At 42.9% G+C, this 107,598-nt stretch overlaps 3 protein-coding genes across 3 annotated transcripts; all 3 read right to left on the bottom strand.

Annotated features, from left to right (window-relative positions):
• Positions 1-253: 253 nt before the first annotated feature.
• On the bottom strand, positions 254-6,989 carry mcm6l (MCM6 minichromosome maintenance deficient 6, like). The gene is made up of 17 exons (XM_039003426.1): positions 6,895-6,989; positions 6,664-6,810; positions 6,203-6,313; positions 5,852-6,101; positions 5,570-5,735; positions 5,270-5,418; positions 4,998-5,148; positions 4,772-4,913; positions 4,360-4,501; positions 4,132-4,239; positions 3,840-3,995; positions 3,587-3,715; positions 3,298-3,459; positions 2,951-3,062; positions 2,685-2,861; positions 500-639; positions 254-376 (listed from the first exon to the last, which is right to left on the bottom strand). Exons 1-17 carry the CDS (start codon positions 6,987-6,989, stop codon positions 254-256), a joined length of 2,460 nt encoding a protein of 819 aa, XP_038859354.1.
• A 15,217-nt stretch (positions 6,990-22,206) lies between these two features.
• LOC120055897 (cullin-1-like) lies at positions 22,207-38,846 on the bottom strand. Its single transcript, XM_039003937.1, has 22 exons — positions 38,662-38,846; positions 36,264-36,619; positions 35,897-36,074; positions 33,939-34,106; positions 33,786-33,836; positions 33,590-33,680; positions 33,313-33,476; positions 32,999-33,161; positions 27,891-28,021; positions 27,643-27,750; positions 27,421-27,527; positions 27,123-27,171; positions 26,754-26,885; positions 26,421-26,538; positions 26,118-26,194; positions 25,885-26,016; positions 25,563-25,655; positions 24,871-24,918; positions 24,675-24,757; positions 24,427-24,532; positions 24,095-24,208; positions 22,207-23,844 (listed from the first exon to the last, which is right to left on the bottom strand). Exons 2-22 carry the CDS (start codon positions 36,401-36,403, stop codon positions 23,764-23,766), a joined length of 2,334 nt encoding a protein of 777 aa, XP_038859865.1. The 5' UTR covers positions 36,404-36,619; positions 38,662-38,846; the 3' UTR covers positions 22,207-23,763.
• A 4,816-nt stretch (positions 38,847-43,662) lies between these two features.
• LOC120055273 (contactin-associated protein-like 2) lies at positions 43,663-107,087 on the bottom strand. The gene is made up of 25 exons (XM_039003158.1): positions 107,030-107,087; positions 106,728-106,838; positions 106,373-106,566; positions 104,815-104,962; positions 100,571-100,774; positions 99,920-100,104; positions 98,975-99,118; positions 82,560-82,818; positions 66,551-66,700; positions 64,579-64,741; positions 62,182-62,288; positions 61,819-61,938; positions 61,462-61,577; positions 61,039-61,123; positions 54,883-55,039; positions 54,551-54,678; positions 54,245-54,415; positions 51,826-52,044; positions 51,237-51,473; positions 50,817-51,047; positions 50,279-50,412; positions 49,452-49,545; positions 47,165-47,395; positions 43,954-44,028; positions 43,663-43,862 (listed from the first exon to the last, which is right to left on the bottom strand). Exons 1-25 carry the CDS (start codon positions 107,085-107,087, stop codon positions 43,663-43,665), a joined length of 3,921 nt encoding a protein of 1,306 aa, XP_038859086.1.
• Positions 107,088-107,598: the final 511 nt, after the last annotated feature.

Raw genomic sequence — 107,598 nt, 5'->3', positions numbered from 1 at the left:
CGTACAATGATAGGGGAAAGTGCACCATTTAGTGAGCACAACGCATTGCAAAAAATATATTTATTGAAATGCATAGACATGAGCAATATGACAAGTGTTCAATGTTTTTTAAGAGACAGTACATTGATAGTCAATAGCAACATGCCAGCAAAACAAGTTGACAGTAGGCTACTGTAGCTGCAATCACAAATTCCTTACAGATAAGCCTGCGTTCAATTACTTCCACAATATCTATGGCTGAGGTGGACCCTATCTAATCTTCCAGGATGTAATTGGGGTTGACCACTAAGAATGGGTCCTCTTCGATCACAGGTTCCTCTCCCTCATCACCAACTTTCTTCAGCCCAGTCTTCGTTAACTCTATGATAATGTGGTCCTGAAATGAACACAATACAGAGCATGTCACTCACCAATTTTACAAAACACTTTTGTTGTCAGATCAAAATCATAAATGTTCTTCAAAAGTCTTGGTGTGTCTTGTTTCCAATGCTTTACTTACATAATGGATTAGTCTGTGAAGCACTTTCTCTATAAGATTCTTCTTGGCAACCAGCTCAGCTTCTGACTCCATCTCACTCTCCATTTCTTTCAGGTACCAGTTAATCAGCTCGCTCATCTTCAGTGAGGACTCTTCATCAACTGTAAGAATGAAACATTTGTTAAACCTTGGCAAAACTAGTATCTTTTTGAATTCATGATATAAAAAAACCTTTGCAAAGTAACGTTTCAGTTTGTTAAAATGGTGAATCTGCAGTTGCTACATCTATTTTTTGACTTAATGATATATACACACATTGATTCTTGAAGTATATAACTTAGAAATGCCTCAAGCTTAATTCCATGTCACCCCATAAGAACCCAAAATATAAACTTGTTTTACTCCAATATTTGTAATACACTGCTCAAAAAAATAAAGGGAACACTTAAACAACACAATGTAACTCCAAGTCAATCACACTTCTGTGAAATCAAACTGTCCACTTAGGAAGCAACACTGACTGACAATACATTTCACATGCTGTTGTGCAAATGGAATAGACAAAAGGTGGAAATTATAGGCAATTAGAAAGACACCCCCAAGAAAGGAGTGATTCTGCAGGTGGTGACCACAGACCACTTCTCAGTTCCTATGCTTCGTGGCTGATGTTTTGGTCACTTTTGAATCCTGGCGGTGCTTTCACTCTAGTGGTAGCATGAGATGGAGTCTACAACCCACACAAGTGGCTCAGGTAGTGCAGCTCATCCAGGATGGCACATCAATGCGAGCTGTGGCAAGAAGGTTTGCTGTGTCTGTCAGCGTAGTGTCCAGAGCATGGAGGCGCTACCAGGAGACAGGCCAGTACATCAGGAGACGTGGAGGAGGCCGTAGGAGGGCAACAACCCAGCAGCAGGACCGCTACCTCCGCCTTTGTGCAAGGAGGAGCACTGCCAGAGCCCTGCAAAATGACCTCCAGCAGGCCACAAATGTGCATGTGTCTGCTCAAACGGTCAGAAACAGACTCCATGAGGGTGGTATGAGGGCCCGACGTCCACAGGTGGGGGTTGTGCTTACAGCCCAACACCGTGCAGGACGTTTGGCATTTGCCAGAGAACACCAAGATTGGCAAATTCGCCACTGGCGCCCTGTGCTCTTCACAGATGAAAGCAGGTTCACACTGAGCACGTGACAGACGTGACAGAGTCTGGAGACGCCGTGGAGAACGTTCTGCTGCCTGCAACATCCTCCAGCATGACCGGTTTGGCGGTGGGTCAGTCATGGTGTGGGGTGGCATTTCTTTGTGGGGGCGCACAGCCCTCCATGTGCTCGCCAGAGGTAGCCTGACTGCCATTAGGTACCGAGATGAGATCCTCAGAGCCCTTGTGAGACCATATGCTGACACATGCACATTTGTGGCCTGCTGGAGGTCATTTTGCAGGGCTCTGGCAGTGCTCCTCCTTGCACAAAGGTGGAGGTAGCTGTCCTGCTGCTGGGTTGTTGCCCTCCTACGGCCTCCTCCACGTCTCCTGATGTACTGGCCTGTCTCCTGGTAGCGCCTCCATGCTCTGGACACTACGCTGACAGACACAGCAAACCTTCTTGCCACAGCTCGCATTGATGTGCCATCCTGGATGAGCTGCACTACCTGAGCCACTTGTGTGGGTTGTAGACTCCGTCTCATGCTACCACTAGAGTGAAAGCACCGCCAGCATTCAAAAGTGACCAAAACATCAGCCAGGAAGCATAGGAACTGAGAAGTGGTCTGTGGTCACCACCTGCAGAATCACTCCTTTCTTGGGGGTGTCTTTCTAATTGCCTATAATTTCCACCTTTTGTCTATTCCATTTGCACAACAGCATGCGAAATGTATTGTCAATCAGTGTTGCTTCCTAAGTGGACAGTTTGATTTCACAGAAGTGTGATTGACTTGGAGTTACATTGTGTTGTTTAAGTGTTCCCTTTATTTTTTTGAGCAGTGTATATTGAGTAGACAAACACTGTATATCCTCAAAAGATTCTTAATCTATATTTTTTCTATCTATATATAATTTCTTCTTAATCTTGGTCAGTCAGTCCTTGCATCCATAGCTATTTCTATGAATTCCGAGAGTGGTTACATTTCTCCAGCCACATCCCTCAGCTTTTTACCAAAACAGTGGCAGGATGGAGCTTTGTTATTGTTTCAATGGCCCCTTTAAGCTCTTACTATCTTCCATCTTCTGCATGTGCAAAACAATGAGGTTGGAGACCCTTCTGTACTCAGCAAAGGTCATCTTGAGGGCAGGCTTGGCAGTGCTGGTCTTCTCCGGGCTGCCTGCCCCATGCTCTGTGTCCATAGCCTCCTCTGCATGATTGCCATTTGTGCCCATCCTGTCATTCTGATCTGGAGAGTGAGGGTGGCAATTTAATGTATACGTGTATCACTTTCAATAAATATATTATTGCACAAAGGTGAAAGTGACCGTTTCTTACCATTCATTTCACCATTGTCTTGTTCCTGGTCGAAGTTGATATCTGGGGAGTCGACGCGGATGACAGACTTATTCAATAGCCGGAAGGCCTCCTTAACGTGTTTAGGATGCACCTTTAAATAAGTAAAAACAAAGGGTTAAGATGTGTGTTGTACAGTCAATTTAACTTCAGATATCAGGCAAGCTTATTCATTACATGAGCAAAATTGCTGAACCACCTCTGTTATACAAACAACCATAATTATTAGCTTTAACAAATAATGAAGACAAAAATACAGTTTTATTCTACAATGTATAGGGCCCTATACATATGGGGATGTATACTTCAGTAGTAGGTGTCTGACCAACCTCATCTGAGCAGTAGAGCCTGGCCATGCCCTCAGATAGTCGGAGCATGCTCTCTAGCTGCCTGACGGTGATGCGCCAGGCTGACTTGGTGCTGCCGCTGCTGTCCCGCTGACGCAGACGCTTGTACTGGTCCACCACAAACTCTTTTGCCTCTGCTGTGATCTGGGGTCAAAGTGCACCACACCAACGACAGGGAACAGAAAGCATGTTACGGTAGGTAGGTCTTACTGAACGCTGCATCTAAGCAGCCCAACACGAGGAACACCAATGCAACAAGGGAAATTATAACCTTTGGTTTAAACTGACGAGCAAACAGTATGTATCTCTGAATCTCATCAGTGGCGTAGACTCGCTCCACAGACTCCATGTTTCTAAAGTGCAGGTCTACGATACGCCTGGCTACGGCATAATCTGTCACCTAGACCACAAGACAAAGGTGAAAATGCAAAATGTGTCAAGTTTCCAAAACACACATTTTCATTCAATATGGGCTTAATGTAGGAGTTGAAAAAGTTAGTGAAACCCTCCATTTTCCCTCTTACCTCATTGCACTCATCAATCAGAATGAAGAAGAGGTCAAATCTGGACATGATGGGTGCTGACATGTTGACGTTCTGTTTCAGAGACTTAGAGCGGTTGTATCTCCCGTCTATGGGGTTAGCAGCTGCCAGGATGGAGGTGCGAGCATTCAGAGTGGCCTGAACACAATACAGTCAAACAGCTCACAACTCAAACCACTGATACTCCCTCTGCACTGAGTAGTAATAAGTCTTGCTGAATTATAACAGGGAAATAAATTGTGTACAGCTACAGCACTATTCCCACATAGCATACCTTCACTCCAGCCTTAGTGATGGAGATGGTCTGCTGTTCCATGGCCTCATGAATGGCTACCTGGTCTTTCAGGTCCATCTTGTCAAACTCATCAATGCAACAGACTCCCTGTGGATGGTGATAAAGAACAGGACAAAGTTACATCAAAGTGCACAGTGCCCCCCAGAGGACATATGAACGAACTGAAACACATAAGATGACTGTCCCATACTCGAACACAATACTTACGTTATCTGCCAACATGAGGGCCCCAGCCTCGATGACAAACTCATGGGACTCCTCATCTTTCACTACAGCTGCCGTCAACCCGGCCGCGCTGCTGGCTTTCCCACTGGTGTAGACTGCCCTGGGCGCAAAGTCCTCCACGTGTCTGAGGTAGGGCATACCACACACATCCATCAGAGTTAAACACCGACCTTTATCCTCAAAACATCCACACCACTCTTTCTTCCATCATGTAGTAGGCTACATTGCTATGAGGAATAATGAGACCTCCAGAGACTAGCAACACAGGCTGTGCAACACTAGTAAACAACTCGAAATGCTTCTGTTAAATCTTTTTTTTTTCAAACTGGTTTGAGTTAAATTTCAAATGCAACATATGTAGGTTATACAAATAGGATAGTGCTTGGTGATTTACTTTAGGAACTGGCTCTTGGAGGTACTGGGGTCCCCAACAATGCAAACATTAATATCCCCCCTCAGAGATGTGCCCTCCATGGTCGTCTTGCCAACACCGCCAAAGAGCATCAATAGGATTCCACGCTTGATCTCATTATTCCCTGAAATATTCTCTCAGGTTAGGCAGTGCATTTCAACACAGATGTTTTAACAGTTTACATGACAAATCTATTCAATTTCCACACCATGGATAGTGGGGAAGAGGCTGGTGCAGAGGTTGTGGTAGAGGTTCTTGTCTTGACTCATCTCAAACACTTTCTCCCACTCCTGAACAGTCATCTGGTTCTTCACACTCTCTGCAGTCTGGTCTTCCTGGCGGAGATCTTTACCACCAAACTACACACAGGAACACAGTTTGTGGTTTACTATACATAGTCTCTAGATCCATCTCCCTCGCTAGAGGTATCTTCCCATGTTAAATACATTTTAAATAAATCTAAATAAATGTTTAACTAACCTGAGGGTTAGTGGGGGCCACGTAGCAGGCTAGGAAGGCCAGTCTGTAGGACAGATCCCTGACACCCAGAGCCTTCAGTCCCTGGATCCCATCTGCATCAAAGCCCTGCCTCCCCCCAGTCACTCTGCTGCTGGTCTCTGCCCTGGTGCCTGCAGTGCATACATGGAGAAAGTACAGGGGAGAATGTTACTATTATGCACCATCGCAGTGGTTTTTATTCAGGGTCAGGTATGACTTTGACCCTCAGAAGGCCATCTTGTGTGTATGAAAAGGCATGGTGTGTGGAGGGAAGTTCCTCACCTGACACAGCCAGGGCAGCGACGTCTGGTACGACGATCAGTGTGCCGGTAAAGTCACAGCGGTCCCCTGCCTGAGCCATCTCCACAGCCTCTGCCCTCAGGATCACCTCCACACTGCGGGGGATGGAGCCACGAGGCAGCTCCGCCTGGGTCTCCTGGATACGCACCTATATGAACACACATGCATACACAATTAGAGACCTGATATATCATGCTATGGTTTCCTTGTCTGCTGGAGGGTCAATCTGGCCTGGTGGACTCATGCAGTCCAACCTCTTCGTACCTTCTGAAAGTCCACAAAACGGGACTTGTTGGGGTCCAGCATGAAGTGACGTCGATTGGCACAGACTGGGTTCTTACAAATGTTGGGCTGGGTGTATTTAAACTGCTGCTCAACATCTTTCATAACCGACTGGCATTCCAGACACAGGAAGGTACCACTGACGAGCTCAGGGTGCACTGGGTGTGTCCTCACCACCTGGCCACTGATACGCAGTAGGGACCCGATCCGGGCCGTGGAGAGCTCTCGGATCCTGTCAAGGGACAATACAATCAACTTAACACTTAAGGTAAGTAATAATCTCATTAATTGTAATGTATTCAGAGAGATCTGGTTCAGTAGTTTGATCATTACTTTTGTCTTGATGGAAAGTCAGAGAAGGCCACATAGAACTCTTTGGCTACTGGCATGTTCCCATGATCTCTTGCAAAGTAACGCACTGCTCTGCATAGGAATGGGTATACCCTGGGGATGACAAAACATGGACAAGTAGCAGGTAGCCTAGTGTTTAGAGTGTTGGGCCTGTAACTGAAAGGGTCGCTGTTTCGAATAATCGAGCCAACAAGGTGAAAATTCTGTTTGTGCGCCCTTGACCAAGGCACTTAACCTTAATTTGCTCCAGGGGCACACTACTATGGCAGACACTGTAAAACACCACATTTTGATGCATCTATCTGGTGTGTGAAAATGAAACATCAAATGTATTCCCTTCGTGGATTGATTGGACAAAATTGAAATGTTCAGTAATTTGCTGGTTCAGTGGAGAATTAGAATGAGTTTTTTGGCCAGGCCTACCAAATTAGAATTTAAATTACCTGTAATACTCCTCCTGAATGGTGGTAGCTAGTTGCTGATTGAAGTGCTCAATGTTGGTGAAGTTTACAGTCAGTGTGTTTCTCTCTGGTCGAATGAGCTCCTCAGCATCAGGATGATACAAAAGCTCCCCGTTTGTGTCCTGAAACCTGTGTGTAAAAGTGAGGGGTGAGTTTACACATTGATTATCACTAGTATTAAGCGCTATTATTGGGCTCGTCCAAACAACTTACTCCTCCAAGAACTCAAGAAATAACTTCTGACATTTTTCTGAAAGGTCATCTTTTACTGAAACTCCTGCAGTGCTAGTCTCAGCTCCAGGCTCCATCCTGAAAGAATATGACAGTTCTATTGATGGAAGAGGGAACTTCGCTTGCCAACCTCCCCTGCACGCTGATGGAGAAACAATGCACACAGGTGTGCCATCGAGTAAAATTGGCATTTAGCTCCGCCCACAACTGCACCTCTTGAGGAGAAAAAACTAAAGCTGCGTTCACACAGGCAGCCCAATTCTGATCTTTTTTTCACTAATTGATCTTTTCATATCAGATGTTTTTCAGAGCTGATCTGATTGGTCAAAAGACTAATTAGTGAAAAAAATATGAGAATTGGGCTGCCTGTCTAAAGCCTTGTTCACACTGGCAGATTGAAGTGACTCAAATACTATTTTCCCATATGAAAAATTATATAATAATAATAATTTACTCAACTTCTATCGAGCTGTTCATTACAGTGCTTGAAAAAGCAAACAAGAATCAAACAATACAGATATATGATCTGGAGTCTAGACCATGATTTTCAGACAGAGTTAAAAGTTTTGAGTATTTCAAGCCTCCAACAGACAGTCAATACTGACAAATACATTATTGTAACATGTACATCTATTTACCTGTATGTAAATTACAGATATTTAAATATATGTTTGAACCTTGTGTATGATACCTTCAGAAACTATTCACAACCCTTGGCTTTTTCCACATTTTGTTGTGTTACAGCCTAAATTGGATTACATTTAGATTTTGTGTCAATGGCCTACACACAATACCCCATGATGTCAAAGTGGAATTATGTTCAGAAATCTTTACAAATTAATAAAAAATGAAAAGCTGAAATGTCTTCAGTTAATAAGTATTCAACCCCTTTGTTATGGCAAGCCTAAAGTTCCTTAGTAAACATTTGCTTAACAAGTCACATAAGTGGACTCACTCTGTGTGCAATAGTGTTTTAACATGATTTTTGAATGACAACGCCATCTCTGTACCCCACGCATAAGATTATATGTAAGGTCCCTCACTCGAGCAGTGAATTTCAAACACAGATTCAACCACAAAGACCAGGGAGGTTTTGCAATGCCTTGCAAAGGGCACCTACTGGTAGATGGGTAAAAAAAAAAAAAAGCAGACATTGACTATCCCTTTGAGAAGGGTGAAGTTATTATTTACACTTTGGATGGTGTATCAATACACCCAGTCACTACAAAGATACAGGTGTCCTTCCTAACTCAGTTGCCAGAGGTGAAAGAAACAGCTCAGGGAGTTCACCATGAGGCGAATGGTGACTTTAAAACAGTTACAAGTTTAATGGCTGTGAGAGGAGAAAACTGAGGATGGATCAACATTGTATAATGAACAAAAATATAAATGCAACATGCAACAATTTCAAAGATTTTACTGAGTTACGGTTCATATAAGAAAATCAGTCAATTGAAATAAATTCCTTAGGCCCTAATCTATGGATTTCACATTACTGGGAATACAGATACGCATCTGTTGGTCACAGATTCGTAAAGTATTCAGACCCCTTCACTTTTTCACATTTTTGTTACGTTACAACTGTCGTGACTTTACTTTCATTAATCTGATGACTGTTATTTATTTAATCCACTAACTATGTTTAATTGTTACCTGATTAAATGAATCATGTAACAATAAAGTCATTAGGAATTTGGGGCACCACGGAAGAGGTTGTTTAAAGAATTAAACTCTAATGTCTTTACCTATCACATCCATAACAGTCAAAGTATTAATCATTACCTCTTCTTTTACCATTCCGAACAGTCGTAACCATCTTGGATCTGCAAAATCCCCAGTCTCACTCATAATTCAGTATTACACAAATTGGTTTAATTATTTATTTACTAGCTAATGAAATAATAACACAGAATGCACACACACACTTACTACATGAGACAAAATTCCCTAGCGGATTGACACAATAAAGCATTTTACCCAACGACATAGAGAGAGAGAGAAGAAGGCACTTATTATCGACATTCTATAACTATTCTCACATTAATCATATACTTTGCACACAAACCGTTTGGAAAAAGAAATCATGAATATATTTATGTATGGTTGGCTTTGTCCGTCGTGTTGTCCTGAACAGAGCTACAGAGTTCACTCTTCAATTTGCTCCTGAAGCTGCTTATTTGAAGATAAGCCAGCCGTGCCGATGGTTCCAGTGGGGTGATGAGAGTAGTGTATGGTTATTTGAGACTCCTAGTAGGATGGGATGGTTTGAAGAGTTCAAGATATTTGACTCAGGACAGCTAATCAGCTGTACCAGTGATTGTCTGAGAGGGGAGTTTGTCGCCTCTTCCTCCTCATGTTGATAATTCAGGGTTCAGGATTCAGACCACTTTGGACATGAGCAGTAAGGCTCGGATTGTCCACAAGAGGTCACAATGTCCTTCTTTTTAGTTGTCCATGGCTTCAATGACTTGTCATGTCATCTGGAGCAGAACTTCCACTCGTTCTGGAAGATTGGTCCTCTGAAGACAGGCTAATAAGCCATGTCGATGATCCCCAGTGGGGTGATGAGAGCAGTGTAGTAGATGATGGTTTGAAGAGAGTAATAGGATGGTCTTACTTAAATTGACTTTCCTAGATACCGTACTTAGGACAGCTAATCAGTCGTAACAGTGATTGTTAGCGAGGCAACGTTATCGTCTCCACCTCGTGTTGATTCTCAGGGTCCTAACCACTAGAGACATGAACTGCAGCTCGAGTCTTCTTGCTCTAAAGAAAGGTAAGTTTATTTCTTCACCTCGTGTTGAGGTTCAAAGTTCCAACCATTTCAAACATGTATTTACCGCTCCACGCTTTTCTGGTCCAAAGGTTGATTTCTCTTCCAAGCCTTTATGCACTCTTGGTCAAAAGGGCGTTCCGTCATGCTGACAAGCTCTCTGACCTCACTCGGGGCGTGGCTAGTTACTGTTCAAAGTATTATCAAAAACAATGATCTCATTATAAAACTAAATCACATGTGGTAAACCGTGGGGTGTTGGGTTGAGCATGCAGAGATTGACACAGAGACAGGGAGGTTTTAGTCCGCAAAAACAACTTTACTATGACAGAAAATAAACATAACACTTAAGTTTGGTTCGGTCCTTCTTTTCTACTTTTGCTCGGTGTCGGTCTCTCCCCGTTCTCCCTCCACAGCTGGTTGGAACTTTCCCCTAATTACCTCCACTTGGAGCTGTCCGTGTCGGAGTGCCCAGCTCCCGTATTCCCAGCAGAGGGAGCCAACGTCGCCTCACATACCTCTCCTCTATTACCATCCCCCGGGGTAGACCTCCTGGGATACCACCCCCCCTAGCCCTGACTGGGAGGGAGGCATGCTCAGGGCTAGGTTAGCAGCCCTCCTGGAGAGGGCGTCCGCATTGCCGTGCTGGGCCCCTGACCTGTGGATGACAGAGAAATAGAATCGCTGTAAGGACAGGAACCAGCGGGTGACACGGTCATTCGTGTACTTACCTCTTGCTATCCACACAAGGGGGGCATGGTCAGTGATCAGGGTGAACTTCCTACCGAGGAGGTAATACTTGAGGGTGTCCAGTGCCCACTTCACGGCGAGGCACTCCTTCTCGACAATCAAGTATTTCTTCTCCCTCGGGAGGAGCTTCCTGCTGACATACATGATTGGGTGCTCCTTGCTTTCCTGCTCTTGGGACAAAACGGACCCTACCCCTGTGTCAGATGCATCTGTCTGGACCAGGAGGTTTTTGAGAAGTCCGGGGTGACGAGTACCGGGTGCGAATATAACGCATCCTTCAGGGCCTGGAACGCCGCCTCTGTGTCCTCCATCCATTGCACCATCTGGGGTGGTCGTGCCTTCGTTAAGTCTGTGAGGGGAGAAGCTATTGCAGCAAAGTTAGGTACAAATCTACCGTAGTGCCCTGCTAACCCCAGGAATTACTTCACCTGCCTCTTGGTTCGGGGGACCGGCCATCCCCTAATGGCAGCGATTTTTTTTATTGGGGTTTCACATTTCCCCTCCCAATCTGATAGCCCAGGTACTCCACCTCGGCGTAGCCCAGCTTGCACTTGTTTGGGGTTCATGGTCAGACCTGCATACCGTAGCGCATCAACCACGGCCTGTAACCTACAAAGATGTGACTCCCAACTGTCACTGTGCACAATTATGTCATCCAGATAAGCGGCTGCGTATTCACTATGCGGCCGCAGGACGCGGTCCATGAGTCGCTGAAAGGTTGCTGGTGCCCCGTTGAGCCCGAAAGGCAGAACCCGGTAGTGGTATAACCCCCCCGGGGTGAAGGCAGTCTTCTCCCAGGAGGCCGCTGCCAGTGGCACCTGCCTGTACCCCTTCGTCAGGTCCAAGGTGCTGACGTATCTCGCCATCCCCAAGCGGTTGATCAGTTCGTCCACCCGGGCCATGGGGTAGACATCAAACTTACTGACCTCGTTCAGGCCCCGGAAGTCATTACAGAAGCGGACAGTTCCGTCCTGTTTCGGAACCAGCACTATGGGGCTAGACCACTCACTATGTGACTCCTCTAGTACCACCATTTCTAGCATTGTCGTCACTTCCCGCTGGACCGCCACCCTCCGGGCTTCTGGTATCCGGTATGGCCGTTTACGCACTTTTTCTCCCGAACGGGTTGGATATGATATTCCATGAGATCCGTGCGCCCCGGCAACTCGGAGAACATGTCCGTATTCCGCTGGACCAAGTCTCTGAGCTCTTGTCATTGGGTCGGGCTGAGGTCTTCCCCCATTGCAACTTCGACCGAGGGCAGGCCCTGCTGCGAAGGGGTGTTGGCTGCTCTTCCCAGACCCCCTTGGCTAGGTACAGCAGCCCGCAGGGCCGACGGCCATACAGAAGCTTAAAGGGGGAGAACCCCGTGGATGCTTGGGGTACCTCGTGCACTGAAAACATCAGGTGGGGCAGTAGCTGGTCCCATTTCCTCCCGTCTCTCTCGATGACCTTTCTCAGCATCTGTTTTAGGGTCTTATTGAAGCTTTCCACCAGCCCGTCCGTTTGTGGATGGTACACACTGGTCCTCACCTGTTTTATTCGTAACAGACTGCAGACATCTTTCATCACACGAGACATGAACGTGGTGCCCTGGTCCGTCAGGATTTCCCGCGGAATACCCACCCGGCTAAATAAATGGAGGAGCTCCCGTGCTATACCTTTTGCTGCCGCCATGCATAGCGGGATTGCCTCAGGATACCGGGTGGCGTAATCCACGATTACCAGGATATATTGGTGTCCCCTCACGGTCTTCACCAATGGACCCACCAGATCCATTGCCACCCGCTCGAATAGCACTCCTATAATGGGCAAGGGAACCAAAGGGTATCTATTATGCACCCTTGGAGCTGTGATCTGGCACTCCGGGCAACTACGGCAGTAGTCCTCCACGGCACGCTTGACTCCGGGCCAGTGGAACCGTTTCCCGATCCGCTCCCTGGTTTTCTCCATCCCCAAGTGTGCCCCTAGCAGGTGGGTGTGGGCAAGCTGCAACACAATCCTAACATACTGGCTGGGTATAAGTCCTTTTTCTCCCCATTTTGCTTTACTACCTGATACAATAAATTATGCTTGATTGCGAAGTGGGGGTAGCGTCAATCACTTACCCCAGACATCCACCGCAATCACCTTAGCGTTCTGGAGATTGGGGTCTTCTAACTGGGCCGTCCCGAGCTGACCCGTGAGGATTCCCGTGTCGGGAGGTCCGTCTAGGGCCTCCACCTCCATAAAGGGGAGCCTGAAGTCTTCCTCGCACGGTGGCTCGCTTGCCGGAGCGGGGTCGTCTCACTCCTCCGGGTCCGACTCGGGCCCAGTGGACAACTCTCGTGGCGGGGGTTGGGTTGCACAGGCCACCATCCTTTTTACTTTTCTTCCTACCTCCCATGCACGCCTCCCCAGGTCCCTCCTCCACAGTGCCTGGAAGAGAGGGCAGTCTCGACCGAGGAGAATGGACACGAGTAGGTTAGGAACAGCTCCCACGCGCATCTGGCACTCCCCACTTGGGGTGGTTATCCTCACTGGCACCGTTGGGTACCTCTTTGTGTCCCCGTGTACACAGGACACTGTCACCTCATCGTCCCCCGGTTTCTCCTTCCCCTCTCGTGTGAGCCACTGCGGGTGGGCCAGGATCACCAGGATCACCATGCTGCCAGAGTCCAGCAGAGCGCTGGTGTCGATGCCATCGATTCGCACAGGAACCATCGGAGGGGCCGTCTCAGTGTGCGCCCAACAGGAGGTGAAGTAACTTGTCATCCGGGTTACCCCAGAGCTGGGGGATGTGGAGGGCATGGCCTCCTCCCGGCTGGGACAGCTTCACACGAGGTGCCCCGGCTCACCGCACTCATAGCAGCGTCTCTGATCTGGGTCCAGCAGCCGCCGACGTCATCGGTTTGGGTCACCCTCCCGCTTCACAGCCTCGGCTGGTTCCGCCCGGGCCCCCGTCAGCCCCTCGCCTCTCTTTGTGTTGTTTGTCCCCCTCGCCGCGTCTCCTCTCTCCGCTCGGGCCCCTCTCAGCAGGTCCTGGGTGTTCTGATGAATTTCCACCGCGGTCAGCAATTCCTCCAGGCACTGGGGGTTCTGCATGCTCACCGTCTTCTTCATCTCGTATGGCAGGGCCTGAAGGTATTTATCCAGGACAAACTTGTCGAGCATCGGGAGGGACGGTACTTCCGTCTGTAGCCAGCCCTTGGTCAGGCGCACCAGGTCGCTCATCTGAGCACGGGGGGAAAGGTTGGGGTCAAAGGCCCAGTCGTGGACCAGTTGTGCACGGCGTGCGAGATTGAACCCATAACGGCTCAGGATCTCCCATTTGAGTCCCTCATAATTCGCGACCTGGTCAGCGTTCAAATCAAAGTAGGCCTTCTGGGCCTTCCCAGAGAGGTAGGGTGCCAACAGGCTGGCCCACTTGGGCTTGGGCCATCCTTCCTTCCTCTCGAAGGTGTACAAATGCGACTCCATGTCATCTTCCTCCCTTAACTGAACCAGGAACTGATTCGGGCCAGACTCCTGAGCCCTCCCAACCTTCAACTGGGCTACCTCCGCTACCAGTCTGCGGTTTTGTTGTTGCTGCTCTTCCAGTGCTTGCTCCTGGAGAGCCTGTTGCTTCTGCTGGCTGAGGATGAACTGAGCCACCAACTCCTCCATGGTAATCTCCGTACACTCGACCCCACGGTACTCAAAGCTACTGAGACTTCCACATTCTCCACTATATGTGGTAAACCGTGGGGTGTTGGGTTGAGCGTGCAGAGATTGACACAGAGACAGGGAGGTTTAAGTCCGCAAAAACAACTTTACTATGACAGAAAATAAACATAACAAAGAAAATCACTTAAGTTTGGCTCGATCCTTCTTCTCTACTTTTGCTCGGTGACGATCTCTCCCCGTTCTCCCTGAAGGTGTGCCACAGTGCTCCTTTTATTTGGCCTCCACAGCTGGTTGGCACTTTCCCCTAATTACCCCCACTTGGAGCTGTCCATGTCGGCGTGCCCAGCTACCGTATTCCCAACAGAGGGTGCCAATGTCGCCTCACGTACCTCACGTACCATCCCCCGGGGTAGACCTCCTGGGATACCACACACATTACTATCTCAACAAAAATATACTAATAATTTGTCATATTATACGCACAACATTTTGGATGAAAACTTGACCGATAAAGGGGATCTACTTTTCAAGTTACAGTATTTCCGTTATACAGTTTTTAATGACATCACAATATGAAAATCAATATTACATTCGTTTTCCATAGTTCCCCACTGACCATTCTCCACATTGTTATGTTAGAAATATTGTTCCGGTATTCAGTTTTTGGATGTTAAAGTCTAGTTACATTTACGATCGAGTGTGAGCTGTCAACCCAGCAGTTCCCTCCTTCCCCCTTTGCGGGTGGGAGAGGGTTTGGTTATTGGCAACCATTGCCAAGCTGATCTGAGCCATTTGATCCTCACAGGACAGTCATGACACAGCCTTATTCTAAAATAGATGAAGTAGTTTTTTTCCCTCATCAATCTACACACAATACCCCATTATGACAAAGCAAAAGCAGGTTTTTATAAATGTTAGCAAATGTATTACAAATAAACTGAAATATCACATTTACATATACATATTCAGACCCTTTACTCAGTACTTTGTTGAAGAACCTTTGGCAGCGATTACAGCCTCAAGTCTTCCTGGTTATGACGCTACAAATTTGGCACACCTGTATCTGGGAAGTTTCTCCCATTCTTCTCTGCAGATCCTCGCAAGCTCTGTCAGGTTGGATGGAGAGCATCGCTGCACAGCTATTTTCAGATCTCTCCAGAGATTTTTGATTATATTCAAGTCCGGGCTCTGGCTGGGCCACTCAAGGACATTCAGAGACTTGCCCCAAGCCACTCATGCATTGTCTTGGCTGTGTGCTTTGGGTCTTTGTCCTGTTGGAAGGTGAACCTTCACCACGGTCTGAGGTCCTGAGCGCTATGGAGCAGGTTTTAATCAAGGATATCTCTGTACTTTGCTCCATTCATCTTTCCTTCGATCCTGACTAGTCTCCCAGTCCCTGCCGCTGAAAAACATCCCCACAGCATGATGTGGTTTCCTCCAGATGTGAAGCTTGGCATTCAGGTCAAAGAATTCAATTATGGTTTTGTTAGACCAGAGAATCTTGTTTCTCATGGTCTAAGAGTCCTTTAGGTGCCTTTTGGAAAACTCCAATTAGGTCTTTACGATGGATTAAATGATATGACATGCCATTTTATAAAATCAATTCTCTGTAAATAATATTGCCTGATTCAACTAATCATGTAAATGTAATTAACTAGGAAGTCAGGGCACCACGGAAGAATGTTTATAGAGCCGTTGTCTTCTGAATAAACTCTTAAAGACCTGGTAATCTTTTATATCAATAGCAGTCAAATTAATCGTCACCTTAATCGTCACCTCATAATCGTCACCTTATTCTCATCTGAACGTCGTAAAATTATTGGTTACCTTCACGAACCCTGGCTAACAAGTTGAATCAGCAATACAAAATTTGGTTTAATTATTTATTTAGAATTACATATACACAGGATGGAACATTGATTACTAATTATGTCATAAAAGAAAACGTCCCTAGCGGACAAAACCGATATGACGGCTGGTTACACAAAGAAAGGGGGTTGGGTTTGAAAGAAAGAGCGGGAAGACTGAGGAACAAAAGGATTGGGTCTCTATCTGACCTTATAAAGCTATGCTATCGTAAATACACAATCTTATGTATTATAAATAACTGCCCATTCGGAAAAGGAAAATGCAAGAAATATATTTACTCTGAGCTGCGCTTCGATAGATTAGTCGAAGATGGAAGGCTGGGTTGCCTAGCAAAGCTCTCCCTTGTCCTTTGAAGAATATTTCTGGGCGAATACGTTGTAGTCTGTCGTCGTGTCGTAGAACGGTTACGTTGTAGTACCCTGTCGTCGTGTGGTAGAACGATATGTTGTAGTATCCTGTCGTTCTGAAGAGATTGTCCGTCCTTTCCTAGGCCACACACGTTTACAGCTGCTGCTGATAACTCGACATCTAGGATGTATCACTTCTTTAGTGAATAAGAGTTCAACATTCATACCAAGTTGACATACTAAGCTCATGCTATATTCTGGCTGGTATAGTCAAAATTCATCCTTCCAGCGTGGCGATCGTCACCTCCATGTTGAAATTAGCCCTTTTAAACGTATGGACACCAGTCCTCACGTCGTCGGGAACACAATGTTAATTTCGTAAGGTTGTAGTTGATATTAGCTTTTTAAATGTATGGACATCAGTCCTCACGTCATCGAGAACACAATGTTAACTTCGTAAGGTTGTAGTCATTCAACCATTCGCAACCAGAGCTCACGCTGAGGTTGGCTTAGTCCACTGTGAATTGGGTCACGGTGGCTCTTATAGAAATGTAGAAAAGGGGTTGGTTCATAATTTCCAATCAATGCCTATTCACGTGGGCGTGGCCACTGAGTGAGCATATTTTACTTATGAAAACAATTCTCTCATTTTGAAGGATAAAATTACATTTCATTTTTTCACAAATAGTTTCATATTTAAACATTTAATTGCACCACAATTCCATGTGAATCTGATAACTAGAATGTGTAGACTTTCCAAGATACAATTTATGTCGTCCTATCATCAGTAACAACTGATCTGACATTATATTTTTTAAGTACCAACGGATACTTTCAACTGGTTGGATTACCGAAATATTGTTCCGTTCCCAACCTTTTGATGTTACCATACTCTCTCTATGTTAACAAAGGGCTTTCCAAGAGTCCATTCTGTAGAGCAGAGAGAGAAAAGGGAGAAAGCTATTTATGGGGGTCATAAACCTCACCAACAGGGCAACTTCATGACAGATGTCATGTGCCTTATACTGAGGAGTGGCTTCTGTCTGGCCACTCTACCATAAAGGCCTGATTGTTGGAGTGCTGCAGAGATGGTTGTCCCAGGCGAGCAGGTGTCCACATACTTTTGGTTATTTTCATATCAACTCAATGATTAAACTTTTACCTGCAAAACGCCACTTAGGGAACCTAACACCTCGATCACACCGGCAGTGTCATTGGGTTTTGGTACACCAGAAGTGCATTGATTTCTAATGGAACGCTGCGTTTGCCTTGCAGCATTGCTTTGCAGAAGCAGTTGCTGTGCGTTCTCTGTGGTGTATACATTTGATTTATCGAACGTATGCATCAAATTGTATACGTAGACGACTTGACAGAAATGGTAGCAGAAGGTGAATTTTGAACTTTTGTTGCACATGCATCCAGATAATGTGGTGTACCCTTTTGCGCAATAACGTAATGCTGTAGGTGTGATCGAGGTGTGAAAGGCGCTGCATGTTCAATCCAATGTCTGCATTGGCCGTGCAGCATTTATGGTGATATGGCCTCTGCAGAAGTCAGGGCATTCATACTTCTTGTGCTTCGCTGAGCAGCGCAGAGCTGGTGTGAAGGAAGTTGTCAAGTAATTGAGTTTGTGTTTATACAGGACCTCCCGCCCTCACCTACCATCAACCAACCTTGTCAATGGAGAGCCATACGGAGCCACCATCCCACCCTCAGCCTGGACTGTCTTCCCGACAATGCACACCTTTACAAAGAGGCAGTCCCCACCTTGCCAGGACGTTAAAGGATTGCCAGTCCACCTCACCCCACAGGAGCAACAGAACAGCCACCAACTCCCTGAGACATATCAAACGCTCCTTTAGACCTGCATCTGGTGGTGGTCTAACCAGGTCCGCCTCAGCAAAGATCTACCAGACCAGGCCCGCCTTAGCACAGCTCAACTAGATCCGGCCCATCACAACACAACACAGCTCAACCAGACCCGGCCCATCACAGCACAGCTCTCTCAGACAAGGCCCACCTCAACTCAGCCCAGCTCTTCACAGCACGACCACGACATTAGGGTCTGGCAAAACACTGTTGAGGGTAGTGCACCACATGATGCAGTCCACACCATGTATCATTCACATCATCAGCCCTCATATTCTGAGAGTTTGGCGCTTCACCAGCCACACTGCCCTCCACACCACTCTCCTCAAGTCCACCCACAACCTCCCTCCCAGGCTAGTTTTAGTTACTCTCTCTACTCCCATCCCCAGAACAGGCCTGGGACACTCCTTCCCCCTATGGCAGCCCCACCCTGCAACAGGAGCCACACCAAGGCCTCCTGTGCACACTCAGAATAGATTATTGGCAGCCATTCCGATCCCCTGCAGCAGCGCCACTCCTTTGGCAGGAGCTTCAGCTGGGTGGACAGAACTCTGCCAACACTGCTCTCCCAGTTCCCGCCCCAGCCACTGCATCCAGCGACTTGAAGGAAGTATGTCAAATGCTCAGTCTTCTCTGCTCTCACGTGGTTGGCATGGACCTTGGCAAAGTCTCAGCTCACTCAACAAATAGCTGCAGATGACCCTATGCTCTTATGGGAATGAGCTGAATACCCCCTCTGACTTTAGATATTGTAGGGGGCTTGGGCTAATGCACATAAATGTGCGAAATCTGATTTAAAAATGGATACAATTGACATTTGGTTACAGGACTCATTCTGGTTCTCTCTGAAACATTGTTAAATGATTCTGTATTTGATGAAACATTGAAGTAAATGATTCTAATGAATTTAGATGTGACAGATTACAGAAATGGGAGGAGTGGCCATACATGTAAAATCTAATTTGATGGCGTTCCAATCTTTAAATATTTCTGTTCGCAAGAAATTTGAGCTCCTGGTTGTAGATGTGTCCATAAACAACATTTTGGAAAACAGTATATGTACGGAAGCGTACAAATTCCCCTTCTTCCCTGCCTAAGAAAGTTCTGTCTGACTCTGGCATCATAACTGAGAAGAATGGAATAAGTGCTGCTTTTAATCATAATTTTATCTTGGCAGGCTTTTTATTTGAGAGAAATGGTGCTTTAAATTGATCCTGGTCAGTCAATCGAGGGCTCTTCCCTCTGCCAGCCTCTAGCTGACTCAACGGTTAACCTGTCAACTTCTAGTGAATCTTTGTTTTCATTTCAACAATTTACTATCTGTGATGTGCTAGATGCCTTGCTTAATATTAATGTTAAAAAAAATACACTGGGGCTGATACGCTGATCCATTTTTGCTGCAGCTTTCTGCCCCCGATTGCTGAATCCTTAACCCATATTGTTAACCTGACGATTATATCTGGTACTATCCCCAAGATTTAGAAGGCGGCACATGTACTACATCTTCACGAAGGTGGTGACCCTTGTGACCTAAATAATTATAACCCTATTTCTAAACTTTCTTGCCGAGCTAAAATATTAGAATCCTTGATCAATTCTCAGCTAACCGCAGGGGTCGATTCTGGGTCCTGTACTTTTTACTGTTTACATTAACAATATCGACAAAAAAACTGTAATAGAAACTTGTATGCCGATGATACTGTTGTGTATGCTATTGCCCCCATGGTTGACCAGGCTCTATCTGAACTTCAGTCTGCCTTCATTGTATTACAGAAAAACTTTATTGACCTGAAGTTAATATTGAATGCAGGTAAAATTAAGTATATGTTGTTCTCTACATCGCATAAAATAACTTTGATGATTTAAGCATATGTACTTTAGATGGTATCCATGGTGTCCATTGATTGTGTCCCTGCTTACAAATATCTGAGCATCTGGATAGATGAAAAGCTGTCTTTTAAAAAGCATATTGATGAGTTAGTTAAGTAGCTGAGAATAAAAATGGGCTTCTTCTTTAGAAATAGGTCCTGCCTCTCACTAAATAGTAGAAAGCAGATTATTCAGTCTACGTTCCTATTGGTCCTAGACTATGGCGACTTCATCTATAGGAATGCAGCTGCCACTTCATTAAAGCGTAAGATGCAGTTTATCACAGCGCACTGCGCATTATTATGGGCAACAGTTTCAGTACTCATCACTGCATTCTCTAGCAGGAAGTTGGTTGGCCCTCTTTGACGTCACGTAGTTTGATACATTGCTATGTTTTCATTTATATAGCCCTTTTACAAAAACTGCCACTGTACCTAACATCTTTATTAAACTTTAGACATAGGAATTACCACACCCGGTCTCAGGGATGGTTCATTCTGGAAATTCCTTTGGTCTCTACTGAGTTAGGTAAATCAGCTTTTAGTTTTCTTGCACCTTATTTCAGGAACGATCTTCAAAATGTTCTTGAATTTTATGTTTTGGTGCTTCTAGCGCAATTCAAAAGGCTGATTGAGGACCTTATTACTGATTAATGTGTTTGTTTATTCTGCTTTCATTTTGTATTTATATTGATGTGTGTATTTTCTGTTATGTATGTCATTCAGGACTCATCTGTAATAGAGACCTTGGTCTCTGTATGACTCCCTGATAAAATAAATAAATAAAAAGGTAAAAAATATTGGAGAGTCCGCAATGGCATAACACCATCCATAAGGCGCCTCTGGACACATTTCGGATCAAGCATAAATTGGCTGTAATGCTAACACCTGGATCACACCGACAGGGTTATCGCATTTTGGTACACCAGAAGTACATTGATTTCAAATGGAACGCTGCGCTGCGTTTGCAGCATTGGGTTATGCCTCGATCACACCCACAGAGTCATTGCGTTTTGGTACTCCTGAAGTACATTCCTTTCCAATGGAACGCTCTGTTTGCCTGGCAGCATTGCAGCATTGAGTTGCAGAGGCAGTTCCAGTGCGTTCTGTGTGGCGCACATGTTGGATTTATCGAATGTATGCATCTAACTGTATGGATAGAGTGCTTGACAGAAATGGTAGCAGAAGGTGAATGTTAGACTTTTGTTGCACACATATCCAGATGATGCTGCGTACTATTTGCTCAATGACATTGTCGGTGTGATCTAGGCATAAGGTACCAGAGGTAAATAGACTCCAAATTATAATCGGGGTAGAGAAGGTTGTGAGGTGCGTGTGTGTATTTTACACATACTGTATTTTACACATTACACATATAAAAACGTACATATATTTAATTAATACATTTTCCTGATATTTTAAAATGTTTATATATATTTTTTAATATATTCCAATATATAATTTTCCTGTATGGATTTGCATATCCGATTAGATTCTGTTATTTTTCCTGCAGGCTAAACAGCAAAAAAGCACATGGAATCAGATTTCAAGCCACATTTCAAATGTAATTCCTGGCCATGCGACCCGTGTCTGAACGGTCAAATGTGATTTATTTGCCCTCCAGTGTTTTTTAGACTGTTATTTGACACATCTTGTTGCATGCTACCTACTCTGTTGAAATTTAGACAAGAACATGTGGTAGCTAACTAGCTTGTTGATTGTTTACAAACAAGTTAGTGAATGTGCTAGAAAGCTATACAGCTACTGAGCTAGATAGTTGAATACTGTGGCTAGCCAGAAATGAATCTGATTGAAAGTTGGATCATCTTATCCTTTACGGCTTTAAAAGTGTTCTTACACTATGATTTTGAACATTCAAAGCAACGCATTGTTGTCACCTTAGCTTGCTACACTTCTGAGTGATTTCAGAGAGGAAGAGAGGCCCAACTCTGCAGAAAATCTGTCTTCCTCCAGCTTGTGGCATTTTTTGTTGTTGCTTCACCTGCCAAGCAAGGCGTTTTTGTATGGAGGTCAATGCAAGTGTCGAATTTGGTCAACAAAAAAATGTATGGCTTATTTTCTACACAAGGTTTATTTGAACAAATAGAAGTTCGTAATGCCTAAGTTGTTACGAGTGCACTGATATAAGTAGGACACGTGACATCCCGGCAAATTTGAGAAAAAACACTTTATATAGAAGTTGTCTCGAAATGGCTATGCATATTCTTGGCATGTGGCTAATAGCATAGCATCTCTCTCCATTACAGGCAGTTGATGTCAACAACCCTCATCAAATATTCAAAAAGGATTACAATAATGACATGTATCCACCAATCCAAAGAAAGGATAGGTGGGGGCTAGACAACCCGCCGTGCCTAACGACTCCCATTGTTAGGCCAGAGTATCTTGTAAGTATATCCATCATCTTTGGTGATAGTAAGCACCACCACTGTACACACACCCTTATTTACTATAAATAGGCAAGAGAACCCCAAGATCCAATCTCATACATTTTCTGCCTGCATCCTGCCTACGATGTGAACGTTTTCAGTGATTTAGGCTGTGTTTAGACAGGCAGCTCAATTCTGATATTTTTTCTCTCTCTCAAAAATGTGTCTTTTGACGAATCAGAAAAAAAGACCTGATGTGATTGGTCAAAATACCAATTAGTGGTTAAAAAAAAATCTGAATTGGGCTGCTTGTCTAAACACAGCCATTAATGTACATTCTGATTAAAACTGATCATGGGAAAGTAGCAACCTTCGGTTCTAATACCCACACAATACATCTTGTTGACAAGCTTTACAGTTTACAAATGACTGGCAATGAACAGCTAAGTAGGTCATTCATGGATTGTAGCATCAAGAAACCAGCAATGATCTATAATATCCAGGGCTGCATTTACACAGGCTGCACAGATCTGATATTTTCCCCCTCTAATTGGTCTTTTGACCAATCACATTAGCTCTTTTTCACAACCAATTAGTGAACATAGATTAGAATTGGGATGCGTGTGTAAACATCTCAGGCCAAAGTTCACATCAGCTTTGAAGGAATAAAAACCATCAGAGGGAATACAGAAACCTTTAATTTTTATTTACCATACATAAAAAAAAAAAAAGTGAACCACACTATACAAATGTTCTTCTGGTAGCTGGTAACAATGCAGATTACACTTCTAAGGGCCTTTTTCAAACACAGATCGCTTTCTGGAAGTGCAGCTAAAATTGCACTCATCTTTTATTTTTTTAAACATACGTTCTTAATTTGCTACTGCCACATAAAGCAGCAGTGTCTTAATAGCTTCTCATCTATTACGTCTTTTTGCTTCTTAAATGCAGATGGGCAGTAGCATGCAACCCTCGGTGTGAAGGGTTTTGATAGTTTTTTTTGTATGTTATTAACTTTGCAAGATAAAAGTAAAGAGGTAAAGGTCTCTGTCCATATTTACATATCAAAATGTATCTGTCGATCCTGAGCAGTTCAGATGGGATCTTCAAACAAACACTGGGCGAGCAGCTATCCCATAATGTCAGAGTTTAAAAGGAAGTCCAGCTTTCGCAACCACCTTGATGATGATTGACAACTTTTTTCTTCTTTTTCTCCTTCTGTGCTCGCATTCCTGACAACATTGGCCAAATGTCAAAAGGAATGATGTTTATTACTCAAGAGACAACTTTTTAAAAAAGAAAGGAGGGAGGGTGGGTGGGTGGAGAACAATGAAAAGGTTTTAAGCCAAGTAGCTGTAAGTGTCTTTCTCTCCGTCGACACGCTCCAGGTACTCCTTCTCTATCAGGATGTCGATACATTTCTGAAAGACAAAAACCATACATGACCATTACTAACATGGCACATGTTGCATACAGAAAGTGGTTTCCATAAACCTACAGGAAATAACCCTTATTGTAAAAACAGAGTATAGATTTGTTACATTTCTGAAAGACACAAACAAGCACGTTCCTACCATGGCAGATGTTGCATTTACAGTATGTGGTTCCAAGAAATCCTCTGGGGTAAGGTAAATTTCCATCTAACGTGGCCTAATTTACGGCATAATTTACCTTGATGACGGGGACTCTTGGTTTGAACCTGGATGACAGCTGATTCAGCACCTCTGCCAGGAGTTGCTGATGTTTCAGCACTTTGCGCATCTTCATGATTCTCACAATGGCAGCCTACAGCAGGGTAGAGAAAGAGAGAACACAGCAGGTTTAGACCAAAATGATCCTGGGTGAATATTCTAGACCAGAAAGGTTGTTTGTGCACGCTAGACAATAGACAGATTTTTGTGAGTGTGACTGAATGCTTGACAAGGTGAGTAATGTTGACAGTGGCAGCATGTAGTGTGAGTTAGATCAGGGGGAAAAATAGAATAGCGTGATGTACAGTGCACCTGTATTAACAGTTTCCTGTCCTCCTCTATGTTCTTGTGAGTGGTTTCCTGCTCCTGCTTCTGCTCTGTCTTCATTGGCACGTTAATGTTCACCCGAAGTTTTTTGCTGTATAGATTCAAATCAAAATCTATCAGCAACAGTTCATAGAATCTATTACAGTACAGTAACATAGCAATTTAGAATATCTTGTTCCACAATTTGCAGGTTTGTGATCTATATTGATTACATGGTGTGTGTAATCACTCACTTTTTGTATCCCAGGAAGAGTTTTATTAAGGTGTCTGGTTTGAACTCCACTTCATCCACATTTGCATTCTCATCCTCCAGGACCTAGACAACAGAACATTGCTTGGGTCAAAGTTTCAGAGAATAGTTAATTGATGGCTCCCTAGCAACTGGAGTTGTTTGGTAGATTATCTGAAAATAAGAGGCATAAAACCTACCAGCAATTTGGACTTCAACAAGATTTGCAACACCTGCACCAAAATGTCCTGGTGAGAACAAAAACAAAACAGGCAACGTATAAGGCAGATAGTGGGCTGTTGCTTTCAGCTTATACACATAGTATACCAAACATTAGGAACACCTTCCTAATATTGTGTTGCACCCTCACCTCCCCCTCTTTACCCACAGAACAGCCTTAAATTGGTTGGAGCATGGGCTGTACAAGGTATCGAAAGCATTCCACAGGGATGCTGGGCCATGTTGAGTGGCTGGTGGACCATTGTTGATACACAGGGGAAACTGTTGAGCGTGAAAACCCCAGCAGCGTTGCAGTTCTTGACTCAAACCAGTGTGCCTGGCATCTACTACCATACCCCGTTCAAAGGCACTTAAATATTGTCTTGCCCATTCACGCTCTAAATGACCCGCATACACAATCAAGGTCTCAATTGTAAAAATCCTTCTTTAACACGTCTCCTCCCCTTCATCTACAATCAGTGGATTTAACATCAATAAGGGATCATAGCTTTCACTTGGATTCACCTGGTCAGTCTGTCATGGAAAGAGAAGGTGTTCTTAATGTTTTGTATTCCCATCAGAGCATAATGTCTTCCTTTGAAAGACCATCCATCAAAGAGAATAGTCTCTCTGTCTATAGCCAACTAGATACCGTTGAGTTGTCAGTACTCACTATCTTGATCTGTGTGCTGTCAGCGAGCTGCTGCACTGTGTAGACGTCCTCAGCATTGTACTGCAATAGGATGGCCATCTGGAAGGTAGAAGCCTGGGAGGACAAGAGGAGCAACAGGGAATAAGTCAAAACCATTCAATAATAGAGGATACCATGACAACTCCGCTCCATGCATATTGTTGATTCATTAATTTTTTCTTGTTAATAGTCAGCACACACCAGTATGTTTGTTCAACAGTGATGGTTGATGAAAATCCCTAACTTATTAGAGTCTGAGAGGAAATATTCATATTTTATCTGATCAGACAACACCTGTAATCACCTGCAGCGTGTATCTGTTCTTAAAGCAGTTGGTGACCAGCTCTCCTTTGGACAGGTGGTAGAGCCAGGTCAGCTTGCGCCCGCTGTGTCTGCTGGCGTAGAAGGCAGTGAACCTTTGGTAACTCCTCTCCAGCTGAATGAGGGTAGGAGAGAAGAAAAGAGAGAACAGTGAGTAAAACAGTGATCAATGTCAGTAAATTGGGTCACTGTGGAGGGGATCAGTTAGTCTCTCACCTCAGAGGGCAAGGCAAATGTACAGGACTGCTGGAAGGGCCAGGAACCAGAACTGAGGACCTGGATGCTGAAGTCCACTGAGACGCACACACACAGAAAACAGATCAGCAATCTTCTTATAATAGTTATTTGTTTCAATGTGATTGTTTTAAAGTTTGGTTGGGAAAAACCAGGGCCCTATTAAATCAATCCAGGTAACCGGGTTTCCGAGATTAAGAAAATCCTTTCTGTCATCACATAATGAATCCCAGAATGGGGGACAATGTCCCACCGCATATCAGAGTCACAGACAGATATACTCACAGTCCAAAGGCTCAGAGTTGGTGAGGTGCTTTTTAAATTGTTCATTTAGGTCTTTGCTGACTCCGATGTCCTGGAACATGCGTTGGAGTTTGGAGGTGTACTCGAAGCCGCACGCTTGCTGTTGGGAAAGAGGGCAGGACATGCCATTAGGACAGCTGATCCCAGGTAAAACACAGTCCAAAGACTGAGCAACCAGAGAATATCTAACAGATTTGTACAATAAACAAACTGCACAACTCTAGTTACCAATCACAATGTAATGTCAATATCACATTGAAAATGCCAAATTAAAAACATAGTCATGAGGTAAACACATTTTTTGTGGTATAGTACCTTTAGTTTGGAGATCATACTGGCTTCAGCATCATCACTGGCGCTGTTCTGATGGACTAACCGCTTAGCCAGCATCTTGGCGTAGAACTTCTGGAACACATCTTTGTCCTCTATGTACTTAAAGACCACCATCTAGGGAAGAGAACACATAACAGTTAGATAGTTGTGGAGACCACATCTCGTAAACCAACTAAAATGCAACGCCGGGCTGAAGGAGGGGGAGGAGATGGAAGGCAGCCAGTGCAGAAGCTCCACTTTTCATCCTGTCGACTCCAGACAACCAGATAATGTATAAAATGCAGTACCAGTGTGGCAGCTGAGAGGAAAAAAAAAAAAACATATATATTTTTTTAAAGCAGTCCAACTCACCACTTGGTTTAGTGTGTCTTCTAGCTCTGCCTCCTCTGGGTTCTTTGAGCTGTGCAAAAAAAGAAAGAAAATACTTTCATTTAAAATCAGACATCCTGCTCTTGTATGTTAGCAGTGTCTATTAAAACCACAAGAAGAGTAGACGTCGTATTGACTCTAGTCAATGTGAACCATTTCAGAACAAATGTCCATAGCAATACTGGAGTACTGGCTACTGGTCTCAGGCGTACGTAGACTTGAATATCAAACTGTGGTTCTGAGTTATGCATTGAGTGAATGTGCCAGAGCGGAGGCACACCTCTTCTTCAGCAGAGAGTCACAGTATCTAGCCAGCAGCTCTGGGGATTTGCTGGATGACTGCACCATCTTGGTTACAGCATTGTTGTTTATGAAGCGTCCACAGGCCTGTGAAGACAAAAAAATGGGTGTTCAAAGTTAACAAGAACAACAACAGTGTAAGTGTGTGTGACACCGTCTGAAAATGTCTAACACCACAAAATATAGTAAAATATGAACATACCTTGTCCAGAGCAGCAACAAAACCAGCATCGTTGTTGAACGCTGACATTACTAAAGCATTATACTTCTTGTGGACGTCTAAGATGGTCTGGACATACATTTTGGGATCCTGTGGTGAAATAAATGAAAACAAAGTCAAGGAACACCCAAGTGAACTGGAGAGAGGACTGTCTCAGATTATTCTAATAAAGATGTGAACCGGTAAAACACAATGGTACATTTAACTATTAAATCCATTGTAGTTCTTACATTGAGAGCTGCTTCTCCACACTTCTCTATAGCAGCAAGGCCCTGGTTATATATGTGCGTCTCCAGGAGTTTCTTCAGCTCTCCCAATCCATCAGTGATCCGGGACACCAAATTGTACATCCGCCCAAGGTCTACAGACAGAGAATGACAATGCATGTCACATGCTCCAAATACAACACTGAAATTCTTACACACAAGCCCTTAACCAACAACGCAGTTCAAGAAAGAGTTAATGAAATATTGATTATTTATTTATAAAAAATATATATATGTATCAATCAAAAAGTAACATACATTTACATAACAATAACAAGGCTATATATAGGGGGTACCGGTACTGAGTCAATGTGCGGGGGTAATTTGTAAAGTGACTATGCATAGATAATAAAACAGTGAGTAGCAGCAGTGTAAAAACAAAGAGGGGGGGTGGGGATCAATGTAAATAGTTCAGGTGGCCATTTGATTAGTTTAGTTGTTCAGCACTCTTATGACTTTGGTCCTAGACATGGCGCTCCGGTACTGCTTGCCGTGCGTTAGCAGAGATAACAGTCTATAACTTGGGTGACTGAAGTCTTAGACAATTTTTTGGGCCTTCATCTGACATCGCCTAATATATAGGTCCTGGATGTCAGGAAGCTTGGCCACAGTGATGTACTGGGCCGTACGGACTACCCTCTGTAGCACCTTACGGTCAGATGCCGAACAGTTGCCATACCAGGCAGCGATGCAACAGATCAGGATGCTCTCGATGGTGCAGCTGTAGAACTTGAGGATCTGGGGACCCATGCCAAATCTTTTCAGTCTCCTGAGGGGGAATAGGCAAGGTTGTGCCCTCTTCACAGCTGTGTTGGTGTGTTTGGACCATGATAGTTTGTTGGTGATGTGGACACCAAGGATCTTGAAACTCTCGACCCGCTTCACTTCAGTCCCATCAATGAGAATGGGGGCCTGTTCGGCCCTCCTTTTCCTATAGTCCATGATCAGCTCCTTTGCCTTGCTCACATTGAGGGAGAGGTTGTTGTCCTGGCACCACACTGCCAGGTCTCTGACCTCCTCCCTATAGGGTGTCTCATCGTTGTCGGTGATCAGGCCTACCACTTGTTGTGTCGTCAGCAAACTTAATGGTGTTGGAGTCATGCTTGGCCACGCAGTCGTAGGTGAACGGAGTACAGGAGGGGACTAAGCATGCACCCCTGAGGGGCCTCAGTGTTGAGGATCAGCGTGGCAGATGTGTTGTTGCCTACCCTTACCACCTGGGTGCGGCCAGTCAGGAAGTCCAGGATCCAGTTGGAGAGGGAAGTGTTTAGTTCCAGGGTCTTTAACTTAGTGATGAGCTTTGTGGGCACTATGGTGTTAAATGCTGAGCTGTAGTCAATGAACAGAATTCTCACATTGGTGTTCCTTTTGTCCAGGTTGGAAAGGGCAGTGTGGAGTGCGATTGAGATTGCGTCATCTGTGGATCTGTTAGGGCAGTATGCGAATTGAAGTGGGATTAGGGTTTCTGGCATGATGGTGTTGATGTGAGCTATGACCAGCCTTTCAAAGCACTTCATGTTTACCGACGAAAGTGCTACGGGGCGGTAATAATTTTAGGCAGGTTACCTTGGCTTTCTTGGGCAGGGACTATGGTGGTCTGTTTGAAACATGTAGGTATTACAGACTCGGCCAGGGAGAGGTTGAAAATGTCAGTGAAGACACTTGCCAGTTGGTCCGCGCATGCTTTGAGTACACGTCCTGGTAATCCGTCTGGCCCCACAGTTTTGTGAATCTTAACCTGTTTAAAGGTCTTGCTCATATCAGCTACGGAGAGCGTGATCACACAGTTCTCCGGAACAGCTGGTGCTCTCATGCATGCTTCAGTATTGCTTGCCTCAAAGTGAGTATAAAGGGCATTTAGCTCATCTGGTAGGCTTGCGTCACTGGGCAGCTCGTGGCTGGGTTTCCCTTTGTAGTAAGTAATAGTTTTCGAGCCCTGCCACATCCGACGAGTATCAAAGCCGGTGTAGTAGGATTCAATCTTAGTCCCGTATTGACGCTTTGCCAGTTTGATGGTTCGTCTGAAGGCATAGAGGGATTTCTTATAAGCATCCGGCTTAGTGTCCCGCTCCTTGAAAGCGGCAGCTCTAGCCTTAAGCTCGGTGCAGATGTTGCATGTAATCTATGGCTTCTGGTTGGGAAATGTACGTACGGTCACTGTGGGGGGGGACGTCGTCGATGCAGTTATTGATGAAGCCAGTGACTGAGGTGGTATACTACTCAATGATGAATCCCGGAACACATTCCAGTCTGTACTAGCAAAACAGTCCTGTAGCGTAGCATCTGCGCCATCTGACCACTTCTGTATTGAGCGAGTCACTGGTACTTCCTGCTTTAGTTTCTGCTTGTAAGCAGGAATCAGGATGGAACTATGTTCAGATTTGCCAAATGGTTGGCGAGGGAAAGCTTTGTATGTGTCTCTGTGTGTGGAGTAAAGGTGGTCTAGGTTTGTTTTTCCTCTGGTTGCAAATGTGACATGCTGGTAGAAATGAGGTAAAACGGATTTAAGTTTGCCTGCATTAAAGTCCCCGGCCACTAGCGCTGCTTCTGGATGAGCATTTTCTTGTTTGCTTATGGCTTTATACAGCCGTTGAGTGCGGTCTTAGTGCCAGCATCGGTTTGTGGTGTAAATAGACAGCTACAAATTATACTTATGTGAACTCTCTTGGTCTACAGCTTATCATGAGGTATTCTACCTCAGGCGAGCATTACCTCAATACTTTTTAAATATTAGACATCACGCACCAGTAGTTATTGACAAATACACACACACCCGACCCTCGTCATACCAGACGTTGCTGTTCTGCCGAAACACGGAGAAGCCAGCCAGCTCTATATTATCCGCGTCGTCATTCAGCCAAGTCTCGGTGAAACATAAGATATTACAGTTTTTAATGTCACATTGGTAGGATAGTCTTAATCGTAGATCATCCAGTTTGTTTTCCAATGATTGCACATTGGCCAATAATACCGAGGGTAGTTGTGGTTAGGGTTGCAAAGGGTTGGAAACTTTTCGGGAAATTTCTGGAATTTTTTCGGAAATTTTCCATGGGATGTTAAGCCAAGGAATTTGGGACATTTTTCTTAAATTCATCAAAAAAGTTAGCTTATAACAGTGAACCTTTTTTTGTGGAATACACAAGGCAATTCTAAGTCTTGTGGCATATTTTGGTTAAACTATCCCCAATTCGATGGAATTGCAACCCTCTGCATGCACAGTGCATTCTTCCATCACATGTGCAGTGCACTTTTCCATTCACATGTACAGCTGATTCTCAAGATCTTGCACACTAATGAGATGCTATGGAGCCCACACTACTACACTGTTTGAGCCAAGGACCACATGCTTTCTGGTAAGTTTTGAAACACAATACTGGGTGGGGTGAATTTATTTTATATGACATACATGATTTTTTGTTAACTAGTAAATAGTAGCCTACAGCAAAGTGTGTTTAAATCATTTCTAACTTGTTAACAATTTCTGCTAGTTAGTTCTTGCTACCATGTGGGTTTTAGCTTGCTTGAGCCTGCCAACTGAGGAGTGTTAATTCACCTGTTTCCATACGCGTTTCATTTTAAAACATTTATCTTACAAAGGAGTTGTTTAATCTAACTAACTATTTATCTAACATGGAATTGTATTTGGGTTTTTTTAACACATTTTTTTCTAATCTTTACAGGAAAATGCATTGGGCACTATCTGATGTGTGGAGTCATGTCACTGCAGCTAATGTAGAAGGAAAAGCTGTGTACATTTGCAAAGAGTGTGCCAAATCATATGTGAAGAATGCAACAAAGATGCAGAATCATCTGGCCAAGTGCATAAAGTTCCCTCAGCGCTCACAACAAGAAACCTCTGACAAAAGTCCCTGTATTTCTATTCCAGGTGAAAATGATGAATCAGACACGTTATCGATAGCAACAGCTCATGGTCCTCCTGGAATCAGAAGGTTTTTTTACTCAATGGAGGAACGTAGTCAGAGAAATGGTGATGAATGTCTTGCTCGAGCTGTGTATGCAACTGGTTCACCTCTGATCCTCACAGGCAATGTATATTGGAAGAGAATTCTGAATGTTCCTCGCCCAGCATACCCCTCCAACCAGACATGCTTTATATACTCATTTGCTCGATTCAGAGTTCAAGTGAAGTTCAAGCAAATCATAAAAGCAGACTATTGCAATCATCTCTGATGGGTGGACGAATGTTCGTTGGCAAGGAATAATTAACTACATCATCTCTACTACCTCAACCAGTATTCTACAAGAGCACAGACACAAGGGACAACAGACACACTGGTCTCTACATTGCTGAGGAGCTGAAGGCAGAAGTGCTTTTCAGCAGCAGGGACAGAGACTGATAAGGATAGAGGGGACAATAAATGGAGCCAAATACAGGCAAATCCTTGATGAGAACCTGCTTCAGAGGCATTTCACTGTACTTGTGCATGTGACATTAAAACTTGAAACCGACCTTAGACTGGGGCGAAAATGTACGTTCCAACAGGACAATGACCCAAAGCATATAGCCAAAGCAATGCTTGAATGGCTTCAGAACAAGAATGTGAAAGTCCTTGAGCCAAAGCCCAGACTTAATTCCCATTGAAAATCGTCAGAAAGACTTGCTGTTCACTGCCGCTTCCCATCTAACATAAAAGAGCTTGAGAAAATCTGCAAGGAAGAATGGGAGAAAATCCCCAAATGCAGATGTGCAAAGCTAATACAGACATACCAAAGACTACTCAAAGCTGTAATCACTACCAAAGGTGCTTCTACAAAGTATTGACTCAGTGGTGTAAATACGTATGTAAATGAGATCTGTATTTAATTTTCAATAAATTCTAAAAACATGTTTTTACTTTGTTATTACGGGGTATTGTGTGTAGATGGGTAAAACAAATAGATTTGATCAATTTTGAATTCATGATGTAAGAAGAAAATGTGGAATAAATAAGTGGGTATGAATAATTTCTCTAGGCAATGTATAAATGTACAAAAAGTACATAAAGCACAAATCTGGCAATAGCAAAAAGGCATGTCTGGCTGGCAATTGCCATTTGGAATCTCCTCCATACCTTCATTTTTGTCAGCGTCCAGAAGGTTCTGGAACTCTGTGTGGAAGATCTCCAGGTGCTTCTCAATGAGCACCTGCTCACACTTGCGGGCCAGCTCGTCCTGCGTGCTCTCATGGAGGTACACCTGCACCCTCCGCTGCTCCTCCAACAGACGCGCCTCAGCCTGAGAGAGAGACAGAAGGAGAAAGAGAGCCGAGGGAGAGACCGAAAGAGATGGAGAAAGAGGAAAGAGAGGGGGATTCTGTAATTTTTTACACTAAACAAAAGGCTACTGATACATCTATTTAGCTCAATACACTGGTTTCATAACCCACTTTTTTCATGTATTCAGTAACTGGATTTTGTTGCAGGAACTCTGTGCTCTCTCGTGTGTAAAAGCGCTCGGTGTCCGCCAAGAACTGAGTCTCGAAGTACTCTTTGTAGACTGACAACGTGGGGCCTTTGGCAAAGGCATCATCCTCATTGAGACCCAACTCAACTGAAAGACACACAACCTCCACTATCAACCAACATAATTTCAGAGCCATGACATCACATCTCACAACAGTTCCATATTGGTTGAACACACCATTACAATATGCCAGGACCTACCATAGGACTGGACGACTCCACTGATAAGCCTAGTGTTGATGGTCTCTCCGTTACGTTCCTTCTCAATGAGCTTCAATACAGCATTTGTGACCTTAGTTGGGGGGGACACATTTAGGATCATGCCTTCAACAAAATGTATCATAATCAACTAAGACTGGGAATAACTTTTCCACAGCTAATCTGAGCAGATACTCACTTGTTTATTCAAAGGTCTGAAAAGGCATTCTCTCCATGTCACCAACGCGAGCTGAAAGGAGAGGAAAGGATGAAGTAATGCATACAATTGAGAAAACCTAAATCTCATATTCTTAAATGGTTAACAAAAAAAACTAAAAAAGGGTCGTCTTACGGAGTAGATTTCATATATCCCTTTGCGCCCCTCGTCACACTCGCGGCGGACCCAGTGCCGGTTGAGGTAGGCACAGATACCATTCAGCACTTTGCTGGAGAATCTGTAGTCTTCCCACTGCTGTGTGTAGAACTTCAATACACTCTCATCCATCAGGTCTTCTCCATCCTGCAGATGATGGGGACAGAGGGAGGAGAAGAGTGATATTTACAGTGGCAAGAAAAAGTATGTGAACCCTTTGGAATCATCTGATTTCTGCATACATTTTACATAAAAATTCACCTGATCTTCATCTAAGTCCCAACAATAGACAAGCACAGTGTGCTTAAAGTAATAACACACAAATTATTGTATTTTTCTTGTCTTTATTGAATACATAAGATAAACATTCACAGTGTAGTTTGGAAAAAGTATGTGAACCCCTAGGCTAATGACATCTCCAAAAGCTAATTGGAGTGAGGAGTCCACTAAACTGGAGTCGAATCAATGAGACAAAATTTGAGATTTTGGTTAGAGCTGCCCTGCCTCATAAAAACACTCAGAAAATTTGAGTTTGCTATTCACAAGAAGCATTGCCTGATGTGACCCATGCTTCAAACAAAAGAGATATCAGAAGACCTAAGATGAAGAATTGTTGCCTTGCATAAAGCTGGAAAGGGTTACAAAAGTATCTCTAAAAGTCAGTCCAAGGTAAGACAAATTGTCTAGAAATAGAGACATTTCAGCACTGTTGCTACTCTCCCTAGGAGTGGCCGCCCTGCAAAGATGACCGCAAGAGCACAGCGCAGAACGCTCAATGAAGTTAAGAAGAATCCTAGAGTGTCAGCTAAAGACTTACAGAAATCTCTGGAGGATGCTAACAGCTCTGTTGACAAGTCTACAATGCGTAAAACACTAAACAAGAATGGTGTTCATTAGACACCATGGAAGAAGCCACTGCTGTCCAAAAGAAACATTGCTGTACGTCTGAAGTTTGCAAAAGAGCACCTGGATGTTCCACAGCGCTACTGGCAAAATATTCTGTAGACAGATGAAACGAAAGTTATGTTGTTTGGAAGGAACACACAACACTATGTGTGGAGAAAGAAAGGCACAGCACACCAACATCAAAACCTCATCCCAACTATAAAGTATGGTGGAGGGAGCATCATGGTTTGGGGCTGCTTTGCTGCCTCAGGGCCTGGACAGCTTGCTATCATCAACATAAAAATGTATTCCCAAGTTTATCAAGACATTTTGCAGTAGAATGTTAGGCTATCTGTCCACCAATTGAAGGTCAACAGAAGATAGGTGATGCAACTGGACAACAACCCAAAAGAAAGAAGTAAATCAACAACAGAATGGCTTGAACAGAAGAAAATACACCTTCTGGAGTGGCCCAGTCAGTCCTGACCTCAACCCGATTGAGATGCTGTGGCATGACCTCAAGAGAGTGGTTCACACCAGACATCCCAAGAATAGTGGAACTGAAACAGTTTTGTAAAGAGGAATGGTCCAAAATTCCTCCTGACCGTTGTGCAGGTCTGATATGTAACTACAGAAAACATTTGGTTGAGGTTATTGCTGCCAAAGAAGGGTCAACCTATTATTAAATCCAAGGGTTCACATACTTTTTCCAACCTGCACTGTGAATGTTTACACAGTGTGTTCAATAAAGACATGAACAATTATAATTGTTTGTGTGTTATTAGTTTAAGCAGACTGTGTTTGTCTATTGTTGTGACTTAGATGAAGATCAGATAACATTTTATGACCAATTTATGCAGAAATCCAGGTAATTCAAAAGGGTTCATATACCACTGTAGTTAGAGATAAGCATGCAAACGTGGTAGGACATTTGATATACTTCCTTTTAACCTTTACTGGAAGGGCCAATGGAGAATTAACTAGCAGGCCAATTCATTTAATTGATTCATTGACCTCAGTCCATTTAAAAAAGGCACAGAACAGAGCATTACCTTGAGGAGGTTGGTCAGGTAGTTCTTGAGGAACTCCTTGAGTCTCTTGTAGAGCTCCAGGCCCACAAACTGGGCCCCTCCTGGGGTTGGGGCCTTTTTGGAGGGCTTGGATGGAGGGGGCCCTGCCCCACGGGCCTGATTGGACTGATGCACACTGGTACAGTAGTTATAAACATGTCTGGGTGGTGGGTAAAGGCAACAACATAAATGTAGAAACTTAAAATACTGACAATGGATTATCCCAAATATGCTTTAAACTGAGGCAAACCTGTGCTGGTGTCAGCCATAAAAACTGCCCTTAATAAAGAGACACACTTGGAAGCACACAGTCAGAGAAGCCTGGGAGTGTATTTATGTGGAAGGATACGTGTACAGTTCCATATATCGTGATTTGGCCATGCTCTGTCTGGTGTACACCTGCTGTATTCCTGCTCGCAGGTCATCCCAGATCTGGTCCAGGCCAATCTGCTTGAGCCCATGAGGGTTCTGGCTTCTGTTGGATGACATTGTCTCTTTGCTTGTTGTTGCACTCCTCTCAGTTGCTCCGTGCCACGTCTTCTTTTATTGCTTGTAATGAAACCGTCAAGAGCTACTCCTCCATAAGGTGATGAAGAGAGGCCACAATGTAACACAGAGACAAGGTGGGGTCTTCTCTTCGGAGTGGCAGATGATCGTGGAAGACCCCCTTCAAGTAGCAATCAGGAGAGCATCCTGCCAAGAAACCTGCAAACAAACACATTGTAAGAAAGGAGAACACATTGTATAAGTCACATAGTGCAGGCCCTGAAGTGTAAGCAAAAATCTTGCATTGTAGAATGTTGGGATTGCAATAACTGATGTTGACATTCAATTGAAAAAAATCATGACCTGGACAAAAACATGTATTAGGATCTAGCTCATGAGTATTTGCACTTGAAACTGCTTCCATTGTAGACTACAGTAGACAGCAAAATGATTGGAATAGTTCCCCTGCCATATAAAGCTAGTATCTGCTATCCAGGTGCTAATGTATGACATATTGTTAGAGATTAGTCTAGTGAGTGTTATATTGACTCCAGCCTCCCCTTGATCAAGACCCAACAGCTGGGCCTGAGATCTGACCTTCACTGGTCCTGAATACTGTAACTACATTACAGTGTCAGTGAGTGTGTCTGCCCACCCCAGTGCAGCCTGGCTGGGGGAATACGGCTGACTGGATTTGGCTTTCCTTCAGCTTGAAACCTAAACCCTACTGCCCTCGGCTCCTGTTGTTAAACCTGTGCAGGGTAGGCAGGGCTGATTTCCGGCATGGAGCAGGAGATCATTCAAGTGATATTGAATAATACATTGAAGGTAGAGAAATCACAAAGAAAAAAATAAATAATTTAAGAGTAGACAAGAGTGCAGAACTATGATTTCAAGATGAGGCCTAACCTGACCTTGTTTCATTACATGTGTATATGTAAATATGTTAACTTAGATTCTACTAAGTCTTAGAATACAACCATAGACATAAAATACACAAGGGGTGCACAACCCTGGTCCTGGAGCAGGCACTTCATGTTATTGATTTAATTGATCTGGAAGACCAGGTGTTTTGAATTTAGGCAATCACTGAACTGATCATTTAGTTAAGTAGTTAAGTCTAGTGCCTAGTAGGGGAAAAAATCCTGCAGTACCTGCAACACTCCAGGAACAGGGTTGCCTAACCCTGATATAGGCTAATCAAAGTGCATATAATGATATCCTTGGATACTAAAGTTAAACATATCTTATGAGAATACTGCAAGTATTGTGCATGAATGACAAACATGAGATGGTAAGATAAGTTTTGGGGCTAATTGTTAAATAACCAACTGTTCAAGATAATTACCATTTCAGTCCAGGCCCAAGTATTCATCAATTTATCACAGGGACAGTGTTGTCTCTAACCAAGGCAAAAGATGCAGATTAAGCAGCAAACACACTGAAAAGAGGTAGCCTAACAACAGTGGGCAGCAAAGAGGAAGCTACAACGATAGGGACAGTATATTTTGCCAAAATGATTGCCACTGAGCTGGTGGCAAACAATCTTTGAGGGACTGTAATGCCTGGCTTGCAATCCAAAATATACCTATTCTCTGTATGTTGTTAGCTAGCTTTTTGTTATTTGCAAAACTTAATATTGATAGCTAACTAGTCCAAGGCAATATCTTGTACAGTAAATATGAACTTTATCTGGCAATAATGCTAGCTACTACACCTGTAGTCTCCATGCACAAGCTTGCCAAGGAAGCTTCTGAACTTAACATTAGCTATCTAGCTTTGTCATGCCATGGCTAAACGTGAAATATTAACCTGGTTAGTGGTGCAGTGTAAGCAAACATAGCAGTTAGCAATGTTTTTGACTAGCTGACGTTAGCATTACATTTTCTTGGTGTACTGTTAGCTAGCTAGTAACTTAAACAAAATAGTCGATAATACAAACTGCAAATTTGGATTGACAAACGTTATAACCAACTTAGCTAACATGGTATTAGCCAGTGAACTCAGGCTAACGTTAGCTAACGAACGTTACCGTGAGAAATGAGGCCTGTTCAGGCGCAACGCTAGAGCTAACTTAAGCTACCTGACCACAGAAGCCAATTGACGTTACGGATAAACAGCCATGCAGTGTTCTCTGTATAAATACAACACACAATAGTCGTGTGTGTGTTCCGTTTTTGTATAACCAGCTAGCTAGAATAATATCCAAGTTCACTGGTGATTTGTCGTTATGCTTAGCTAGCCAGCTGACTTTAGCTTACCATCGTGTAGTAGTAGTGCTCGTTCTTGGCTCAAAATGAAACAAAACAGTACCAATTAGAAACAAATATTACGTTTTTAATCTGAGTAAAGTATTGGAATACTCCTTTTCAAAGACACATCCCCGTTTCCCTCTAAATTATGTACTTTTCACTGCCACAACAATAGCTGCGGCAGTGCATAGAAATAACACTTTACAAATGTGTTTGCAGAAACATGTCCCATGGTATTTGAGTGGAATTTAAGGTTCCGGACACGCACGGCTGATTATAATGGACATACTGTATGTTGTGCATGGAACAGCATGATTTGTGAGAAGGTCAAGGTTCTAATGAAAACTGATTGATAATCATGTATGCCACTACAACAGAATACAATTTGTCGTTATATTCTGAAACATCCTATAATTAATGATATTAGTATTGGTTTTATGCAGGGCTGGCCCCAGCCAAAAGTGACTTTAGGGCCCCTCATTTTAGGAATTCAGTCAGGTCATAACTTACTAGTGAGAGTAAGAATAGTATAATACACAAGGTGCAATTCTGACATTTGGTTGTGTATCAGCATTTTTTCTTTGTCAGTCACTCAATTAGCCATGTCAGCTAACAATTTTTAGATTGGTAAATTAGTCTAGTCAGCTATCTAAATCTATAGTAATCATAGCCAAATACCCACTGGGTACGTTGGTCACTCTCACTCAGATATTTGATTAACATGGTGTAAGTCATGGCAAACTGTGTAGAATTGCAGGAAATTTGCCTTAAAACTGGAAGAAAAAATAAATATTATCCCCTCAATAGTAAAATGGGTAGAATTGTAGGAATTTTTATAAAATTACATTTTCTCATTGCCCCATGGCAAAATGTGTAGAATTGCAGAAAACTTGTTAGTTTTAAAGCATGTTTTTCTCCACTGTCAAGAGAGGGGCCACTAAAATCTTTTATTGCGAGGTGGGGGCCCTCCCAACCAAATCTCACTAAGGGCCCCCAAAAGGCTAGGTCCAGCATAGTTTGACGGACCAGGCTAGTGTCTACCATAAATGTCAGGGGGGGGGGGGGGTAAGGTTCTGATGGGGAGACATCTGATGATAAAGCAACCACACTCTTTCTATGGCAAGGCTTGTTTAATGATTTATATTAAGACAAAATCACATTATGTATGCAATCTCAGGCTTAACATACAATACTGAACATAAATAACAAATTAAATGCATTTTGGGGGACATGATCTCAAATTTTAACAATTTTTGTTTTTCACACAATGTAATAAAAATAACTGCCATTTAATTGTAATGAAATAAATTAAAATATATTATAAAAAGGCTTTTGCACATCATCCCTCAGATAGAAATATACAAAATATTTCCAAATAATAATTAATGTAAAATATATTGTACTGCAATGTGGTACTGTTTTTAGTTTACATATCATGCTGCTAATGAAAGTTTAAAAAAATTATCAAACAATGACATTTGAAATCTAATGCCAATCGTTCATTTGACAAGTGGTTATCAGCAACACATGCTACGGGTAATGCAACATAATTAAAAAGTGTATTCTCCATAATATCAGTATGCTATATTGTTCTATGATATCCTCTATGCTATAATATTGAAGTATTAGTCTGACGTGAGCTCATGCTTTGTCATAGTGTTGCTCTACAGTAAAATAATGTCCTCTGATTATTTTAGCTTATAAAATAGTGAGCTTTATTGTGATAGTTGCAACTTGACTATTACTACATACAGTATGTGATACCCAAATTCAAATGAGCAAAACTATCTGAAGCACAATCAAAGTTTTGCTCCCCTTTACAACAATAAACCAAACTGGAGCCTTGCGAGATGCAGAGGGTTTTGTGTTGATTCATAATAGCCTACATGACAAAATATCAACAACAAACAATGAAGCAATTACCAAATTGCTGTGGGCATGTGGAACGCTGGCATTATATGTAAGGAGGGATGCCTTCAGTTTGCAGAATGCTGTTACAGCCTTCAGCAGTAACCGCTAATAATTTCATGTTCATTGCAAAGGTTTTCATTACTCTCTCTCATGCTGTCTACATTCCCCTTAGCTTCTCTAATCCCCCAGTTCTTGTCTTCCGCACACACTGTGTTGTCTGTGTTATGCCACTCTGAATTAATCACATAAATACCCAAACCACATGATGTGAAAAAGAGCATCTTAATGTGGGAAAGGCTGACAAGAAACCATACTTGAGTCTTGTTGGCACTTGTAAGAGAGAACCGTTTAATATTGTGGGGCATTCTGAAAATAAGCAAATAAGCAAATAAAATTAGTAGACATTAAACATACAACCTCACTGTACTCTAACAATCATATACAGTCAAATATTACATAGTACCACATGATGCCAAAAAAGCCATACAGGTTCAGGCATTAATTAAGAGCGTGTATACAGTCGTGGCCAAAAGTAAAAATGACACAAATATTAATTTTCACAGTCTGCTGCCTCAGTTTGTATGATGGCAATTTGCATATACTCTAGAATGTTATGAAGAGTGATCAGATGAATTGCAATTAATTGCAAAGTCCCTCTTTGCCATGCAAATGAACTGAATCCCAAAAAACATTTCCACTGCATTTCAGCCCTGCCACAAAAGGATCAGCTGACATGTCAGTGATTCTCTCGTTAACACGGGAGTGTTGACGAGGACAAGGCTGGAGATCACTTTGTGATGCTGATTGAGTTCGAATAACAGACTGGAAGCTTCAAAAGGAGGGTGGTGTTTGGAATCATTGTTCTTCCTCTGTCAGCCATGGTTACCTGCAAGGAAACACGTGCCGTCATTGCTTTGCACAAAAAGGGCTTCACAAGCAAGGATATTGCTGCCAGTAAGATTGCACCTAAATCAACCATTTATCGGATCATCAAAAACTTCAAGGAGAGCGGTTCAATTGTCGTGAAGGCGGCTTCAGGGCGCCCAAGAAAGTCCAGCAAGCGCCAGGACCGTCTCCTAAAGTTGAGTCAGCTGCGGGATCGGGGCACCACCAGCACAGAGGTTGCTCAGGAATGACAGCAGGCAGGTGTGAGTGCATCTGCACGCACAGTGAGGAGAAGACTTTTGGAGGATGGCCTGGTGTCAAGAAGGGCAGCAAAGAAGCCACTTCTCTCCAGGAAAAACATCAGGGACAGACTGATATTCTGCAAAAGGTATAGGGATTGGACTGCTGAGGACTGGGGTAAAGTCATTTTCTCTGAATCCCCTTTACGATTGTTTGGGGCATCCGGAAAAAAGCTTGTCCTGAAGACAAGGTGAGCGCTACCATCAGTCCTGTGTCATGCCAACAGTAAAGCATCCTGAGACCATTCATGTGTGGGGTTGCTTCTCAGCCAAGGGTGTGGGCTCACTCACAATTTTGCCTAAGAACACAGCCATGAATAAAGAATGGTACCAACACATCCTCCGAGAGCAACTTCTCCCAACCATCCAGGAACAGTTTGGTGATTAACAATGCCTTTTCCAGCATGATGGAGCACCTTGCCATAAGGCAAAAGTGATAACTAAGTGGCTCGGGGAACAAAACATCAATATTTTGGGTCCATGGCCAGGAAACTCCCCAGACCTTAATCCCATTGAGAACTTGTGGTCAATCCTCAAGAGGCAGGTGGACAAAGAAAACCCCACAAATTCTGACAAACTCCAAGCATTGATTATGCAAGAATGGGCTGCCATCAGTCAGGATGTGGCCCAGAAGTTAATTGACAGCATGCCAGGGCAGATTGCAGAGGGCTTGAAAAAGAAGGGTCAACACTGCAAATATTAACTCTTTGCATCAACTTCATGTAATTGTCAATAAAAGTCTTTGACACTTATGAAATGCTTGTAATTATACTTCAGTATTCCATCTGACAAAAATATCTAAAGACACTGAGGCAGCAAACTTTGAAAATTAATGTGTCATTCTCAAAACTTTTGGCCACGACTGTAGTGTATCACTGTCCATGGAGACAGCTGAACTTAAGCCATGTTCTTTAATTTTCCTTTTAGCAAATAGTAACGATCATAAATACATCCCTATTGGCCTTAGTATTTATATTGTTAGATATTCAAGGGACAGTCATTGGGCCCATAATGAAATAGTCCAAAACAGAAGGCTAAGTGGCTGAACCCTGAAGGCACGTTGGGTTAAGCCAGATATTGTCATTTCTATAACTGATATGCTTGTTTGTGCTATAAACCTTTTCATAACAATATCATAGCAATTCCCTTTCAAAAGTCACAAATGTCACAATGTCCCCAAATGTGAACCTGTCATCTCATACCAGATTACAATCTTTCCAGGAAGAACCATCATGTAGCAAGACTGGGCAAAACAGATAAAGCACGCTGAATAATTTGGTACAAAAAAAAGAATTGGCGAGACAAAATACACATTTGTGAGAAAATACAAGTGCTACTGTGTGGAATGGTGCAATGAAGGGATGCCATAATCTTGAAGCATGCCATTGTATTATACATACAAAAGGGACTGCAGTGCAATCAAATTAACACATTACAATACAATCAAATGTCAATGTCTGTGACATTTAGTTTTGTGTTTTTTAAACTGTAGGGATATTCTTGTCTCTAAGCAACTCATTTGGTCTCATTTGGCAGCGAAGGAAATATAAGTATACAGTTTGTGCTTGACCCACTAAATGCAGGCATAAACCTCTCTACAATCAAAGCTCAAATCATTAAGACATATCAACTGTAATGCAAAAGTAATATCATTTATTCTCCCCCATTCTCAGTTCAGTGGATGCAGTCATTGAAATAATGGCTCCATGTGAATGATTGATATCATGTTGACAAAACTCCTCACTCAATGTAAGTACATTATAGACAAGCCTGCCAAAGCACACATCTTGTCCATGGGAACATCTCCCTAGTCCACAATGACACATCATTCATCCCTCATCAAAGAAAGCCTTGCCTTCACACAGCGAAGAGCAATGGGCACACCTCTGCCCAGTACCAAAATGTGAATGTCCGATTAGATGAACCACTCCTTCTTGCTCTCATCGATGGTTTCTGTGAAGGCGGGGTCATTGACAATGATGGCTGCATCGGCACAGTCCGCAGACTCTGCCCCTTTGGCCTCGTTGGTGTGGTAGGAGCCCTTGTGACGGAACATATGGCGAATCAGGAACACCAGGGTGCAGAGGATGGTGAAGATGACCACAGCAATGATACCTGCAAGTACAACGGACATTATGAGGAACATGACCTTTAAAAACACCAACAACCCTGTATAGTAGGCGAGTTGGTTACTGCTCCAACTCACCTCCGATAACTGCAGAGTTCTGATCAACTCCATCCCGGCTAACTCTTTCCTCATTGAATGGGAATACAGCACCAGCTGAAAAAGTAAACAAAAACAAAATCTCAGCTACAAAATATCTCCACCCCAAAATAATCCAACAATGCAAAAAAAATGTCAATGCTGTCATATGTTTTACAGAAACAGAATGTCAATTGTAAACTGGCACACTTTGACATCTATTAAAAAAACAGGACAGGAGATGTACACTGAGTATACAAAACATTTCCATGACAGACTGACCAGGTGAATCCAGTTGAAAGCTAGGATCCCTTATTGATGTCACTTGTTAAATCCACTTCAATCAGTGTAGATGAAGTGGAGGAGACAGGTTAAAGAAGGATTTTAAGCCTTGAGAGAATTGAGACATGAATTGTGTGCCATTCAGAAGGTGAATGAGCAAGACAAAAAACATAAGTGCCTTTGAACGGGGTATGGTAGGTTTGTGTCAAGAACTGCAACGCTGCTGGGTTTATCACACTCGATAGTTTCCCGTGTGTATGAAGAATGGTCCACCACCCAAAGGACATCCAGCCAACTTGATACAACTGTGGGAAGCATTGGAGTCAACATCCCTTTGGAATGCTTTCGACACCTTGTAGAGTCCATGCCCCGATGAATTGAAGCTGTTCTAAGGGGAGGGGGGGGTGCGCAACGAAATATTAGGAAGGTGTTCCTAATGTTTGGTATACTCTGTGTGTATAGCATGCAGTATATGCACAGTATGTGAGTCTATGGGGGAAGTAGGTGTGGGCTCAGAGTCAAAAGGGGCAGTCTACTCTTTTCAGCTGACATCTGTGGGCACTAGTCCATTTGAGTGGATCCTGCAGAACCCCCCCCTAAAACACACACACATTTTAGTCATTTAGCAGATGCTCTTATCCAGAGCGACTTAGTTTAAAATTTGTATTTCTTATTATTATTGAATATTAAAACATAATCTACTTGCAGTGAAGCCGCTCAACATTTACATTACATTAGTCATCTAACAGACTCCCATCCAGAGAGACCCACAGAAGCAACCAGGGTCAACGTCCTGCTCAAGGGCACGTCAGATCTCCCACAAGGTCAAAAATGAGTTCTCTGGTTCAGGTCCCATCAGCTCCCGGACTAAGCTCCCAACTGCCAGGCCACCAGCCCTCCAAGATCCCCCCCCCCCCCCACCCACACACACAGTTTCCCGAGAGACCTCCGCCCCGCCACAGTTGTGTGCCCCCCCCCCCCCCCGAGAAAACAAATCATAAAATATTTCCTTTCCCCCAAGACACCGGCCCCCCCATCACCCAATGCATCAACAACCAACAAAATGAACAAAAGAGAAGAGAAAGACAAAGGAAAACAGAAAACAACAATGCAAAAAACAAGACATAAAGGACAACAAAAATCATAACAGCAAGGCCAACTGAATATGTATGGCACTATTTACATGTGTGTTTGTGAATGTGCACGTGTGTGCGTTTGAATGAGTGTATGTGTGTATATGCATGTGTACAAACACCTCAGGCAAACAGGCATTAGCTGTAACAACGCCTGTCAGTGTCATTCAAACTTACTTTTTGTTTTGTTTTGACTTTTAACTTTTATCCTTGACCGCCATTCTATCCCCCACCCAAAGACTCCACTTGTCTCCAGTTCCACATCCCAACCCTCAGCTCATCCCACCTATCTCTGCTGGCCACCCTCTTCGGATTTCTACGCACCATATTTCTTTCAACTATGCTGTGATGTTTAACATACAATTTGAATCTATCTAATCGAATAGAATCCACAGAGTGCGAGTTGAAGATAAATACTTTTACTAAGAGTATTAGTATATTAGTAATTGACTGACCAGGTCTCTCCAGATCTCTCAACAATGCTATTTCAAGGTAAATTTTAGATCAATGCTATGAATTTTTAGCCATTCCTGAACCTGAGACCAGAAACAGGCTACCTAAGTGCAATACCAAAACAAAGTGTCTATTGATTCTATATCTTCACAACAAAATCTGCAGGGCTGCGATGATTGTATGCCCCAAATATTCAAATTTTTGTTGGTGGCAAGAATTCTGTGCAATAACTTTAGCTGAAAAGCATGAAGTCTTGAATCTTGTGTTGTTTTATATATCAACTCATACACCTTGTCTATGGAATCGGTACATCAAAAATATCTTCCCAGTGATTTACAATTAGTGCATTCATCTTAAGATAGCTAGGTGGGACAACCACATATCTCAGTCATAGTAAGTACACTTTTCTTCAATAAAGTAGCTATCAGCAAAATCAGAGCTAGTAGGGGAAAAATCAAGTGCAAGTACTGGTTCACGAAAGACTTTGTTTTTTGTTATTTTCACATACACACATGTACACACACACAGTGGGGCAGGGATCACAGATGCCTCTCACAGGGAGCTTACAAAGGCTGATTTGTCACCTTTGGAGCACTATGCAAGGCTAAGATCAAATGATAAAAGGATTCTCCCTCTTATTCTCATATTTTTCATCTTTTACTATCAGTGGTGTAAAAATCAATAACTGAAAAGATCAACCCACTACTTCCATTAGGCCTAGCTGTAGGACAACTGAACTTGTTAATATTAATCCTTACCAAAGCAGTATCACTAAAATGATTTATCTGACCTATTGAAACCTCACATATGCCTCCATAGGTTAAACATACAGCATAGTCACTGAGAGTCCCTGAGAGATGGAGTTTCATACCCTAGTACAGAGCAGACCATTCTCAGAGCAGGCAGGAGATAGATCTTGTGTTTCCCAGCAATATATCTCATGTATCTGGAAAAGCTCACCCAGGATCAATACACTGACCCAGTAATAACCACCCTGTAGAGCTATCCACAGGAGCTACACAGCACATGGGTTTAAATGGTACAATAGCTGGAGAAGAAGAAAAATACCACCATTAAATATAATGGCTTGAAGTTATAATGAAATATCAGATCTCTTTGGAGAACTGAGTGGACCGCTGGTGCTGCCAGTTGACCACTGACAATTCATCTACTATACATAATGTAAAGGCCTTACAGTGCTTACCGTAAAAATGCAGTATTCAAGATGATGGAACAAGATGTAAAACCACAAGAATATAATCAAATCCCATGACACTGTATGAATAAATGGTTCCATTGGCTGGACAATCAAAGGAGATAGATAGATACACAATGATTTACTGTACCTGAGTCCATGTGCCAGGGATCGTTGGCAGCAGCCATTGGTGAGATCGTGAGAGGAGACGCTCCACAGTTTGACTCCACTAGAATGCCCTGGGTGGTCACCGGGGCGACGATGCCAGACCTCAGTGCTGCCTTCAGAGGGGCGATGTTGTTGAAATGAACTCTGGACAGACAGCCCACAAACCCTGGAGTGTTGTACTTCTCTATGATGACTGGGTCAATCTGGCCAGTTTCTGATCAAAACCAAGACAAAATCATTTAAAACATAACAGCAGTTCTGGATTAGATAGTTCTTCCTTATGGTATCCCTGTCAACCTATGTGAAATGTATAGACCTTGAGTGTATCAGTGCACAGTAGAGTTTTATCATCTTCTGCTTGTGTGGAGCTGCTGGCTGATGCTATCTGACCACTTAATACTGGTCTACCACCACGATGCACTACTACTCAGCACACTGTAATACTGTAAGCCTCCCCAGTTTGATTTATGTTCACTGGAATCTAGCCTCTGGTTGGTGATCCTGTATTCCCAATCCCTAGTCTCCCCCTACATTAGACAGGCAGCTACTGTACAAGCTCCTACTGCAGATATATACTCCCAATAGACCAGGGAAAATAAAGTATCCAATTCTACTGCAATACAATATTCTCCAAAGGCGGCTAAAGAAGAGTAATTTCACAATTTTAAGGTTACATGTAAGAAGGATGTTTCATATGCCACCGGGTAAAAAAAAATACAAAACACACCCTGTTTGGAACATTAGCCATGCATTGTGCCATTCATGATCTTTACTTTTGAGAACACATCCCAATATCTACAGGAAGAAAATTCACCATCTTAAACCAATGATAAAACTACAGTGGCAAGGTTTGTTAAAAGCAACATAGGCCTACCCTACAGTATATCCTGTATAGGAAATGCCAATCTAAAACAAATCTTGCAACAACAAATCACAAGGTCAAGGTTTACAATAAGTTTCCCCAATACCTATGTATTTAGTGTAGTTACAGTTATGTTGTAATCCAAAACACTATATCACCTCAAGTTAGTCAAATACAGAAGAGTAGTACCTGTTTGCCCTGTTGTCCTCCCTGAATGTAGTGATGCTTGCTCTGCCTCCACCTTGCAGACCTTCTATCCAGAGCTACCACTGGCAGCTGTACACCTGTCTATGATCATGTCCATCACTCTGTCCGTCCCTCTGTCCGTCCCTCTGTCCGTCACTCTGTCTGTCAGTCAGTCACCAGGTCCATTTACCTCTGCATCTGCCTCGCTGCCAGCTAGTAGTTGATTTGTCTTCCTGCCAATACATCTATCAATCTCTCTGTCTGTTTTCCTGTGTGTATACCTGTCTGTCAGCCTGTCTATGTACCTGTCAGGGTGTCTATGTGCCTGCAGCCTTGGTTAGCCAACGAGCTCTGAATATGAATGCACCCCGAGTGATTCAGTCCACCTCCTTTCCCTACCTTCCCCACAGCCAGACCAGAGAAAACATTGGAGAAAATATGATGTCATGGATCAGTGAGCTAATACATTCACCGCGTGGCTCAGAGAAAACCTGGATGTGCGTATAGGAGTGCAAGATGGGGGATCAGGATCGGGCCTCTGTGCTCCCTCCCTCCCTGAGGATGATGTCATAGATCGGTGGGTCTGTTGTTAATATATTCACAGAGTGCAGCAGCAAAGCACTCTGGGGAGTCGTAAGGCTTTACCAGCCAGGCAGAATGGGGCACTCTACTGTTCTCAGAACAGGACCAGTGTACTGGTGTCTGACTCCTGCTGACACAGTACTGCTCCCTCCCACCACGCCACATCACATTATTTGAGTTCCTATTCCATCCCTCGTCTGGTTACAGAATACTGTTGTGTTGTGTGCTGCAGTGGTGTGGTTCCTGATGGTCCTATGATACAGGCGTTTTATCCTGCGTTTTTCTGAGTGGTGTGGGGAGGTGTACTACATCAGTCAGATTAAGACCTAGACAATATGGCCACTAAATACATGTACATGTCTTCGTATCAACACATGATTTTCTGTCAAGGCAACATCACCTTTACCATCTATATTGATACCCTCATTCCATATATTAATACACCTGGACTAAACCAGAACTCATCACTTTTTAGCCACGGATGGGCAACACAAATTATGGTTCTGTTTTTTATCAGAACACACAGAACCAAAGTCCTAAAATTACTTAGGGGGTGAATTCTAAGAGATCTGTACACATACCTCTGATGGCATTTATTATATTTGCACTCCAGTAATACATGGAATATATCTGCACTTACCAAAGACTTTCCCCAGGAATATGGTCTTGACCAGGTTGAACTGAGTGTCAGAGTCATCAGGCAGAGTGTAGCTGACTGGGGGGTAATGATCCAACTGGAAAATAATACCATATGGTCATGAATCATGATGTATTACAGTCAGTTATAAACCCAGTTCAGCTGTACTGTATTGTTATTACTGCCCCCTAGTGGTAGATTTTAGAGAGTATCTTTCTGAAAATCCGAGCTGATGCCAGTGTACAGTATCATTCATTGGCCAAATAAGATACACAAAGAAAAAAACTGTGCTAATAGCACAATGCACTAAAAACCATCTCCACAGACAAGGTGGGTCAGGTGTGTCAACAGCCTAATGCAGTCTGAGAGGACAGCACACTCTCAGAGTGGTGTCCTCCCCTCCTGAGAGCACTAGAGTCCTACCTTTCAACTCCTTAATGAAGTGCTTTATCTATGTAGCTATCAATCAGCCTAATGTAGTCAGAGGACAGGGAAAGGTTGTATTTTGTTGTATTTCATGACGTCAGCAAATCTCCCACTGAGAGCAGTGCCCTCCCTGGGACAAGTAGAACATTAAAGTCCAACCTTTCAACTGCTTGATGAAAATTGTTCTTTAAATAAAGCTACATCATTGGTATGATTTTTACCTGCGGCCTAACGTAGTCTGAAAGGAAATAAAACATATTTTTTTGAATTTCATGACTTCAGCAAATCCCACTGTGTGTTAGATCACCCTTTATGACAGGGGAACACTAGGGTCATACTGGACCTGCAGCTGAAAAGTGCTATATAGAGACATAAAACCACATTACTGTTCTCATTATTATTACCTGCAGCCGTATGTTCTTCTCCAGCCTGGAGATGTTGATGTGGTGAGGCTGCCCGTTGGCCATGTTGCGCTGGTCCAGGTCGATGGTGAACGGCTCCCTCAGGCCTCCCAGGCTGTAGCGGATCTGAAGTGTTCCTGACAGAGGCAGATGGAATGGACAGTCAGTCCTAATGTTCCATCACCATCGTAATTCATATGGTTGTCAGTCCATATTCTGATAGGCTTAGTAACATGGTAAGAGTATCAAACTCAAGTGGAAATTGTATTTTAAATGACGCTTTACATTGCCAAATACTAAATTGACTATCACTCTCTCTTTCTGCTTTTTCAGTGAAATATGTATGTGCCTGGGACCATGCCCAACCTGTGTGTTGCACTATATAATTAGCTATTGAGCTAATTTACAGTACATTCTGTGGTTCTTTGCTGACCGAGCCATTAACTTCACCCTCCAAGCGTTTCAAACCCTATAAACGGACGGCCAGGGTTGCTCTCTTGTTCTTTCAAGCATTTCAAATCCTTTGAGCAGTTTCTCTCACCATTGTGTCTGAGCACCACAGCCAGGTAGTCCTGGGTCCTGGAGCTGATGTAGACCAGGATGCTGGGGGCGTTGGAGGTGCTGAAGCTGAACACCAGCTCCTCCTGGGTCAGGTTGCCCTCTGTGGGTAGCAAGGGAGACAGGCTCTTCACATCCCTGATGGCTGGAAGGCCCCTCTTGGGAAGGAAGTCGTAACGAACGAGTGTTCCACTCTCAAAGTAGCCGCCCACATCTGATACACACAGGAGACATTTGGCAGCAAAACAAAACATCAGCATAAGTTTGAGAGATTGATAAGCGAATCGATATTAGCCTCCCTAAAGCACCGTGTAAAGTTATAGTTGAACCACAGTGTAAAGTTGAAAAAAAAAATACCCGGACATATTCAGAGTTACTATTCTCTCACATGACTGTATTTTACCTTCAGTGCAGAAGGGCCCATCATAGGCAGTCAAGGTGCAGTCGCATGAGTAACCGTTGTATTTCTCCATGCACTTGCCACCGTTTCTGCAGTGCTGCCCATAGCTGGTGCAGTGGCCAGAGCAGCCAGGCTTAACCCCTGGGGTGACCTTCGCCCTCTCTTCCAGGTCAAGGGTCACACCGTTCATCTTCAGGGCACGGATACATCCTAGGAACCCCCTCTGGCCACCTGATGCACCTGAATGATAACGTTTATGACAAGAAGTTGTATTAGGTATTTTGGTTTACAACAACTTATGTTACAAAGTACACTTCTGGTAAAAAAACAAAAAACAAACAAACAGGTAAACTCATCCTAAACTCAAGTTTTTTTTTAGTTGTTGAAGTTGTTGAATTGACATCCTTATACCTTTTGACATTGTTGTTGTGTGCAATGTGAATACTGCGTGGGCCTGTATCCAACAGTGCAGCCTGTATAAGTCGGGTCATAACACCATGAGCTGAGCAGCAGTAGTCTAACCCACATAGACATATAAACCCGGATCATCATTACGCTATGTGGTGGGAGGCAGGTAGGCAGGATATCTTACCCACGTAGAGCTGGCTGTATAGCTCCAGGCGGGTGTGACCCTGTGGGGGTGCAGGGCGAACCTCCTTGTAGTGCCCATCCAGCTGCAGCACAGCTTCCTTCACATTGCGCTCAGCCACCACCCTGTGCCACTGGTCATCATTAAGAGGAGTGGACGACCTCACACTCAGCTCCACCAGACCGTTGCCCACATCAAAAGAGAAGGACACAACCGTGGCAGCTGGGCAGGAGGGGAGAAAGGGCAAGGAGTTAGATAAGGTTTTGGGTGCTGCCAAACATGCTTTGGATCGTCAGAAGTGGAGAGGTCTTGTTTCTGCCTTATGAGCAGGTGGGCACAAAGAGGATAAGTAAGTAAGAGTCTAAGTAAGTAATTTTTGGTGAGAAACAACTGAATTAAGAGGTGGAAATGTGTCAAGGAGGTAGTTTTTGAAACAAGGATTAGGCTTGTGCTATACAGGAGATTTGAAAGACCTTGGTCTGTTTCGGAGTGGTTGAAAAGCTAACAAGCATTTTTACCGAAATGGAAAGTTTGCTTACATACAGTGTTGACTTTTCCCATGAATGCGAAGGAAACTGTTATATAATTTCCTTTGCTGTTGAAATCATGATGATTTGAAATATTCTTGTTGAAATCATGATGACTTCAAAATAAAAATGAAATGACACTATGTATAATTCACAGCTCTGAAAAACTGATCACTTTCTAGATGTGTATTTGACAAGTACCTATCAGCTAACACTTAAAAATGCGTAACGCAGACAAATACTTCAGGGAGCAGTGAGAGATAGCTCTCCCTTTCACAACGACACAGTTCTCTCATTTCCCCCCTCTATCATCATTTACTTTATTGAAACCCTGTTGACAGGTATCATCATACCCCCTGTTGGGTCCAATTCTACAGAGACGTACGTTACATACTGACAACTAGTCTAATCACCCAACACCCTGTCCGATTGCTTAATCCACATAAATCACAGACTCCAGGCTGCCATCGAGTAATGAGATTTCACAGCGATTGTGATTGAGCTCTTTTCCACTTACCAGGGGTCTCACCCTGGACCACATTGGGAGAATCATTATTTGATTTTATTTCCCAACCGACTCAATAGATCTATAATAAAGGGAGCTGTCTGACTGCATTTGTTCTCCATTCAGAGCATGTACTGAAGCTGTGGAGATGACATGGGGGAGCCTTGTCAATCACAGATCCACCTGTTCAGAGCAGATGCTTGGCCTGCAGGACTGTCAGATAACATTCTGAAGCTCAGAGGAATTTTGGAGTGGAGCCAAGTCTCATTAAAACAACTGCCAGTGCCAAGCTCTAAAGAGAAATTCTAATGTGTACCAGTACTCAAGAGTGTTTAAAACTGTTTAAAATACAAAAGCTCACCAGAGGCTTAGTAAATCCATTTCCCTTGGCAGACTAATACTATACCTTGTGAATATTAAAATGGGGGGAAAATATTAAATATGAAATGTTTTTTTTACAGAATATTGTCTGTCTCTGTCTCCAAAGAAGAGACCGTGTTTCTTCAGAGCAACTGAATCACTAATAATACTGCTCAAATATTGTCAACGCATTGCACCAAAAGATGGCGTCAGTAAAGCTTCAAACCTGCCAGAGAAAAAGGGTCAGAAACAATAACAATGGGTTCTGAGGCGACGGAAGGAGCTCAAAGATATTTCTGACCATTGATCTTTCCCAGCGGAAGGAAACTGCTCTCCCACTAGCTCACAAATCATGCTTAAATGTCACTGGAAACCAATTTCATCTAACAATACCATTTCCAAACAGGGTTCCCACTGTGCTGGTGAACTTTAAGTTAATACTGACTTCCAGCCATTTCTAAGTGGAGATTTCTAAAGCACTGAAGTTGAATATAAGCTGAGAGAAGTATGGACTGCGATCGATGAGATGGATGGCAGCCTTTATGGAGAGCCCTAGAGGTACCTTGGGAGGTTTCACCTTCACAATGTTCTCAGACTGAGACTCTACAGTACACACACACTTGTCCCCCAAAATTCAATTTACCATCTTGTTACAGTCCCCAAGAGTTGACTGAGGAGCTGTACTAAGAACTGAATGGTAGCTCACAGGGAACATGGCAGGTGACAATTGCTTAGTGGCTGGGGGTTTGTTTTTAGTAGGAACACGAGATTCTTGTTTTGTGGCCACAAGACAGACAAGATCCTTTTTATATAGTGGAAAGTCAAAGTCGATATCTACTGTGAATAAGCCTTACCAACACTGTCCAAAACCACTGAATTTATACTGCATCTATACATTATATATTGTAATGGGATAATTTTTTGCAGATGTGGACCCAGAGCTTTGATATGGAACTGCACAGACACACATCCATAATATAAGTCTGCAGGTAGTGTATATCGACCTGTTACTGAGTAGTGGTATACTCACCTTTTAGTTCCAGGCGGATGAAGTCAGCGTTGCCAAGGTTCTCCAGAAAGACGCCATAAGAGGAGGAAGTCTTGAAATAGAAAGAGATGTCAGCACTGGTCTCTCCTTGGAAGGTAGGGAAGTGCAGGTATGATGCAGGCGTGTTGAAGGATGCTGCGTTCCAGTAGTTACCTGGGAAACAGACAGGAAACATGAATCACTCAGTGTGTTGCCTATCCACATCACTGATTGTGCATTCTAGTCATACAAAGCAGAGAATAATGGCCCAAAATACTACCATAGGTGTGTAAATTATAACAAACTCACCATCTCCTTGACAACGCAGTGGACCCACAGTCAATTTAGCCTCAGAGCCAGCACGATTAGTGTCACCAACCACCACCTGACTCACAGGCAAATGGTCTTTATACACCAGAAGACCAGCGTCCTCTCTCCTAAATAAAAAATAAATCAAATATGTGAGGTACAGAGGAATATTTTCACTACAAAAGGCACAACAGTAAGATTGTAACATTTGCTTTGTGCTACAATGTATTACGTCTTGATTCATTTCATGGATGACATTTCAGGATAACTAGATTATAAAACTACGTTTTAATACGGTAACATCGAATCTATGGTCTTGTTCAGTCACTCACCACCGTGTTTGATCAGCGTCACAGTTGCAGTAGTACTTGGGGTCGGTGCAGTTCCTCTCGATTCCACAGGCACACTTCTGGATCCCTGGGCCTGAACCACCCCAGTAAAAATGCTTCTCATTGGCCCTGCCAACCCACCATGTAAATGGAGATCCCTCTGCAAAATAACAACAACATGAATCAGCACAGAACATACCAAAACAACAACATACTCAATACATAAGCATCATGCTACAATATTTGTGTATATCTACAGTAAACAAATGACCATAGATAGTCTAAGCAGTTTTTTTAAATGTACTCTTCTCTACTGGTACACAGACAATAACATGCTACCTTTGTTGATGTCAAACTCGCATGGCAAATAGCCTTGAAACTGAGATGAAGAGGCTATTGATGCATATTGATGAATACGTCAGAGGTCATATACTGCTTATGTTATGTGCAGTCCTATGTTTAGATCCTTAGACAAGTGTAACCAGCTGATCCATTTTCCTTCACTCTATTTGACAATTTACTTTTTTATTGATTGAGACAAGCTATGTGGTCTATTAATCAGCTATTCATCCTGTTCCACCCCCACACCAACAGCAGCACAGACCGATAGTGTTATTCAGCACTCCAGGTAATCAAAAATGACTTGCTCTAAGGAACGGGAAAATAACTGGTGTGAGGAATCACATCAAGTGGAAATGTCTGTTTGTATAGATGGACAAACAAGATCATTTATCAAGACAAACACTCCCCAGGGCATTTGTTCTTGTTCAACAACTCCACCATGCTTGTGTAGTCATACGGACTACTGTGGGATCTCTGAACAACTCTTGTGTATTGCTGTTTACAATGTGAATTATGCTTTTGAATTTCAAGTAGTCAAACAACAGGCATGCTTAACAATAAGCAGTGGGAAAAAACAATGTTTACACAACGGTAATTTGGGAAAGACAAGAAAATATAATTTAATTTGCCATTTTCCATCTTGTCATTGTTACTTATCAGCAGCACCTGGCTGAATTTGCCCTCCAGTGAATGACAAATAATAATTTTATGAAAAATAATAATTGGCTGGTAGTACATTATTGAAGGGGTCCGGTATCAAGCCACTGACAGTGAAATATTAACGCAACGTTTGCATCAATGGGGAAATAATAGTGGAAGGACAATGGGACTGCTGTTTCTAGCCACAGGGGTGGTCTGTTCATCACATGCCTCAGAAATCGGCTAAAATGTTTCAGTAAAAGCCAAGGGGACACAGAGTGAGGCGGTGAGGCTCTAGGGAGAGAACAAAGGCTGTTACACAGGCTGTTCCCCTGCAAGGTACCCATGTTCCACACTGGTCCACATGCAGGGCAGGGGGGGTGAAGAGAGGGAGATGGAGAGAGACAGAGAGAGGGGGGTGGATGGAGAGAGGAGGGTGGATAGAGAGATTGAGGGGAGCGGTATGGACCATTGTGGGGTTGTGGGTATTCCCTGGTTATAGAGTAATCAATAATTCAGGTTCTTTATGGTGATGAGAAGGGAAACAGGCTAAGGGGAGAGAGACAAACCAGCAGCGGTGATACTGGGAGGTAAAGTAAGCTTCTATTCCTCAATACTGGATGAATGGGCACCACTGGGGACAACACAATAAGACTACCAAATGAGGGAGAGGTACTACCACCGACCAGCAGCTCTGACCAGGAATTTCTGACTCCTCGTCTCTTTCAGCTCACTGATCCTGCCAACCAACACGCTCCCTTTCACCATGCTAAACGGCTGTCGAGCAGCAAGGTGTACAGAGCTCACCAGAACACTAATAATGTGTGGGTTTTATCTGTCAACGTCTCCAGTCAGTCAGGCCCCTGTCTCAGATCCTAACACATCCAAAGGACATGATGAAAGCTTGTTATGCTGCACATATACACCAAGTGATGCACAAATCAGTGTCTACTCTAGAGGCTGGGAGCTGGGGCTACCCTGCTGCTAACAAAACCTCAGGCTCAGAACTCTATGGACCCTCAGGGGGAACGGGCTGTTGCTTGATAACGCCAGATGAGATAAAAATCAAACAAGGTCAAAAATAAAACACTACATTGTTGGAAGAAACTGGCAAGCTTTTAGGTTCTGTGGCTGTCATGGAATTTCAGTTTTAATATTCCCTACGGTTGGCTTAAGGGAATAAACCAGTTCCATTTATCACAGGTAGTATTCCTCAGAGCCACTGCAATAAACGCTTGGCTCAATTCTATGAGTAATGACAAGGGATGACAACTGCTGTGTCGCTGTCTAATGTACGCCAGCTTGTCGCTGTCTAATGTACGCCAGCTTGTCGCTGTCTAATGTACGACAGAGACAAGCTGTCTAATGTACGTCAGCTTGTCGCTGTCTAATGTACGACAGAGACAAGCTGTCTAATGTACGACAGAGACAATGTCACGTTCCTGACCGGTTTTCTGTTATTTTGTATGTGTTTGACGGTCAGGGCGTGAGTTTGGGTGGGTAGTCTATGTTATGTGTTTCTATGTTGGTTATAGGGTGACCTGATATGGCTCTCAATTAGAGGCAGGTGGTTTTCATTTCCTCTAATTGAGAGCCATATTAAGGTAGGTGTTTTCACATTGATTGTTGTGGGTGGTTGTCTCCTGTGTCAGTGTCTGTGTATGTTACGCCACACGGGACTGTTTTCGGTTTTGTTTGTTCGTTCGTTTTATGTAGTCATTTTTCCTGTTCATGCGTTCTTCGTGTTTCATGTAAGTTCGTCGTCCAGGTCTGTCTACATCGTTTTATTGTTTTGTAATTATTCAAGTGTTCGTCGTGTTTTCTGTTTTGTTTATTAAATATCATGTCTTATCACAACGCTGCGTCTTGGTTCAATCCATGCTCCTCCTCTTCGGATGAAGAGGAAGAGGAAAGCCGTTACAGAACCACCCACCGAACCAGAACCAAGCAGCGTGAGTTCGAGCAGTGGCCTAGGAAACAGGAATCCTGGACATGGGAAGAAGTATTGGAGGGAAAAGGACACTGGGCTCATATTGGGGAATATCGCCGCGCTCGTGAGGAGATGGAAGCAGCGAGAGCCCAGGAGCGGTGGTATGAGGAGGCAGCAAGGAGACGTGGCTGGAAGCCGGAGAATCAAGCTCAAGACCGGAGTTATGAAGGTACGCGGCTAGCACGGAAGCCCATGAAGAAACCCCAAAAATTTCTTGGGGGGGGGCTAAGAGGTAGTGGGCCAAGGGCAGGTAGGAGACCTGCGCCCACTTCTCAGGCTAACCGTGGAGAGCGGGAGTACGGGCAGACACCGTGTTACGCAGTAGAGCGCACGGTGTCTCCTGTACGTGTGCATAGCCCGGTGCGGGTTATTCCACCTCCCCGCACTGGTAGGGCTAGATTGAGCGTTGAGCCGGATGTCATGAAGCCGGCCCTACATATCTGGCCACCAGTACGTCTCCTCGGGCCGGCTTACATGGCACCAGCCTTACGCATGGTGTCCCCGGTTCGCCTACATAGCCCGGTGCGGGTTATTCCACCTCCCCGCACTGGTCGGGCGACGGGGAGCATTCAGCCAGGTAAGGTTGGGCAGGCTCAATGCTCAAGGGAGCCAGTACGCCTGCACGGTCCGGTATTTCCGGCGCCACCTCCCCGCCCCAGCCCAGTACCACCAGTGCCTACACCACGCACCAGGCTTCCTGTGCGTCTCCAGAGCCCTGTTCCTCCTCCACGCACTCTCCCTATGGTGCGTGTCTCCAGCCCAGTGCCTCCAGTTCCGGCACCACGCACTAAGCCACCTGTGCGTCTCCAGAGCCCTGTACGCACTGTTCCTTCTCCCCGCACTCGCCCTGAGGTGCGTGCCCTTAGCCCGGTACCACCAGTGCCGGTACCACGCACCAGGCCTATAGTGCGCTTCGAGAGGTCAGTGTGCCCTGTCCCTGCTCCCCGCACTAGCCTGAAGGTGCGTGTCCTTAGCCCGGTGCCTCCAGTTCCGGCACCACGCACCAGGCCTACAGTGCGCCTCATCCGGCCAGAGCCATCCGTCTCCCCAGCGCCATCTGAGCCATCCGTCTCCCCAGCGCCATCTGAGCCATCCGTCTCCCCAGCGCCATCTGAGCCATCCGTCTCCCCAGCGCCATCTGAGCCATCCGTCTCCCCAGCGCCATCTGAGCCATCCGTCTCCCCAGCGCCATCTGAGCCATCCGTCTCCCCAGCGCTATCTGAGCCATCCGTCTGCCCAGTGCCGTCTGAGCCATCCGTCTGTCCCGTGCCGTCTGAGCCATCCGTCTGTCCCGAGCCATTAGAGCCGCCCGTCTGTCCCGAGCCGTCAGAGCCGTTAGTCAGTCAGGAGCCGCTAGAGCCGTTCGTCAGTCAGGATCTGCCAGAGCCGCCAACCAGACAGGATCTGCCAGAGCCGCCAACCAGACAGGATCTGCCAGAGCCGCCAACCAGACAGGATCTGCCAGAGCCGCCAACCAGACAGGATCTGCCAGAGCCGCCAACCAGACAGGATCTGCCAGAGCCGCCAACCAGACAGGATCTGCCAGAGCCGCCAACCAGACAGGATCTGCCAGAGCCGCCAACCAGACAGGATCTGCCAGAGCCGCCAACCAGCCATGAGCGTCCAGAGCCGTCAGCCAGCCATGAGCGTCCAGAGCCGTCAGCCAGCCATGAGCGTCCAGAGCCGTCAGCCAGCCATGAGCGTCCAGAGCCGTCAGCCAGCCATGAGCGTCCAGAGCCGTCAGCCAGCCATGAGCGTCCAGAGCCGTCAGCCAGCCATGAGCGTCCAGAGCCGTCAGCCAGCCATGAGCGTCCAGAGCCGTCAGCCAGCCATGAGCGTCCAGAGCCGTCAGCTAGCCATGAGCGTCCAGAACCGTCAGCCAGTCATGAGCTGCCCCTCAGCCCAGAGCGGTCATTTATCCAGAACTGCCCCTCAGTCCAGAGCTGTCTCTCTGTCCGGAGCTGCCCTTCAGTCCGGAGTTGCCCCTCTATCCTGACCTACCTCTCTATCCTGACCTACCTCTCTGTCCTGAGCTATATCTCTGTCCTGAGCTACCTTATCCCGGGGCTGCCCCTTGTCCCGGTGCTGCCCCTTATCTTAAAGTTACCAGTTAAATTAAGTGGGTGTAATATGAGGGTGGTCATTCTAAGGGGGAGACGTAAGCTGGGATTGACTATGGTGGGGTGGGGACCTCGCCCAGAGCCTGAGCCACCACCGTGGTCAGACGCCCACCCAGACCCTCCCCTAGACTTTTGGTGGTGCGTTCGGAGTACGCACCTTGAGGGGGGGGTTATGTCACGTTCCTGACCGGTTTTCTGTTATTTTGTATGTGTTTGACGGTCAGGGCGTGAGTTTGGGTGGGTAGTCTATGTTATGTGTTTCTATGTTGGTTATAGGGTGACCTGATATGGCTCTCAATTAGAGGCAGGTGGTTTTCATTTCCTCTAATTGAGAGCCATATTAAGGTAGGTGTTTTCACATTGATTGTTGTGGGTGGTTGTCTCCTGTGTCAGTGTCTGTGTATGTTACGCCACACGGGACTGTTTTCGGTTTTGTTTGTTCGTTCGTTTTATGTAGTCATTTTTCCTGTTCATGCGTTCTTCGTGTTTCATGTAAGTTCGTCGTCCAGGTCTGTCTACATCGTTTTATTGTTTTGTAATTATTCAAGTGTTCGTCGTGTTTTCTGTTTTGTTTATTAAATATCATGTCTTATCACAACGCTGCGTCTTGGTTCAATCCATGCTCCTCCTCTTCTGATGAAGAGGAAGAGGAAAGCCGTTACAGACAAGCTGTCTAATGTACGTCAGCTTGTCGCTGTCTAATGTACGTCAGCTTGTCGTTGTCTAATGTACGTCAGCTTGTCGCTGTCTAATGTACGTCAGCTTGCCTTCACATCTCGTGAAACACTTGCCAAATCAAATAGATAAGAGTATTCTTCACGTGTAGCCATAATGCTAATAAGAATCGGCTAAACAATCTAGCAACACCTAAATGGACATTCATCAATAACAAACACTGGGAAGGGGAAAGAGAAGATAACATATTATTGCCATTTTCTCTCTCCAGATGCCTAAATTGCTGTGTCTTTGTTGGAAAGGATACTACAGTATTGTCCAATAGAAACAGATCCTTAAAATATTCTCAGATGTACACAACAATTAACATACAAACACCAATGTTCTCTTTACCTGGCGTATTGAGCAGTCGAGATATTCGGCAGGCGTAGGCAACATGCTGTTCACAGTACTCCGCACTTCCCGTGATGGCTGTCACCTGTCGTAGGGAGATTAAAAAAATAGGGTTTAAGCAATGCAGAATGCATAACATTTAGTAATAATGTGAGTGAAAATACAGTGAGAACATCTTTAATAAACAACGTAGCTAGCTAGTGTCTTCGGCTGTAACATCAAAATACATAGAAAATACACATAGGGCTGGTTTCTCTAGACTGAAAATATAGAGTTTCTCCATTGAGTATTGTTTTTTTGTACGAAACTAGGCTTCATCCTGGTCCATTAAACCCACTGATAAAATACAGATTTCTTTCCCATTGAGATGGTTCCTTCATGAATGATTCAATGGGTGAAGATGTCATAAGGTCATAAGGTTACCTGCTCTGTGGACATGTTGTAATTGAGCTGCAGCACAGCCTTCCCCTCCAGGTCTGAGCCAGTCACTGAAGTCTGGGGAGACAGGTTGTTTCTCACTGTCGTCCACACCTTGTCCTCTGCAACACACACAGTCAACAACACCATCAACAAACCAGTACAATATTTACAGGTGAATAATTAAATGTGGGTCAGAGCCATCCCTGCAGTCAAAACTGGTTGCAATGATACCAGATTTGGTTGTAATCTGGTTATAATGATGTCATTTTAATATGATTGGCCCGCTGGGATGGGACAAAATCAGACGCAGAGATGGTTAGGTTGATTTTCATCTTGAGTCTTATTGAGAGGTACTCTTACCAGTCATGTTGCAGTTGACTTTGAATGGGCCAACAGGACCACTCCCATCAGGGTCGATCCAGTACGTGCCAGATGTTTTACCAAGGTGTTTGTATTCCTCACAGGACTGTTCATACACGGCTGGAGAGGAGGAATACATACGCGAGAGAGGAAACCACATCTATTATGAAGCTGACATTGCAGTAGAATGACTTATTCATCATTACAAATCCAGGTGTTTCCCCATTTGTAAGGGAGGTGAATGATGTGCAAAAATGTGACTGACGTTTCAGATGGGTCCCTGAGGGTATGAATAATGACAGACCATAGATGAAGATGTCTTGATAGGCTAAGGAGGAGGAGGAGGAAGGGGAGGATACCTACAGGTATGGCATGTAGCCCCGGTGTATCCTGTCCCGTTACAGGAGCAGCTGAAACTATCCCAGGTCTGAGAGCAGCGGCCTCTATGTTCACAGTGGTTAGGGACACATCTGTGTGGGGGGGGGAGATCATTCTCACATGAAGAAGAAGCAGACGTGACCTCTAATTTAACTACTTTGACCTTTGTGAAACTACAGATGTGTCAGAAGAGAATAGATAGGACAACATAGGAAGAACTTTCATAGAGTGCATATTTCAAATATAATTTATGCTAAAAAACAAATTAATTGGAAATGAATCAGAATTAGTTAGGTAACATAGATAAACAAGATGTTTTATTTATATAATATGCTTATGTGAGATACTTGTCATTAGGATGTCTCCTTTTGGACTATAGGGTTGGCAGTTGCAGTTATCCCTTCTCAGCTAGGGCTCAGTCACTTGGGGCCCAGAGAGGGGAGAGGTCAGGCTTGTCTTTTATATGTCTGGTAATATGCAGGAATATCAGAAAGGGAGAAGTCAGGTTTGAACATTGTCTTCATATGTGAATGTATCTGTTAAACCATGTGAAGGGCTCCACAATGTCTGTACGCCAGTCACTCCCTCCTTTTCTCGTTGGGGGGAGGAGTATGGCAGTGTCTGGAACCATTGTATTACCCCTCTGATGTTGCACTAATCTTGAGATAGTATATGACCTAGAAGTCACTCCCCTCAGTGAGCTTGTCCAGGAGTGGGGAGAAGAGGGGGTGTATTTGAGATGGGAGTATCTAAAGTTGACAATTGATATATGCCATTGGATGAGGTAATGTTTTGGTACTATGAAGTACCAAGAACAAGATTAGAACCTCGTCTTAGAGACCAAACTGAACGATCATTTATAGCTAATGCTATCTGGCTATGGGATACTCCTCTCTCAAGTAAAAGGCCCTTTGTGAAGTTCCTGAGATCTGTGGTTCGTCATGTAAGTTGAGAGGGGTGTATCTTGGCTATAAAAGGTCTTTGTATTCTCTTATAGGCACTCTCAGAAATCATTTATAGACACTGAATTGATCTGAGAGTCAAAGGGCTATGGTGAAGCTCATATAATTAAAGATGAAGTTTAGATATAACTCTGACTTGTGTGTGGTTTGTAAACTCTCCTCATTTAGTAATACAGGAAATTACCACAACAATACATTCATTTGGTACTTCTTCAAATCAAATTCAACAAGAAGACATCTAATTGAAATACGTTGACCTTTGTGAGACAACAGAGGATGTTACCGTGCTGTCGCCGTGTCATGACAGTAATCAGTCAACACACGGTGCTGTGAGGAGGTTTGTGACCTTTGTTTCATGTATTTTTGATACCACTTCATGGTGAACGTTAGGGTGTATCACTGTACTCTCTTAGTCCATTTCCAGTTCAGGACCTCCTTAAACCTGCTGGTGTGATCAAAGGGCTGTGGAAACATGTAGTTCCCTTTGAAGTTAGTTGAACTCCCCCTGCTAGCATAGTTTAGAATGAGGATTTCATCACCACAATCCTTTAAATTTACACAGGGCAATGATGTTGGAACGTTCCTATTTAACGGGAGAGAAAATCTGGTGTATCGGATAACCTTTGCCATAATAGATCAGTCAAATGAACTACACATCAAGAGTATTCAGCCATAAATGGATTTATCATACGTACATATTACACAAATGTCCCTAGAACAATAATATAATTTGATTTGACTAAGGACGTTAAGCTGAAAACAAATCTGCATGACCGTCCAGAACCTTTTTTTGCGGTCTTGAAAATGTCTTCCTCTGACATTCCAAAGGGTGTCGTTAACAATTCCAGCACAAAAGGTTGGAATAACGGGATCTACAGTTTGACTACTAATCACTAACGGAGAATTAGAAGCAGAGATAAGATTCCATTTATGAACCAGAACCATGTGTTGGAGTGAACCAACATACTGTGAGAATACTTTTTATGTGCTTATCTTGATAAGAATGTAAGCGCATGTCCAAATTCTCCAGGCGGACTGAGTAACCTTTTGCTAAAATTGCATTTCCATATCTCGGGAGAAGCAACAGAGCTTTTCCACTTCATTGTTTTGATGAGTTTTGCATTGGGGATGTGTGCCTGTTTGGCTGTGTGCTTGTGTACACAGGCATTTACCAGCAGGAGCACAGATATTGCACACTAAGACATCCACTAGCAAAGCCTTGTGTGATCCTCTGATCCCTGCCTCTCGCTGTGTGAGATGCTTTCTTGATCTTGATGGGCCACCTACCGTCTTTATGAAAAGACTGTGTAATGCATGCCCATGAGCAACCAGCCCCTCAGGTAATGTTACAGTAGGTTTTTATACGCTGCTTAGATTATCAAGCTCAATAAGATCTTTGGGGAATGGTATAGAATATTACCTGTCTATGATGGCACACATATCCAGGCTGACATTCTCAAAGGTTCCCATGTTGCCTTGCTCTACCGCCACCAGGTCAGCTAGCTGGTCGTCCACGTGGATCAGTTGCATACAGCCCTGGAAGGAGCGCTGGGCAGGGGGAGTGTTGGTACGCAGGAAGTAGCCTGCATGAGAACAAGAGGGAGAAAGAATCCAAAGTTAACCATATGATCAAGACAGAGCTTTCTGTTTGAAAAGTAAACTCTAGAGATACATTACAACTATTAAGCAACATTAATTCTGAGTGTTGTGTTTTGGTTTGAATCATTAGGGAAGAGTTTCATTCAATATTTAAGACACTGTCTTAAAAGAAACAACTTTAAAGGCTAACAAAACACAAAGAAAACAAAAAGGTAACCAATCAAATGTAACAAAGAGGATTTTCTTACAAAGCCATCAAACACACAAAAACATGTACTGTACACACAATAAATCACAAGACTGTTTGTCAGACTGAATTATAGACATGTCATCATAAATAAGTAAGTAACAAGGTTTCCTAAAAGCATTTAAAGGGTATGCTCATTGTAAGAACCTTCGTAGGTTAAATCTCAGAGCTTTTTCCTAAAACCATCTTAACTAAAGTTGCACTTGAAAACTCTTGTTATTTAACGCCTCAGACCACTAGTAGAACAGCTAAGTGTGTTGTCACTTTATACACATAAGATCTCCGCTAAACATTGAATCAAGATGTGTATCTGTCTCTCTGTGACCGCAGATAACTTCAGAACGAAGATGACTACAAATACAAAGTTGCCAATGTCTTTGCAATTGTTACAAAGAAGCAAAAGATAATACCATGCTTCAAATAAAAACAGAGATGAATGCAGTATTGAATACAGTAGGCCTATAGACTACATAGGACAATATTGAAATCATATTAAAATCAATTTCATGTTCCTTCCATTGAGTTCTATTTTGCTAACTGTAGGCTGTCAAATTTTTTCCTTAATATTTAATATGTAACAACATGTGCGCAATGATATGCCAAATCTACGATAGTTTATTATTATAGGTTAGGCAAAGCATTGGAATAAACTGTCTCAATATTTGCAGCCATATAGGCTATAATTCTAATGTGAATGTAAAATGTGAATGAAGAAAGCTGATCTGATAGCAGCACTGTTTCAATCCTATCAATATAAAAACAAGCTTGTACGAAAGTGAAAGTTCTCACTAGGAAGTGTTTTGGGAAATGCATCTGAGTTATAGTAACGATGCATTGTTAAAACACTTGTAAACCTAAATTCCATCGCTTACAAGTGTTTTAACGATGCATCGCAGGGTGAGAGACGGCAGTGGGACGGTAGGCCCCTAAATGGCAGGTAATCCAAGAAAGACGAGTAGGCGTCCACTACATTGCAACAAACTTTAGTGAACTATTAACAGAATATATTTACAAAATAATACATACAGGAGCAGTCAGCAGTGCACATCAGGATACACAACGGCAACACGTTTCGACTTCAAGAATCTTCCTCACACTGCCTGAAAGATTCCAACTAGACGTTGAAACGCGTTGCAAGTGTGCATATCTAATGTATATTGCCTTCTGCTCCTATATGTACACTTTTTAGGCTATTTATATTCAATTAGGAAGTTTTCGGCGGTCACAGAGAGACAGATAAACATCTTCATTCTATGTTTAGCAGATATTTCCTGTGTGTAAAGTGACGCGGGAGGACAAACGGTGATTTAACGATGCACTCAGCTGTTCAACAAGTGGTCTGAGGCAGGCGTTAGATTACAAGCGATTTGAAGTGCAACGTTAATAAAGACGGGTTTGGGAAACGGCTTGAGAATGTAAAGATGCTCTTATGAAGGTTCTAACGATGAATTAAGCCTTAAAATGCTTTTGAGAAATCGGGCCCAGAGCCATATACCTGTCCGGTATAGAGCTATATGATTCTGTTATAGACCATCTGTGTAAATACCTCCAAAGTAGTATTGGCCCCCTGTTCTAATCTGAATGGGAATGACCGTTCTGACCGTGGACGCCTCGTCACCATCGATGGTCAGCATGGCGCAGTTCTCCAGAGCATGGAGATAGACGTTATGCCACTGGCCGTCGTTGAGCCCCGAACCTTAACAGTGACCACAGACAGAACAATATGGCTTCATGAATCACAGTTACGGTGGGTGATAAGCAGAGAACTGCAATTACTGAAACATCAGAAAAACAACAATAAATTCTGAGAAAGACTATGATATACAGATCTGTTTGGCATTCCCTCTCTTTACTAAAATATCCTTCTTATGTTATGGCAAACACTAGATTGAGAAATGGAGACAAACAAACAACACGACCATGGACCAAGTAGCTACCGACTCGACTAAAGTGAGTTTAGAGTCACTACTAACAGAAATTTGCACTGGCAATGAGAAACTGTCTAAGCATATGAAGAAAATATCCAATGTCAAAAAAATATGAACTGACATGACTGAACTGGGCAAACGTGTGGAGGAGGCTGAAGCTGGCTTAACCCTTAAACTCACACTGTACACATCACTGACAATCTGAAATGGTCCACCCACACAGACAGTATGGTAAAAAAGGCGCAACAGCGCCTCTTCAACTTCAGGAGGCTGAAGAAATTTGTCTTGGCACCTAAAACCCTCACAAACTTTTACAGATGCACAATTGAGAGCATCCTGTCGGGCTGTCTCACCACCTGGTACAGCAACTGCACCGCCTATAACCGCAGGGCTCTCCAGAAGGTGGTGCGATCTGCCCAACGCATCCCCGGGGGCAAACTACCTGCCCTCCAGGACACCTACAGCCCCTGATGTCACAGGAAGTACAAAAAGATCATAAAGGACATCAACCACCCGAGCCACGAACAGTTCACCCCGCTAATACCCACAAGACGAGGTCAGTACAGATGCATCAAAGCTGGGACCGAGAGACTGAAAAACAGCTTCTATCTTAAGGCCATCAGACTGTTAAATAGCCATCACTAGCAGGCTTCCACCTGGCTACTCAACCCTGCACCTTAGAGGCTGCTGCCCTATATACATAGACTTGGAATCACTGGCCACTTTAATAATGAAACACTAGTCATTTCAATAAAGTTTAAGTAATGTTTACATACTGCTTTGCTCATCTCATATGTATATGCTGTATTCTATTCTACTGTATTTTAGTCAATGCCACTCTGACATTGCTTAATCTAATATTTATATATTTCTTAATTCCATTCTTTTAGATTTGTGTGTATTGTTGTGAACTGTTTTTAGGTACTACTGCACTGTTAGATACTACTGCACTGTTGGAGCTAGGAACACCCGCAATAACATATGCTAAATATGTGTATGTGACCAATAAAATTTGATTTGATTTGAATGAACTGCATAGACTAGGACAGCCTCTTAATGACAATGTACCACAGATAGGTCACTGGACTATTGAACTGTTTAGGCAACTGAAATGAAGATGGACTATTACACCCTACCACATCAAACACAAAAGAGAAAGGTATGTGTTGTTAATGCCTTCACTCACACACCTACTGAAAAGACAATCACAGTACCACTCAAGCGATCTGTCTAAATGAATAACACTTTAATGACTATTGGCTATGCAGCTTAAATGGCAACCCATTCATTGGTAGGCTATAGACATGATCTATTTCTTTAAATAACGAACTGACAAGGGAACAGAACAACATGATGATTGCTATGATCTGAAGAAAAAAAATTGGAATGTTCCCTTCACAGACAGGCTATAAAGGCCTGAGTAGATGGGATGAATTTAAATGGCCAAATATGAAAAAAGACTGGGAGAGATAAAATGTTATAGAGCCTAAGATGCTGAAATTGTAAGCACGCTGTACTTTCATTTCCGTTGCTCTCTCTCTCTCTCCCTTCCTTCCTTTTTCTTATTTAATTTTGCCCAATTAAGGCATGATAACGGAGAAACTGATATATTAATTGAAAAATACAGCACCAGTCAAAAGTTTGGACACACCTACTCATTCAAGGGTTTTTCTTTATTTGTACTATTTTCTACATTGTAGAATAATAGTGAAGACATCATAACTATTAAATAACACATATGGAATCATGTAGTAACCCAAAAAGTTTAATTTTAGATTCTTCAATGTAGCCACCCTTTGCCTTGATGACAGTTTTGCACATCTGAGGCATTCTCTCAACCAGCTTCACCTGGAATGCTTTTCCAACAGTCTTGATGGAGTTCCCACATATGCTGAGCACTTGTTGGCTGCTTTTCCTTCACTCTGCGGTCCAACTCATACCAAACCATCTCAATTGGGTTGAGGTCGGGTGATTGTGGAGGCCAGGTCATATGATGCAGCACTCCATCAAAAAGCCCTTACACCGCCTGGAGGTGTGTTTTGGGTCATTGTCCTGTTGAAAAACAAATGATAGTCCCACTAAGCGCAAACCAGATGGGATGACGTATCGTTGCAGAATGCTGTGGATCATCCGTTCACCTACTCTGCGTCTAACAAAGACACGGTGGTTGGAACCAAAAAAATGCACATTTGGACTCATCACACCAAAGGACAAATTTTTCACCTGTCTAATGTCCATTGCTCGTGTTTCTTGGCCCAAGCAAAGTCTCTTCTTCTTGATGTTCTTTAGTAATGGTTTCTTTGCAACAATTCAACCATGAAGGCCTGATTCATGCAGTCTCATCTGAACAGTTGTTTATGTATTTTTCTCTCCATTTAACTAGGCAAGTCAGTTAAGAACAAATTCTTATTTACAATGACGGCCTTCCCAGGACAACGCTGGTGCCAATTGTGCGCCGCCCTATGGGACTCCCAATCACCGCCAGATGTGATGCAGCCTGGATTCAAACCAGGGACTGCAGTCACGCCTCTTGAACTGAGAAGCAGTGCCTTAGATCACTGCGCCACTCGGGAGCCCAGTTGATGATGTTGAGATGTGTCTGTAACTTGAACTCTGTGATGCATTTATTTGGCCTGCAATCTGAGGCTGGTAACTCTAATGAACTTATCCTCTGCAGCAGGGGTAACTCTGGGTCTTCCTTTCCTGTGGCAGTCATCATGAGAGCCAGTTTCATCATCGCGCTTGTTAGTTTTTGAGACTGCACTTGAAGAAACTTTCAAAGTTCTTCATGTCTTAAAGTAATGATGCACTGTCGTTTTTCTTTGCTTATTCGAGCTGTTCTTGCCATAATATGTACTTGGTCTTTTACTAAATAGGGCTATCTTCTGTATAGCACCCCTACTATTTTTTTTCAGGTGGTGGATCAACTTTAATATTGCGGATAGATTGTTGCTTCCATCAATGTAATTGTCTGCATCATTTCCAATACCCCATATATTTTTGGGGTTAATATATATATATCTATATCAGTGGTTCTTAACCTGGGTTCGATCGAACCCCAGGGGTTCGGTGAGTCAGTCTCAGGGGTTCGGCGGAGGTCAAGACACACATCCGACTCATATGATTCGTGATGACACGCCCCGCTTGGCCGTCATTGGCTGCAGGTGATCACGCTACATCGCTTGGCCTATCTGTGCTGCAGGGAATTTGGTGCGCTCAGTAGTCGACTTGTGACTGTCGTGATGGTACGTCTTGTGATTTCTTTCTTAATATTTTAATCCCTTCATACTTACTATGTCGAGCAAAAAAAGAAAGTGGTCGGACGAATATGTACAATATGGATTCACATGTATAACGGAACGTGATGGGAGTCAGCGTCCTAACTGCATGATTTGCAATGCCAAGTTGAGCAATTCTAGTCTAGCACCGGCAAAACTAAGAGAACACTTCCTTAAGCTGCATGGAGATGGAAAATACAAGAACACAACGCTCGCTGAATTCAAGGTGAAGAGAGCCAGATTCGATGAAAAGGCTACTCTGCCTGTTCTCGGCTTTGTACCCATCAACAAACCGATCCTCACAGCATCGTACGAAGTTGCTTACCTGATCGCAAAGCAGGGCAAACCACACACCATTGGTGAAACACTCATAAAACCAGCTGTGTTGAAGATGGCGAATATCATCCTGGGAAAAGAGGCAAAATTCAGCCTTCAACTCGACGAGACCACAGACGTTTCCAATCTAAGCCAGCTTGCTGTATTCGTGCGCTATGTGAAAGACGACGTGATAAAGGAAGATTTTTTATTTTGTAAGCCTCTTACAACAACAACTAAGGCAGCCGATGTGAAGAAACTTGTGGATGACTTCTTCAAAGACAACAATCTTTCGTGGGATATGGTTTCTGCAGTTTGTTCGGACGGAGCTCCAGTCATGCTGGGAAGAAAGTCTGGTTTTGGTGCGCTAGTGAAAGCCGATGCACCACACATCATTGTTACGCATTGTATTCTGCACAGGCATGCGTTGGCAACAAAAACCTTGCCTCCAAAACTGGCAGAAGTATTAAAAATTGTAGTGGAATGCGTGAACTATGTGCGAACTAGTGCTCTGAGGCACCGCATCTTCAGTGAGCTGTGTAAAGAAATGGGCTCTGAATTCGAGGTACTTCTGTACCATTCTAACGTTCGGTGGTTATCCCGGGGACAGGTGCTGAATCATGTTTTTGCCGTGTGTGTGGAATTAGCCCTGTTTTTGCAAGAGCACCAACATTGTCATGCAGATTGCTTAAAAAATTCTGAGTTCATTCTCATTTTAGCGTACATGGCTGATATCTTTGCAGCTCTCAATCATCTCAATCAAAAGATGCAGGGCGGTGGAGTCAACATCATCGAAGCGGAGGAAAACCTGAAGGCTTTTCAAAAAAAGCTACAGTTATGGAAACGACGAACAGAGAACGATAACTTCGCAAACTTTCCCCTGCTGGACAACTGTGTAAGTAAGATCGAAGATGTATCTGGAATCGGAGACATTTCTGTACCCGCGGAACTGAAGCAAGCAATTGCCACGCACTTAGATGAGCTTGCAAAGTCTCTCGACGGATACTTCCCTACAAGAGAGTCATATCCAGCATGGGTGAGACAGCCGTTCACGTTTAGTGTTGAGACAACAGATGTCAATGATGAATACCTCGATGAAATCCAGAGCCAGGTTCAACAGCAACTCTTCAGAACAACAACGCTTTCAACGTTTTGGTGTCAACAAATGGTAACGTACCCTGTTATTGCTAAAAAGCTCTGGAGATTTTCATACCGTTTGTTACAACATATCTTTGCGAGCAATCCTTTTCGAGGATGCTGGACATAAAAACGAAGAAAAGGAACAGACTTTGTTGCGAAAATGACATGAGAGTGGCACTTGCCAAGGTGAAGCCGCGCATTTCTGAACTGGTCTCTGAAAGGCAACAGCAGAAGTCACACTGATTTGCAGTAAATATTCATTATTATGTTTTTGTGTGAAAATCATGTTTTTATGATTTTGTTCTTTGAACACACGGTGTTGATGTTGATGCACAGTTCATTTTGTGCACCAGTAAAATATATACCTATGTTTTGAATTTGAAAAAATCATATTTTATTTTTCCAATTAAGAAGGGTTCGGTGAATGCGCATATGAAACTGGTGGGGTTCAGTACCTCCAACAAGGTTAAGAACCACTGATCTATATACACACTACCGTTCAAAAGTTTGGGGTCACTTAGAAATGTCCTTGTTTTTGAAAATAATAATAATAATTGTGTCCATTAAAATAACATAAAATTGATCAGAAATACAGTGTAGACATTGTTAATGTTGGAAATGACTATTGTAGCTGGAAACAGCAGATTTTTTTATGGAATCTCTACATAGGCGTACAGAGGTCCATTATCAGCAACCATCACTCCTAGAAAACCCTTTTGAAATGATGTTAGCACAGCTGAAAACTGTTGTTCTGATCAAAGAAGCAATAAAACTGGCCTTCATTAGACTAGTTGAATATCTGGAGCATCAGCATTTGTGGGATCGATTACAGGCTCAAAATGGCCAGAAAGAAAGCACTTGCTTCTGAAACTTGTCAGTCTATTCTTGTTCTGAGAAATGAAGGCTATTCCATGTGAGAAATTGCCAAGAAACTGAAGATCTCGTACAACACTGTGTACTACTCCCTTCACAGAACAGCGCAAACTGGCGCTAACCAGAATAGAAAGAGGAGTGGGAGGCCCTGGTGCGCAACTGAGCAAGAAGACAAGTACATTAGAGTGTCTAGTTTGAGAAAGACGCCTCACAAGTCCTCAACTGGCAGCTTCATTAAATAGTACCCACAAAACACCAGTCTCGACATCAACTGTGAAGAGGCGACTCCAGGATGCTGGCCTTCTAGGCAGAGTTGCAAAGAAAAAGCCATATCTCAGACTGGCCAATAAAAAGAAAAGATTAAGATGGTCAAAAGAACACAGACCCTGGACAGAGGGACCCTGTCTAGAAGGCCAGCATTTCAGAGTCGCCTCTTCACTGTTGACTTTGAGACTGGTGTTTTGCGGGTACTATTTAATGAAGCTTGGCAGGGTCGTGTTTCGGAGGATGCACGGCTCTCGACCTTCGCCTCTCCCAAGTCCGTAGGGGAGTTGCAGTGATGAGACAAGATCATAACTGCCAATTGGATATCACAAAATTGGGGGAGAAAAAGGGGGTAAAGTAAAAAAAAAAAAAAAAGATTTCCCCCACAAAATGGCTTTATTACAGACAAAAATACTCCGCAGCACCTCCACCCCTGCTCAGACGATCCCGCAGGTGAAGAATCCTGATGTGGAGGTCCTGGGCTGGTTTAGTTACACGTGGTCTGTGGTTGTGAGGCCAGTTGGACGTACTGCAAAATTCTCTAAAACGACATTGGGAGGCAGCTTGTGGTTGAGAAATTAAGATAAAATTATCTGGCAACAGCTCTGGTGGACATTCCTGCAGTCAGCATGCCAATTGCTTGCTCCCTCAAAACTTGAGACATATGTGGAATAATGTTGTGTGACTAAACTGCACATTTAAAAGTGGCCTTACATTGTCCTCAGCACAAGGTGAACCTGTGTAATGATCATGCTGTTTAATCAGCTTCTTGATATTCCACACCTGTCAGGTGGATGGATTATCTTGGCAAAGGAGAAACGCTCACTAACAGGGATATAAACAAATGTGTGCACAAAATTAGAGAGAAATAAGCTTTTGGCTGAATGTATTGCTCATAGAATAAAAAAGGTCCTACCGGACATTATTCATCACAATCAGACGGGATTCATAAAAGGAAGATATATTGGAGACAACATTAGACAACTACTAAAATAATGGAAAACTATGAGAATAGAAGTAAACCAGGTATAATCCCTATAGCACATTTTGAGAAAGCATTTAATACAGTACGTCTAGAATCTGTTTATAGGTGCCTGGATTTTTTCAACTTTGGATAATCTTTCATAAAATGGGTAAAAGTAATGTACAACAATCCTTTATGTAAAATAATAAATAACGGTTACTGTGTTGTTATGCGTTAATAACATTTAGACTACGTTACCCAGTAGGCTATGTGGGCGCGGGAGATGGTTAAAGAATGCCTTGCATGGCTAAACATGGAGTTTTCTAGCTGAAGTATATGTTCATTAAAACATAACATGGTGTCAGATTGGTAGTCACTATGAAGAGACAGAGAAAAGAAAAAGTGAACATTCTACCACAAGTCAAATGACGTGAGTAGTCGAAGATGCTAGCTTGCAAGAGCGAGGACAACGAGCCGCAGCAGCGAGAGTGACAGCAGCGAGAGCGAGGCTGCATTGGAATCTGTTGACGAGCAAGTTGATGAGCAGCATACTGTGAAGTAAGAGAAATTGACACTGTTCCTGTTCTCCGTCATGGATAGGCTTAGTCCTCCTACTCCTATGCCGTTAACAGGCAATTTAGCTGACAATTGGAAACGTTTCAAGCAGAGATTCAATATCTACCTAGCAGCCAGTGGTGCAGGGGGAGATGATGACAAATTGAAAGCTTCCATTTTTCTGCATGTTATTGGAGAGGATGCATTGGACATTTACAATAGCTTTCAGCAAGACGAGGCAAACTTGACATTGACTGTGCTAATGGCTAAATTTGAGGAGTACTTTGTACCAAGCCAGAACGTCACGTTTGAGAGATACAAGTTTCTCTCTCATGATCAGAAACAGGGAGTCAGTTTTGACCAGTATTTGGCTGAGCTGAACACACTGAGCAAAACGTGTGAATTTGAAAATCTGAAAGACTCATCCGTGAAAGACAGGATAGTCTGTGGCATACTTGATAATGGACTCAAGGAGAGATTGCTGCGTGAGCAAGATTTAACTTTGGATAAAGCAGTGAATATGTGTCGAGCAGCTGAAACCACCAGAGCACAAGCTAAATGTAACGGCAGCCTTCCCTCTCTTCACTAAAAGAGGGGGTGAAACAGGGATCGGACCAACACGCAGCGTAGCCAGTGCTCAACATGTTTAATTAAACAAAAACAGTGAACACTTACAACGAACAAAATAACAAAGTGTGGCAAACCGAAACAGTCCTATCTGGTGCAGAACACAAACACAGAGACAGGAAACAACCACCCACAATCCCCAACACAAAACAAGCCACCTATATATGATTCTCAATCAGGGACAACGATAAACAGCTGTCTCTGATTGAGAACCATATTAGGCTGGACACAGAAACAGACAAACTAGACACACAACATAGAATTCCCACCCAGCTCACGTCCTGACCAACACTAAACAAGCAAAACACATAAGAACTATGGTCAGGACGTGACACTAAAGAGCTGTGCAGGGATGAGATGTCAGTGTATGCAATAAACAACACACAACGCCTTACAAAACAAAAACAAGCAAAAGAGAGAAATCAAAACACTACATGTGGAAAATGTGGATTTATCCACAAGCAAAAAAAAAAGCCCTGTATATGGCAAATCATGTAACAACTGTGGGAAAAATAATAATTTCTCAAAATGCTGCAAAGCTGAGGCTACAAAGAAAAAGGTTCACACAGTCGAGGAGATGGAATAATTCTTTGTTGATTCTGTGGAAATATGCAATGCAGTAAATGCTGAATGGATTGTGCCATTGACTGTGAATGAAACTATAATACCATTCAAGCTTGATACTGGAGCACAGGTAAACCTGTTGTCGCTGGATGACTACAAAACACTGAAGGTGAAGAGCAAAATACACCCGTTGAAAATTAAGGTTACTGGTTATACTGGGGAGAACGTACCAGTCAAAGGTAGCTGCATAGTAACTTTACAGCACAAAGGAAAACAGTTCAGAGCACAGCTGCTGATTGTGGAAAAGAGTGTACAGCCTATTCTAGGAATCAATGCATGTGAAAAGCTCAATTTGTTGAAAAGAGTGTATGTAGTGACATCACAGACTGAAAATGACCAAGAATCACTACTGGCTGAGTATGAGGATGTGTTTGAGGGTCTTGGATGTTTACCAGGAGAACACAAAATATGTACTGATGACAAAATTACTCCAGTTGTGCATGCATGCAGAAAAGTTCCATTTGCACTGAGGAAAAAGCTCAAAGAGGAACTCGGACGCATGGAAAAGATGGACGTCATCACAAAAATGGATGAACCTACAGACTGGGTAAGCTCACTGGTTATTGTGGTGAAAAAGAACGGCGATCTCAGGATATGTCTAGACCCGAGAGATCTCAACAAAGCAATCAAGAGAGAGCATTTCAAGTTGCCAACCAGAGAAGAGATAATGTTGCAGTTTGTTGGAGCAGAGTGGTTCAGTAAGCTTGATGCCTCATCAGGATTCTGGCAAATGAAGCTAGATGATGCAAGCTCAAGGCTATGCACATTCAACACACCTGAGGGCAGGTACAGATTTCTTCGTCTACCATATGGGATTCTCTCAGCGCCAGAGGTCTACCACAAGACAATCCACATGATCTTCGTGCACATTCCAGGAGTGGAGACTATGATAGATGACATCATCGTCTGGGGGTCCACAAAATAAGAACACGATGCGAGAGTGAGACAAGTGCTGGACCTGACACGGAAAGTCAACCTAAAACTAAACAAGGACAAATGCGAGTTTGGTGTGAAAACACTTACCTTCGTGGGAGATGTACTTTCAGAGGACGGAGTCAAACCAGACCCGAGGAAAACATCAGCCATCAACAACATGGAGCGCCCGAAGAACAAGGACGATGTGAGACGCTTCATGGGCATGATCACCTACCTTGCAAAGTTCATACCTCAACTGTCAGCACAGTCTGCTCCACTCAGATGTCTTCTGGAACAGAAAAATGAATGGGAATGGTCCCATGAACAGGAAAACTGCTTCAAAAACCTAAAGAAGACAATCACAGAAGAGCCCGTGCTCAGGTTCTGTGATCCAGAGAAAAGCACAAGGATTTCTGCAGACGCGTCACAGTTTGGCCTGGGAGCAGTTCTTCTGCAACAGCATGACGACACATGGCAACCCGTCGCTTATGCGTCCAGAGCCTTGACAGGCGCAGAGACACGGTATGCACAAATAGAGAAAGAACTACTGGCAAGCACATACGCTTGCGAAAGGTTTCACCAATACGTCTACGGACGAGACTTCGAAGTAGAAACCGACCACAAACCATTGGTGTCAATCATGTCTAAGCCACTGAATGATTGTCCAATGAGAATCCAGAGAATGTTGATCAGACTGCAAAAGTATGATGTGAAGATGATCTATACCCCGGGAAAGTTAATGTTCGCCGCCGACACTCTTTCTCGAGCAGTCGACAAGAAGGAGAGCTTCGACACACAGAAGAACACTGAGATTCAGGCCTACGTCGACATGATCGTAGCATCACTTCCTGTGTCTTCTGAGAGAATGGAGCAGATCAAAAGAGAGACCGCAGCTGACCAAACAATGACAGAGTTGAAAGAAACAACACTGATAGGATGGCCTGCACAGAAAAACAACTGTCCAAGGAGAATACAGGATTACTGGATGTGCAGAGCAGAGCTCACCGTTTTGGATGACATAGTGTTCAAAGGCAACAAGATTGTCATTCCCATGACACTACGCAAAGAAATGCTACAGAAAATACACGAGGGCCACTTGGGTGAGGACAAATGCAAACGACGAGCACGAGAAGTAATGTACTGGCCAAGAATGAACCAGGAAATCAGCCAGACCACTGCTTCATGTGTACTGTGTTTGACCTACAGGCCAAAGCAGCAAGCAGAGCCGCTAATGCCTCATCCAGTACCCAACAGACCCTACTACAAAATTGTCAAAGGTCTGATGAAAAAGGCACACGATGGAAAGGAGCATTTCCTAAAAAATCTGATCTACCGCAGCGCACCGCTGCAGAACAGACTTTCACCTGCACAAATGTTGATGGGACGTCGCATCAGAACCAACCTACCCATCCATAAGGAATTGCTAACACCCAGAGGTGCTCACAAAGTCAAACTCGCAAAGGAAAAACAGAAAGACAAACAAAAACAGGGACACGACAAAAGTGCAAGACACTTACCTGGACTGAATGTTTTGTTAATGTGAAAAGAAATAGAGCCACAATAGAGTATTGTATATTTAGTTGAAAAAATATATATAATTTTTTTTAAGGAAAAACATTTTTGGGAAAGAAATGTGTGTTATTGAAAATTGCATGTTATGCAGGTTGAGTAAACAAATGTGACGTGACATGTGTAGTTACATAGAAAAGTAGTTTTCTTTTAAAGGAAAGTGTTAATAACATTTAGACTACGTTACCCAGCAGGCTATGCGGGCGCGGGAGATGGTTAAAGAATGCCTTGCATGGCTAAACATGGAGTTTTCTAGCTGAAGTATATGTTCATTAAAAGTAGTTAAACCTACGCCCCGGTTTGGCATTATATAAGGAACAAACATAACAGTTACTTCTTGGAGAACTTTGAATTGTCAACAGGTGTAAAACAAGGTTGCCCTCTGTCACCTTACCTATATATTATGGACATTTTATTTAACCACGCATGTCAGTTAAGAACAAATTGTTATTTACAATGATGGCCTACCCTGATCAAACCTGGACGAATTATGCGCCGCCTTATGGGACTCCCAATCACAGCCAAATGTGATTCAGCCTGGAATTGAACCAGGGACTGTAGTGACGCCTTTTGCACTGAGGTGCAGTGCCTTAGACTGCTGCACCACTCGGTAGCCCCCTAAATTGTTAGCTTTAAAAATCAGATCTAATGATAACATTAAGAGGCAAACTATTAAGGGATTAGAGACACAAGTATCAATGTACGCCGATGAATCAAGTTCTCTCTTGAATCCTCAATCTTCAACCTTGCAGGGCCTCATTGAAGACCTGGATAATTTCTCTATTTTCGCTGTACTAAAACCCAACTATGATACGTGTACTATATTACATATTGGGTCTCTAAAAGATACAAACATTAGATTGCCATATGGTCTCCCGATTTAAATGGGCGGATGGTGAAGTCGATGTACTTGGTGTACATATCCAGGAAAAGTTCAGCAATCTTGCAACAATTCATTTTGATCAAAAACTTAGCAAAAAATATAGAACCTTGAACCCCTGGAGAGGGAAACACTTATCCATTTACGGGAAGATTACCCTGATTAATTCTCTGCTGATATCGCAGTTTACATATTTATTCATGGCTCTACTGACTCCAGGGGAATCCATTTTCAAAACATGCAAGATTTTTTTTTTCTCTTTATTTGGAATGGCAAACCAGATAAAGTTAAATGAGCATACTTATATAACAAACATAAGTTTGGAAGGTTAGAACTATTTAATATTAAGGCATTAAACCTCTCTCTTAAAGCCTCCATTGTATCTCAATCCAAATTGGTTTTCTAGCAAGCCACTAAGAGAGGTCCATCCTATGTTGAAGAGTGGGCTCTGACTTTTTTCAGATTAAAACCTAACATTTTCAGTGGATCGACAATGGATCCCTGTTTAAAGTATGCTCCTTTTTAAATGAAGTCATACTGTAAGGTTCTGCTTTTCTTTGTCAACCTTGTGTTCTTTTTCTTTGTGTTCTTGAACGTACACCTGTTTATTTGTGTTCTGGAACTTTTTTTCCTTCTTTTTTTCATTGATTTCACCTGTGTTCGTTTCTCACCTGGTCTCATCAGCTCCCTATTTAGTTCAGTTCTTTCTGTTTGTATGGTTGTGGGGTATTGTCTGTTTGTGACTGCCTACCTGTGTTTGACCATTGCCTGCCTGTGACCACAATTCCTGCCTTCTGCGAAGGCTTGATAAACATGTGCCGCCCTCTGCGCGTGAATCTACACCTTTTTCTCCCTGAGTATTCATTACACATACAGAGTTGTCTACAATTAAAATGTCATCTTCCAGAAAAGGCAGATCTAGTATTACAACAAATTATATGGCTAAACTCCAATATACTGATAGAGAAAACATTTAAATATTTATTTTTAAATGTACAATAATAAAATTATTTATTAAGGCCATTGTAAACGAGAACAGTAAATTGGCACAAGCAACTAACAGTGTATGGAGGTGTATGCTCAATACAAAATTATAACCAACTCCTCATAGCTCAGCCACAAAATTGGAAGAGACAATTGATGAAAGAAGAAATGTAAGAATTAGTGTGCCACCCAATAAAAATCATAAATGGCTTAGTATAAATAAATACAACATATTTGTTTAACTTAAAGTCTAAAGGTTTGACAGCAATACCGTATAAAATTCAAGTCAGTTGGTTTTTTGTTGTCTCAAATCCTTGGCATCAGGTCGAATGCCGAATACAGTGCCTTCAGAAGTATTCACACCCCTTGACTTTTTCCACATTTTGTTGTGTTACAAATTGGGATTAAAATTGATTTAATTGTCTTTTTTTTGTCAATGATCTACACAAAATACTTGTGTCAAAGTGGAAGAAAAATACATATAATAACCCCCCGCCCCACTAAGATAAGTATTCAACTCCCGAGTCAATACATGTTACAATCACCTTTAGCAGCGATTAGAGCTGAGTCTTTCTGGGTAAGTCTCTAAGAGCTTTCCACACCTGGATTGTCCAACATTTTCCCATTGCTCTTTTCAAAATTCTTCAAGCTCTGTCACATTGGTTGATCATTGCTAGACAAGCAGATTTAAGTCATAACTGTAACTCAGCCACTCAGGAACATTCACTGCCTTCTTGGTAAGCAACTCCAGTGTTTTAGGTTATTGTCCTGCTGAAAGTTGAATTAATCTCCCAGTGTCTGGTGGAAAGCAGACTGAACCAGGTTTTGCTCTAGGATTTTACCTGTGCTTAGCTCTAGTCTGCTTATTCTTTTATCCTGAAAAACTCCCGAGTCCTTAACGATTACAAGAATACCCATAACATGATGCAGCCACCACTATGCTTGAACATTTTTATTCTGTACAGGTTTCTTCCTTTTAACTCTGTCAATTAGATTAGTATTGTGGAGTAACTACAATGTTGTTGATCCATCCTCAATTTTCTCCTATCACAGCCATTACACTCTGGGACTGTTTTAAAGTCACCATCCATGAGCGCTTACCTTCCTCTCTGGCAACTGAGTTAGAAAGGACGCATGTATCTTTGTGTATTGATAAACCATCCAAAGTGTAATTAATAACTTCACCATGCTCAAAGGGATATTCAATGTCTGTTTTTTTATTTTATTGTACCCATCTACCAATAGGTGCCCTTTTTTGCGAGGTATTGGAAAACGTCCCTGGTCTTTGTGGTTGAATCTGCGTTTGAAATTCACTGCTTGACTGAGGGTCCTTACAGTTAATTGTATGTGTGGGGTACAGAAATTAGGTAGTCATTCAAAAATAAAGTTAAACACATGCAACGTATTATGTGACTTGGTAAGCAACTGTTTACTCCTGAACTTATGTAGGCTTGCCATAACAAAGGGGTTGAATACTTATTGACTGAAGAAAAATAAAACATTCTAAAAACATAATTCCACTTTGACATCTCAATTAAATCCATTTTAATTCAGCCTGTAAAACAACCAAATGTGGAAAAAGTCAAGGGGTGTTAATACTTTCTGAAGGCACTGTAAAACAAAAATTGGCAGGCACATACAAAAATAATGCACAATATATGGGGCATTGAACAGTCAGCCTTGTTCAGACACGAGAAAACAGAATTATTAGAACTTATTTTCTGGTACTCTCCATTGGTGGCTCGCTTTTGGAGTCAGGTCCAGGAATGGTTGTTATGTCATAATATCAGGGTTCCGATGGACCTGCAAACCAAATTGTTAGGGGATCCGAAAAACCACAATCAGTCAATGGGAAATATCATTATACTCTAGGGTAAAGTATATATTTTTAGGGCAATATCGGTAGAAATGTTACAAATAGGAAGGTTCAGGAGCCTTGTAAGACATCATAGTAAAATGGAGAGTTGTATAGCAAAAGTAAATAGCAAAATGGCATTATACTGGAAAGATGGTTTAATCTGTGGACATCAAAGGGTTGGAGTTAAAATCAAAATAAATGGTGGATTGCCCGCTGTGCGTGAATATCCAGCACTTGAAGAAAAAGGAAATTAGGAATATATGTATAATTATTGAACCACAGGTATTGTAGATGTGAGAAAAATAGCTGTAAGTAGCAGTAGAAATATTGTTGTCTGTTAGTTTACTCCAATTAGAATTGGAGGAAAAATGTATAGAGAAAATAAATTATGCAAACAATAAAATGTACAGAACTTTCAATCTATCTGTAATATTAAAGACAAAAATACAAACATATACAGGGCCTAAGAGACAGGGCCCAACAGACAGGGCCTAACAGACAGAGATTCAGCTACAGAAGACCCTCCTGGGGAGGGCCTCCCCAGATCGATAGAGAGAAGCAATTAATGCTTTCAAGGGAGGGGAAGGTCTTCAGGCTAAATTAACAGGTCTACTGTAGTGCATTAGTCAGCATGGCAGTACTAACGGGACCAGGGCTTTCCAACCCTGTTCCTGGAGATCTACCGTCCTGTAGGTTTTCGTTCATACCCTAATCTAGCGCACCTGGGATTGGATTGAAAACCGACAGGAACAGGGTTGGAGAGCCCTGAACTAGACCGTACCTGAGGAGATGTCTATGCGCGTGTTCTTCTTCTGGGTGACGTTGATGTAGACAGTGACCTTCCCCTCGGTGAGGCCCACCTCCACCACACCGTCGGCCAGGGCCGTGTAGAGGAGCAGACCGCTGGGGTTCCACGTTCGGAAGGACAGGCTGACCGACAGGGTGTCACTGTCCGGCAGCCCCGGAAGACGCAGGAAGCTGGTGGCGTTGAAGAACAAGGGGAAGGAGTGTGTCTCGCTGCAGGAGAACGTCAGGTTCCTCTGTAAGGTGGATAGAAAGTATAATAGTACATGGGTCTACAAGTTAGGGCAGCTTTTCCTTCTTGACTTTAGCAACAACAACAAAAATGTTATTCACACAACGTATAAACAAAGCTAGCATATATTTTGCATTTATACAATTTTTTAGGTGCTTTTTAGATAGCAAACAGGTCTATAAATTAGGGCAGATTTTCCCTGTTGATTTAAGCTCAAGACATTGGCACAACCCTATAAACATAGTTAGCATATACTTTGCATAAGAGGCGCATCAGAAAACCTAAGGTGCTTTTTAAATGTACATTGTGCGGTTTAATGCATGAGAAAATGCAAGCGCCTGCATTATTTCAGAGCGACACAGAAAATCACTCATCATACAGCAGCACTTGACAAAAAACTATTTTGGCTTCTCTTATCGAAGCTGACCTTTCTCCCTCTACTTGTGCTGAACACAAAGCATGCAATTCAACAACAAGGAACATGCTCACAGGGAAAAAAACAAGCTAAGAGGCACATAAGAAGTGAAATCAATAATAATGGTTGGATCCATACTTCAGCACAGTAATGGCTCACACACCATCACATACCATTGACAACTGAGCAGTAATTGTCCTGTGCTAAGCGTTGAGGACTTCAGAAGCTTGACACATTTAGTTGGTTCGATCCCATTGCATGGAATACTTTTTTATTCAACATTTCCCAAACGAAAAGATAAAAACATTGCAATATATTTAACGACACATAAACATTTTTGCATCTTTGCTAAAATTAATGTAATGCTTTAAATGTATTCCAGAGATGCATGTAGATACATTTGCATCTTTGCTCATATGCATGCCTGACAATATTCCAGAAATGCATGGCTATGACATCTAGTCTATAGGGTGGCCAAAGTGGTTCCTAATTCGGCTTCTTAAATTATGTATTGATCAACGGAGAATTTTTTTGGGGCCACAAAGCCAAAACTTAACCAGTGATTTTTTTTTAACCTTTTGATTTCACCTAATTTTAACATTGTCATAAAGAGCACATGTCCAACTTAATAAAAGACATGCCCCATCTCAAGAGGTTTTTCTAATATGTTTTTATTTTAGTTAGTGTCTTTGTTTAAATCGATAACTATGTCAAAGTGTAGGTCTAGATCTTGCGCTTCCAATGAGTGGTATTATACGGCTCTACAGTGGATGGTTTACCGGTGTTATGGTGAATTCGTAACCAAGTGGGAAGTGGGAATTTACCACATACGGGAAAAATCCACTTGAACGGCCCTCCAACTGGTAATTACTAGTTAAATCAGCCATGAATCCCCTTGGAAGCTTGTTGTATGCAACAAGGAGGGGCAAATTAATGCAAGATTTACCACAAAAACATAGTTGTTAAAAAATGTCTTGCCTGTCTATCTATGGGTTGACGTGTTATGCTCGACCCGTTCAGATTCTTACCACAAAACACCAGAAAATTGCCAAAAAGAGTAAAACCAGCTCACCTGTTTTTACACTATCATTTGACTATTACTGTAGATGTTCAATATTTATTTTCAAATAAATATTTTAAAAGGAATAGTTTCACCATATTAAAGAGTTTAGTTTGAGTAACAGGGTTGACCTTAAAATGAGAGATAGACGTAAATGAATCTAATCACTAAGTAAACTAATCACACTAAATTAATAATAATCTTCCCGAAATAACTTTGTCAAAGCAACAAAATAACAAAGGCTAAGCCATGATTGTCTGAGATAATGGGACATGCTGAGAGATGAGTTCGGATTGGTCTGCCATGTAGCACACTTCTGTCTATAACATGAGCTGGCCAGTATGTGTAGGTAATTTGGTAAAGGTGCTTTTTTTTTTTAAGATATCACATAGTAGAATTGCAAAAGTGTTGCTCTCCACTTTCTGGAAGATAGAGTTTTGAAATTAGTGGAATGCCCTGTGGAATTTGAGTATGATAGCTAGGGAGATGGAGAAACTTCTGCCGTTTGATTGCAAATATGCAGAGGGAGTCGAAAAGAGAACACAGAAAGCTGTTGTATAAAACACCTGTTTCCAGATTACATCTTCAAACTAAGGGCAACCATGGCATCCGTGACAGAGAGGAAGAAGCGTCTATCCATGTACACGGGTAAGATAGTCTAGCTAGCTACATTTTCAGAAATTACACGTTTCTAATAGTCAGAAAGTCATTTTCATTTAAAGTTAAAGTGTACTGTTAGGTAGCTAGCTAACTTTAGCTGGCTGTCTCGATAGCTAATGTTACGTGTATGATGTGTAGTAATATTATTTGTATCTCAGAGCCATTTTCATTGCTAGTTAACATTACCTGCAGATTCATGCATGGTAGTAACGTTATGAGTTGGGATTATGGTTCACTGTTTAGCTAGCTAGCTAGCTACATGTCTAAACAAAAGACTCCAATATGCAAGTAACCATTTCAATAGAATGTTCATGATGCCCCAATCACCGCCAAGCCTATCTCTGACCTTTTAACCTGTCTCTCCTCTCTGGGGAGGTTCCCATTGCTTGGAAGGCAGCCATGGTGCGTCCTTTATTTAAAGAGGGAGATTAAGCGGATCCTAACTGTTATAGGCAAATATCTATTTTGCCCTGTTTATCAAAAGTTTTGGAAAACACTTGTCAATAATCAACTGACTGGTTTTCTTGGTGTCCACTTGGTGTCCACATTCCACTGAAAAGGCAGAGCGCGAAATTCAAAATATATTTTTTAGAAATATTTAACTTTCACACATTAACAAGTCCAATACAGCAAATGAAAGGTACACATCTTGTGAATCCAGCCAACATGTCCGATTTTTAAAATGTTTTACAGCGAAAACAGCACGTATATTTATATTAGCTCACCACCAAATACAAAAAAGGACAGACATTTTTCACAGCACAGGTAGCATGCACAAAACCAACCTAACTAACCAAGAACCAACCAAACTAACCAAGAAACAACTTCATCAGATGACAGTCTTATAACATGTTACACAATAAATCTATGTTTTGTTCGAAAAATGTGCATATTTGAGCTATAAATCAGTTTTACATTGCAGCTACCATCACAGCTACCGTCAAAAATAGCACCGAAGCAGCCAGAGTAATTATAGAGACCAACGTGGAATACCTAAATACTCATCATAAAACATTTCTGAAAAATGCATCGTGTACAGCAAATGAAAGACAAGCATCTTGTGAATCCAGCCAATATTTCAGATTTTTTAAGTGTTTTACAGCGAAAACACAATATAGCATTATATTAGCTTACTACAATAGCCTACCACACTACCGCATTCATTCATCAAGGCACGTTAGCGATAGCAATAGGCACGTTAGCGTTAGCGAATAAACCAGCAAAATATATTAATTTTCACTAACCTTCATAAACCTTCCTCAGATGACAGTCCTATAACATCAGGTTATACATACACTTATGTTTTGTTCAAAAATGTGCATATTTAGAGCTGAAATCAGTGGTTATCCATTATGCTAACGTAGCTTCTTTTTCCCAGAATGTGCAGATATTTCTATTAGACTCTCACCTATTCTGACCAAATAGCTATTCATAAACATAAAAAAAAAATACATGTTGTATAGGAAATGATAGATACACTAGTTCTTAATGCAATCGCAGTGTTAGAATTCTAAAAATATCTTCATTACGACATAAGGCTTATGTTATAGCGAGAGAGTGGCCAAAACCTGGGCGCAAAACGACTAGTATACAGTTCGACAGATATATGAAATAGCATCACAAAATGGGTCCTACTTTTGGTGATCTTCCATCAGAATGTTGGACAAGGGGTCCTTTGTCCAGAACAGTCGTTGTTTGGATTTAGAACATCGTTTTTCCCTCTTGAATTAGCAAGCACACTGGCCAAGTGGCGCGAAGCTCTCCTTTCTGAACAAAGGCACACAACGCAACACGCCTAACGTCCCGAATAAATTTCAAAAATCTAATAAAACTATATTGAAAAAACATACTTTACGATGATATTGTCACATGTATCAAATAAAATCAAAGCCGGAGATAGTAGTCGCCTATAACAACAGCTATTCAGAAGGCAAATCCAGGACCAACTTCGCGCCTTCCTGAAAACATGAAATGGGTGACACGTCATTCCAAGAGGACGTATTCCATCTCAGACCAAGATAAACACTCCATTTCTTCTCTCACTGCATCTTGACATCCAGGGGAAGGTGTATGACGTGCATGTATACTAATAGGTATCATGCCCATTTATAGGCAGGACCCAGAAGAGAGCATCGATTTCAGATTTTCCACTTCCTGGTCAGGAAGTTTGTGCCAAATGAGTTCTGTTTCACTCACAGATATAATTCAAACGGTTTTAGAAACTAGAGAGTGTTTTCTATCCAATAGTAATAATAATATGCATATTGTACGAGCAAGAATTGAGTACGAGGCCGTTTAAATTGGGCACGTTTTTCCCCCAAAGTGACAACAGTGCCCTCTGTCCTCATCAGGTTAAAAACAACCTGAGGATTGATTATAAAAAACGTTTGACATGTTTCTACGAACATTGCGGATACTTTTTGGAATTTTCGTCTGCCTTTCAGGACCGGAACGAGCCTGTGGTTTTCTGAACATAACGCGCAAACCAAATGGCGGTTTTTGGTTATAAAACTATTCTTTATCGAACAAAAATAACATTTATTGTGTAACTGGGAGTCTCGTGAGTGCAAACATCCGGAGATTATCAAAGGTAAGCGAATTCATTTTATTGCCTTTCTGACTTTCGTGACCAAGCTAATTTGAGGCTAGTTGTTCTTACTGTTTTGTCTAGTGATTGATAAACTCACAAACGCTTGGATTGCTTTCGCTGTAAAGCATATTTTCAAAATCTGACACGATAGGTGGATTAACAACAAGCTGAACTGTGTTTTGGTATATTTCACTTGTGATTTCATGATTATAAATATATATATATTTTTTATTTTATTTGGCGCTCTGCAATTCAGCGGTAGTTTACGAAAATGATCCGTGCGGCAAGAAGTTAAACAATGTATCTGTATAGTGGAAAAACACAGACTGTCTGAGCAAGGCGTAGCTTAGGATTTGAACTTGGATGTGGGTGCCTAGGAAAATACCGAAGAACAATTGAAACTGTGTTTGGACTGACCTGGCTAGGCCTCTAAGGAATTTATGATAGCATAGGGAGTACTTCTCAAGGTTTCTCTAATCTCGGGGGAATGGAACTGCCGGCTTGGTAGTGATAAACAGTGGATACAACTCGCCTACTGTTCGTGTGTATGTATGTGCGTAGGATATCTACTGTTTTTATGGAAGTATGTGCGCAGCTATAAAATGGATGTCTTTGTATAATGGACTTTAGAACGTTCTCTGAAGAAACTGTACTAGCCTTTTGCATAAGCTGAGTCTTTGACTAATTATTATTAAACCCATGGTCTTACAAACCTCAGGGATTGGTCAAAGCTATTGATTGATTGTTATTATCATTGGGAGTGAAAATTCTCGTGACAGTAGCCTAGTCAAATAATTAACATCCAATCACATTAACCGTTACTCTCTCGCGGGAAATCCACTAAAGGTCCGTATGTAGCCAAACGTAGCTGTTGCTATGTTGGTATCTGTACTGATGGCGCAAAAGCCATGACAAGGAGACATAGTGGAGTGATAACGTGCGTGCAAGCAGTTGCTCCTGACACCACTTGGGTACACTGCAGCATCCACCGAGAGGCTCTTGCTGCCAAGGGAATGCATGACAGCTTGAAAGATGTTTTGGACACTACAGTGAAAATGGTTAACTTTGTTAAAGCAAGGCCCCTGAACTTTCGTGTATTTTCTGCACTATGCAATGATATGGGCAGAGACCATGTAACGCTTTCACAACATACGCTGGTTATCAAGGGGCAAAGTATTGACACGGTTCCTTGAATTGAGAGACAAGCTTAAAGTTTTCTTTACTGACCATAATTTTCACTTGTCTGACCGCTTGCATGATGACAAGTTTCTCACATGACTGGCCTATCTGGGTGATGTTTTCTCTCACCTGAATGATCTGAATCTAGGATTACAGGGACTTTACGCAACTATATTCAATGTGGTGGACAAAATTGAGGCTATGATTAAGAAGTTGGAGAAGGACAACACACAGGTCTTTCCATCATTGTATGATTTTTTTTGTGTGCAAATGAACTCAAGTTTACAGAATGTCAAATGTGATATAGCGAAGCACCTAAGTTAGTTGGTTGCGCAATTACGCAGGTACCTTCCCGAAACGGATGAGACAAACAACTGGGAACCACTGCGGTAGACCATTCCATTCTTGTGGCCCAGCTAAAGAGTATTGGTGTCTCAGAGGTCTTTGGCCTGGTTTGCTAACTACCTCTCTCAAAGAGTGCAGTGTAGACAATCAGAACATCTGCTGTCTCAGCCACTACCGGTCACCAAGGGAGTACCCCAATGCGCGGTACTAGGCCCCACGCTCTTCTCAATGTACATCAATAACATAGCTCAGGCAGTAGGAAGCTCTTTCATCCATTTATATACAGATGATACAGTCTTATACTCAGCTGGCCCCTCTCCAGATTTTATTCTAAACGCTCTACAAAAAAGCTTTCTTCATCTCCAACAAGCTTTCTCTGCCCTTAACCTTTTTCTTAACACCTCCAAAACAAAGGCCATGTGGTTTGGTAAGAAGAATACCGCTCTCCCCATCCGTGTGATTAATACGTCTAAGGGTTTATAGCTGGAGGTAGTAACCTCATACAAGTACTTGGGAGTATGGCTAGCTGGTACACTGTCCGTCTCTCAACACATATCAAAGCTGCAGGCTAAGGTTAAATCTAGACTTGGTTTCCCTATCATAATAGCTCCTCTTTCACTCCAGCCTCCAAACTAACCCTGATTCAGATGACCATCCTACCCATGCTAGATTACGGAGACAGAATTTATAGATCGGCAGGTAAGGGTGCTCTCGAGCGGCTATATGTTCTTTACCATTCGGTCATCAGATTTGCCACCAATGCTCCTTATAGAACACATCACTACACTCCATACTCCTCTGTAAACAGGTCATCTCTGTATACCCGTCGCAAGACCCACTGGTTGATGCTTAGGCCTCACTCCCCCATATCTGAGATACCTACTGCAGCCCTCATCCTCCACACGTTCTGCCAGTCACATTCTGTTAAAGGTCCCCAAAGCACACACATCCCTAGGTCGCTCCTCTTTTCAGTTTGCTGCAGCTAGAGACTGGAACGAGCTGCAAAAAACACTCAAACTGGACAGTTTTATCTCCATATCTTCATTCAAAGACTCAATCATGGACACTCTTACTGACAATTGTGGCTGCTTCGTGTGATGTATTGTTGTCTCTACCTTGTCCTTTGTGCTGTTGCCTGTGCCCAATAATGTTTGAACCATGTTTTGTGCTGCTACCATGTTGTGTTGCTACCATATTGTTGTCATGTTGTGTTGCTACCATGCTGTGTTGCTGCCATGCTATGTTGTGGTATTATGTCTCTCTTTATGTAGTGTTGTCTCTCTTGTCGTGAATTGTGTTTTGTCTGATATTTTTTGTTTATTTTATGTTTTTAATCCCAGCCCCCGTCCCCGCAGGACGCCTTTCTCCTTTTGGTAGGACGTCATTGTAAACAATAATTTGTTCTTAACTGACTTGCCTAGTTAAATAAAAGGTTAAATAAACATACATTTTTAAAAAAACTGTCGATAGACGTAGCTGGTAAATTTGCTCTGGCTATCTACTCCGATTTCAGAGCACTCTTGTCTGAGTGTGCTAGAGCGCAGAATAACTGATGAAGTCACGAACGCTCAACACCCGTTGAATATGGCCGGTGTCAGTAAACGTTGGCAAAAAAAGCATAATTCAATTGTTGCCAGCAGCACAGTTACAGTCACCAACGCTCTGGATAACATAAAAACAGCCTAACCAGCTCTGCTAGGGTGAGTAAAATGTTTGTGTCTGGAAGTAGCCAACGTTAGCCAGTTAGCTTGGGTGCTTGACTGCTGTTTGGTCAGAATGCTCGGATAAACCCTACTCCTCGGCCAGAGCGTCCAGTGTGCGCTCTGAACGCTCCGAGAGCAAAATGCTCTGAATTTACGAACTGACAATCCGACAATGCTCTGAGTTTACAAAAGCCCAGAGCACACTCTGGCCCTCCAGACTGAATTTACGAACACACCCGTATTTCTTCCGTCGCGACGTCCCTCTAAGGCCCTTCTGCTAGCTTACTAGCCCCGGCCCGCTAGCTGCCTGAATCGCCGTGTCACCGGCCGCCTGAGCCACTCACTGGACCCCTATGATCACTCGGCTACGCATGCCTCTCCCTAATGTCAATATGCCTTGTCCATTGCAGTTTTGGTGAGTAATTATTGCCTTATTTCACTGTAGCGCCTCTAGCCCTGCTCAATACGCCCTCGCTAACCCTTTAGTTCCAACTCCCACACATGCGGTGACCTCACCTGGTTTAAATGATGTTTCTAGAGACAATATCTCTCTCATTGTCACTCAATGCATAGGTTTACCTCAACTGTATTCACATCCTACCATACCTTTGTCTGTACATTATGCCTTGAATCTATTCTACCGTGCCCAGAAACCTGCTCCTTTCACTCTCTGTTCCGAACGTACTAGACGACCAGTTCTTATAGCCTTTACCCGTACCCTTATCCTACTCCTCATCTGTTCCTCTGGTGATGTAGAGGTTAATCCAGGCCCTGCAGTGCCTAGCTCCACTCCCACTCCCCAGGCGCTCTCATTTGTTGACTTCTGTAACCCTAAAAGCCTTGGTTTCATGCATGTTAACATTAGAAGCCTCCTCCCTAAGTTTGTTTTACTCATTGCCTTAGCACACTCTGCCAACCCGGATGTCCTAGCCGTGTCTGATTCATGGCTTAGGAAGACCACCAAAAACCCTGAAATTTCCATCCCTAACTATAACATTTTCCTACAAGATAGAACTGCCAAAGGGGGCGGAGTTGCAATCTACTGCAGAGATAGCCTGCAGAGTTCTGTCTTACTATCCAGGTCTGTGCCCAAACAATTTGAGCTTCTACATTTAAAAATCCACCTTTCCAGAAACAAATCTCTCACAGTTGCCGCTTGCTATAGACCACCTTTTGCCCCCTGCTGTGCCCTGGACTCAATTCATATGTGAATTGATTGCCCCCCATCTATCTTCAGAGCTTGTGCTGTTAGGTGAACTAAACTGGGACACGCTTAACACCCCGGCCATCCTACAATCTAAGCTTGATGCCCTCAATCGCACACAAATTATCAATGAACCTACCAGGTACAACCCCAAATCCGTAAACACGGGAACCCTCATAGATATTATCCTAACCAACCTGCCCTCCAAATACACCTCTGCTGTCTTCAACCAGGATCTCAGCGATCACTGCCTGCGTCCATAATGGGTCTGCGGTCAAACGACCACCCCTCATCACTGCCAAACGCTCCCTAAAACACTTCAGCGAGCAGGCCTTTCTAATCGACCTGGCCCGGGTATCTTGAAAGGATATTGACCTCATCCCGTCAGTAGAGGATGCCTGGTTATTCTTTAAAAGTGCTTTCCTCACCATCTTAAGTAAGCACGCCCCATTCAAAAAATGTATAACCAGGAACAGATATAGCCCCTGGGTCACTCCAGACCTAACTGCCCTTGACCAGCACAAAAACATCCTGTGGCGTACTGCATTAGAATCGAATAGCCCCTGCAATATGCAACTTTTCAGGGAAGTTAGGAACCAATATACACAGGTAGTTAGGAACGCAAAGGCTAGCTTTTTCAAACAGAAATGTGCATCCTGTAGCACAAACTCCAAAAAGTTCTGGGACACTGTAAAGTCCATGGAGAATAAGAGCACCTCCTCCCGGCTGCCCACTGCACTGAGGATAGGAAACACTGTCACCACCGATAAATCCACGATAATTGAGAATTTTAATAAGCATTTTTCTACGGCTGGCCATGCTTTCCACCTGGCTACCCCTACCCCGGTCAACAGCCCTGCTCCCCCCACAGCAACTTGCCCAAGCCTCCCCCATTTCTCCTTCACCCAAATCCAGATCGTTGATGTTCTGAAAGAACTGCAAAATCTGGACCCCTACAAATCAGCCGAGCTAGACAACCTGGACCCTCTTTCTTTCTAAAATTATCCGAAATTGTTGCAACCCCTATTACTAGCCTGTTCAACCTCTTTCGTTCAACCCGAACTTCCGGCGCCCCAAGAACTTCCGGCGCCGACAGAGATGGCCACCTCGCTTCGCGTTCCTAGGAAACTATGCAGTATTTTGTTTTTTTACAAAAATTTCTTACATTGCTACCCCAGGTAATCTTAGGTTTCATTACATACAGTCGGGAGGAACTATTGGATATAAGAGCAACGTCAACTCACCAACATTACGACCAGGAATACGACTTTCCCGAAGCGGATCCTCTGATTTGCCCACCACCCAGGACAATGGATCGGATCCCAGCCGGCGACCCAAAACAAAACGCCGTAGAAGGGGCAGACGGAGCAGTCTTCTGGTCAGGCTCCGTAGACGGGCACATCGCACACCGCTCCCGGGCATAATACTCGCCAATGTCCAGTCTCTTGTCAACAAGGTAGACGAAATCCATGCAAGGGTAGCCTTCCAGAGAGATATCAAAGTGACGTTCTTTGTTTCACGGAAACATGGCTCACTCGAGACATGCTATCGGAGTCGGTACAGCCAGCTGGTTTCTTCACGCATCGCGCCGACAGAAACAAGCATCTTTCTGGTAAGAAGAAGTGCGGGGGTGTATGCCTTATGATTAACGATGACGTGGTGTGATCATAACAACATACAGGAACTCAAGTCCTTCTGTTCACCTGACTTAGAATTCCTCACAATCAAATGCCGACTGCATTATCTACCTAGAGAATTCTCTTCGATTATAATCGTCTCTTCGATTATAATCACAGCCGCATATATCCCCACTCCCCAAGCAGACACGTCGATGGCCCTGAACGAACTTCATTTGACTCTATGTAAACTGGAAACCACATATTCTGAGGCTGCATTTATTGTAGCTGGGGATTTTAACAAGGCTAATCTGAAAACAAGGCTCACTAAATTCTATCAGCATATCGATTGCGCAACCAGGGCTGGCAAAATTGTTATTCTAACTATCGCGACGCATATAAGGCCCTCCCCCGCACTCCTTTCGGAAAAGCAGACCACGAGACCATTTTGTTGCTTCCAGCCTATAGACAGAAACTAAAACAGGAAGCTCCCGCGCTCAGGTCTGTTCAACGCTGGTCCGACCAATCGGATTCCACGCTTCAAGATTGCTTCAATCAAGTGGACTGGGATATGTTCCGCATTGCGGCGAACAACAACATTGATGAATACGCTGATTCGGTGAGCGGGTTTATTAGCAAGTGCATCGGCGATGTCGTACCCACAGCGTCTATTAAAACATTCCCAAACCAGAAACCGTGGATTGATGGCAGTATTCGCGCAAAACTGAAAGTGCGAACCACTGCTTTTAAATCAGGGCAAGGTGACCGGAAACATGACCGAATACAAACAGTGTAGCTATTCCCTCCGCAAGGCCATCAAACAACCTAAGCGTCAGTATAGAGACAAAGTAGTCACAATTCAACGGCTCAGACACGAGGGGTATGTGGCAGGGTCTACAGTCAACCACGGACTATAAAAGGAAAACCAGCCCCGTCGCGGACCAGGATGTCTTGCTCCCAGACAGACTAAACAACTTCTTTGCTCGCTTTGAGGACAACACTGACACGGACCGCTACCGGAACCTGCGGGCTGTCCTTCACTGCAGCCGACGTGAGCAAAACATTTAAACGTGTCAACCTTCGCAAGGCTGCAGGCCCAGACGGCATCCCCAGCCACGTCCTCAGAGCATGCGCAGACCAGCTGGTTGGTGTGTTTACGGACATATTCAATCAATCCTTATCCCAGTCTGCTGTCCCCACATGCTTCAAGAGGGCCACCATTGTTCCTGTTCCCAAGAAAGCTAAGGTAACTGAGCTAAATGACTACTGCCCCGTAGCACTCACTTCCGTCATCATGAAGTGCTTTGAGAGACTAGTCAAGGACCATATCACCTCCACCCTACCTGACACCCTAGACCCACTCCAATTTGCTTACCGCCCCAATAGATCCAGAGACGACGCAATCACACTGCACACTGCCCTAACCCATCTGAACAAGAGGAATACCTATGTAAGAATGCTGTTCATCGACTACAGCTCAGCATTTAACACCATAGTACCCTCCAAACTCGTCATTAAGCTCGAGACCATGGGTCTCGACCCCGCCCTGTGCAACTAGGTCCTGGACTTCCTGACGGGCCGCCCCCCAGGTGGTGAGGGTAGGTAACAACATCTCCACCCCGCTGATCCTCAACACTGGGGCCCCACAAGGGTGCGTTCTCAGCCCTCTCCTGTAATCCCTGTTCACCCACGACTGCGTGGCCATGCACGCCTCCAACTCAATCATCAAGTTTGCAGATGACACTACAGTGGTAGGCTTGATTACCAACAACGACGAGACGGCCTACAGGGAGGAGGTGAGGGCCCTCGGAGTGTGGTGTCAGGAAAATAACCTCACACTCAACGTCAACAAAACAAAGGAGATGATTGTGGACTTCAGGAAACAGCAGAGGGAGCACTCCCCTAGGGGTAGAAAGTTTTAAGTTCCTCAGCGTACACATCACGGACAACTTGAAATGCTCCAACCACACAGATAGCGTGGTGAAGAAGGCGCAGCAGCGCCTCTTCAACCTCAGGACACTGAAGAAATTCGGCTCGTCACCAAAAACACACAAACCTTTACAGATGCACAATCGAGAGCATCCTGTCGGGCTGTATCACCGCCTGGTACGGCAACTGCTCTGCCCATAACCGTAAGGCTCTCCAGAGGGTAGTGAGGTCTGCACAACGAATCACCGGGGGCAAACTACCTGCCCTCCAGGACACCTACACCACCCGATGTCACAGGAAGGCCAAAAAGATCATCAAGGACAACAACCACCCGAGCCACTGCCGGTTCACCTCGCTATCATCCAGAAGGCGAGGTCAGTACAAGTACATCAAAGCAGGGACCGAGAGACTGAAAAACAGCTTCTATCTCAAGGCCATCAGACTGTTAAACAGCCATCACTAACATTGAGTGGCTGCTGCCAACTGACTCAACTCCAGCCACTGGAAAAATTGATGTAATAAATGTAGCACTAGCCACTTTAAACAATGCCACTTCATATACTGTTTACATACCTAACATTACTCATATCATATGTATATACTATACTCTATACCATCCACTGCATCTTGCCTATGCCGTTCTATTCCATCACTCATTCATATATTTATTTTTTGTGTACATATTCTTATTTATTCCTTTACACTTGTGTGTATAAGGTAATTGTTGTGAAATTCTTAGGTTAGATTACTCGTTGGATATTACTGCATTGTCGGAACTAGAAGCACAAGCATTTCACTACACTCGCATTAACATCTGCTAACCATGTGTATGTGACAAATAAAATTGTATTTTATTTTGTCAGATCCCCAAAGATTGAAAAGCTGCTGCGGTCATCCCCCTTTTCAAAGGGGAGACACTCTAGACCCAAACTGCTACAGACCTATATATATCCTACCCTGCCTTTCTAACGTCTTCGAAAGCCAAGTTAACAAACAGATCACCGACCATTTCGAATCCCACCGTTCCTTCTCCACTATGCAATCTGGTTTCCGAGCTGGTCATGGGTGCACTTCAGCCACGCCTAAGGTCCTAAACGATATCATAACCGCCATCGATAAGAGACAATACTGTGCAGCTGTATTCATCGACCTGGCCAAGGCTTTCGACTCTGTCAATCACCACATTCTTATCGGCAGACTCAACAGCCTTGGTTTCTCAAATGACTGCATCGCCTGGTTCCCCAACTACTTCTCAGACAGAGTTCAGTGTGTCAAATCGGAGGGCTTGTTGTCCGGACCTCTGGCAGTCTCTATTTTGGTGCCACAGGGTTCAATCCTCGGGCCGACTCTTTTCTCTGTATACATCAATGATGTCGCTCTTGCTGCTGGTGATTCTCTGATCCACCTCTACGCAGACGAGACCATTCTGTATACTTCTGGGCCTTCTTTGGACACTGTGTTAACTAACCTCCAGATGAGCTTCAATGCCATACAACTCTCCTTCTGTGGCCTCCAACTGCTCTTAAATGCAAGTAAAACTAAATGCATGCTCTTCAACCGATCGCTGCACACACCTACCCGCCCGTCCAGCATCACTACTCTGAACGGTTCTGACTTACAATATGTGGACAACTACAAATACCTAGGTGTCTGGTTAGACTGTAAACTCTCCTTCCAGACTCACAATAAGCATCTAAAATCCAAAAATAAATCTAGAATTGGCTTCCTATTTTGTAACAAAGCATCCTTCACTCATGCTGCCAAACATACCCTCGTAAAACTGACTATCCTACCGATCCTTGACTTCGGCGATGTCATTTACAAAATAGCCTCCAACACTCTACTCAGCAAATTGGATGCAGTCTATCACAGTGCCATCCGTTTTGTCACCAAAGCCCCATATACTACCCACCACTGCGACCTATTATGCGCTCGTTGGCTGGCCCTCGGTTCATATTCGTCGCCAAACCCACTGGCTCCAGGTCATCTACAAGTCTCTGCTCGGTAAAGTCGCGCCTTATCTCAGCTCACTGGTCACCATAGCAGCACCCACCCGTAGCACGCGCTCCAGCAGGTATATTTCACTGGTCACCCCCAAAGCCAATTCCTCCTTCGGCCGCCTTTCCTTCCAGTTCTCTGCTGCCAATGACTGGAACGAACTGCAAAAATCACTGAAGCCGGAGATTCATATCTCCCTCACTAGCTTTAAGCATCAGCTGTCAGAGCAGCTCACAGATCACTGCACCTGTACATAGCTCATCTGTAAATAGCCCATCCAACTACCTGAACCCTATACTGTTATTTATTTTGCTCCTTTGCACCCCAGTATCTCTACTTGCACACTCATCTTCTGCACATCCATCACTCCAGTGTTTAATTGCTATATTGTAATTATTTCGCCACTATGGCCTGTTTATTGCCTTACCTCACTTGTCCTACCTCATTTGCACACATTGTATATAGACTTGTTCTATTGTATTATTGACTGTATGTTTGTTTATTCCATGTGTAACTGTGTTGTTGTTTGTGTCGCACTGCTTTGCTTTATCTTGGCCAGGTCGCAGTTGTAAATGAGAACTTGTTCTCAACTAGCCTACCTGGTAAAATAAAGGTGAAAAAATAAAAATATAAACCAGCCTTTAGTCTTGAAATCTTTGGTTGTTCACATGTGAATCCTTACAGAGATTGGTGGGGCTAAGGCTTAAGAGGGTGTGAACGATGCTGAATGAGTGTAGAGAAAGAAGTGGTTCACCCAAAAATTAAATGGCCATTTTCTCAAAAGTGAGGTTACAAGTTTGTCAACTTTCAAAGCAGAATTACTTTCCCATTGTTCCTCAACTGTGGTGTATGATATACAATTTTCTAGCTTGGAGTCTCTACTTTTATCCAATGTAAAAAACACAATTTAAAATGTTGCTACATAAGACCGAATCGAGCCGGTCGGTCACATTTTCACAATATTATTCCGACCTCATAGTATTGAAATATATACAAAACATTTTTGACTGCACTAGGCCTTTAAATACATTCCATATGTTGTAATTTATTTAAAATGTATGAATGAAAATGCTTTTATACATTATTTGGCCAATTTAAAATATTTCACATGTATCCTTAAATAGTTAGCTAAAAATACTTTAAAAATGTTTCCATATAGGATGACTTCTAAGAAATTAATTTGTTTTCTGTCATAATCACCACAAGGTAAGAGTTTCTTCTCTTCTGATTTATGCTACAGTGAGTGTACTGAGAAGCACTATATTGTTTTATTGTAGTGCCTCAGTGAAAAAGGATCATTATATTTAAGTGAGGTGTTGCAACACTGGACTTTCCAAGTAAGTAATCACAAATACATGGCTGTTCCTACCGTTTATGTTTTCAAGGTATACCAGTGAATCACAAACCACCTAGAAAAGATGCTACTCAGATGTACAAAACATGACAGAGAAAGGTTCTTACAAAACTTGAAGTATCAATTTTCTTCCTCTTGACCAGGTTGGTAATGTTATCTCCGTTGTAGGTGATGCCCTCCATGCAGCCAACAAAGTTCTCCCTGCCTCCCGAGCTGAGCTTGGCAGAGAAGGGCATGCCTCCAAAACTGATCTAGAGGACACAGAAGGAGAAGAGGAAAAGGGGTCAAGTATTATTTGAAGAGGCTCTGCAGCAGGAGCCACACCTCAGAGCAATTTGTCGCTTTGAATCAAATCAATACAGCAGCATACATCCCTTCAGAGAGTATATTGGTTTTCACTTGTGCCTGATTGCATTAATCTCCACTTTATAATGAATGTATGTATGGTGTTGTGTTTTTTTCCTTCTCTTTCCCTGCGGAGCCAAAGTAATTTCCTTCGGTATCGCACACCGATAATTACACAGACAAACCTAAAAGCTGAGCTTTGTACACACAGGGGAGCCGCAGTACAGAGAGAGCTTGCTCCGATTTGGCATCTGTGAACTAACACATCTTCACACAGACCTCTGAGTAACCTGACTCACAGGAGCCAAAGGATCTAATTAAATAATCTCTCATATCCCCTCTCCTCGTAGAGATAGGGAGGTATGTGAGGAAATGAACCAGAACAATATACAATACAACTTTATTGGGAGGGGTGTAGAAACGCACCAATGACAATATACAATACAATTTTATAGGAATGGATGGAGAAATTAACCAAGACAATATACAAACAATATAGGATTGGGGTCATTAAAATTCCTGTTAATTTAGAAAGTAAATCATATTCAAATTTCAGATTTTCCTAATTGAAAAGCACTGAAGAATTTTTTTATTTCAGTGTACTTCCTGAATTGACTGATATTTTAATGGAATTGACCCCAACCCTGATAGGGAGGGAAGCAAAAAGAGTAACCACTAAGACAATACACAATAAAACTGTGGCCTACCTCATAGTCCAGGTCAAGATGATCAAATTCACCGTTGGTGCGGAAGTGCTGCGTGTGGCGATCCAGGGTAAAGTTGACATTCCGTCGGTAACGCTCGATAATTACAGAGTGCCAATGGTCATCATCCAATAAACTTCCGCTTGTCACGGAGGTGTGCCCGAGGATGGAGCCATACTGATTGCTGCCTGAAGTTTACAAGACATAAACAGATTGAATTCAAGAAAATGCTTAAGGCGACATTTTTCCTATAAACAACAGTCTGACATAGTGCGATAACATTTTACAAATGCTAATTTGTGTAGGCTACTGTGATGAATAATTATCTTTCTGACAACAACCATTACTGAAATTCATCAAATAAAAACTGAAGATGATTAATGCATAAGGGCTAGTCATATTAGCAAATATGCAGGAATTGTATCAAGTTTCATCAACTGCCGTAAGTAGTTGCCATAAGAAGCTATATTATCAGTGACTACAGTACACTACAGTAGGTGTGCGTCCATATGGCACTCTGTTCCCTATATCGTGTCCTATTTTTGACCAGAGCACTATGGACCTGGTCAAAAGTAGAGCACTAAATAAGGAATAGGGTGCCATTTGGGATGCACACAGATATCCCATAGACAGGATAAGATAATGGTCCATTACCCAGGTTGATCATGAGAAGTAGTTTGGATCTCTTCAGCTCCAGGCTGATATAGTCTCCCTGCTGTCCCTCCCCGTGCAGGAGCACACCGTTACTGGCCGTGGTCTTAAACTTCAGGGAGATGACGTCCTTCAAGATCTTCATCTTCTTCATCTTGAAGCGGTAGGAGATCACACCCTGACCTTCGAAGTTGATCACATCCGCCCCTGAGGTCACCGAACAGTGATAAAGGTTACAGAGCTTAATATCCCCTCAATTACCTCTACTGTCCTGTGTCAAGGCTTTTGACATAAAAGGTAATATGAGTGTTAATGAGAAGAACCTATTGTCCTTTAGAGATCACCTAATGCAATCACAAGCAATGTCAAAAAGGTGAGGCAGCTTATACGGATTTCTCTTTTTCTAATTGGAGGAAAAGAACAACTGCGGGAGAAATTACTTTGTCTCTAATACATATAACCATGGCTGCAAAGTAAGCTTGGGCAGTATCCAGATTGTCATACCTTCATACTGACCTTGTGCCATATCGGGATATCCGGTAATACCGGAACTGAACACAAGCAAGGGGCGCTATTTTCAAACACCACTGACTCTGTAATCCGAAGATTAGCTATTCTAAAAAGTACATGCTAAAATCCCATAGAGAATGCTATCTAAATGCTAATGAGTGCATTTAGTGCATCTGACCTAAAGTATTACGACATCCCAGCTCATAAAGTTATACAAGTAACTAAAAAATGCTACTCACAAGCACAAAACAAATATTAGACAGCGAGGCTCTTGATTTAGGAGGGGATTCCCTGCTGTTACCAAGTGAAGCTTGATTTTGGAAGAAGCTAACCACTTAGTTAGCTCTCGAAAGCTCTAGGCGGCATTCTCACTTCTCCCTAAAATGTTCAGCCATTAGCTTCGTCTCCGACTCGCTCATGTTAACTACAATCCCGATCCTGTTTTAAAGTTTAGAAATTTCAACAATCATCGCTGCTGTACGGCTTTTGAAACATATGACCTTATCGTTCATCAGTGAGAAAGAATCCTTCAAATATAAAATATACACTTACTGTAGCAGTTTTGCACATATCCATACAGCTATGGGTGCCTCCATCCGACGAAACTACACTTCAGCTACACTTCCTTAGTTATGCTTACACACAGTTGTTCAGAGCACGCCAGTTAGCAATTAGTGATTTTCGTAAACATGCGTTGTAACATTGACTTATGGCCGCGTGAGAACTCTAACCCTATCAAGGTGTGTATCAATTTAACCTTTAGTTTCTTTTTTTATTATTTCTTGCTGATATGACAGATAAGGTCCTTATTCTACCTAAACTGTACCGCAGGCGATGCGTGTTAATCTTCAGATTGAGCGTCAGGGCTCTTAACAAAACTCCCCCGAAGAGAAGACGCCTTCGTCCAATGACTTATGTGTAATGGAATGGAACTGAGAGTCATAATCAAGGGCTAACCACTTTAGCTTAATAGCTAACCAGCTACTAAATTGGCAAACCAAATGCGCAACTGTAGAGCATTCAGCACATTTTAGACAATTAACTTAATAGTCATAAGATATCTAGCTGGCAAACATTTAGTTGTGAACTTTAGTTGTGAATTTAGTGAGTGACTCACAAGGCTCCTGTCTCTCATCGTTCTGTACTTGTAAACAAACACCACGTGAGTGGGGACTACCGGTAAGCTTCATTATGAAAAGTTATGTGACAGGTGAAATGAAGAACGCAATCTTCTTTACTTAAAAAATAGCTACAAATATTAAAATGTATTAAAAATACAGTGGGGCAAAAAAGTATTTAGTCAGCCACCAATTGTGCAAGTTCTCCCACTTAAAAAGATGAGAAAAGCCTGTAATTTTCATCATAGGTACACTTCAACTATGACAGACAAAATGAGAAAAAAAAATCCAGAAAATCACATTGTAGGATTTTTAATGAATTTATTTGCAAATTATGGTGGAAAATAAACTTTTGTTATTGACCAAATACTTATCTCAATACTTTGTTATATACCCTTTGTTGGCAATGACAGAGGTCAAACGTTTTCTGTAAGTCTTCACAAGGTTTTCACACACTGTTGCTGGTATTTTGGCCCATTCCTCCATGCAGATCTCCTCTAGAGCAGTGATGTTTTGGGGCTGTTGCTGGGCAACACGGACTTTCAACTCCCTCCAAAGATTTTCTAATGGGGTTGAGATCTGGAGACTGGCTAGGCCACTCCAGGACCTTGAAATGCTTCTTACGAAGCCACTCCTTCGTTGCCCGGGCGGTGTGTTTGGGATCATTGTCATGCTGAAAGACCCAGCCACGTTTCATCTTCAATGCCCTTGATGATGGAAGGAGGTTTTCACTCAAAATCTCACGATACATGGCCCCATTCATTCTTTCCTTTACACGGATCAGTCGTCCTGGTCCCTTTGCAGAAAAACAGCCCCAAAGCATGATGTTTCCACCCCCATGCTTCACAGTAGGTATGGTGTTCTTTGGATGCAACTCAGCATTCTTTGTCCTCCAAACACAACGAGTTGAGTTTTTACCAAAAAGTTCTATTTTGGTTTCATCTGACCATATTTCATTCTCCCAATCTTCTTCTGGATCATTCAAATGCTCTCTAGCAAACTTCAGACGGGCCTGGACATGTACTGGCTTAAGCAGGGGGACACGTCTGGCACTGCAGGATTTGAGTCCCTGGCGGCGTAGTGTGTTACTGATGGTAGGCTTTGTTACTTTGGTCCCAGCTCTCTGCAGGTCATTCACTAGTTCCCCCCGTGTGGTTCTGGGATTTTTGCTCACCGTTCTTGTGATCATTTTGACCCCATGGGGTGAGATCTTGGGTGGAGCCCCAGATCGAGGGAGATTATCAGTGGTCTTGTATGTCTTCCATTTCCTAATAATTGCTCCCACAGTTGATTTCTTCAAACCAAGCTGCTTACCTATTGCAGATTCAGTCTTCCCAGCCTGGTGCAGGTCTACAATTTTGTTTCTGGTGTCCTTTGACAGCTCTTTGGTCTTGGCCATAGTGGAGTTTGGAGTGTGACTGTTTGAGGTTGTGGACAGGTGTCTTTTATACTGATAACAAGTTCAAACAGGTGCCATTAATACAGGTAACAAGTGGAGGACAGAGGAGCCTCTTAAAGAAGAAGTTACAGGTCTGTGAGAGCCAGAAATCTTGCTTGTTTGTAGGTGACCAAATACTTATTTTCCACCATAATTTGCAAATAAATTCATAAAAAATCCTACAATGTGATTTTCTGGATTTTTTTCTCTCATTTTGTTTGTCATAGTTGAAGTGTACATATGATGAAAATTACAGGCCTCTCCCATCTTTTTAAGTGGGAGAACTTGCACAATTGGTGGCTGACTAAATACTTTTTTGCCCCACTGTATATACTTAAAAGAAACAGTTTCAACGGTATTGGCGGTATTGAAATACCCCGGTATACGGTATATAAGCCTACTTCAAATACTTTTCTGTCTGTTGAGATGTGCCAGCCTACGTGTCTTTAGACAGCAGCATGGCATTGTGATATCACCCTGTGGCAACTTTCTCCTTTTAAAGGCGCTTTCATCTCTTTACCCAGTCTGACAGTCGGATACATCTATTTGCTGTTCAATCTTAAGGGCATGGATTGAGTATTTGCAGTAAGTGGCCAGGGGGAACTAGACTGGTCAATGACTAGGGCAAACAAGTTTCTCCTGGTCAGTTTTTCCTGTCTATCAGTTTCTACAGTGTGTAATACAGCATAGAATGGACACAGCAAAGGGTGGTTTGGCAGGTGAAAGCTTTGAATAAAGAAATTGATCAGTAAAGCGTGTTTTTCTGTAGTAGAAGGTAACAACAGAAACCAGCGAAAGTAAACAGCTGTTCTCTATCTCCTACTCTATCAAAAACCTGTAGCTGTGTGAATGTCGCTGTTGGCACATAGATCAGTAATGTAATTATTTAAACTCAATGAATCTACATTACTGAGCATATTAATTCACCCACCTGACAGATATGATATATGATACCAAGATAAGTGAAACCTTCAGTATTACATATTAATTAAGCCCATATTGGCCAACACATGATTATTCTCATATTTTCTTCATGTAGAAATTATCCAAACTGCACGCAATAAAGGATGTTTTGAATTAAGAGATTCCTTTTTATGTTCTTATGTTAAAGGATGTTCGCATATACTATCTCTTCTACAGTAGTGTGAGATGTGCATGGATGTACAGTGCCGTACACTCACAGTAAGAACAGCCATAGACTTCCACTCTCAAGCCGATCCTCCCCTCCTCGTTCCACTCAAGTGGGACGATGCGGATGTAGCGTGTTATGATTGCATGCTGCAGATCATGGCGGACCACACTCTCGCTGTTGGAGTTGCCTGAAAATGCCTTGGAAAGCAAACAGAACCTTTAGGTTCCACATTTTGAAGCCAATTACTGTTCATGGGGAGCATTTTAGATGGTGTGTGATATAATTAAAAGTGCCATAATAACGAAATAATAAAACCGAATCATAATGTGGACCAGTAAGTAATATGCTGTTCATTTGTCTGATGTGAGTTTGATAGGCTATACCTAGGAATTCCTATAGGGGCGCACAGGGCTTCCCAGCGCACTCGTTACAAGCGACTTGAAGCCGAAGCTGTGTGATATATTTCTATATTTCCACCTTTCAGGTATGAATGTGATTTTGAATATATTTGTTAATGTCAGAATGTTACTGTGTGTTAATTAGTCAGCAGCAAAGATGTTTAAAACATTAAATGTGTTATTTGTATGTTTAGACCACGTCAAAATTTGCCGTTTTTCTAGCTAGCTTGCTAGAAGGCTGCTCACTTACAAGAGGTGACTTCGTGATCAGAGCGTGCCCAAGAGAGACCGAGCACAGCTCCTGTGTGTGTGGTTTGGTGAATGGGAACATTGGAAAACTTTCGGAAAATGTATACAAGGATAATCAATGGTGATAATAAATAGTGGAATACGTGATGCTTTTCAGTGTCAATTTAAAGAGCGATAGTAGAGGATTAATCAAGCCATTGCAATGTATAAATGAGACAATATTGGTTTATTGAACAATTGTAACAGTTATCTAATTTAAAGAGAATATATTTTGTGCATTTGTAAAAAATTATATATTGTACCTATGTAAATGGTTAATGATTTTATATGAAAAATACTAATTACAAGTGACTTGAAGCTGAAGCTACATCTCTGTGTGATTTATTTCTATATTTCCCCCTTTCAGGGGTATAACAGGTGCACAACCAAAAAGTTTGTAGTCCTAAAAACCGGAAATGAGTTACTTCTGGTTCGTTCAGCAATTGCTATGGGGAAAATGAATGGGGAAAGTATAGGGTTTTGGGATAAATGTCGAAAATAAGGTCTGAGATGAACACAGGCTTAGGAGATATTATATGTTTTGTTCTATGAGGTAATATCAGTCAGTTAACATGACCTTCATTAATTATGAAGCCTTTTATGTGCTTTTTTTATTACATACAGTAAATGCTTAAAGATTTACAAAAAGTGACGTCAGCTGATGAAGATTATCTCATAGAACAAAATGTATAAGATCTCCTAACCTTGTGTTCACCACAGACCTTATTTTCGGCATTTATACAATAACCCTACAACAAATTTTTCCCATAGGATTTGTTCAACAAACCATGTGCCTACAAAAATATGCCATTACTATTGCTCTCTTTGGGCTATAATTATATGAACAAAGTATAGACATTTAGAAATGATTGCTGATTAAGTAGGCATTTCTGATACACGAATGACAACTAACACACTCACCCATATGTTGCCATCTTGCCGATACGGTCTCCAGTTCCTTCCTGTATCACTGTAGAGGAGTCTGTACTGGGTTGTCCAATCAGAGCTGCTGTACCGGCCCTGTGTGGCAATGAAGGTGACTTGCTTCCTAGTGCCCAGGTCCACCTGCAGCCACTGGTAACGGTCAGTGTCCCCCGGAGACCAGCCTCCAGCACCTGGAGATGAGAGAAACAATCAAACCAGCAACCGTTAGTATCCTCTGCTTCTATGTGGCAAAACATATGTGAGTGAAATGAATGAGACTGCAGCTTAAAATAATCATAAAATAAAAATATTTAGATGTTAAGCTTTCATTCTGAATTCTTTTAGTTAATACCTCCTCTCCTGTTGAGCTTTGCGTATCCAGCCCCATATCCACCGGAGTACACTGAGGAGCTGGTAAAAGCTGTGTGAGAGAGTGGTGTGGCCAACACTTCATCACATTTCCCTGGAGGGCAACACAAAACACAAGATACAGACAATGGAGGAATGAGTCATCGTCCCATAAAATGACACTTCAGTGTGTTTTAACAATGTATTTGATTAAGTTTTCTTTTCTTCCTTACAATTGTATTTTACGTTACTGCTCCTTACCATAGACAGGTTTTTGGAGAGAATAGCACATGTGACGTCTCTTACCATTCACATCCTTTTCTATAGCAGGCCCGTGGTGGTAATGACTGGAAGCAAAGGCCATTCAATATAAGTACAATATGAATACTGGCAAGGCCAATTTCTGTCTGGTTTGGTTATTATTGAACACATCAATAGCAATACATGAATAGCTTTGAAAAATAAATCAAACGTTCAGCCTGTCATGTTCCTGGTAGACACACTCAATCTTGATGAATAACTTTCCAAAGATCAAATCAAAATCAAATCAAATGTTATTAGTCACATGCGCCGAATACAAAAAGCTGTAGACATTAAAGTGAAATACTTACTTACGAGCCCCTAACCAACAATGCAGTTTAAAAAAATACAGATAAGAATAAGAAATAACAGTAACAAGTAATTAAAGAGCAGCAGTAAAATAACAATAGCGAGACTATATACAGGGGTTACCGGTATAGAGTCAATGTGTGGGGGGCACCGGTTAGTTGAGGTAATATGTACATGTAGGTAGAGTTATTAAAGTGACTATGCATAGATGATAACAACAGAGAGTAGCAATGGTGTAAAGGGGGGGGGGGGGGGGCAATGCAATA

The sequence above is a fragment of the Salvelinus namaycush genome, chromosome 11, assembly GCF_016432855.1.
Source record: "Salvelinus namaycush isolate Seneca chromosome 11, SaNama_1.0, whole genome shotgun sequence".
Classification (NCBI taxonomy): domain Eukaryota; kingdom Metazoa; phylum Chordata; class Actinopteri; order Salmoniformes; family Salmonidae; genus Salvelinus; species Salvelinus namaycush.
This window is presented reverse-complemented; position numbering and strand designations above follow the sequence as displayed.

What these genes read in the sequence shown, in the direction of transcription:
- mcm6l (XM_039003426.1), bottom strand. Translation starts at nt 6,989, where the DNA reads ATGGAGCCTGGAGCTGAGACTAGCACTGCAGGAGTTTCAGTAAAAGAT. An exon ending in CCTCTTCCCCACTATCCATG is followed by an intron (nt 4,914 to 4,997) that starts GTGTGGAAATTG and finishes AGAATATTTCAG; the next exon opens with GGAATAATGAGATCAAGCGT. An exon ending in TCCAAGAGCCAGTTCCTAAA is followed by an intron (nt 4,502 to 4,771) that starts GTAAATCACCAA and finishes GCCCTACCTCAG; the next exon opens with ACACGTGGAGGACTTTGCGC.
- LOC120055897 (XM_039003937.1), bottom strand. Translation starts at nt 36,403, where the DNA reads ATGTCATCCAACAGAAGCCAGAACCCTCATGGGCTCAAGCAGATTGGC. An exon ending in TTGTTGCTGCTCTGGACAAG is followed by an intron (nt 27,528 to 27,642) that starts GTATGTTCATAT and finishes TTGTCTTCACAG; the next exon opens with GCCTGTGGACGCTTCATAAA. An exon ending in GACTCTCTGCTGAAGAAGAG is followed by an intron (nt 27,172 to 27,420) that starts GTGTGCCTCCGC and finishes TTTTTTGCACAG; the next exon opens with CTCAAAGAACCCAGAGGAGG.
- LOC120055273 (XM_039003158.1), bottom strand. Translation starts at nt 107,087, where the DNA reads ATGGCCTTTGCTTCCAGTCATTACCACCACGGGCCTGCTATAGAAAAG. An exon ending in GACGCTGATCAAACACGGTG is followed by an intron (nt 54,679 to 54,882) that starts GTGAGTGACTGA and finishes TTTTTTATTTAG; the next exon opens with GAGAGAGGACGCTGGTCTTC. An exon ending in ACTGCGTTGTCAAGGAGATG is followed by an intron (nt 54,416 to 54,550) that starts GTGAGTTTGTTA and finishes TCTGTTTCCCAG; the next exon opens with GTAACTACTGGAACGCAGCA.